We start from the raw sequence: 144,179 nt of genomic DNA on the forward strand, positions 1-144,179 counted from the left end.
CACTGTACTTGCAACACAAAAGGTACATTTTTAAAAACAAATACATAAATCATGAATAAAAAGTAATGTGGATCTTTGATTTATTCTTGTTTACACATAAAAATGTAGATATCACCACATGACAAAATCACAGAAAGATTTTCCTTTTCAGTGAGGATCTAAAAACTTTGTTTGCTGCTACAGGTTGTAGTAAATCCATAATTATTAATCAGATTATATAAACAGAAGATTTCATGAAGCAGAGGGTTTTAAATATTGCAGTATGAAGTATAGAGGGGATTTTTCTCTAAATGGATGCACGAATATTGTATTTGAGGGTTTGTATTTGTTCATGTGGCTTCAGTGAAGTTGGGAAAAGAATAAAACAAATGTGTTTATGTTTTGTAAACAAGATTTTTTTTTTTTACTTCTTAATAAAAAGTTATGGCTGAGGGAAATATGATTCAAAAGCAGTATGCACAGAGATACAGTCAGAGAAAATATGTGATATTGTCATCTTATTTATCCATTTACTTATTTATTGAACTATTTAGGCTGCACAGTGGAGCAGTGGTTAGTGCTGTCACCTCATGGCAAGAATGTTCCTGGTTCAAATCCCATTTGGAAAGCAGTGGAGTTTGCATGTTCTTCCTATGCATGCATGGATGCATCTCTAGGTTTGCCGGTGTCCTCTGACAGTTCAAAGACATACTTGCTTAAAAAAATTTAGGAATCTAAATTGCCCATTAGTGTGTGTTTGAGTGTGCCCAGATTTTGTCTCTAAATGTCAGCCCTAAAAATCTTTCTGTGAAGCTTTTCTTTTCAATCTACACCACTCTCAGGCCTTTGACTTTCCTTTAATTTCCATCTTTTCATTGTCTACACCGCTCATCAATTCAGGGTGGTGGGGGAGTTGGAGCCAATCCCAGCAGTCACTGGGCGAAAGGTGGGTTACACCCTGAGTCAATCACAGGGCTGACACATGGAGACAAACAGGCAGTCTTATTTTCACCTTCACTGAATTTAGAGTTCCCAGTGAGCATGTCTTTGGACTGTGGGAGGATGTCCGAGTATGTGGAGAGAACACACATTCAAGTGGGGAACATGCAAACTCCACGCATGTGATTCATTTCTACCATGCAGTCGGTCGAGCATACAATACGCTTTAATTTGCATCTCAGATTATCAAGTATAAAAGTTTGGAAGGGTCCCTTAGTAACCAGCCTACCATCCCACATTTTTGCACCCTTCTATAGGGGTTCCAAGCACACCTAACCAACCCTAAAGGATGGAGCTACACAAATCCAGTGTACCAACCCACTTACATACATATGTCTGTGGAAACACAAGAGTATTATACCCAACTGTACTAAACCAAACACGACTTCTTGGTGGAAATCAGTTTTAACCTCCCAAGACTCAAGCGTTTAATTTTATTTCTCCTAGTAATTTGGGCTCAGTAGAACCGAATAAATATAAAAACTAAACATTTTATTTTGACAAATAGTTTAAAACAAGAGGTCCTCATATGAGGATAGTGGGTTTATTTTTACGGGAAAACACAGGAAAGACACCATTGTGCAACAAAATATGTGGCATTCACCCAATTAGATGCAAAAACATGGGTTTGGTAGAATGGTGCAGAAACATTTACACTCAATTCTACTTGGTTTCATTCCAAAATATTCCTAAGCCATACTGATGGATAAAAAAATAACCAAGTCCCAATGTCCTCATATGAGCACTTACTATTTACTTAGTATAGCTTACTACTGAACTTTTGTACGTTTACCAGTTTTGTGTCAAAAGGGGCTGCAGAGCATTTTGGTGGGAGTGGAGGCCATCTTTGACTTACACTGATTACTGTAATGTACTTTTGGGACCACAAGATGTAAAAAGTGACAGAGAATGAGGCTAACAGGTTGAAGTTAAGCACAATAATTCAGGGATCCCAAAATGTGATGTCCTCGTACGAGGGTACAGGGTTGTAGGAAGTTAATGCCCTGTCCAAAGGAGATTTGAACCAGGAATCTTTTTGCTGCACCACTTTGCAGCCCCCTTCCCTTTACGTCTACAACATAATTCTATGCCTGGATGATTCAGGAGGATGTAGCCTATCAGCACATAACTGAGCAACATTATTTTATTCCTGCTGTCATTTATTTTATATGGGGTTTAAATGTGCTCACAGAGGAGATCTACATGGGCTTCAAAGTGCACTAAACATTTATGATGCTATTATTTTCTATGTCTTTGCAATGCTCCTTTTTTGCACAGAGAATATGCTGTATAATTTTAATTTTTATGCATGCATTTAAGTTACATGAAACAGCCAGTCAATAAATACTGTACTGCTTATGAAACTACTGTCCCTGTTGACTTGTATTACATCAACATGAGAAGTGCAAGGCAACACAGATCAGTTTATTTATGTGTCTGCATCTCTGCTGACCTCTTCTGGATAAGCTCTGCTACTGCAAACAAACTTTAGCAGTCTGTATTAACAGGCAGCATTGAAGTGACTAGTTACAGTGACTACTCTAAAAGAGCCAACAAAAATTCTGTTTTGACAGTGGGCAGTTTTAAAAAGAAAAATAGGCCAGATACAGTGTCTGCCATGTTAGTTCAGGAAAATTGATGCACATACTCATTGCTGTGAGTATGGACCACTGAATAGCAAAAGATTAAAATCAACACAGGAAGTGCTCACAAATTCACTGTGTTTACATTTTCCCTGCTCCATTTGTGTAAAAAACATGCAATGCATTGCATGCAAATGCATGTGATCAACCTCACTGTGCTCGTCCTTATTTTTATACCTAAATGCACAATACCAAAATGCAACGGTATCATTGTGAATATGTAACAGTACAGTGTTTGCAGTTTTCCATAATGGTATGGTGTTGCCTCAAGGCAACATGTATATTTTAACCATTTTCCACTATTTATTCATCAAAAAAGCAACATTTAACAGCTAGACATGAAACTTTACCCACCAATAATTATGTAATAATTTTTTTCCAGCCTCAGAAATATCTGGAAAATATATTTTCTTGCAGTTCTTTTGCGGCAAAATGGCCGAGCTGATTTGTGTGAGAATGTCGGCACAAAAAGGGTTCGAGATGGCCTCCAGAGAGTCATATGACAAGTCAGAACACTGTTATGGGTTACTTAAGGTCCTGCCATTTTTTAAAAGTATTTGATCATACTTGGGAATGTATTATGTGAGTGCAAAGGCCAAAAAGTGATATGTTGTCTACAGGCAACACAGTGTCATGGAGGGTTAAAGCAAATATATGGAAAAATGCTCACAATAGCCTTACTGGGTCATCAACTGCTCCCATCTCAATCATCCAAAGGATCTGTCCCAATCTACTAAATGTTCCCAGTAAAAGAGTTTTTGGACCATTCCCTCTAGCGATATAAAACCCTCTTAAATATTCTGAAACAGATGGCCAATAATATCTTCAAATTTATGGCAAGAACCAAAAGTCCCTTTTACATTGTCAGGTGTGCTAAAATTTAACTGCATTCTAAAATTAAGACATATCACAGTAGAGGGAGTGGTGCCTTACCGAGTATCAGCAGTCAAAATCAAAGCTGTGCCCATATCATCCATCCAAGAGGAGATGTATTGACTGGCACTACACAGGAAGCAGATGAAGTTATTTTGACCAATCAGTCTCACTTTTGTGCTTCTGATCATTCAGACTATGGCAATCCTGAAACACCAATCTGAATAATTTAAATCATGTATAGTGGGCTATTACAATGATTTGGCAAAATTGAAAATCATTTAAAAAGGAAAGGTTTGATATCAACTGTGTCCTGCTTAAGAACCAAAATTAATTTCCAGGCAATAAATGTACTTAGCTACAGTGCAACACAGAATAACTGCATTATTTTATATGCATTAAAAAAATAAAATAAAAATAAAAAATTCTGATGTCTCTTGAACTTACTGTTCAAACATTATGGACCATTTTTCGCTGAAAACTAACTGAATATGTTTACATTTGCGCATATTTATACTCCTGTCTTTTTACATTAATTTATTTCAATATTTCCGATAAGAATCCAAGTTCTTCAATTTTAAAATCGACAGGATTAGGTTGAATGAGAGTAATAAACTGTATGAAGAGCACTTTGATGAAGACTTGGACTCACTGAGACAGCAGACAGGAAAACCCATCAGCTACCTTGTCTACAGATCCCTTGATAGCTGTAGGAGGTACTTACTTGGAAGTGTTTTGAGCCATCAGGTAAATGCAAAGAATTTTAGCAATTCAAGATAATTTATTTTCATACAAAAGGATTCCACACATAAAATGTAAGAAAGCTATATTTTACAAAATCCCCTCTTTACAAAAATTCAAGTGCACATACACATTCCCAGGAGAGGAAAGTTAACTCACTAATTTAACCACAACACTGTAAATGAGCAGCTTTTTCTAGCTCTGGCTGGTAGTTTGGCTTTGACTGCATATGACTGTTATGACATAGCGAGAGCAGTTCCACATTACATCCAAAAACAGCTGTTGCATTTCACTTTATTATAAAGGTTTGTCTTTACCTGAACAGCCTGGTTATAGATCCAAATTCTCATATTATTACCAATAAAGAAAGATCCTATTTTGCTGTACAACTCCTCAATAGCTACTCAGTACTCAATACTTTAAGTCAACCTTAGATTAAATCCTTTTTTTTTTTTTTTTACTTTTAGTAGATTTTTAGGCCAGTAATTTTACCTATACTTAAACAAATGTGAACTACAGTAGCTGTACTTCTACTTGAGGACAACAGTCCTGTCCTCTTTCACCCCTGAACATTCTACACTAGTCTTCAATGATGTGTGGTTGGAAGTTGGACAACATGCTAACCACGTACCATATCTGATTTATGTTTCCAAGAAGGGACATTGGTATTCTTCCAGAAACAATCTTAAACTTTTTAATTTTAGCAATCGCTCTCTCGACACGAACTCTATGCTTGGCAATCTTTTTCATCTCAACATCTGCATGTGACATCTGATAATTGGGTCTAATTAAAGGTGGGATGTTGAGCTTAAGACCAATCTCCTCCAACTCTTTCTCAATCAGAAAGTCATTATCAGCCATTAATCCATCTCCAACTTTGAGGTTGCCACACTCGATGCAACCCTGCAGTAGCTCGATGATATTGCACTGATTAAAGATCTCTATGTCTGACATCGATCCAATGAAGAGGGAAGATACATACATAACTGCACCTCGTGGGTCACATGCAACAAGAGATTTGAGAGTGTTGGCAGACTTGTACATGGAGTTAGTCTGACTCTGCTGCAGTAATGAGCTGGGCCTCTCTATCTTTAGTTCTGTACAGTCTAGAATAGCCAATGTGTTTGGGAAGTCCTGTCTGAAGCCGGCTGGCATGTTCTGTAAAATCACATCTCTGTGTGGCCAAATGGACATTTGGCCAAGTCGGTCATCCATGTAGTCTATCCACGAGTTTATGACAGTGCTGACACTCTGTAGACTAATTTGAAATCTGTATGCTAAGTCTTTGTTATCCAAATTTACTCTCAGCTTCATTAGTGTGAGTAAAAACTGACAACGCAAGGGCAATTTTTGGACTTCAACGTCTTCCATTGTGTAGGTGAGTGGTACCTGTGTTTGTGGGGTGGCAGGATCATTTGGAACTTTAAAAAACTCACACAAGCTATTGAACTGTTCGTATGTGAATCCAGAGCAGTAGTAGAAGTATCCAGACACATGACTTAAATTTAGAGACTCTGGGGTTAATGTGTTTGTAGTGCATGCATTTTGGAGTTCCTTTTCAAGCAACTGGACTTGACCTTCTTTTGCATCAAGTTCCATCTTCAAGTTCGTCATCTCCTCCTTCTGTTTTTCAAGTGTATCCTTTAGGGTCTTCAGTTCCTCCTCTAGGCTGCCTGTTTGAAGATGTGCCGCTGTAAAAGAAAAACATGAAACACAGAAAGTTAACCATTCGTAGTTTTTTTCACTTTTACAGCTTCCTCTAATTGACACAGCTGGACCAACACCACCTGCAAACCGGCCTAGCAATTTCCCTCGTTGCAATCTAAACCATCACAATTCTGTACAGTGCTGAATAAAAAAGAAACAAATGACTACAGTTAAATGACCACTACTATCACTCTAGATAGACTCAGATATTGCACAAGTAACTTCTGGCATCTTGCAAGCTCTCCCCGACTAACATCTGGATACTTAAAACAAATGCTCCAGGAAAGCCAACAATGAAAGCCTTGCCAGTAGTATCAGGCCCACAGTCCCAGGAAAGACTGGAACTCCCAGGTCTGCCATGGTGTGACATAATATGCACTAAGGACTACCACCTACAGAGTACATATTGATGCAGCAAATTTGGGTGATATGAAGGAGAAATAGAGGTTGTTATTTAACTACTTCCTCAGCAGATGTGACTACTAAGAAAAGGAAACAAACCACTCAGACACACTAGCTAAAAACTTACCAGTGTCAGTGGCACTGTGGTGTTGTGATGTTGGTTTTGAGTTGGAGATTTCAGCTTCCTGTTCTTCACATTTGATTCTGTAAAAGTTCAGATTTGACAGCTTTGGTTAAATTCAACATGTGCACTGTAGTTCAACATAACTGTGTGACATATGTAAGTTACTGAATGTGAGACTAACCCTATGTGAGATTATATGAGATTTAATATAATAACAACTAAAAGGGATGGATGTAAGGGGGGCTAGGTGATTGTAGAAAAATGTTCCTCAATATAAAAATGTGAAGCCATTGAATGTCCCACTGACTACAGTGCAGTTTTCAACAAAAGATTCAGAGGATCTGGCGAAATCTCATAGGACAAGGCTGAAGGTCGGTACTGGGTGCTCATGATATTATGACCCTAATGGCGCTTTTCCACTACACAGTTCCAGCCCTACTCGACTCGACTCGGCTCTACTCTACTCGGCTCTACTTGGTTTGGGTACCTTTTCCACCAGCCCTAGTACCTGTTGTCGTTTTTTAAAAATGGCGGGTTTGTTTCTTGTGTCGGGCGTCGCGCTCATGACTCTTCGGTGACGACATTCTCTGACCAATCCATGGCCGGCAGTCGGTCGACGTCACCTTTTAGTATCGGCTCAGCTCGCTTGGAACATGAGCAGGTAATAAAAAACAGTATCTGGTACGAGGTACCGCGCCTGTGGAAACGCAACACAAACCGAGTAGAGTCGAGTAGAGTAGGGCTAAGACGGGCTGGTGGAAAAGGGCCATAAGGTGGCACTGCATTAAAAACAGGCATGATTGGGGAGCAGGTGGCCTTGTGGTTAAAGGCAATCCTGATGTGCGCGGGCGGCCCGGGTTTGAATACAGCCTGAGACCCTTTACCGCATGTCTCACCCCCACTCTTGACCCTGTTTCCAACTCTATCCACTGTCCTCCTCTATCTATTAAAGGCACAAAAAGCCCAAAAATAAACCTTAAAAAAAAAAAAAAAAAAAAAAAGGCATGATGGAAATCACCGCATGGGCTCAGAAACATTTCCAGAATCCACTGTCTGTCAACACAGTTCACCTTGCCATCCAGTAAATGCAAGTTAAAGCTATATCATACAAAGAAGAAGCCATGTGTGAACACGATCCAGTAACGCTGCTGTCTTCTCTGGGCCAAAGCTCATTTAAAATGGACTAAGAGAAAATGGAAAACTGTTCTGTGGTCAGAAGAATAAACACTTGGATTTTTTTTTTTTTTGGGAACCACAGTTGCCGTGCCCTGTGGACTAAAGAGAAGAGACACAATCCAGCTGTTATTACACACAGTTCAAAAGCCTGCATCTCTAATGGTATGGGGTTGCATTAGTGCTTCTGGCATGAGCAGCTTACACATCTGGAAAGGTACGATCAATGCTGAGAAGTATATAAAGGTTTTAGAGCAACTGCTCCCATCCAGACGTCTCTTTCAGGGAAGGCCTAGCATATTTTAGCAGGACAATGCTAAACCACATGCCACATCTATCACCACAACATGGCTTCACACTAGATGTCTGGGTGCTAAACGGCTTTTCTGCAGTCCAGACCTTTTGGAGCATCACAAACAGGACTGTTGAGCAGCTGAAACCCTACATCAGACAAGAGTGGGACGACATCCCTCTCCCAAAACTTCAGCAACTGGTCTCCTCACTTCCTGGACCTTTACAGACTGTTGTTAATAGAAGAGGGGATGCTACACTTTGGTAGACATGTCCCTCCTTTTTTGAGATGTGTTGCTGCCATCAAATTCATAATGAGCTTTTGGTGTCATGTACCTGAAGGCTTTGAGATGGGTTATGAGGCAAGAATAAAAAAAGAGTATGATTATTTAGAATTACATTCAAAATGTATTAGTCAATACTCTTGTTTAAATTTTCCAATAAACTTCTATGAATTCAAACAAAGGTACTTCTGGTTTAACAGTGACAATGAGACGCAGTATCCTCTGAAAAACTGATATCAGGGTGCTCTGAACAGTTTATTTTATGATTAAGAGATTATGATTTGTTTTGACCGCTAACCTTGCAGTACCCCGGACGTCCTCTTCTTGGAGCAGTTGAAGGCGGAGCAGCCACAGGGTTGGGAGAGTCCGGAGTAGGCCGTCCATTCACAAAATGCTAAAAGGTTTTTATAAAGTGAGACGTGTTTCTTTTTCTCAGACTGTTGATGTTGTTTGGTAGCGTTACAAACATACCATAAAGCTAGCTGACGCTAGCTAATTAGCATCTTACCTTTGAACAAACAGGTGTTCTTGTCAATCTTTGATGGATTCAACTCTTCATGTGGTCTTCCACACTGCTTTATCCATAGTAGACATTTGTCTTTTTGAGTTTTCGGCTTTGGGAAAGCAAAAAATTCAACACCCCCCTCTAAACTTTTTGGGTATCGGCTGTCCGATTTGCAGTTTCCGTGCGCACACCGCTTCGGCATATTGGCTTGACAGGCATCCCGTGCATGGTTACGGTTGCTATGGACTGGGCAGTCGAGAGGAAGGATTCTTCTTCTTTAGTTCTTTTACGGCAGCTGGCAACTAGCGGATTAGGTGCATTACCGCCACCTTCTGCTCCGGAGTGTGGATTAGCATTAGACAGTCATTCAGAGAGTATTCCCACCCCTTACACTTTTTTCATTGTTGTTATACTGCAACCTGATGCTACAGTCTTTTAAATTCATTTTTTTCTCATAGGCTGTGAGGCCTTCCATAGAGGTGTGCCTTTCCAAAACATGTCCAATCAATTTAATTGACCACAGTAGGACTCCAATCAAGGTATAAAAACAGCAAAGATCAAGAGAAATGGAAGGAATATCAGTTAACAAAAAAAAATTAAGTGTTTTTGAAAAGCATCTGAATACTTATGTGACATACCAGGGCGGGTTATTTTCCATAAATTTGCAAAAAAAATAAAAAGTTTTCACTTTGTCACAATGGGGTACCGAGTGGAGATTAATGAGAATAAAATTGAATTTAAAATATGCCAGCATCAGACAGCGACATAACGTAACTGAAAAAGGTGAGGGGGATCTGAATGAACTGTGGTAGTGTAACTATCAAATGTCTATATGGCAGACCTTCACCGCTAGATGGCAGTAGTTGAGGGTTGATAAAATGAGCAGCAGTGACACCACAGAGAACAAGTGCTCTCTCCCACAATCCTCTGCGGTGGTAAAGTGACCTCTGCTGCCAGCTCTAAGCTGAAAACAATGGCTCCTCCAGTTGCGGTTTCGCCTTTGATCAAGGTTTGTGTCTTAGAACATATCGTAGAAATGTATACTCTTGTATTTTTTTTCTGTAAAGTGACCCCCCACAACCGTGACAGTTTGACAGCTACGTAGAGCAACGTGCTAGCATGCTAACAGCTAAGGAGGAAGCGTGCTAGCTGACATACAGTCAGTAATGTGCAATGTTTTCAGGGTTAGCGGACCAAAACTAATGCATTTATCATTGTTGTGCAATAGGGAGGTTTAATAATGTAATTTAACGTGCATTTGCAAAACATCAACCTTCACCCGGTTAGCTGCAAAAACAGTGTTAGCTGTCTCCATTGAACCGCTGCTGCGTTTACTTTTTCTAAATAGAACTGTCCTTGGTTATGTAGAATTATTTTAAACATTTTCCTCATTAAAAGTCAGTATCAGGAATACTAAAGTAGTTTGTAACTCATGCTTTACACAAGATTTATACCTCGTTGTCGCCCTCGACTGTTCAATAATGATCAGACTACAAACAACTTCTGGACATGATGTTCAGCTGCAGATTTCACTGAAAATGAGGCAGCACTGTGACTTTTTTGTAGCCAAACAGTAGGCTTACGACTTTGAAAATGTCTTTAATTGAGATCTGACAGATTCATGTTTCCCCCCCATGTAACATCCAGATTACTCAGGGCTAAAGGTGGCTAAACACAACCATGAACATGTGCAGTGCAGACAGGGCCGCCCATAAGGGGGGGATAAAGGGGAGAGCTTTCTGGGGCCCCAACCAAACTGGGGGTCAGCAAAACCATGGTCCATAGTAAAGTTGAGCTGTGGTATCCATATTATATATTTAACCTGAATAGTACCCACTCTTATCAAAGAAGCAAATATCTTTTTCCCCATTCATGTAGTAAGAAGTCTTCTTAAAAATATAAATCCCTTTTCTTAAAAGCAGAATTAAAATGGGTTAATAATGGAAAAAATGGGGGGTAAGGTGGTGAAATTGGATTTTAAAGGAGCAAAAATTAATTAGAAGTGGAGTAAAATTAAATTGGGGAAAAAAACTAAAAAAAAATTGGCAAAAATGGGCGTATGAAGTAGTAAAAGATGATTAAAAAAGTGGCTGAAATGGCTTTAAAGTGGCAAAAAATTGGTGAAATTTGGTTAAATAGGATGAAAAATTGCTATAAACTGGCATGGAAGGGTTTACTGAGGCTGAAATGGGTTAAACTGGCAAAGACAGTCATATCAAATAGTGAAATGTGGTTAAAAATGGCATAAAAAGTGTTAAAGAGGGGTTAATAGTGGCAATAATGTGTCAACAGAGCCAACACTAGACAGTGGCAAGAATTGGTTTAGAAGGGGTAAAAACAGACAGAAAAAAAGTGGTAGAGGTTTAAAATGGACAAAAATGGGTTTTGAATGGCAAAAATGTGCCAAAATTGGTGGGGAAAAGTGATGAAAACGGGTTAAAATTTGGCAAAATTGGTGTAAAGTAGCAACAGTGTAATTAAAAAATTATTCTTAGTTTCTTTAAGGCATCTGGAGACCCCTCTCTCAGTGTCTCGTGACCCCAATGGGGTCCCGACCCCAAGGTTGAGAACCACTGCTCTAAGATGATCTGCTATTCTTTTTATGATCAATTTAATGGCACTATTTCCTTAGGCTGAGCATCACACATCCACTCACAGTTTGTAGGAAAAATATGACGTATTCCTGTATAAGCATGATTGAAACTCTGCAGGATCTTCATTAACTTGCATCTGTCTTTGATCTACAGACAGCAAGGTATTCAGCCTTGATTGCTGGCATCATCTACGGCAAAAAGAGATATGGTGAGTTCTGAAGTCATCGAGCTAGAGGTCCTTTGAAGGTAGCAGTGCTATTTGGGCTGCGAATGCCATAGTGTTGGCAAGGTAGAGAATATCTCCTTGTTTGTATGGTTGGCGGTGGAAGCCTGTGGAGGTGTCATGAGACTGAATGAAACACCTGCAAAAGGGGGTTCCCTGCTGGCAACCCTGGTGAAATGTTTTCTTTTTTTTGCTGCCCATGGGTTGGCACTTATTGAGGCAAATAGTAGGGGTTGAACTGGGGTTGGGGACTTCTTTGCTGAACTCTTATCCTTGCTGTTGGGCACAAGCATCTTGTGTTTACTGCAAATCTATAAAGATTTTATCTGCTGGGGATGCACGGTATTATTGGCAGATATTAGCTTAAGAAGGTAAATACTGGCAGGCAGAACATTTCCGCTGATGTTTACAGACAATGATTTGCTATGTCAGCAGTATAAATCATACATTGTTCTTTTGAATTAGATGGTAGATTTTCTTACTTATGACTTTCTGCTCTGTGACCCAAAGTTGGTTGAACAATCTGTAATTGTTTGTGTTGTATGTCTGTAACTTGTTGAATTGTGCTGCTGCCTGTCTTGGTCAGGACACTTCTGTAAATTAGACTTTCCTTGCTAAGTAAGTTGTGAGTAAACAAAGTTGGAGTCAGTAGTAAAGGATGGTTTTTGTCTTTTTCTTATGAAACCCTTTAATTGCTCAGATCACCTGAAGCCCATCGCTGCAGAGGAGAGGAGGATCGAGGAGGAGGAGAAAAAGGTTCGGGAGGAGCAGGAGCGCATTGCCAAGCAGCTAGCAGAAGGTATCTTTACCAGCCACATTCAGCTGGTCAAGGATTTTGTCTTTATTAACATAGAGACAAGCTTATCTGAATACTTCACAGCTAACTTGGGATAGACAATGTAATTGCAAAATAAGATTATAAAATTGCCTCAAAAAAGGGAACATATTCATGTAGTTTAAACAACTCTTTCTTTAACAAGTAACAACTATCTGTGCTTTCAATGAGACTTATTTCCCTACAAAAGGTGTCAATGGATTCTGTCTCACAGGCAAATCCAAAGAAGGAACAGGAGCACATGAGTCACTTTTTGCAGTTAAATCCGCATTTAGTAATTTGCCCCGATTTAACTGCAAAAAGTGACTCATGTGCTCCAGTTTCTTCTTTGGACTCACCTGTGAGATAGAATCCATTGAAACCCCTTTTGCACGTTACTGATCCTTTCTGTGAGCACCGACCCCCATCTGTGGAGGGGCTGACATGCACACACTCCTCCTTCACTCACATTTCCCTGTTTTCCTGTCTCCTTACAGCAAATGAAGACACCATTCTGAAGTAAAGCTGGCGTATTGTGTAAGGATTTCCATGTGCAATTCCCTACCTCTCCTTCCTTTTCCTGGAGCAACAAGGCAAAGTCGAATTGCAATGAGTCACACACTCCTGTGTTGTGGACCTGCTCACTGTTCCCTCGATCAGAACGACACTTCTCTGGACCACACAGTGACTTTAAGTTACCTACACGATATGAAATAAGGCTCTTGAACTCAGCATTGTAATTTTGCAAAAGCAGCTGCACTCATAAATTAAGTTCATGTTTGTAGTGAAACAATTTCTTCAATACAGAAGTACCTGATGTACATGAACCCTGTTGTCTTTGTCTTTATCGACATGTGACCTTCTCTTCTCTCTTCTCCTTCAGATGTTGCTACAACCAAGTACAGATATATTTAAACTTTAATCATTTTGCTATCAAGAACGCTGCTTTTTTGCCATCACATTAAATGTAGAGGTTTGGAAATGGATTCTGTAAGACTGTTTATCACCCTTTACAATTCCCCTATGTTATTTTGTCAATTGTGAAAACTTCAGAAAAATTAAATAAAATAAAAATGTTCTATATTTTCTGAAGAGATGCCAAACCAGGTTGTAAAATCAATTTTAATGTGAGACACTCAGATAAATGCAACAGTAAAAAAAACTTTGATTAATTCAAAATAAACGTGTGAACATACTGACTTGCCTTGAATGAGGGACTTTTATGTGTAGTTTACATATACGACACTCCTTAACAATCCAAGTCTTTATTGATAACATCAATATGCCCCAATTTGGTGGGAAGATAAGACTATCTGTTTTGCAGAGCATTCTTATGTTTTAGATTTCCAGGAAAATAAGCACATCTCAAAAAAGATTTTTCACCAAAACCTTTACTGCAGCTGCAGGACAGCCCTCTTTCCAAGAAGAAGACTCTCCTACAGGTGCAGCTAGTACTATAAATCTGAATGTAGGGTTGGCAAGCAACTTCTTACATTTACTCAAATTACTGTAATTCAGTAGCTTTTTGTGTACTCGTACTTTTTGTGTAGCTTTTCAAATCAATAATTCTACTTTTACTTAAGTGTGTTTTGGGGAAATATTGCATTTCACTGCTTTTTATAAAGTATGAAGTACTGAATGTTAAATGTTAACACTTCAAGCCAGAACAAGGAGGTCCAAGCTTTCTGCCAACAACATTAATCTGGCCAGCAGTTTTGCTTGGATAACACATGATGGAGAATGAGCAAGAGAATGATTCCATGTTTCATCCCAAAACAGCAGTTGGTTATAATATAAACGACCTGGTTGAAGGTTCATATTCTGTTGCTAAAAATAATATTTCACTGTGAAAGCCTCTTGAAAACTATCTACACAGTACTTTGAGTAAACTTTGAGCAATCTACTTTTTACTTCAGTAGATTAATGGACTAGAACTTTCAGTTCTACTTAAGTAAATTTAAATCAAAGTAATAAGATTTTACTGAAGTATGATAGTCTTGTACTTCTTCTGCCTCTGACTGAATGTTATCAGCAGCAGCAGCACCTGAGTTTTTTTCTAAGGCTGAAATGGATGCAGTTTTGTGATACTATTGCTGATTAACGTGTGCGTTTTCTTGTTTTTTAAAGCATGGAGGCCCTACATGTCACCAAATTCTGTTACATCATTTTCTTCACTTAACTTCAGCTCTTTCCAAAAAGTTTTACACTTTTTAAAAATGTATGGCCAGTATGGCTTATTTCCATGTAATTATTCCATGATTTTATGTAAAAATTATTTTTACTGTAGTTATGAGAAGACAAGCATTTGATAATGAATGATCATATCCAAACCATAGCATATCGATTTTTAATGAGAGCAAGTAACCACACTTGTCCTTGCTGGTCAAAATTGTCCCTGCCTGATTGTCTCTTAAAGCACAAATAAAATTTACAGAGGTGGAAAAAGTACATGACTACTGTACTCATGTAAAAGTACAGTGACTGGTTAAAATGTACTTTTTGTAAAATATGATCTTTCCTTAGTGGCAAAAATAACATTGAAATTTCTCTCCAACCAGGCTGTTCAGGTAAAGTCACATCTGTATAAAAAAGTCAAATACACAGCAGCATTGACACTCATAGTGTTCAATTTAACACGTAAGTGTCCGTATCAGTAACTCTGCAGAGCTGCAGTAACTCTTGATAATCTGTGGTAAGAACAAAGCAGGGAGTCAACCTCAGAGCAAGGCGATGCATATTGATGAAGAATATGCACTATGCATCCTAAAGTCACTGAGAGGAACTCTAACTTAGTTCATAATCTCAGTAGTGGCGTCACATGTTTTGTTGCTCTGATTGGCCCGTAAAGATGTGACGGACAGAATATTCATCCAATCACCCACCAAGTTTTTTCAAAGGCTCCACCCTTTCCCAAATGCTGTGTGTGAGAGGTTCACCAGATAGATGTTAACTGTGTAGTACTCAACAGAGGTGGAAAAAAGTACATGAGTATAGTACTCAGGTAAAAGTACAGTTACTCTGGTTAAAACTTGAAGTAGAGTACTGATTTAAAAAAGTGCATGTACTCCCAAAAAATTCTTAAGACAACTTTATTCCATCATTAACTCAATTGTTACCCTTCATCTTGTCAGTTTCAGTCTCTATGTCTCATTTACTTGAAACTACAACTTGTTTTGGAGTCAATTTTAGCAGAAATGGATTTTTATTTTAGCTATAGTTATGATCATAGCACAACTGGGTAATTTTTTAAGGGTCATGTGTTGCTCTCAATGACAGTGTTATTTCCCAGATTCTATCAAAAATGAATAAAATTTAAATATTTAATTCCCGTGGAGATGCTCCAAAGACAACAAGAAGTCAGGGATACATAAAACGCCTATTACATAAGCTCAGTATACTTACACCATCCTATCACCTGATAGTGTCTGTAGTTCATGACCTAATATGGCTGGAGTCCAGACATGTTCAACTTCAGCTCACCTCCGCTTAAGTAACTCTGTGCCTCCCTCATTTAAATAGAGCTTTTGTTTTGAGATTACAGATGCACAGGTAACACTGTTGTCGTGTCACGTTGATAACGTTGTGTTTCTGCACCCAGGAAGTCACAGCACAGATGTCTTACCTAATATCCTCAGGACAGATTAATATTAGAACGACAACAATGCCAGGGTTGACTAATAATACACCGGGCTTACGGGCACACTACTCATCTTTACTTAGCTCTCGCTGACTGCGGTAAACGAAAATATCTCCTCAGGAGAGAAGCAGCGGATGACTGGGATTACAGTGATCTGCTTACAACATTTACTCTTTTATAATTTCAAAGTTCAACACAGCACAGGATGACATCTTCTACTGCTTTACATAAAAAATTAAGGACAAGAGAGGGAATGGGGACAATTTTTACAAAAATAAATTAATATGTCATCAAATGATTGAACAAAAGTTGTTAAAATTAACAGCTTAGGCAGTGTGTTTTTGTTTGAAAAAAAAAAACATCTTTATATTTGCAGGTTTATATTATTTGGTGTCTCTGTTAAAGTCATTATGGTCTAGTTTTATGTAAGCTTAAAATGACTTTATGAACACCTGTAACCTTTGATAAAAATAAATAAAAAGCTGGCCATATGATAAAAAGCTGTTTTTATGTGTAAATGGAAGGTTTTTAACCCTTTAATGTCCTTGTACATTATGTTTTGTAATGAACTTGTGCTCATGTCCTTTAACCGTTTCCTAATATGACACGTTTTTCTGGGATTACGGGCTGAAGCTCTGGCTGCATGTAACACTAGATGACTTCTCATTACTTAACCATGCATGGGACAACAAACGTGAACATCTGAACCCTGTCTGACATCACCTGGCACAGCTTCAGTGCTCAGTAACTCTCTAAAGACTATTTTACAATGCTGGATTTGAGAATTTTTCACCTTGAATTTGAAAAGAGCACAAGCAATTCTTGATCGAGAACATTCTGAAGTAATAGTACTCTGGCTGAACAGACATGTAGACTATTTATGCAGATTTTTCTGTCTGTTTTGAGTTGTCTTCACTGCAAAGTAGGGATGCACAAATACAAATTATTTCACACCAAGATCAAGTACTTACATTTGGGTACTCTCTGATACAGACAATGTACTAGGGCTGAAAAATATTGGAAAAAGCACCATTGAAATATCCTGTTTCTGCCATATGTTCTGTAATGTGAAAAAAATTACAGCTATCAAATTATTAAAATACTTAACCAGAATTATTCTAAAATTGTCTATAAGTAATTGCAATTAATCTCTTTTTTTGTGGTATTATGAAATTGCACCATTTGTATTTAAACTATTTTTGTTTCATTTGTTATTTTGTACCGTCTTAAACTAAGGGTAACTGACTGCAGAAAAAGGAACTTGTTATGGACTGGAGAACAAAGTGTTCTTCAAACAAATACATTTCAAACTCAGGAAAAGGAAATAAAGGAACAGTTTAAAGATAAATGTTTGATACACAAGCTGAAGATGACTCTTAACTTTTTCACTGAGCTTTCAGGATTTTAGAGTGAATTGAGACTTTAAGAAACAGGAGTGGCCTCAAGCTGTGCACACACTACAACATCGGGGTCCAGGCACTCCGGGGGAGGGGCAAAGATCTTGGGGGGTGCTGAGTCCTGTCTAAAATTTGACATTTTTTTTAGAAACATAAGATTTGGAAAAATAAAGAGGGTCTGTTCATTTTTGAGAAAAACATACATTTTGGGGGACAAAGCTAAATTCATTTAAAGATTGTAAAGTTGTATATTAACAAGAAACCAAAGTTAAAAAATGTCAAGTTTTTAAAATAATACATATACAAAACTGTAACGTCAAAAAGTTTCAAGAAAAAAACATGAAAACAGTAGTGGGATACCTCCATTTTACAGAAAAGCCTCTTCTAAATCCAGATGGTAATGATAATGAGATGACACTGGGCTAAAACCACAGGCAATCGGCTATTTTTGACTATATATTCTCAAAAATTATACAGTTTGTTTTATGTAAAATTACGATTTTTGAAAGTGAGACAACATTTTATTTTCATATAAACTTTTAAAAAATATTTTTTTGAAAAATCAACAGGCCTCCTTATTATTTTTTTTAGAACGGCCTGAATACGCCACAATAATAATGGATGCTTTATACACAGATCTTTTGGCAAGAACCTAGTAAGTATATAGCTCTATTGTGTTTGGATTTTGTCCGAAAAACAATGAAAATTGATGCCTAATTTTTCCAAGTGGGTGCTGGTGGGCTTTAACCTTGCAAAACAGATGGATTCGTCTGTTTCCATGTTTCTTACTGGCAAATCCATTTTGCAAAGCTCCCATCTGAACCATCTGGGCCTGGTAAGAAAGTGACAGGACCAATCAACGCCAAGGGACAGTACTTTCAGGCGTGGTGGAGTCGTGACTTAAGCAGGCAGCAACAAGAGGCTGGTGCAATTATGGCGGAAGACAAACTTGACGACATTTCTTCATTAAGAGAAGAACAAAGAACAGCATTGAGCTGTTTTCTTTTCAAAAACGACAAAAGTCGTGTACTGACAGGAAAAAAGGTTACCAAAAAGGAACCACTTGCACTACAAGATCAAGATAATTGTGCCGATTTTTGGCCTAATCCCCTCGTTCAAACTAATCCAGAAAAGGCCAAATTATGGAAGTTTCTAAAGAATGTATTGCCAGATTGGTGTATGGTGTGTTTGGAATCTAAAATCTGCTCAAAAGATAGCAGAGCTGCTCCAACCCATAAATATAAGAAATTCTGTTTTGAGGTGAGAACCTCGAGGAAAGCTGAGCAGGCACAAGCAAGATTGTTACAAGGACAGGGCACAGTGGCTGATCAGGAAGCAAGCTGACCAAAGGACAACAAATGCAATCAACCTGACAAGGGAGAGAGCTGGACCAAAAGTGCTTCTACAGTGCATGTCACTCACAGTTAGCCACATTAGCTTGTTCACTCTAAAGCTGTGTTCGCCTGTGCAAAATTTGGAATTTTAAGAGAGGACATCCGGGTTGTTGGCGAATGAATCTGTGTGTGTTGTTCTGTGTTGGTCATCATTCGTACACCACACTCTATAAGAACTAAACGAGTGAATCTGTCATCAATCACCACCATGTGTGGGGTCTCTCAAATAAAAAAATAAGTTAAGATTTTAAATATATTTTAGGGTGTGGCAGACTTTATTTACACCACCACGGCTGCAGGGAGATGTTGTAGTGGCTTAACCAAAGTGTGCCGATGGATAAGAGTAGTGAAACGTCACTTCCTGCTTTCTAATGTGACTACGCCCCCACTTGGGAGAAAACGAGCCCTCAGATTGAATAGTGGGACAGGGTTAGAACAGGGGTTCTCAAACCCCCACATAACCCTCACACTCATTAAACATGTCGACTGCCATTTTTACTCCAAGATGCTGTGTTTTAAACTCTTCAAACTTAATTAAAGCTCTTGTCCAATTGAGTGTTGCTTCCTATGTTTTGGGTCTTTGAGGAGCCAAATAAGAATCCCTCTGTGCTTTTCTAAGGATGTGGTCAGGTTCACCATTCGTGTTTTCCGGTGGATTTATTCCTCACCCTTTTGTCAGGAAAAAAATCCTTTTGTTTTGTCCTTAAACTCTCCAGAACTTCTTTGTACATACGGACATTATTTACAGCCAATATATTGATTATAAATAATAGTTTCAATTTTCATTATACTGATATATAAGTTATAAGTCTAATATCCACTGATACCAAAATCATGCACATAATAACATCATGCATCCCAAGATTTTTATGATGAAAGATCAAAGTACAAAAAAATGAACTTGATGTGCATTTTTTACAAGTCAAAATATGAATACTAAAAATACTGTTATAGGTCCTTACCCTTTAAAGCCAACAGGAGCACCTGCGCTCCATTTGCATATCTATTTTTAACCGCAGGTAATTTGTAACCAAATGGGATAGAGCAATAATTCTTTTTGCATATAAAACCAGAGGAGTAACACAAATATATCACAAATTCAATGTGTTCACTGTGAGCACTGTTTCCTTCAAGAAATATTCTTCCTTCTTTTACAGAAATGTAGTATAAAGTGCGCACTTCAAAAACAAGATAATAAAATATAATCCAGGCTAAAATCGTGTTGTTTTCTTGCAGGTCACAAGTTGCACTTATTATCATTTTAACATGGTCTTCTGCAAACACACGTATGCTCAAAAGTATCTGGCTTACTTAGGGATCTGATTTCACCACTGTAAATAGTTAATTTTTTTTTTATAAAGATGCTGTCTTTTTGCAAATTGAGCACAATTTGATTTTATTTTCATTTTTGCCCCAGTGTATAACAATGAGTATATTTCAAAAATGAAGTTATGAATATACTCGAAATAATTTTGTTGTGGTTTGAAATGATCTTGTGCAACTTTGTTACAATCACAGTTTTAAGGGAAACAGCTATTACATCTCTGTATTTAGGAAATGTATAAATAAACACTTTTCATTTTTCTTCTGTTTTTTTTTTGGGGACTTTTGAGCAATTTAATCTGGTACTATGGACTTATCACATACATATCATTAAAATTTGTGTTCTAAGGGTTGTATTGAAGTAATTCAAAAGCACTTCTAGGGACGGGTGTTGCAAATTAACATTCGCTACAAACACTATGATACTTGCATGGGATGCCTGTTCTCAGTTGTCTGTGTTTATTGTGTCTGTCCCTATTATATAAACCTTAAATAAATATATATTCCAAAAATGGCACTACAGCATGTAAAAATGTAAAGATATGCTTTGGCAGACTTGTTCTATGGTAGGTTATAAAGGGTTAAAATCATTATTATGATTTGTTTTATGTTCCTCACGATCCTCTTGACAATTTAGCTTGGCAAAGTTTGAAGTCTGCTCCACTTTTTCTTCATTTATTTCAAATGTCAGCAAATTGCAGACGGCTTCAACTTCACCCTTCTGCTCAGATAATGAGAGGCAAACGCCACGCAGTAAAACGATAGAGAACGATACACATTAGTTGTTTTATTAGGACGAGTCCTTCAGCTTCAGAAACGATATAAGTGCATCCTTAGTGTCAAGTCAAAGATGAGCGGAAACTTGATCTTTTTGCCTATTTGAAAAATACAGTAAAAGAAAGATTCCCATTTGTTCTTCTTTGGTCTTTTTGTGTGATTGTGCTGTATCCTGACTTAGCACATAAGAGAAGACAGCTTAGGACAGTTTTACAGCCTGGCTTAAAATGAGCCATGAATTTCAGACTGCAATGCTTCTATGTATTTTTAAATCTTTTATACCCACATTTCTGGGAGTACTTTGATAGTTTACACCTAAAATTTGCAGTTTACCTAGATTGCACTGAAAGCATAGGGGGGGGCACTGAATATGCCTTTGATTCTGGTATCTTGTTATCCTCAATATGTGGAGTTTATTTATTTAAGAGAAAATTTCATCTGTCTTTTAATGGCCAAATGCATCACACATCGAGAGTATTTGCAGTAGTAAATTTCAGCTTTTTCAGCAGCATGCAGCTGAAATTTCATGTGACAGACCCTGCAGCAGCTGGTTTAGGAATTAAACTATATAGATATAGGCAGTCTTGTTGTTGATGGCTTTGTTTTTGCTTTTGTTCATGCAGAAGTATCAGTATTAATTAGGGTTGTTAAGATTAATCAAAGTTAATCACAAGTAGTGCCCTGAATTTTTTGTGCATACTTTATTGACCCTTTGAACACACATTGGTTATGGCATGTCAGTGTCTTCCTGCAGCCACAGTGATGTTGAAATAAGACCACCACTGCTCTTTAATGTCTCATTTCAGCTCAGTCAAAAGTCATCTGAACCTTTTTAATGTTTTTTATTTCCTTTTCAATCCATAACAAGTTCCTTTTCCTGTGGTTAAGATCATGTTCTAATCTTCAATCTACCTGTAAAAGCGGATCGGTATCCAAATAGGAAGTCAAATTCCCTTTAATTTAAGATGGATAAAATCAAAGTGACATAAAAAAGGTTTAAAAGGTAAAATAGTGGGATTTTTAAAATGTTTTAAAAAGGATTGAAAATTTAAATGTTTTGACAGCTCTATTATCAATTTCAGACTGTTCAAAATCAGATAAAAATGGTTAAAGTAGGAATTCAGAGTCTTTCTCTTTTACTGTCATTTTTGCACGTTTTCAGCAGTTAACGCTCTAAAAATTCCTTTGCTAATTTTAAATGTCTCCATGAGGCCTCAGAGACTAAAATACACCCACTTGCTCATGTAAACACCTACGCCGTGAGTGTGTGACTCAAGGCTCAGGCCACCTTTCCCCACCTGGACCGTCTGTTGTTATGCATCCCCCAGCCAACAATTACATAAAGCCTATACACTGCTGACTGCAAAGGCTCATCAGCTTACAGCAGAGGATTTTGCAAACTGGATTAGCAGTAGATTTAAACTCTGCATTTAGGTTCAAGAAGTGAAAATAATCAGTGAGCCTGTCTGTGCATTAGGTATAAAAAGGCACACCTGCTGTTGTCTCAACACTGCTCAGACTCTGCAGCAGCTCTGCGCTTAAGGATTCATTCATTCTCACTGCGGATCTACTCTACGCACAAGGTAAGAAGATGCAAAAGATCATGAAGGTGCAAACCTGACTTAAGAAAAAGAAACAAAGAAGCTGATGCATGCTTGAATTGGATTTTCCCTAGAATGGACTTCCAAATGTTTGCCCTGGTGATGTTGTTCCTGGCCTGTGTGGAGCAGAGCCTGGCCTCCTGCGTGGTCGACAGCTTCACAGTCAAAGAGGACTTCGACCCCAAAAGGGTAGGTGCAGAAATGTTAAGAACAGCTCCCTATAGATGCCTCATTTACAACGAGCGGGGCAAGAATGACTGACTTCTTCCATGTAAATCAGAGCATCGTCTGCATACGGTGGTATATTGTAGAGTACTGTGCACTGTAATCATGATGTATGGGGAATTGAGAGGCTCAAATCCTATTTTGTTTGAATGCATGTGCTTAAAATAGTATATTAAAGATCATTATAAAAATGGCTGTTTTCCCTCTACAGTATGCAGGAAAGTGGTACGCTCTGCAGAAGAAAGACCCTGAGGGTTTGTTCCTGCAGGACAACATCTGGGCTGAGTACACTGTTGGAGACGATGGAAACATGGTTGCCTCCTCCAGGGGCAGAGTCACTCTCTTCGGGTGGGCATTTTTATAAGTCTCTGCTCCAATGTTTCAAAAGATTTTCACTCTTTATAGTAAATGTGACCATATTTTCTCTATTTGAATTCCAGTTTCTGGGTTGTGTGCGCTGACATGGCTGCTCAGTACTCAGTCCCTGACCCCACAAGCCCCGGCAAGATGTTCATGAACTACCAGGGACTGGCCAGCTACCTGTCCAGCGGCGGTGAGCCTCATTAGTTTCCCCTCACTACATCTACTCCTTCTCTCTTAAAGCAATTCAGACTAAGTTTCTTGCTCTCTGCCCTTTCAGGCGACAACTACTGGGTGATCGACACAGACTATGACAACTACGCCATCACCTACGCCTGCCGCAAGCTGAAGGATGATGGAAGCTGCGAGGATGGATACGCCCTGGTCTTCGCCCGCACCTCCCGCGGCCTGCCCCCTACAATCCAGAGAATCGTGCGCCAGAAACAGGAGGAGATCTGCATGGCTGGAGAGTTCCAGCCTGTGCTGCAGTCTGGTATGTGCTCTGGCTTTTCACATTCAGTGTAAAGACTGACGACAGTAAATAAACAAGCAAGAAACGTGAATTACATTTGTAGATTTAGTACAAAAGGAAATCATCTCTTAGCAGACGTGGAATTGTTTGACCGTAGCATTTCAAAGTAATTAAACATAAAAGCACAAAAAGGCAAACTTCCCAAACTGAATAAAAAGCTGCATTTTTCCTTTTCTCTGTACCTGATTTTTCATTCTAGTGTTTTTATTTAGGATCTTACTGCAATCTAAAACCTCCTTCTTCTCTGTTATCCGAACAGGAGCCTGCATCTGAACTGTTCCTGAGCAGCTCTTCATCACACCGGATTCATCCTCCCACCCAAACTGAAGATAGAGCACTTTCCAAACATGCAAATGTAGAATAATCCTGTGAGGGTTTTTGTTGTTGTTGTTGTTTTTAAACACATAGGCGAGAATAATTGGATGAATCCAATCCAAAAAGATTAATTAACTGAACACTGCCAAAAGGAAGATATGCCCCGGAGCCAAATCAAATAAAAACCACAGTGGATTACATGAATGTGAAATCACTAACCGCACGGTACTTCTGTCACTCTGATGGTTTTCATCTGCACTGTAAATTCAGTTTTGATTGGTGACAATAAAATTTTATAAAGAAATGTGCTTTTGTGCTTGTCCTTTTTATAAAAACAAATGTGTGATTTACAGGTGCATCTAAAAAATAAATATATGGAATTTAATTTTTTTGCTGTAATTTAAGTCAAGAAGTGAAACTTCCATATATTCTAGAGCCAGGTCATACAAAGTGAAATACTTGAGGACTTCTTTTGTTTTAATTTAGATGATTACGGCTTACAGTTCAAGAAAATAAAAAAAATCAACTAGGTCAAAATATTAGACTACCACAAAACATCAGTTCAAAAAGAGATTATAATAAAGAAATATTGACCTTCTGGAAAGTTATGCTCATGTATGCACTCTGTAATTAGTTGGAGCTTATTTTGCACACAGTAATGCGTCTATGTGATGTGTCATGTAGGCGATCAGTCCGTGGCACTGCTCTGATAGGTTGCTCTGATAGAGTCTGGTGTCTCTCATCTTCCTCCCAGAGATTCTCTATGGGGTTCAGGTCAGACCAGTTGGCCGGCCAATCAAACACAGTAATACCAAGATCAGCAAACCTGTCTCTGGTTGTTTTAACTTCACAGTGGGCAGGTGCCAAGTCTTGCAGGAAGGAAAGGAACTCAGAATCACCATAAAGTTTCTCAGCAGATGAAAGCATGAAGATCTCTAAAATCTCCTGGTACAAGGCTGACAGCATTAACTCTGGACTTAATAAAGACTAGTGGACCAGCAGCAGCAGATGACATGGCACCTCAAACCTTCACTGAGTGTCAAGTACCTTGGATTCTGTGCCTCTCCTCTCTTCTCCCAGACTCTGGGACCTTGATTTCCAACTGAAATTCAAAATTTACTTTCATGTGAAAACAGGACTTTGGACTAGAGCTGAACAATTTGGGAAAATAATTGAATTACAATATTTTCCCCCAATATTGCCATTGCGATTTAAAGTATGATTACTTTTTAAGTTCCTCATTTTGTGTATTTCTAAACATACAAGAAATAAATAGTTGTATTTTATAATAGAAACAATATTTGGTAGATTAAACAAAGACTAAACAATTTAATTGTGATCATTTTAAGTCACCGTTGTTGACTGGAATTATTATTTTATGTCTTTCTCATTTTGAATCAGACAAATACATACAAAAGAGGGAAAGCAGGAATTTTTGCAAAGTGTTGCATAATGTGTAGTGTGGCATCTCTGCAGCAAAACATTTATAAAACTGGTATTTTGACGTACATTTCAGGTCAAAGAGGTATTGCAACTTCTGCGGTTTGAAAATTGCAGTGTGTAATACTGCGATTTAATCTAAAATTTGATTTATTGCCCAGGCCTACTTTGGATCACTGAGCAATGGTCCAGTTCTTCATCTGTGGTTAAGGATTGGCTTGACACTAAGAGCATGACACTTGTAGCCCATTTCCTTGACCCATCTGTGTGGTGGTTCTTGATCCCCTGACTCCAGCCTCAGTCCACTCCTTGTGAAGCTCTCCTAAGCTCTTGAATCTGCTTTGTTTGACAATCCTCTGAAGACTGAGCTCATCCCTGTTGCTTGTACTCCTTTTCTTATCACACTTTTCTTTTCCAGTCAACTTTCCATGAATATGCTTTGATACAGCCTCTGAGAACAGCCTGCCCTTTCAGCAGTGACCTTCTGTGGCTTACCCTTCATGTGTGAGGGTTTCAATGATCGTCCTTTGGACATTTGTCAAGTCATCAGTCTTCCTCATGATTGTGGTTGTGTGCACTGAACCAGAGGGAGCGAATGAAGGCTCAGGACACCTTTGCAAATTTGACTTTTCCACAATATTCTAATATTTTGAGATAGTGGACTTTTGTGATCTGTAAGCCGTAATCAAAAGATTAAAAAAAAAGTCTTGAAATGGTTCACTTTGTATGAGATTAATCAGATTAATTAAAAAGTAAAGTTCTAATTTTGAAGATTATAATTCCACTTGAAGCAGAAATGTGTGTTTAGTCTCTTAGTATGAACCAGTGCATAAATCTACAATCAGTTCATGGATGGAAGAGTTACTGGACTGATATTGTTAGCTGATAATAACTGTATTCAGTCATGTGTTTTGTAAATTTTCTCTGCAGAAGAGAAAAATGAAATGAAGACATCTTTGATATTAAAACTAATTTACACCTAAAATGTCCTGTCCAGATCAGTGTCAAATACAGCACCAACATATGAAAATAAAATGTGCAGACTGGGTAAAAGAAATAGACTTTAATTTTTCTCATTTTACTGCAAAATAAGTAAACCAAAAAACTCTGATCGCTGTATCAATACTGCATAAAACACACTTCAGAAACTTGATATGAAACAATATCCTGCCAGTTTAGACCGGTCTTGGTCTAGAGCTTCTCTGAATACCTCTCTGGCAGCGAGTACGGCCCTGGTTGTCCCCAGTAGTCCAGAGCCCGGACTCTGTACAGACCCTCAACCATCTGATCCACTGCAGACACACAACAAAAGAACATGATCTTATGATATTGTCTGAATATAACAGTGTCAGAACACGTTGTAAAGGATCAGTATGACGCCGTTGATCAATTCCATCACGAACTTCTTACCTGGTGAAAAAACATAAGAAGTAAAAATGGTGTTTTGGGCATTGACTCTGCTGAAATCTTTCTGCTCTGTGGAGAATTCGACTTCAAATGTCTTAATGCATCTGAAAAACAAAGAAAAACAAAGAATTTATGCAGGATTGTTTTCTTGGTCTTGGGCCATGCTTTTAGCGTACCTGTATTTAAACATCATCATACAGAGTTCAGATAAAGGGAAACATACACACGTGGACAAAATTGTTGGTACCCCTCTGTTAATGAAAGAAAAACCCACAATGGTCACAGAAATAACTTGAATCAGAAAAAGGTGATAATAAATAAACATTCAATGAAAATTAACCAATGAAAATCAGATATTGCTTTTGAACTGTGATTCAACAGAATTTAAAAAAAACAAACAAACTCATGAAACAGGCCTAGACAAAAATGATGGTACCCTTAACTTATAATCTTGTTGCACAGCCTTTTGAAGCAATCACTGCAATCAAATGATTTCTGTAACTTTCAGTGAGACTTCTGCACCTCTCAGCAGGTATTTTGGCCCACTCCTCATGAGCAAACTGCTCCAGTTGTCTCAGGTTTGAAGGGTGCCTTCTCCAGATGCCATGTTTCAGCTCCTTCCACAGATGTTCAATAGGATTTAGATCAGGGCTCATAGAAGGCCACTTCAGAATAGTCCAATGTTTTGCTCTTAGCCATTCTTGGGTGTTTTTAGCTGTGTGTTTTGGGTCATTATCCTGTTGCAAGACCCATGACCTGTGACTGAGACCAAACTTTCTGACACTGGGCAGCACATTTCTCTCTAGAATACCTTGACAGTCTTGAGATTTCATTGTACCCTGCACAGATTCAAGACACCCTGTGCCAGATGTGGCAAAGCAGCCCCAGAACATAACAGAGCCTCCTCCATGTTTCGCAGTAGGGACAGTGTTCTTTCCTTGGTATGCTTCATTTTTGCGTCTGTGAACATAGAGCTGATGTGCCTTGCCAAAAAGTTCCAGTTTTGTCTCGTCTGTCCATAGGACATTCTCCCAGAAGCTTTGTGGCTTGTCAACATGCAGTTTGGAAAATTCCAGTGTCGCTTTTTTATGATTTGTTTTCAACAGTGGTGTCCTCCTTGGTCGTCTCCCATGAAGTCCACTTTGGTTCAACAGTGACAGATGGTGCAATCTGACACTGATATACCTTGACCTTGGAGTTCACCTTTAATATCTTTGGAGGTTGTTCTGGGCTCTTTTGTTACCATTCCTATTATCCATCTCTTCGATTTGTCATCAATTTTCCTCCTGCGGCCACGTCCAGGGAGGTTGGCTACAGTCCCGTGGATCTTAAATTTCTGAATAATATGTGCAACTGTAGTCACAGGAACATCAAGCTGCTTGGAGATGGTCTTAAAGCCTTTACCTTTAAACTGCTTGTCTATAATTTTCTTTCTAATCTCCTGAGACAACTCTCTCCTTCACTTCCTCTGGTCCATGTTTAGTGTGGTACACACCATGTCACCAAACAGCACAGTGACTACTTGTCACCCTTTAAATAGGCCGACTGACTGATTACAAGTTTGTAGACACCTGTGATGCTAATTAGAGGACACACCTTGGTTGAACATGTCCCTATGGTCACATTATTTTCAATCTTTTCTAGGGGTACCATCATTTTTGTCCAGGCCTGTTTCATGAGTTTGTTTTTAAAAAAAATTCTGTTGAACCACAGTTCAAAAGCAATGTCTGATTTTCATTGGTTAATTTTCATTGAATTTTTATTTATTATCACTTTTGTCAGATTCAAGTTATTTCTGTGACCATTGTGGGTTTTTCTTTCATTAACAGAGGGGTACCAACAATTTTGTCCACGTGTGTATTGAACTTAGGGGGAGAAACATTACACTTCCACTCCTCTATATGACCTTACATCGGCTGAATAAATAAATCAAATAGAAACAATAATATCCACCTACTTTGAATCTACACAGTGGTCTGACCAGATGATCAGGACTTGGCCTTTGGTGATCCCGATGAAGCGTAATCCATTGACCTTATCAAAAGTTAAAAAAAGAAGAGACGTCAGGATAATCTGTATTAGAACATGTAGTCGTGGCTATTTCAGGACTTTATACATTGGTTGTGTTTTATTTACTTACTTTGATTAAGCTTTTTTTTTTTTCATCACAACTCCAGATTCGACTTATGTTAGGACATTCACTTTTCATTCTTCATTAATCTACGGTGGCCCTGAAGGTCAACTGCAGAAACATTTCATGGAATACCAAAAGCCTCTCTCTTTACTCAGTACTCAGAATGCTTAATCATGTGGAGAGCTGCCTGAACTCTCAGTCATATAACCATTTTATTAGTAAATCACTTTGTTTTTGTTGTTATTTTTTTGTCTTTCACCCTTATTTGATCATCTGTGCTTATTCAGTCCTTCACTGTGTGGGAGTTTTTGGTGTAGGCTTTGTCTTTATTTAGAATGGGATGGTGATTGATAAGATTTTGCTGATATCAATGCCATTACCAATTCTGCTTATTGAGTCAATTCTTTATCCATTCCCCTAATGATTCCTTTCTCTAAGTGTTCTTTTTGGAAAAAGTAGACTATATATGTTTTTACTGTAAGTAACTCAAATTGCCACCTTTAGTGAGAGTCAATGACAAACACACTTCAATTACTGGCTATAACAAACAGTTATGATCTCTAAACATCAAATGTTTGGGAGGAGAACGTGCTAAAAATACAAAAAAAGTTGGAAAAGACTCAGTTAAAAAAACCTGCTCTCTAGATGTTCAATCTCTGAACTTGAATTAGAATTATTAAAATAAATATAAAGGTTAACTAAATAGATAAAATTAATGGGAGGGAAGTTTGACTTTCTCTCTCTCTTCCTCTCTGCAGATATGCACAGGCGACTTATGCGACCTCAGTGTGTAATGGGAGAGTTAGAGGAGATATTTCACTAGTTTGTAAGCCAGGGACAGCTTGCTACAGATCCAAAATAAATATAAAGAGAGGGAAAAACAACTTAACCAATGTTGTCTACTGGACTCTAGTTAACAGTCCGTGTAGGACACATGAAGAAAGCATCACTTGTACGCAATGTGCACAACACTGCATTTTTTTGCATGAATTTGAGGAAAAAAAATTTCATGCATTTTCATCACTGCAGCCATGCAGCACCCTTAAGTATCAGTAAATGTGAGTACATCACTTATCACTTACTTTCACTTATCCTGTGTGAATGCACCGCACCAAACAGTGACATCAGGGGATAATTCACAAATTATCAGGGGTCCACAGGTAATACAAGCCCCATGCAAAAAGTACTTAATACTAAGTTATGTATGCCTGTATATGCATGTATGTATCAGTTTTGTGTTTTAGTCCTGACCTGGTCTGGCGGGATTTTGGGCTGGGCACAAACATGGACGAGGAGGACTGAAGGCACAGAAAGTCTGGCTTTCAGAGTCAGAGTGTCGCCTGATGGAACTTCCCAGGGTCCTTCAACATGAGGATCCTGAAACAAAAACAGATTATTAGTTAGAGATCGAAAGCAGGTCTGAAATATATCAAATCTGAAATGCTGTTCACAGCAGATTTAGTGTTCTCATTAACATGAAATGTAGAAAACTGCGAAAGGACCATATCTTTTTTGTCTAAATGATCTGTTACATAAACTGCTGCCCAAATAGAAAGATAAAGAATTGACAAAAAGATAGTGAATGGCATAGGTTTTAGCTACACTTAACAAATAAACCTCATGTCAAAACATAGTGCAAGCAGCTAATACAGTATTGAGCAATCCCAATAAGAATTGGTGACACATTAGTAAATTTCTATCAGCAGTTAGAAATGTGAAGGGTCAAGCAAATGTGGCTTATAAATCCACCAAACAGCTTTTAAACATGTCAGTATTATTTTACTATGATGTCTCAGTATTGAAAGGAAAAAGAAACCATTTGAGAGTGTTTTCAGGGTCTTATGCATGTAAGATAGTTACTGTACATAGGTTTTGATATTTGAAAGCACGTATGGCCCACCATAGATCATCTCTGTACATGGAAGAATATATATATATATATATATATATATATATATATCAGTTTTCTTTAGAAGAAACAATTTGATTTATCCAGCATTTAACAATTTCTGCAGATATTTTTGCAAGAGTTTTGAGGCCTTTTATGCCTTTATTTATAGAGTAGAAGGTGGAAAAAGTTGGAAACAAATGAGAAAGTGGGGACATGTGGGAAAGCCACAGGCCAAATATCAGCCAATTTAAAATACTTTTTTTAAAATATCAAATTACTATTCAAATTAAATATCAAATGACCAATCAATAATATTTTCATAGTTTCATAATATTAAAAATATTTCAAACCACTGAGTTAAGATAGATTATTGCACCTGAAATCAAAATAAGGGAAAACAGCACTTTGGTCTATTTTTCTGCAGAAACAAAGGCACAAACTTTTTCTTTTATGATGAGAAAACGAAATTTTAGAAGCAAAACCCTTCTGGATAACTAAGAGTGTGAACTTTGTTGAACTAAGCAACAACTGAACAACATCTGGAAGGAAAAATCACTCTGAATATTGGCAAAAAATAATTATATAATGTTTTACAACATCATTTTTGTCTGCCGTTTACCTGAAGACTCCTGAGGAGTCTGAACTGCTGTGCTGTGGGGAAGTCAGGGCTACCCATGCTCTTCCACAGCTGGTAAGGGTTTGTTACATTGTTGTCCATGTAGTATGTGACATACACAAGACCTGCACAGCACACAGACTGAAATAAGGCTGCTGATATTATCCTTTAAACTGAGTGATTTTTGCACCAAGGTCTGGACTGGTACCTTTTTGATCATCCAGTCCTCTGAGCGATATGGTGACATCATCAGTGATGGTGGAGGAGCTGTTGTCGTCACTGTTGTACACGAGCACGGCCGCCTGCCAGCTGTCTGAGCTGCCAGGTATTACAGGCTTGTGGCTGCTGGCCAGGACTCCCAACCTGCTGCTTTTGTTTCCCGACAAGCTTACAACCTGAGCCAGGACTTGAGTCTCTCCTTTAAGTAGAATCAAAAACAGGAGAATCAACGTAAAGAATACGGAGAGGATTTCTGCATACATATCAGTTAAAAGCATCCTTATAGATTAAAACGCTTGTTCTGACATAAAAACTGTTATCACCTAGTAAGGCCAGCAGGCCCATGACGGTGAGGACCGGCTTCCTGATCAGCTGAACATGGGGCGGCTGGGTGTTGTTGACCTGGAAGCGTGCGGTCAGGGTGCGCTGGGTGAATTGGTGCGGGTGGTAGCTGAGGAAGGCGTTGTCGTTGCTCAGCAGGGTGTAGTTGATGCTCCTTTTGGGGTCTGAAAGCAGCAGGTCCTGGTGCTGGTGTATTACCTTATGGAAAGATAAAGGTGCACTCTAACAGAATTAACCTTTCCTTGGTTTGGTGTGCATTTTCTACAGCTACATAATTTGTGTAATAACAAAATAGACCCTACATATAGCATCTGTATGCTCTGTATCCTCTTCAGTCTCGGTTTCAATCAGTAAAAATTGGTGAAAAATATGTCTGTAAATGATGCTTTTCCTCACCTTCACCACCATTGCAGCATATGTCACATCAGACCTCCACTCCTGTGGCCTGGACCAGCCCACCAGTGGATCTGCTTCATCGTTATAAATAGGGAGGCTGCTGAACCTAGGGAAATGCTCCTGGATCTCCTTCACTGTCTGCACCTCCTGCTCGAGGATAGGCAAGGAGTAGCCTCCACCCTGCAGGATAAAAATGGAGATTTAACTCCAGCAGACGGGATTCTTCTTATCTCATCAGCTTCAAATACTATTCAACTTAGGACTGTATTATCAATCTAAACCATTAATAACTAATAATAATAATAATAAAACTTTTGAAGAGTAAAACTTTTCGATGTAAAAAGCCTTTTTTAATGTGGGCAGGCAGCTGTGAGCTTAAGTTAAACTTTGGAAAATGACTGTGGTCAGGTTGCTTGTTGTGGACATATTAAAGAAAAGCCCACCTTCTTGTGCAGGGCGATGTAGTCAATCCTGACCCCTGTCTCTCCAGTGAAGTAATTGGTGCCATTGTAACAGTGCTGCAGCATAGCCCAGCAGTACGGCGAGTGTGGGGGAGAGTGGCACGAGTCTCCTGGACCCCCAAACTTCAGCAGAGGGCTGGCGGCATGCAGACCCTCTGAACAGGCATCATAGTAGTTTAAAAACCCTGAAAAAGCACCCACAGAGACCACAGTTCTTCTTTTTAGACAAAAAAACATATGCAAAATCCGTACAACAAATTGAAAGTAGACAAGAGCGATCAGTTTATCATTATTTTTTATGCCAGTTTTAGCCTTGCATGATAAATATGACTTATGATGAATATGTGGATTTTTACAAAAGCATATCAAATGATCCAATTGTGAAAATCATGATAATATAATCATAACTGATACTATAGGAGAGAAAACTGTTTAACACTGCATGCCACTGTAAAATAGACAAATCTAGCACAGATGTGATAAAATTTTCTTCATGATTACCTTGTATTGACACAGTCAAATTATCAAAGTCGTGGTTGTTCGGCTCGTTCCAGGTTTCAAAGTTCCACTGAGAAACACGACCCAGGCCGTACATGTCTGTAAGTAAAGACCAACCAGTTACAGAAATCGCATGCCATCACATTTCTTCAGTACAGATTTAACTTTATGCTTTTGTCTACAAATCAATTTATAATAAATGACACAAAAATAGTGCTTCTCAGTTGCAATTAGCCATGTCTAACTATTATTAACAGCATGGAGACTAATTCACTCACCAATATACCTTTTGGCAATAAGATAAATCAGATTTCTCCACTTGACCACTTGTGATTTGTCCTCAAAGTCTGTGAAGTAGTTGGATATGCTGCCCATCAATTCAAATCCTGAAAACAAGATGCAGAAAAAGTTAGATATTTTCAGCAAAGAAGGACAAATAAAATCATATTTGATCATCTGTGTTTTTTTTACAGTAACTTTTACTACAGTTTAAGGCTACTGAAAGAACTCTGCTATGCATTTTGATAGAAATACTTGAGATGACAGCATCTCGATTATATTCACATACACAAATAATAGTGTAATAAATGGTCACACCTGGTTGGAGTCCATTGATCCATAATAGGTCTATCAGCCGGTCCAGTTTAGTGAAGTTGTAATGAGGTTGTCCGCCAATATCTCTAAAACAAAACAATAAAAGAGTTTAGTTTATAGTGAAGGAGAAATATCTGTTCATTTACACTGGCTGTGGAGATCTGTTGTTCACTCACTGTGCAGTGACCAGCTCCAACATCCAGTGTATCCTGACCTGCTGGATCCCTCCATGGGGGACTGAGCCCACATAAGCCAGGTTCAGCTGCTGGTCGATGCTCAGGTCAAACTGGTGGGCCTGAGTGTGGGGGAGAGGAGGGCTAAAACAGAGAGGAGCCTGTAATTTATCTTTGCAAGGCACAAAAGAAACAAAAATGCATGTAGGAGTTCACAAAATCCCCAATTCTGCGCAAGTATAACGAAACAACACTTAATATTCAACCTACCAGAAACCCGTGCTTCTCCAGAAGTGTTTAAGGTCTCCCACCGGTTTTCCCACATCGACCGTGATCACATGTGAAGTTGCTGAAGTCTGTGTAATGTTTAGGAGTAAGGCAAAGACAGAAAAAGTTTTCCACTTCATGCCTTCTCGCTAGCTCGAAATTGAATAGAAAAAGTGATGTAAAATTCGTTAAATCCTGTCAACTTAAACCCGACATGCCTTACATGTGGCATGTGAATATATATACAGCAGATATTTAACATTCATCACGTAAACACGCCTAAAAAAACAAAAAGAGACACATTTTCACGCTAACATCAGCAACAGTTCTAGTCAGCTGAGCATTGTTACGTCATCCATGTGCGACACTGTAGTGTAGTCTTTTGGGGAAACCTGCTTCATTTTGAGGAAACAGAAGAACTCCTCAGTTATCTGTTCTACGTATATACGACATGTTTTGGATAAATTATCATATTAAATGATTGAATCTTGTGTTTTATCGTTGTTTTAGCACACAAACGATTTTTAAAAAATAATAAGGGAATCAAACAGAAGACTAAAATTGAACAAAAGCAAAACAGGGTTGTTAAAGTACGGTGGCATATAAAGGGCACTTATGTAAAATACAAAATAATTGAGCATTTATTTAATACATGCATTAATAATAAATAAAGAGGATCTGTTCATTTTAAAGAAAACTTGTTTTTTTTATTTTTTTTTAAAAGAGGAAACAAGTTTTGAGATTATAAATTCGTAAATTTATCAGAAACCAAACTCGTAATTTTTGAGTTTAAAAAGTCATGAATATATTAGCTTAAACTCAACACTGTGAGTTTGAAAGATGTAGTTTTGACTTGATAATGTAAAAAATTTCAAGATTATAAAGCTAGAAATTTTGTCAAGTGTGGGAACATATGCTGGTTTAGCACTGCTCTGTCTGGCCTCCTGATAGCCATCGTCCAGGCCTGTCAGGTCCATGACCTATCACTCCAGGTATCCTCCCAGATGACCCCTAAACAATGCATGTGGTTGCCCCCTGTCTGGACATAATAAAGTCGTAAAATTACAAGAAACAAAACAAACAAACAAACAAACAAACAAACAACAACAACAACAACAACAAAAGTGGTTGGATACTGGCAGTTTACTGAAATGTCTCTTCTAAGTCTTGATATAAAATATTATGGGATGATTCTGGGCTCAATCACAATGGTTTTCTTCCTGCTCAGTCCCTGTAAAAATAATTACTAGATTAGGCTCTTATCTAAAATATTTGTACAAGGAAAATGGTTTTGTCTGGTATGAATTTCTTCCACCCAATTTCCTATTTTATAATCTCAAAAATTCAAAGTTTCTGCTCTCATTAATTTGTGATTTTAAACATACACTTTGGTTTTGTTTCCTCAATTAACTTGCAACTTCCTAAACTTAAAAATTTTAGGCAGTTTTAGAGTGGCACTAGCACACTGTTACATGACTACTGTTTAGTAGTTTAACAAAAATGCCACATGGATAGAACAGTTTTATCATTATCATAGTTATTGTTGATGTTGTTTTATTACATGGCTGGTTAATAACTTCAGAAGAAATCACCTCCCATGCCATATGTGAATGTAAAAAGTGGGGTTATATAGCCCCTCTTGATTACACATAGGACTGTCAGCAATTAATTATGGAAGAAAGTAAAAAAGGAGCACACCCCTAACAATGAACTTCTTAAGGTGCAAGACAAATAAAGACTTACAAAAACTGGTAAGTCAAATTGAGTGGTGACTTCTCATTTTAAGTAAGAAATTTACTACAGCCCATAATAGAGCAAATTATTTTTTTTTCAACAATCACGATGAACTACATTTTTAATTTTTTCTCCCCCATCAAACTCTCAATGTCTCATTTCACTCTAAAAACTCACAGACAGCTCAGTGGACATGTCAGACAGCATATGCACCATTTTATCAAACATTTTCCCCCTTAACCATTCCCTCATTTTTCTTATCGATCCATGGCAAGTTCCTTTTTCCATGGTTAAGTTCATGTCATATTTGGCAACCAAAATCCCTTACTTTCTTTCACAATAAAAGCAGGTCTTCATCCAAACAGGAAGTCTGTTACCCTTAGTGTAAGAAAGTATAAAAATCCAAAATGAGTTTTAAATGCCAAAAAGTGGAATTAAAAAATGAGACAAAAGAGGAGATTAATCATGATTTAAGATTATCATCTGACAGCCCAAGTTACATTATATTAAAAGTGAGCAAAATGAGCAACATCAACTTTTGATATGAGAAAAACAAAATGAATATCTATTATCTCTGGAGAAACAGACATGCTGACAAAGTTGACGCCATTTTGATAAAAACAAACAAGGAGCTGTTAATGGGACATTTATTAGAAAAAAAGTTGGGAGAATCAAGAAGGCATGAAAGGAAAAAGATCATGTCATTTACAGTTGAACTTAAAGATACTGTTAAACAGCAACAGTTATACACAACCATTTACACAACCTGTACAAATATTTTTTCCCGCAAACTTGCAATTTAAATTCAAAATAACTTAAATAGTTTTCTATGTAAAAGTGCAAATCCATAAGCGTGGGATGTCTGTGAGTAAGACCATGGCGACAGATAGGGTGCTTTGATGAGTTCACTGGCTATCAGGAGTTACCTTGTAAGGCATCACAAGCACATTTCAACATTATGAACATTTACTGACTCTACTGTCTCAAAGCACAGTCATATATACTGTATATAACGCTTTAATGTACAACCTTTAGTGTGTTTTGTAATTCTGATGCCTTACACTGCATTCAGCTTTGTAACTAAGCACACATCTTCTTTCTTACAAGTCCAGACCTTGATAATGATAAAATAGTGATGTAACAGAGACCTTTCTAAATGGAGCATGCCCAGTTCTGAATAAAACCACAAAAAAAAAATCAGTTCATTGTTTGTAGTGTCCTTGGTAAGACAGTTAGCATTACAGCATAGCAATGGTGAACTGTTACCTGTAGTGTCATAAGTTTAGCATTAAAATCACAGTAACCAAAGGCCATTCTGTACAGGATGAACCCAGAAATGGTGGGGCAGTAGTCGTCCACAGGTTTCAGGCTCTGACAGTGTGACAGTTTGTGGAGAGGTGAGGGGTCGGTGATTCCGCACAGTCACAAGGCAATGAAGAGATACAAACTGTTGATGCCGATACTTCAAAGTCTCAACGAGCATCCTCCTGATCGACTAGGAGGGGGAAGGAACTAACCCACGCACGCTATTGGGCCTCACATGCTTCTGTATTAACATGCAGCCAATGCAAAACAAAGTGTGTCATCACCATAATGGAGAGTATTATACAGCACTGGTCACCATGGGCTCTACTGGAAATGTGTTCGGTAAATAAAAGGTGTTCAGGCATTTGCATTACAAAGGAGAAAAAAACGAGCATTGAGTCCTTGTGAGCGCGTTTCTTTAGGGTAACTATGACTTCTGCTCGGCTCCTGCTGCAGACTGGGCTGCACTCTCCGGTTTAAGGATCTGGTAGGTGATGAGGTACTCTGGGTAAGCCTTCAGGAAAAAAACAGACATTAGTTAACACTTCAAACATGATGTTAAATGTGTTTTTCTATGCAAATGTTAAAGAAGAGGATCTAGAATGATAAACTCTTAACATGATAAAATGTGTTTAATTACCTGTTCTCCTCTGTAAATGACGTATTCAGCGTAGGCCAGGCCGTTAACGCTGGGCCGCCCGATCACTGAATGGTGTCCTGGGGGCGCGTGGGCCATCTTCATGGCACTGAACTGTAAGAAGGACTTCCCCAGAGTGACTCTGCAGAACAGCATCTGCCTGTGATCGCAGACAAAAAACAAGAGTTACCCACAAGTTGCTCTTTTGACAACTGCCATGTCAGCCTGGAATGAATTGACAGACAAGACACACAAACACAGGAGCAGAGATCTGACTGCAGCTCTGAGCAGAAAAGTTTTTTGGTCTCTTGAGTTCTGAGTGGACATTCAGTGGCTCCAGATTGATCTACACTCACGTTCATATTTTGAAGCATGAAGTGAATTAATTTGCTTACGACAATATCAAACACATTTGATATTATCAAAACGCTAAGACTGAAGACAGACTGCCTTAAAATGGCTAAAACCGAGTCTTAGAACACCTTACACCCAACGACTGAGACTACAGGAGCGAGCTGTGACTCTAGCAAGATTCCCATGATTTTACTCCGACTTTGGAATCTTTTCTATGACTTTGAATTTTGGAGGAAAAATCGTTAGGTGTAAGGCCGCCTTAAGTTGTTAACATGTATTGTATGTTTTCATAATAAAACACTCAAAAAAACTTTAAAAGAAACCATCTAGCTTTATAAAATACTCAGAAAATCTCTTTCATTTCCACAAGTGCAGCCACCACCATCACACACCGTAGCAGGCTGATGCGATTTATAATTTTTACCTCATTCATTGTAAATTGTGAGTAGAGTTGGTGATATGGCCTTAAATGCATATTGTTTTGTTTTCCTTTGAAGTGACAGTAGGGCATTGGCTTGGTATTACAAAGCCAAAAGGGTTAATCCCCCTCCTACCCTTTAAACAAGCCTGTGATGGCATACTGAGCTCAAGTCTAAGCTTAAAATGCCAGAAATATATTTGAATTCCTTTCTGTGTTATAGTTCTTAGTAAACACACCTGTAGTTACAAGTTTCATTTGGAGGTGTGTTAGCTGCTAATGACATTATATTTCCTGATGTTGATGACTGTGACTCTGTTATGCTTGGTGTGTAGAGAAAAGCTATCCAACAGTGCCACATTAGAAACACCTGCCACTTCAAAACAAGATCATAGACTATTTTCTTCGCCTGCAGGAGCAAACTGAGGAACAGGCAACTTTAAACTGAAAACCCACAAAGGTGTCTAAGAGAGCTCTCAAAGATTGCTACTAAGTAACTGAACTCGTAATGTGTCATTGTTGGCTTGTGGTGTGCCTTGGGATTTTTCGTAATGTAAAAATGTGCTGTGCCTCAAAAAAATGTTGGAAAACACTGGTGTAGAGCATAGCTAACATGTAGAAGAGTTATACAACTGCACAGAAACTGCATGCTATCAACTTTGCTGAATGCAATGGAATTGTTATACAAAACAGTCAAGGAGCAACTCATTCCTGGATGCTGTCTTTCATTTTGGATGGAAACACTTATCTTAATTTATGATTCAGTTGAGTCAGAGATAACCAAGGAATGACAGAGTTAAAGCTTTATTTATAATTCTTAAAGCTTGAGGCTTTGACGAAACAAGTCATGCATCGTCCCTGCCTATACTGAGGGTCATGATGCCATGATTATAAAATCAAAAAAAGAATTAGCCCTTTTTTAAAGTGGTCCAATAAACAAAAAATCACAATACTTTAGGTGAATCAATCATTTTCCAATCTAACTGTATGTTTGTGGATACTGTAACAGGTATATTAATCTGTCACGTCAAACATTGGCATCAATAGATCCAGCAGCAAGTATTCAAAAAGGGTTAAAGTTACCTGTGGCACAGGTAGCAGGATCTGTCTTTGTGCGTCGGGCAGCCTGTGCCTCCACCGATACCGTAGACGTACTGATTGCTCTTTGAAGAGTTCTCTGCAAAGTAGATCCCCGCTCCAAACATCCCTCCTATGTAGGCGTGGCGCTCATCGAAGCCTTTGTGGATGATGGCGTTGATAAACGGGGAGCCTGCAAGAAGAAGCGACCACAGTGTCAGAATGATGTTATTAATGATCATAAAAATTACATAATTGCAAAAGCTCAAATGAGTGGCACTAATCTTCAGTTGTCTCATGGAAACCTGATGCTGGTGTACAAAACTATTAAGATTGTGTAAAGGTGAGTAAAGTTACCATGAAACAACATCCGCTCGTTGTGGTGGTTGTGGTTCTCATCTGCGATTTCCTTCTGTCGATGAGTATAACGTTCCCTCAGCTTCTTATTTACGACCTTCTGAATCTGCAGAACACAGTGACAAAATGCTGGGCTTCAATAACGACCAACACCAAGAATCCAAAGTGCTCACTTCAATCATGCTACACCATGAAGATACCATGGACCAAAGATGAACTTAATGTAAGAGCTGGTCTAGTCTGTGTAGATCAGCCCAGAGAACAAGTACAGAGGAATTCCTGGTACAAACCTTGATGATGTTGTATCTGCTGAACACACCACCCGCATTGCCTCCGTCTCTGTGCTCTCTGATGGTGCTCTGCATCTGCAGGACACAACACAAAAACATCATCAACGATCAGCCTGTTTGTCCTACATATCAGAAGGATATATCTGTGTCCAGACAGGAGCAGCCTAATTCCTTGAAAAGTGGATGGTTTGGTTAATCCAGGACTAAATGGGCCTTTTTTACGAGTTATGAATTTGAAAAGAATCGGTCACGTCATTCAAAGTGCATGTGAATTGAGCAGCTGATTCCTGTTACGTGAACCATAAAGCAAATAAAAGCGGATGGAGGCACATTTTCAATAAAACAAGAATAAAACATTTTCATAGAAACCATGTCCAGATTCTTGCAGACAGCTTCCACCCAAGGCTCAAGGCACAGCTTGCCATCAACAACAGCTCCCAGGTATTTGTACTGCCTCACTTTCTCCACATACTGTCCACTGTTCAACAACAGAGAGACGGCAGTGGGATTCTTCTTGAAATAAAAACAAGTGTCTTGAACCACTTGAAAAACACCACTTAAACTGGGTCATGATCAGGGTCATCACTGGAAAGAAGTGACACGTTTACTGAGTCATCAGTAAATTTGATGATGTGATGTCTCTTGTGCAGACTCTGGTATTTGCTGGTATAAAATCAACAAGAAAAGCATTGAGAGGTCTAACCCCTGTGGTGAGCCAGTAGAGGAAAGCCTAAAATCAGATAAAACACCATTAACCCTCACGTGCTGTGTTCTTCCAGTTAAAAAGCCCATCAGCCAGCATATCAGACATAGATTAGTGTTGTGGATGCTTTGTGGTTTTTCTACTAAAATGTGAGGCTGGATACAGTAAAAAGCAGAAGAAAAATCAATAAAAAGTAAACACATTCAAGTTTTTGCTCCCTCAAGGTGTGTTTAAATCATATTAACAAGTGTGGCATGGTTTATTATTCATCACAGATCATTGCTAAATTATCGAGATTTGTTTATACTTGTTCCAAGTTTCAAATAAGGCTTTGTCTCCAGGCATGTGCAGTAGCTATAAAGCATCCTGCAGGAATCTACTCGATTAGCTGTTACGTAACAACTTCAAATTCCTCTTGTAGCATGAAACCAAGTAGTGCAAACAACTAATCCCAATCAAAAATACTTCCTTGGATTATGCTGAGTCTGTAAACACGTTTAGTTTTCCTTTAAAGATTATCTTTTGGGCTACTGAGCTACACCAGCACCCCATGCAAATAGTTTTGACATCAAATTCTAGCTACAGCAGCTTCTGATGAAAAAAAAATAAAAAAACAATGCAAAATAAAATGGCAACTACCAAGCCATTTTATGCTGTTAAATGTACATTTTATGAACTCTACATTCAAAGGCCCAAATAGGGACAAGAGTCCCTACAAACTGTCTGTGCAGCATATCAGCTTCATGCTCTGTAATGAATCCATGTTAAACTGCATTATCCCTATCAAATAAAATAAATTAAATTAAAAACTATACTGGTTAAAACGAAGCATAAAGACAGAACTAGGCTCACCTCCTCCTCTACAGACTGATACTCTTTGTCATCTGGGGCAAGGTCGATCAGGATGGTGCCCTGGTTGGCACAGTGGAATGTCAGGTAGGGGTTGGCACCTGAAAAACATAATAAACCTTGTTTTTATGGATGGTATTCTTGGAAGGAAATATATTCAAGTCCATTTATAAAGTCTGCTTTATTGACTCCTCTATAATAAAATAGAGAGAATAGCAGACAGATACACCGTTGTCTCAAGGCAATTCCTAACAGATCTTCCAAAGCTGCATCCTACCTTGCTGGCCGCCCAGCAGCCTCTCCACGCCCTTGATCAGTTTGTGTCGGTGGCCATAAGCATTAATTCCAATCTCCTTCAGCTCCTCGTGACCCATGTCAGCCAGCACATCCAGAGTGATCTAAAGAAAATGAATATAGCAAGTTTTTATATTAATTTCAACTGATTTTGTCTGATTTTACCAAGATCAGGCCCCACAGAAAAAAAAAACAACTAACAGAACTTATTTAATGTAAAATGAACAGTGAATTTCATAAGAGTCTCCAATGGCTCACTTCTCTGAGTTCTGACTAAGAAACATTTTTAATATTCTGTACTGTTTGTGCTGCTTGCTATGTTAACATCTTAGAAATTTGCGTTGCTGTTGAACTTAATCACTTCTTTCTAAAGCATACAGATGGGCAGACATTTCAAAATTTTTCTTTCTTCATCGTAAGTCTACATGATCTGATTGCTGGGGTAGTAAACTGTACTGCTTCAGTGATGCTCCATGTGACACACCTAACTACCTAGCAGGCACCTTCCTATAATGTAATTCTTGTGGAAAGGTAAAAGATCAATGAAAAGCCCCGTGAGATGGACGATGCTGACCAAAGCATGGCAGGAACAAGCAGCAGAGCCTCAGACCTTGTTTACATGGCAACGTTTTCAGGTAAAAATGCAAAACTTTTGTAGTGTTTTGGCTGTCCCTTTACACGAGAACAGCGTTTTGGTGCCTGAAAACAGAACAATTTGGAAATGGGCGTCAGAGTGAAAGTTTTTTTTAGTGATGAATATTCTCATGCACCCGTGTGTAATTAAAGTGTTGCACGTTATCAAAAACACATGACAAACAGTAAATGTGCAGCACTGTCCTTGTTGTAGAGACAGTTTTATTGTGCCTTAAATCACCTTACTGCATCGTTTTTGTGTTTTTTGCGATCTCATGTAGATGGAGATTGTTTTCAAAACGTTGCCGTGTAAACGTGGAACTTTTTGGAAACGATAAAGGAAAACGAAGCAAAACACTGTCGTGTAAAGAAGGCCTCAAGTGAACTGATTTCTAACGTTAAAGTTAGTGCACTAGCAGATTTATGTTAAATTTTTCTGATCCAGGGTCCCATGGACTGATGCACTTGAACTTTTGATGTCAAGATTGTTTATCAGTTTGGTTCAGTTTATCTTTACAACACCAAAAACATATCTATATATTCAAAGCAACCATGTTACTGCATGAAAGCTCTGATCTACCTTATCAACTATAATCTAATGATACGTGACTGACCTGCTCCCTCTCAAAGATGTCCCTCAGGTGCTCCAGGCCCAGGCTCTTCAGGAACTGACTTATATTCATGTCCAGCATCGTCACTATGAAAATAAGAACATGTCGATATATTAATAAAAATGTAATATCTAAAACAAAGTTGCAGCATATTTTCCTTAAGAAGAACTCAGAAATGCTTGCTATTAATGCTTTGCTTTGTAATCTCATCAATAATAAATGTTGTTAAGACAAGACACTCACTTTCTCCTTCCTTGCGCTCAGTGCCTGTGGCTCCATCTGCCACTCCGGAGGTCCCACTAGCAGTTGCGGCGGCCAATTCTGTAAGTGGTCCTGCCAGGTTGTCTATGCTGCTGGCGGCTGACAGACAGGATGGCGTGGAGGCAGGGGAAATAACGGAGGCACTGACCACTGTGGCCTGTGGCTTAAAGCAGCTTGGGAGGGCGTCTGGTGGCATGGCGTCCATAAGCAGGGCACGGATATCGTCAGCCTGCAGGGAGGACAGATAAAAACAAGATGAGACTGCTATGATTCAAGTTCCAGCAGATCTAGCGCACACTGTTCAAAACCTCCATGTGGACCTAAACTATTAATGCTCGAGAGAGGGTGTTACCGTGGCGAGGTCTAGAGCAGTCTGTCCCTCTTGGTTCTTCATGGTGGGGTCGGCTCCGTGAGCCAGCAGCAGTGCACATAGCTGAGTGCGACCTTTCTGTGCCGCCTCGTGGAGGGGGGTGAATGCCCATTTGTCTGTAGCGTTCACGCATGTGTTGTACTTGATCAGCAGGGCGGCGATGTCCACATGCTGTAGGAGGAGAGGCCACAGTGTCATCAGTTTAGGTTCACTTAAGTCACACAGGACTAATCAAATGACACTTATGTTGTTTGTAAGAGCTCAAGGCAGAGGCAGCAACTCTTCATCCCTGAGTGGGAGTCGTTTGTTTATGTTGTGTGGACTGACCCCATAAGAAGCAGCATTATGAAGAGGGATAAGGCCGCCTTTGTCCTGCGCGTTGACATCAGCCCCGTGCTCCAGCAGATACTCTGCCACCTCCAGGTTGTTGTAACCAGCTGAGGAGAAAGAGCATAAAAACTCCGATTATTCAGCATCTTTTTATTATTTTATTATTTAATCTAATCAATTAGATCAAGAGCTTTTTTGATCAGGATCCAGCAGAAAAAAGATAAATATATAAAATAAATAAAACTGACGGACGTTAAACAACCAGACAAAAGAAAGCAGACAGACGATCATAAAATCTTCTTCTAGCGGTAGGCAGTAAATTGGTATCAGTATCATCTGTGGATAGATTTCTGCCTCGAAATTGAGTTTTGCAACAACTTCATCACCAGTTTAAACACATGTATTGTGCTGTAGCGCAGTGCAAGTCATAAACCTATGCCAGGGTTAGCTTAGCATAGTGATATGTGACAGACACCCCTCAGTCTGAGTCCTATCATTTTGTTTTACTCCAATACTAGAGACTGCCAGGTAACAAGCCAAACGTCACCTGTCTGCATCAGTGTATCTCACGTAAAGCACAGCAATGAGGTAAAACATCTGTTCTTCCCACTTATGGTTTAATGTGTTTAGTAACAGCATTTAAAAGTGTTCATGCTTTGCAGACCGTTTCTGTCAGGCTTGGGCTTTAACACATGCTATGAGCAACACTGGATTGACTTAGTTTGACTTAAGCTCAGTGCCGCAGTGATTTGTATAATGATGGCTTAAACAACGGTTTAAGGGTGTGTTTTAACTCATGACTCACTTGTTTTACGTCAGTGAGGATTCAGAGAAGCAGGCTGTGACGAGAAACAAGGTTGGAGAAGCACATGTAACAGCTGCAATGTGTGCTGACGGGCATCTCTGCTAAAGCTAATGGGTTTTTTTCCATTACATTGAGTGGCTTAGCTCTACTTGGTTTGACTCAGCACGGCAGCCGAGCACAGCAGGGGCTTTTGTTTTCTCACCACAACCGTGCTACCTGTTCAAAGGTGCATATAGAGCTGATGACGTGGTGGTTTGAGCCCACATTGATCTCACCCACAGACACTAATACTGCACCTGCTGAGAGTCAAGTATGATTTCACTACCAGATCAATATTTCTTTATGACATGACAAAAACTGACTAAACAAAGAAGGAAAGACAGGAATTAGAGCTGAGTGTTCCTGTCTTTAGATCATCTTAGAGCAAAAATAAAACTGTCTTAGCTCAGGCGAGCACATAAATCTTGAGTTTTGGTCATGTTCATGCACGTTTCAGTCGCAGATTGAATCCTCAGATTAGACCACCGGTGTTAAAGAGTTGGATGAAGTCAGTCCGAGCAGAGGTAGAGATCAAACGAATCCCCGGGATGAACATTTATCATCAGAAGGGGGGATATCAGAAGCAGAGGCCTGGTTCCCCTCCACAACGCACCCTGCAAACTGCTTTGACGTCACTGTGACGTACTTGGAGACAAGGGGTTGTGCGCTTGGGCCCGGTAAATCGCACCCTGCCAATTGCTTTGACGTCACTGTAATGCACTTGGAGGCGGGGGGTGTATGCTTGGGCCCTGCTCCAGAGCAGAGCTATTCCTGGGGCGACTCGGCTTAACCTGGCGCAGTTTAACTCATGATGGAAAAGTAAATCAACACGGCTTGGTTTGGATCGGCACGGCAAAAGTCATAATGGAAAAAAACCCATAAGTTAAATTAATGATAGATCTGCTTTCAAACAACGTCTTCACAGTGAAAGCCCATTGTTGCTATTTTGCTGTAGTGCTTTTATTTTGAAAGCCCAAATCAGGAAATGTGGTGTAATCAGTAAAAGCTTCATAGACCTGAAGGAGTGAAATTAAACTTAAATCCACCAGTACCATTACAAAGTCGTGAACACGCAGAGACTTGTGAAAAGATATTTCTGTGACCTTTGGCTCAAACAGAAACAACCAAAACAAAGATATGAATATTAGGCCATATCATGCAGTTCTATCTTCCATTAAGGAATGCATCATCATCAGTTACCTGCGAGATGTAGTGGTGTTGAGTTGCGTCCCTGTGTGTCTCTGCAGTTGATGTTCTCTGGGGAGCAGAGTTTCTGCACTCGGGCCAAGCAGCCCTTTTTGGCAGCGTCCAGCAGGGCGGCGTCGCCCCTCAGCAGGTCCTGGATGTCTGTGTCTCCATCCTTTACCATGTCCAGAGGCATGTTTCCATCTCTGTTCTTCTTGGAGGGGTCAGCTCCATGCTAAACAAAAAGAAAAAAATATTTGCTCTTTATTGCATTTTTTACATGCCTGGACCAAATGAGACTCTGTGGCCTCAGGGGTCTATTTTTGCCTCAAAACCTACAAGACTGCAAAACCCACACTACAAAAGAAACAATGACTTATCCTCACCTTTAGCAGCAGTTTGCAGATCTCATATTTGCCTTTAGCTGCTGCTTCATGAAGTGGGGTGAATTTCCACAGATCTGCCACGTTGACTGAAGCTCCGTGTCGGACCAGCAGCTCTGCCACCTCATAATGACCGTAGGAGCATGCGTTGTGGAGGGGGACCAGGCCTCTGCAGGAGGAGAAACACAACATGAAGCTTGGCATATTGACACTAAGGATCTGCAGAGCATTTTACACTTCCGCAGAAGGGTGAGGAGTTAGAAAAAAAAAAAAAAAAAACACCTCACCCTTTGTCCTTTGCATGGACATCAGCTCCGTGGTGTAGCAGGTATTCGACCACAGCCACTCGATTGTAACCAGCTGCAAAGTGGAGAGGAGTGGAGTGACGGCCCTCCAAATCCCGACAGTTCACATTCTGGGGGGTGCAGAGTTGCTGCCACAAAGAGAGACAAAATTTTTAATGGGAACTGAACTGAGAAGTTTTAAAGCAGCTTTACTAGAAAACTTCTTCATCAACATTTTAGTTTGCCAATAAAAAATGTAACTATAAAACAGTGGGATTTACAAAGACATATAAGGGAGACTCAAATAAATACAAATGTACTGTGTGAGATACCGCTAATAGCTTGTAAAAAATTAAAAGATTATGAGAAGAATAAACTTGAGTCCCCAAACCACAAGGAACGGAGGGGAATTGTTACCAAAATATACAAAATACAAAAAGAATATTTTTTTCTCGCTAAGGCTGTTTCACTTTTTATATACATCTAGCTGCACCATGAGCATTGCTGTAAATGTATTTACCCGCATGTTATGTGTGACTACAGGACATGAGAAAGTTCCGAGCATGTACAACTACATGATGTGTGGGATGAAGACTAAAAATAAGGAGACAGTGAATATGGTGATAATTCAGATCTCAAACTGACATAATAATAAACATCAATACTCAATAGTAACAACAGATCAGCAAAGATTGATGACTGGTGGTCAGATCAGCACCATCTGCTCAATGTTTTCCTCATAATAATCCCAGTGGGTCAATTCAATTATTGTGCTTGTAAACTGGTGGCTTTCAGCTGAATGTATTTGTAGATGTCATTGTCACAGTAACTTATTAAAACAGAAATTATCAGACATGTTTTTAATCAAAACTAAACTAATATATAAGCAGCCAAGGACTCACTCAGCTGGAAGTTATCAGTTTACAAAAACAAAGTGTAGTCTCTGCTAGTACAAATACTTAAACAATGAGCTTACTTGCACTGTGTCCAAATCCCCCGCTTTGGCCGCCTCCAGAAATCTGTAATCCACATCAGAATTACGTGTGGGAACATTTTCTGTGGGAGAAAAGGAGAAGAAATGAATTACAGGCAAATTGAACACTGTCTGAAAGGACTACTATGTATCATATGAATTCCCATCATCATGATTTTCTTGGGAAAAGATAGATTCGTAAAACAGCAGCCCATTCAGCATTGATAATATATTCATAAATATTTATGCTTCAGCATATTAAATCTATCATGTATTTGGTAGAGGATTCACATAGTTTGACACTTGACCTCTAGAAGTCAGACATAAACACTCCAGAAGGCTGCAGTGTGAGATTACCATTAAGAATCTGTTGCACAGCCTCGTTGCCCATCTGAGCAGCGGTGAATCCCTGCAGAGACACGATGGAGGGGTCGGCCCCGTAGCTCAGCAGGAGTTTGCAAGTCTGGATGTGACCTGCCAGCGCTGCTCTGTGGAGAGCCGTCTGACCGAGTGTGTCCACCGCGTTTACCTGGAGCCAGTGTGAGATGTCACAGTTCAGCACCATGAACTTGAAGCTACAAACTAAAAGGCCTTTAAAAGCATTTCAACATGTACTGTACCATGTCTAACAGTCTGTGACAAATAAAAATTTGGATTCAAATTTAACCTCATCAAGATATGGATGGAAATATAGAAACACGCTGACCTTTGCTCCATGTTTCTGCAGTACCTCCAGGATGTCATTGTGGGCTCTCTCAGCAGCGACATGCAAGGGTGTCATAAAGCTTAAAGACAAAAAGGCAGAAGTTATGATCAGGCTAATGTTGTACCAGTAGACATAACTTTTTTTAAATCTTTGCGCTCTTTAATGTGTATCTTTCCATGTTTAAAAAATCATCTTGCATCTTTTTCAATTCAATGTTAAAAGTAAAATCGGATTGACTTACTCCTTGTTCTTCTCATTGATGTTGGCACCTTTGCGCAGCAACAACTCAGTCACCTGTTTCCTCTTTGGGTGAGGGGAAGCCACAGCACAGTGCTGCAATACATGAAAAAAATATCTAATCAGTGTGCTGGATTCTCAAGAAAAGTTCACAGTCACTCCCATACAATAGAGGGACTGTATGACATCTTTACTGTGAGCTGTGATTATTTCCACAGTGCATCGAAATAGAAGCAGTAACGTTAATAATAATGGTAGTAATAGCTGCAGCCAAGTAGCAGCAGCAGTAAAGCTGTTGTTCTGACCAGAGCCGTTTCATTGGTCTGAGGATGTTTGAAGCTGATGATCTCCAGAGCTAACGTCTTCTTTACTTTGGCCATGTCTGCCTCTCGGGCCGCCTGCAGTAGTGAGTGACCTTTAAACTCATCTACATGGAAGGGAAACAAAAAGCAAATATAAAAATCTGTCTTCTGCAAAGCATGTGTGAGCACGATTCCACTAATAACTTTATATTTTAGAGTTTGTACTTCAGTTTTGAGAGAACTTACAGGTGAGTCTCTCTTTAAGCTCAGGAGTCGGGGCCATGTCCACTGCGCTCTTGCTGTGACAGTTCAGAAGGGTGGGGTCGGCCCCGTGGCTCAGAAGCAGGGAACAAACTTCAACTCTGTTCTTGGACGCCGCCTCGTGAAGGGGAGTGAACTGCCACAAGTCCATGGCATTGACACAGGCGCCATGCTGCAGAAAGAATTGCACGTCAGAGCAGAGAACATGCAGGAAAAAAGAAAGTCAACTTTAAAAACTCAGTAAAGGATATATCAAAACTTGATCCTAGCTCACAATTTGATGTGTGTTATCAAAAAAGAAAAAAACTCAGTTGTTGGGCCTGACAGCGTAGTTGTGAAGAGGTTTGCCTGCTGTTTATTGATCATGAAATAAGAAACTGGACAAAATTTGGTGTCTTGGAGTTGTATTTCTATTGCTGTCGTATGAAATGTGTATCACTGGCGTCAGATTTTTTGGGGAATCTTTAAAAAGTTAAAAAATCTGGTATACTAAAAACCCTATTCCATTTTATAGAGTGTAACATGGAACTTGCTGAAAAGACAAGAGAAGTTAATAAAGGAAGAGAAGAAAAGAAAAAGTTCTTGACTTTAGTTTCTTTCAGTGAAGTGCGCACGTTATGCTACCTTTACCCCTTTCTGATTTACAAGTGCCCCTCAGATGCATTCATCATCTCTGAAAGTGCAAGCATAAAAAAAAAGAAGTGAAATTTTTGTTTGCTTACTTTGAGCAGGAGCTCTGTGACCTCAAAGTGACCGTATGAGCAGGCATTGTGAAGAGGAACCAGACCACTGCATGGACAGGACCCTCAGGTTAGTGTCACAAACTATAACTGAATGATCAGTGATTCTTCTCTTAATCAGTCTCACCCTTTGTCCTTGGCGTGAACATCAGCTCCGTGCTGCAGGAGGAGCTGAACGATGCGGACGCGGTTGTAGCCGGCAGCCAGGTGGAGCGGCGTGGACTGTAAGAGAGGACAGCTTGTTTACAGACACAGACCGCAGCATGGTTTTAGTGTGCACTGCCTTCGATGGCCACAGGAGCAAGCAGCTGATTAGGGCCAGAAGCATTGTGCAGGCTAGGCTCTGTGAGTTGCAGACAAATGGCAGATATTATGATGATGATGCAAGGGTCAATAAGTTTGTGGGCAAACCCAGCGATAAAAGTCATTGGCTGCTGATTTTCTGTCTGACCCAAAGAAGAAAGGCTAAGAAACTTCAAACTCTCCTAAAAAACCTCCACTTTCATCTGACAATACAATTTTTTCTTGGGTCTTGTGAGTTAAAATTAAGTTTTTGTGTGGTTAGATGTCAAAAAAAAAAGATGGCTAGTGAGACTGTTAAGACTATTAATTTAAAATGGAGCAATTAGAGTTACGGTTGGGTGATGATAGCAGGTTACAAACTTCAATTTATTAAGAGCGAGGATCATTCAGATACTCATCAAGCCAAAGGGGGGAAAATAAAATTGTGCAGGATTTTAAACCTGTAAGTTTTTGATTTGGAGTTTATATTTATAAATACAAAATTGTCAATTAACTTAAAACAGCTGAACCTGCAATTAAAAGGCCATATTTGACATAATGCTAACAAACCCAACCGTAAAAAGATGCAAAGAAAAAGCAGGCTGAGTGTTTGAGAAAGCAGCTCTGCAAAGCTAAAGTGGGATTAAATCAAATGGCTTTATTAGAAATGAAAAAGAAGCGTTAGTCTTAGCAAAGCTGCAAAATCCAATTTCAGTTGCATTTGTTCTGTAGTCACAAGTATAGCTCAGGTCAAGCTTGCAATCATAAAAGAGGGGCGTCATTCATTTCATTTCATTTCCCATGCAGTGATGTTAATCCAAAACCAACAAGGCCAACTGTTAGATCTCAAACTACAGTGTTAAAATCAGATGAACGGTGAGTCCAATCACAGAGAAATCATTCAGTTTGGGATGACACGAGCAATCAGAAGTCATAACACGGAGGGTTGCATAGCACGACTACAATGACGGGTGAAAAATGTTGTTCATTCATGACTGCATACCATGTGATCCAACGTGACTTAGACACAAATTTCACAGACACATATTCAGGATTCGCTTGACAAAATGCAGAGGGGCAGGCCTTCAGGCATGCATGAGTGATCATCAAAAACAGAAATCGATGATTAATCAAAACAAAAGCCAAATCAGAACTGACTGAAGTGATTGCGAGTGATTGAAAGTTGGAGAAGTGTGTGGGTGAGTGTGCAAAGGAGAGGACAGACGCCGAAGAGAGCAGGCAGTGGATATTATGAGCTCCTCTCCAAATCCATAAAGATGACTCGTCACCATGACACCATCCCAACTCACTCACTCACTGACTCGACCACGTCAGGCTCACACGCATACACACAGAGGAGCATCAGGGTAGGATACATGAGTGACCCGTACACCCAGGTCCATGATGTGCAATTAACAAGTGACAGCCAGCTTATTGGTCAAATAAAATAATGGATTAAAAAGGAATGAAACAAACAAACAAAAAAAAGAAAAAAAAGAAAAGAAAATCACAACAGTGCATCAATCAAGTGGCCGTTATCAAGGTCGACTTACCAGCATTTTTTGGGATGTTGACTGATCGACAAATGTTGCCAGAGTCACACGGAAAACAAAACGAAACAAAAATTACAAAATGACAGTATCTTTTTAAAACAAGTCTTTTCTCCATCCTTACGCCAAAGAAACACAAGACCTAGCTTATAATCACTGTTTGATCCGTCAAACATGGTTTGAGATTAAATGTGACAGAGCCAGAGGAGGGGAGTGGAGCTGGAGGGTTAAAAGAGACTTCTCAGTTTTCTTTGTGGCCTCGTGGAAAGGAAAGGACTTAAAATGGTGCTTGCTGGTTTAAACCCATAGCAAAGCTACACAGACATACTGGCTTAGATCATGCAAAGTCTGAATATACTGGGAAGGTGGCCGGTTGACCTGCTATGGAAGAAAATGTGGTTAGGAATGAGTTTAATAAACTTATGTTTAAATGTTGTTAGCAACAATGGAAATGCATGGTGCAGTGAAGTGGGTTATTTTGCAAAAAAAACAAAAAAAACAACAACACAATTTTCCAAAATAGAAAACAAAACACTTAATGATTTCTAAGAAAACAGCACCTGCACACAAAACAAGTAGGAGTACATAAACCAGTGACTGATAATGATCAAGGAAATCTGTGTCAAAATGTTACCTAATCCTTTCTGACTAAAGCCTCCAATCTTCTAACTTTCTGGCACGCTACACCGTGCGACATGAATCTCATATGACATCACGTTTCATGCGTGCAGACTGTACGAGGATAACTCCCCCTAAACGCTGCTGAATCGCAGTCTACAACATACGCCGGTATGCAAGAAAGAAACGTCATCAGAGTATGCCACAAAGGCATGCATCCTCCATCTACACTGCCAGTGCTGTTAAATAACGAAGCAAAACAACAAATCCATTGTAACTGTAGCATTCATATGCTTAGAAAAACCTTTGAGACCTATGTTGGAAACCAACAAACTTATGCGTTTCAACATCTCCATCCTAATGCCATCTTGTTTGTTTGCTTGCACCACTGTGGCTTTTATCATTATGTCATTTCTTCCTGTATTCCCATTTATTTGGTCGACTAAGATTGTAGCAGCAGACACAGTGAGATGGTCATCCTAAATTTCTGACACTGTCAGAATTTTATCCTAGGCTATCTCTGGTTGCAAGACAGCTGTCTGTTAACCTGTCTCACAGTGCAGCATAGGACCGCCATTCCAGCGCCATGACCAAAGATACTGCCATGATTGGTCATCTTTCGTCTGTGACACTCCAAGATTGCACAGTGTACACCAGGCTTAACCCTCAAATTCCACTTACTGTGCTTGCATTGTGTCTTCAGGTGCACAGCAGTTTGTTCTGATGGTGTGTGCCCTCGCCCGCTTGATGAGTTTCCTGAGAGAGCAACTGCAACTAGAAACACTAATCCAAAGCTTAACCATTTGTGCCTAACCCATTTACACCTATAGCCACCTAAAATGAAAGCCTTATAAATGCAAGTATTGACTGAAAATATGTTTAAAAACCTGCAGATTTTCTGAAGAATTGCACAGAATTTCAGCATGTATTATAATCTGTTAAGTCTGAATGAGACTTAAAAACTACACTTGGCGTTAACTGGAAATCATTGCCTTTGTGCTCAAGTTCAAAAATCATTTTAAAATGATAAATATCATCAATATCCTCATCCTTCTCCTATACAAACATGTCCCTTATCCATGGAGCCTGACTTGCAGGTCCGCAGTCTCATCACAAATCTGGCTGCTGTATAAATTTTGTTGTTCTTGCCTAATTAATTATTTTTGTCATCATGTGAAAGACTGCTTCTGTCGGCGTCTATGCCACCCTACTTGCTCAGGTTGTCAGCCATCATTAGTATCACTACTCATCTTTAGAAAATTAAAGCTGATAAAACACAAAGATGTTGCATCTGGACTAAATGGGTTAGAGCACAAAGGGATACCAGCTGAGACAAGCAAACGCATCACACTGTTGAAATCAGATTTGTCTTGTATTATAATAGTTGCATTTGTATTGTATAACTGCTGCTTTTCTTTAAGTCTAATGCTTCTGTTTAATACTAAAAGCCTAGCCAGGGACAGAGACAGCAACATATGAAGCAATGTTCATTGCATGCGTCTCTGAAAAATAAACAAATAAACAGATACACGAGTGGAGACGATAAGCCTGCTAATTACTAAAATGGGGATTAATCAACTGTTAAACAAAACCACAGTATAATCCACCATCTAAGCCAGACAAAACAAAACTACTGCACCATGATGCAGACAGTGTGCACACTGTGAGTCCTTCTTCAGCATCAGTGAAACACTTTGAACCAGATTAAGACAAGAAAACGTGATCATGGGATTATGGATTATATTTTCCTCATTTAGCAGCACAAATTCAACGTGGAATTTACAAACCAAAATGTTTGTCTCCCTTCTATGAACGTGACAACATGAAAACAAAACCTAGACATTAATCGATAGCGAGAAGGTGAGATGTTATGACAGAAGCATATGGTTTTAAAGAATGGCATAATGAGACTCATGCATTACAGAGAAAAAGGTGAACATGTTTCACAGTGGTGGGTCTAAAGTAAGGTGGTTCATATGAATGTCCTCTGACAAATCCAATAACATAAATCCTCTCTACATCACAGAAACACAAACTAATCCAGTCACAATAACACTGTTGGGTGTATTCTTCTCTTCTCACAACATTTGACACAAAAACCTTTGGGCTATTAATTGTTGAGAACATTTATCATATGTAGTAATATGCTACTATGCAGACATGTTTAAAAATGGTGCTATGAGATATTTGTTTAGAGTGGTATGGTGTGATACAGGTGGCTCATTTACCTTGCGTCCATCACTGGCATGGCAGTTAACATTTAATGGAGTCAGCAGAGCCATCAGCTTCTCTTCGTTCCCACTCCTGCAATTACACGGTTGAAAAGTCTGGTGTCATTATGTATTCCTCGCATGAAAATCACTGCTCCATAATCTGAATGTCATTTCACAGGCTGTCACGGATGATGGAATGCAACACTGAATAAAACTCTACATTTGGGACTTTAAAGATGGCTGTATTGGTCTAATTTAAGAAGTCTACACCATGTGCACAATACACATGATGTGTGAGACACTGATTCCTCCTGAATTTCATGTGTTTTAACGGTTCCAGTTGTATTGAAAGTAAACCAGCCATCAGTATGAATTTTGACTGCGAGTGCATCTCGTCAGGCTCCCAATCAACTACTTTGATACAGCTACCAACTATCTCACCAAGAGTGGGGCTAAATTTAAAGAAGGGCACATTACTGTGGAGCTGTTTGACTCTGTGCACTGACCAATCATATGGCACTTACCTTGCTGCTTCCAGGAGTTCATCCTTCTTGTATTCACCTGCAGGAAGACGACAAAAAATTCTGATCAAGCCTTGGCATGTCCAAGTATTTCTAAACAATTCCACATTTGATTTAAGTCTATGGTGGATGAGCTTTAAGTGAAAATGCCTGTTTTATAAAATAATATTAAGGGACTAGAATGAAGTTTGCCAGTTTTAACTAGAGATGGATATGAGTATTCAAGGGTTCAATGTGGCCATCATTAGTAATCTCACGTTTTAAGCTGCAATGTTTTGACTGATTTAGTGTTATGTGTCCTCTACTTTTCAGGTTCTTCAAACTGAATATACTTGGTTTGAAATACTAGAAAGCATGAAAATAATGAGTAGTAGACATAAATGTTATCTCTCACAAGCCATGGTTCTGTCTTTATTAGCACAGTGAGCTGGATTACAGCAACAACTGCTTCATGACAGCTATGGCAACTCTCAAGGGACTCAAAGAGCAATCAAAACATAAGCCTGTTGCTAGCACACATCATTTGTATTGGCCCCAGAGTGAAGAAAATTAACCTGCTAATAAGAGGACTGGTGAAAGGAGAAATGCTCACATTAGAAGGCTTCAGTGAGCCGATGGAGTTAGTCAAAACTGAGTTAAAGCCACCATCATGGCTAACAACAGCCACAAAAGTGGAACAGATGTTTGTGTAAAGAGCAGCACGTTGATAAAATGACTATTACCACAGACTCTTAGACAGCCCTCTCCATGGACTTGCATGGTAAAGAGTGGTATTTTCTCTCAAAGTAGTCTTTTGAATTGATGGTGATGTTTTCTTTACTCTTATAGGGTTAATAACTTTGAGTTACATTATTATCTCTTGTTGTTGTTTTTTTTTTTAAGATTTATTTTTGGGCCTTTTCACACCTTTATTTGATAGAGGAAGGACAGTGGATAGACTCGGAAACAGGGAAGAGAGTGGGGAGAGACATGCGGTAAGGGGCCTCAGGCCAGATTCGAACCCTGGCTGCCCGCGTACATGGGTAGCGCTTTAAAGCGCTCGACCATCAGCGCTCCCATCTCTTGTTGTTTTATTCAGAGATTTAAAGTGCTGTAGACAAGTACTAAAGCTAGTGTTAAATCCCATCTGTAATTTTAAATAGGCCTGGGCAATATGGCTTAAGACCATATCATGGAATTTTTCTTGCCCTTGCTAACAGTATTACAAACTTTTAGACATAATGCATTTAAATGCAAATGTAGGTTTACAATCCTCCCCCTCCCCCTGAAACTACCTGTGATGGCACATTGAACTCGTGTCTGAGCACAAAATCACAGAAAAAATACTTTTTTTAAAGTCTGTCTGTGTTTACTTCTTTCTCACTACACTCAGTTTTAAAGTGTTGTCTCTGCCCTGCTAAGGTGTGTCAAGCTGCTACTGACTTGAGCACATTTGATATGGGCGTTCACAATAAAAGCATTTAGAAATAACAACAACCACAGAGTTTAATTTTAAAGAACTTGACAGAAGTAGGAGAGCTTACAGCTACAACCTTGGATCTTTGACTCATTATGGAGTTTAAAACAAGATGTGTGTGTTAAAGCTCCCAAACAGACGGACAAAGACGCTCCAAAGTGAGCATACTTGCTGTATGTTTCTGTTATTACAGCCATCAAACTTTGAGAGCAAAAGCACACTTTACTATGTCAGCAGTGCTTGTGGTTTTACCTGATGTGTGCACTAAAACACAACACATGCATTTAAACCATTGATGATGGTGTTGCAAAAATCCATTCTGTGGAAATTTTACCGGCGATAGTATTGATTAAATTCTTAAGTTAAACAGAGGTGGTTTACCGGCTGCTAGAGGAGAACCCTGCTGCAGTTACACACCTCCTAGATTGACAATGACACTAACAAAATGCAATACAACTGGGGAGGGTCACCTTCACTTTAAATCATACTTAACCTGCAATGCAAAATGTCTGGTCTCATGTCATTTTATTGTATTATTTTAGTGCACGTGTATCAATGAATCAGGGGCCAAATGTCTGTAATGTTAAAGTAAGAGACAGGCAGGTGAGAAGGACTGACCGGTGAGAACAGCCTTAGCTGAAGGGTCAGCGAGATCCAGAGCAGATTTGCCGTCAGTGTTGCGGATGTTTGGATCAGCTCCATGTTGAAGTAAAACTGAGTAAGAAAGAGAGGTGCAGAAAAAAAGATACATTTTCATTTTATACAAATCAACACATATTAAACCTACAGAAGAGGATTAGTGCCAGAGATGACGGGAAAAAAATTATATGGACTTTGAGAATAAAGTCGAATTGTCAGGAATAGAGTAAAAATTTGAAGCATAAAGTTGAAATATAATGTTGAGAAAAAGTCAAAATTTTGAGAGGAGTCTAGGCGTATGGACGAACACAACAGCGTTAATCTTTCTTTTCCTCTTCTTTGCCATCTGATCGGCTGCAGATATACACAGATGACAGACTTGACCTTGATGCTTAATGGGAGAGCAAAGGAGATTGTTCACTCATTTATTGATCATGGACAGCTTGCCACAGACTATAAAATGTAAAAAGCAAACAACACTTTGGCACATGTCTAATGGAAACTAACAATATTATGTAGGATACCTGAAGACAATGTGACCTGCAAAACAAGATGGGCACTATATTGCATTTTTGTCTGGAATTTAGAGATAAAAACCCAAAATGTATTTTCATTGCTGCTGCACTGCAGCACCTTAATCTCTCCCTCTAAAAGTAAGTAAATTTGTTTACACTGACTTTGTTTATCCCGTGCAAATGCACAACACCAAACACTGAGGTCACGGGATAATTCACGAATTATCAGAGGTCAACAGGTACACTCAACTCGTGCAAATGGTACCTAAGTTGACAACAAACAGCAAATCTTAACTGTCTCTACAAAACACCCTGTACCGATGAACATTTGAAATTATACTTCAAATTGAAACAGAGTCAAAAATCTTCTGTTTGACTTTATTCGCAATATTTCAACCTTTTTCTAATAGTTCACGGCATTATTTTTTTTCTCCACATCTGGCCCTAATCCTCTTCAAGACAGGTAGAGACATAACATTTCAAACTTTTATATGCATTTGGCCATCAGAGATTTGCGCAAAGTCAACAGGGATCCTCACCAATGCAGACATCTATCTTCCCCTTGATGGCTGCCTCATGTAAGGGGGTGTAGTTCCAGTTATCTCTGGCGTTGGGGTCAGCGCCCTGACACAGGAGAAGGCTGACGACCTCTGCATGGCCAAAGGAGCAGGCATTGTGCAGGGGGATAAGTCCTCCATCATCTCTGGCGTGAACATTGGCACCTGTCTGCAAAAGGTGCTCCACCACATCTTTTCTGCCAAAACCTGCAAGAGCAATTAAATACAACAATGTTGATTTCGTCGACTACAACAGTGACTAAAACTATTCGTCAACAGCCCTTTTTTCCCCATGAAAAAAACTAGACTAAGACTAACAAAAATAGATCTGTGATGACAAAAACTAAGTTTAGTTTTTGACAAAATGACTAAAACTAGACTAAAATGTATGTTGTTTTTCAACAGACATTCAAAATATGTGATATTTCTCCACTGTGGGTAAATCTGTCAAAATGCAATGCATCTGTAGTTATTCTGCCTCTCAGTTGTAGAAAAAAGGGACCCCAGGTTTGGCAGGGTGTGTAGAACACAGTGCCATGATTTGGTACCAGATTTCAGCAAGAAAATAAATTCTTGAGCTAAAAGTAAAGACTTAAATGTGAGGACTTTTTATGGACTTAAACTAGACTAAAACTAAAAAGAATAGAAAAGACTAAAATGTGACTAAAACTAAAATGCATTTCATTTAAAGACCAAAGCTACGACTAAAATTAAAAACAGCGGCCAAAATTAACCCTGAAATGCACGTTTTCCTTCATAACAGCTTATGGATATTGTATTTAACCAACAATTGGCCTCGCTTTTGCATCTGAAATTCTTTAAAATACCGAGACTAAGATGCATAATCTTACAAATGTATATTTTTTTAACCAAATGAAAGTATTACACTCTGAAAAACAATGAATAAGTGGTGAGCACAGACGAGGAAGCAACGTTTGAAGCTAAAGTTAAGCTAATGTTAGCTAAACAAACAAAATATCAACCTGCGTTACACTGCAGTTGTGACTTTTTAAACAATTCAATCCCATTCCTCCAGACTAATATGTCTACTATAGAGGAATAAAATGTATATTCTTGATTTCTCTTTTGTTGACTTGGAGTTAATGACAAGAAATGTTGACGTTTTCTGTTTGATATTCAAATGAGAATGGTGGACGTCAGATTAGCTTGTTAGCAACGTAATGCTAAGTTACTAATCCAGGCTTGATGTGGTGTTGTAATGTACGTAAATCGAAAACACAAATAACAGAAGACAAGTTTAGCTGTGAAAACGTCGACAAAAATAACAGTAGCTGGCTGGCCGTCACAGTAGACGAGCCAGTGTCGAAAAATAAACATTGTGCTGGTGTATTATTAGCTTAGCTCAACGGTACCCGCAGCGAAATGAAGGGGAGTTGATTTTCGACCAGCCATGTCCTTCGCGTTTACATTCACCGAGTCGACAAGTCTCTTCACTCGGGATACATCCCCGTTACGACAGGCCTCGAACAACTCCCTAAAGGCCCCGCCGATGCTGCTGCTCCCATCAGTCGGGCTGGTGGCTCCTGATCCGGGGCTGGAGACGCTGCTGCCGCCGCCAGAGGTTGTCGTGCTGAAGCTCGCGCTGCTCGCTAGGACCGGGGCTGGGAGGTCCGGGGAGGCCAGGGCCATATCGACCCCTCCGCTGCATTCTCTCTCATTCTCCGGGGCTCCGACAGCCGAGGTCAGCAGAGCCATCGGCGGAGAGGCCGGAGGAGCGCCCGAAATAGAGCTGTTTCTCGGCGGAGACTGTAAAGTGTTTTGCTGTTGTTGCTGCTGCGAAGAGCGACGAGGCACCGCCATTACAGCAGCTCTCCATCGACAATAAAAGCTGCTCCTCCTTTCCGGGGAAAGTGCTCCCGTTTCCTGTCAGCTGTTTACTCTCAGTGGACAAGCTGGCTGCACCAGTGAGGCTGAACTTTGGACTTGGAATGTTTATGAATATATATTTTTAAAATATACGTCTAATTGTACGTATAATTCTGACAAGTCAGAGCAGACAGCCCCCCCGCCCTTTTGGGGTTTCTGGATCCAGCTTGAGAACCAATGATGCATTAGGGTACGAATAAAGTGGCTTTAATATGGGAAATTAACATTTAAATGTTACAACCATAATTTAATTATTTTTGGAAATTAGAGCCCCCACATGCAGTCCTGAACATTTCAGGTAACATACCAAGTAAATGTCCCTGTGAGATAATATAAACCAGTGATACTCAACGTGTTGCTCTTTTATGTCTTAAATTGAAATATTATTCCTCTAAGAAACCTTAAATAAAGTGAAACTTTAACCTCAGAAATGATCCATTTTGAGTCACATTAATCAGTTTGTTTCCCACGCTTACATAGTTGGCTTTAACGTTCAACGTTTAAACGTGTCTGTATATTTCCATTGCCCTTATTTGCAATTTTTAGCTACTTTAAATCCATTTTTACTGCTTAAAGACCACTTTTGTCACTTCTTTTTGCCACCCTTTGCCCAGTTTTTACCCATTTGAGCTGCCTGTTGCCATTAAGTGCCGCTTTTTTCCCCAAATTTTTGCCAATCTACTCATTTTACACTCTTTTTGTCACGTTTTTACCATTTTTTGACCATTTTTGCCACCTTTTGCCCAGTTTTTACCCATTTGAGCTGCCTTTTGCCTTTAAGTGCCATTTTTTTCTTCCCAAATTTTTGCCACTCTACTCATTTTACACTCTTTTTTTGTCAAGTTTTAACCACTTTTTGACCATTTTTGCCACCTGTAACTCATTTTTTTTGTCACTTCTCAAACAAATTTTGCCACTTTCTGTCCTTTTTTTCGCTACTTTTTCTTCCCCATTTTGTCACTTTTAACCCAGTATTTGGCATTTTATGCCAATATTGCCCCCTTTTTGCTGCCTTTTGACCATTTTGCCCTCTTTAACTTATTTTGTTTGCAACTTAAACCCATTTTTTTTTTTTACCATATAGATTATGGCAAAAGTATTTTTCAACAATTTGGCTCTTTGGTTGAGCAGGGTTGAGTAATGCTGATATAAACCTTTTGGAGATCCTTGCATTACTACCTAACCTGTAAGTCCATTAACAAGGATTTCTTTGAATACAAATATATCCAATTTGGAGTAATATTAAACAACATAAACATGAATTTCTGATTAACAATATTATTTATTTATAGGAAAACCTGTTTATATAGATACATGCACATCCCCTAGACTAATACTTCATCACAGTGCATATTCATTTTATTACAGTATTCTGGCTTTTAAGGTAGAAGTCTACCTGCATAATTTATCTCAACTTGGAAAAAAATAGTCTATTCCTCCTTGGAAAAGTGCTCAGAATCTGTCAGATTATGAGGGAATTTCCTGTGCACAACCTTCGCTAGATCACCCCACAGATTTCAGCAGGATTCAGGTCCGGGTTCAGGCCAGGTCCTAAACTTCTATCCTCTTCTGGTGAAGCATTCTTCTGTAGATGCTTGGGCTGTGGTTACACTGACCCACAACCAAAGCATCTTTGTCACCTTTCCAGCAGATACCTGAAGGCTTTTTGTGAGAACATTTACTATGGCCAGTTTTCCTCTTTTATTACTTTCCCCAAAAGATTTTAGTTGATTTAAATATATTTGTATGTTACAGGTTGCATTAAAAGTTAAAATGTTCTATCTTGGTCTCATATTTGGTCTTATATGGAGCTTTACAGTTGACTTATTTTGCTGATTTGATTTTCTAGACAGTAAGATAAGTATTTAATGCTTTCTTAATTGCTCATAACTAATGATTATGTGCCAACAGCCTCTGGATCAGTGGCTGCACTACCCAATGGATGAACAACATTCAAATACAGGCGAAGCCTGATGTCTGTTCCCTCAGCAATGTGTTCCAGCTCCTTCACTGGGAACTCGAGGCGTTCCCATGGTCATGGGATATATTTAACCTTTATTTAAGCAGGAAATCCCTTAGGGTCAAAACTGACCAAGACAGCAAACCATTTATAGTAAAAAATAAATACACAAGGAAGAGAACACAGACACCAAGCGCACATGGAAATTGCTTTCTCCGGTTGAAATAGAGCAGTTAATACTGAGTTAAATGTTTTCCAGGCAACCTTATGATTTAAATGCAATTTATTCTGCGGATCTCTCCAAGTCCATGGTGGACAGTATAAAGACTGTAAACAGACTGTGTTCCTGCTTTACTGTCTGCAGGTTTATTTTTTTTCTGCCATGTTTAGTTCCCCAATGTATTCTTTCTTTCCAACAAGATCGCATTTATCTTCTCAGGGCATTTTTAACACACCTCTGCCTGTTACTTACAATCATGGACAAAAATATTGGTACCCCTGGAATTTTTGCAGAAAAGACACCATTTCTCCCAGAAACTGTTGCAATTACAAATGTTTTTGGGATACATTTGTTCATTGCCTTCATGTGCATTGGAACAACACAAAAAATCCGAAGAAAAAAGACAAAATCGACATAATTTTACACAAAATTAAAAAAAATGGGCCAGACAAAATTATTGGCACCCTTTTAAAACTGGGGGGAAATCATTTTATTTCAAGCATGTGATGCTCATTTAAACTCACCTGTGGCAGTATAAGGTGCTGGCAATCTAGAAATCCCACCTGAAACCAGTTAGAATGTCTAAAAGTTGACTCAGCCTTTGTGTTGTGTACCTGTGTGTGTCACACCAAGCATGGAGAAGAGAAAGAAGAGCCCAGAATTGTCTGAGGACTTAGGAAACAAAATGTGGGAAAAATATGAACTATCTCAAGGTTTCAAGACCATCTCCAGAGATCTTGAGATTCCTTTGTCCACTGTGCGTAATATAATCAAGAAGTTTACAACCCGTGGAACTGTGGCTAATCTCCCTGGATGTGGACAGAAGAGAAAAAGTGACAAAAGAATGCAACGCAGGATAGTTGGAATGGTGGATAAACATCCTCAGTCAACCTCCACATAAATTCAGGCTGTCCTGCAGACTCAGGGTGCAAAAGTGTCAGCTGGGACCATATGTCGTCATCTGAATGAGATGAAGCGCTATGGCAGGGGGCCGAGGAGAACCCCAGTGCTGACAAAGAGACATAAAAAGCCAGACTGGAGTTTGCAAACATGTACCTGAGAAAGCCTAAATCCTCCTGGGAGAACATTTTGTGGACAGATGAGATTAAGGTAGAGCTTTTTGGAAAAGCAGGTCATTCTACTGTTTAAAGAAAACAGAATAAGGCCTACAAAGAGAAGAACACAGTACCTACAGTCAAACATGGTGGAAGTTCAAGGATGTTTTGGGGTTATTTTGTTGCCTCTGGCACTGGGTGCCTTGACTGTGTGCAAGGAATCAGGAAATCTAAGATTATCAAAAAATTTTGGACCACAATGTAGGGTCTAGTGTCAGAAAGCTGGGTCTGTGTCAGAGGTCATGGGTGTTCCAGCAGGACAATGACCTGAAACAAACCTCAAAAAGCACCAAGAAATGACTGGAGACAAAGTACTGGAGAGTTCTGAAGTGGCCAGCAATGAGTCTGGATCTAAATCCCATTGAACACCTATGAAGAGATCCCAAAACTGCTGTTGCAAGAAGCACCCTTCAAATCTGAGAGACCTGGAGCAGTTTGCAAAAGAAGAGTGGTCCAAAATTCCACTTGAGAGGTGTAAGAAGCTTGTTGATGGTTATAGGAAGTGATTGGTTCCAGTTATTTTTTCCAAGGGTGTGCAACCAAATATTAATTTGAGGTTGCCAATAATTTTGTCTGGCCCATTTTTTGAGTTTTGTGTAAAATTATGTCAATTTTGTCTTTGTTCTTCTGATTTTTTGTCTTGTTCCAATGCACATAAATGCAATGAACACATGTATACCAAAACATTTGTAATTGCAACAGTTTCCGGGAGAAATGGTTTAATTTTTTGGAAAAATTCCAGGGGTGCCAATACTTCCGTCCACGACTGTATGAGCTTCATTACCTCTGATCTCTGCCAATGATAAAATTTATATATATATATAGTGCTTAACAAATTCATTAGACCACCCTAACCCTAACCAAAGTAAGGTTTATGCCTCAGCTGCCCTAAATGAACAGCATTGGTAATTACCAAAATCATTTCTTTTTGTTTCTGTAATGGTTAATACACTAATATGTAGAAGCTCTTTGACCGAAATGATAATTTTAATGCTAAAATATAATGATTATTATCCATGAATTTTCAAATTACTGATTTAAAAAAAGCACATTATTATTATTTCTTGATTAATATGTCAAATTATAGTTATTTACTAGCATTCCTGAACAGAAAATGAGTTTTAGTGGTTGAATGTTATACTTGATTCATTTCTGACTTCTCAGAGAAGCCCAGTGAGCCAGCTCAAATTTGGGTATGAAAAGGTGAATTCAGTTTGAAATTCCTCATTCCTCTTCAAAATGGTAAAACGTGGAGAGCTGACTGAAAATGAAAGCGTTTGCATTAAAGCACTTCATGATGCTGGATGGTCTTTGAGACAAATATGACAGGTGGTCAGATAAATTTGTTAAGCACTGTATATATATATATATATACACACATATATATATAAATAAACAGATAATAAATCATTCTGAGCTGAAAAAGTCAAAATGATTAAGTTTAAAGGCTCAAAGTCTGAGATAAAAAGTCAAACTTATTAGTTCAAAGGGTCAAAACACAAAATTTAAAGGCAAAACACTGTTTTTTAAGACAAATATTTGAGATAGAAAGTCAAAATCACAAGTTTCAAATGTAAAAATATGATTGGAATTTTAAATTGTAAATCTTGAGGGTTAAAATTTGAAAAAGTCAAAACATGAAAAAAGTCAAACTCATAATTAAGTCAGAAATGTTACATGCAAAATTGAAAATATGAAATAACATTAATTTCTTTTCCCATCTGCCTGACTTTTAATCTAATTTAATTATTTTTACTCTTACTTTTTCAGATTACTATAACTTAACAAGTATATTTTAAATCATCAAGGTAAAGTTTACATAGTTTTACAAAGTTTATACAGTCATGGACAAAAATATTGGCACCCCCTGGAATTTTTCCAGAAAATACACAATTTCTACCAGAAATGGGCTCTATGCATGAACTGCTTCCGCATTTGGCATTAGACAGCTTCAACACTTCCAGTTGGGAGAAGAAAATGGTGTTTGGTGGTAAATTCATTGCAGTTTACTCGCTGTTTGCATGAGTTGCCTGTCAAAGACGAGTTAAATTTAGCTGAAGATGTACATTGCAGCACACAGCAATGATGTCCAGAAGTGCTTTTATCCTGTTTTTGAAACATCATTTTAGCATGTTTGGATGCCAAGTGATGATGGTAGAGTAAACACAAACAACAATTGAAATAACAAAAAAACAAAACAAAACAAAAAAACAAAACAAAACAAAAAACCCCCACCACAAATCGGACAAATTAAGGCAGCATGGGAGGGTTTGGATTCCATTTTGGCTTAGAAGTTAACGTTGGGCAGAAGTTGTGACGCGGCCTTATTTTCCACCGGAAATACGCCACCCCCTGGCATGCATAGAGCCCATTGTTGCAATTACAAATGTTTTTGGTATACATGTGTTCATTGCCTTCATGTGCATTGGAACAAGACAAAAAATCCAAAGAAAAAAGACAAAATTGACATAATTTTACACAAAACTTAAAAAATGGGCCGGACAAAATTATTGGCACCCCCAACTTAATATTTGGTTGCACACCCTTGGAAAAAAATAACTGAAACCAATCACTTCCTATAACCATCAACAAGCTTCTTACACCTCTCAAGTGGAATTTTGGACCACTCTTCTTTTGCAAACTGCTCCAGGTCTCTCAGATTTGAAGGGTGCTTCTTGCAACAGCAGTTTTGAGGTCTCTCCATAGGTGTTCAATGGGATTTAGATCCAGACTCATTGCTGGCCACTTCAGAACTCTCCAGTACTTTGTCTCCAGTCATTTCTTGGTGCTTTTTGAGGTTTGTTTCAGGTCATTGTCCTGCTGGAACACCCATGACCTCTGACACAGACCCAGCTTTCTGACACTAGACCCTACATTGTGGTCCAAAATTTTTTGATAATCTTAGATTTCCTGATTCCTTGCACACAGTCAAGGCACCCAGTGCCAGAGGCAACAAAATAACCCCAAAACATCCTTGAACTTCCACCATGTTTGACTGTAGGTACTGTGTTCTTCTCTTTGTAGGCCTTATTCTGTTTTCTTTAAACAGTAGAATGACCTGCTTTTCCAAAAAGCTCTACCTTAATCTCATCTGTCCACAAAATGTTCTCCCAGGAGGATTTAGGCTTTCTCAGGTACATGTTTGCAAACTCCAGTCTGGCTTTTTATGTCTCTTTGTCAGCACTGGGGTTCTCCTCGGCCCCCTGCCATAGCGCTTCATCTCATTCAGATGACGACATATGGTCCCAGCTGACACTTTTGCACCCTGAGTCTGCAGGACAGCCTGAATTTATGTGGAGGTTGACTGAGGATGTTTATCCACCATTCCAACTATCCTGCGTTGCATTCTTTTGTCACTTTTTCTCTTCTGTCCACATCCAGGGAGATTAGCCACAGTTCCACGGGTTGTAAACTTCTTGATTATATTACGCACAGTGGACAAAGGAATTTCAAGATCTCTGGAGATGGTCTTGAAACCTTGAGATTGTTCATATTTTTCCCAAATTTTGTTTCCTAAGTCCTCAGACAATTCTGGGCTCTTCTTTCTCTTCTCCATGCTTGGTGTGACACACACAGGTACACAACACAAAGGCTGAGTCAACTTTTAGACATTCTAACTGGTTTCAGGTGTGATTTCTAGATTGCCAGCACCTGTTACTGCCACAGGTGAGTTTAAATGAGCATCACATGCTTGAAATAACATGATTTCCCCCCAGTTTTAAAAGGGTGCCAATAATTTTGTCTGGCCCATTTTTTTGAGTTTTGTGTAAAATTATGTCAATTTTGTCTTTTTTCTTCGGATTTTTTGTGTTGTTCCAATGCACATAAAGGAAATAAACGTGTATACCAAAAACATTTGTAATTGCAACAATTTCTGGGAGAAATGGTGTCTTTTCTGCAAAAATTCCAGGGGTGCCAATACTTTCGTCCATAACTGTATATTTGAGGCAATCTGCAGACCTCGTAGTGGTGGGCCAGTTATCATAGAAAGCTCTTATGATCTTGAGGGCCAGATACAACTGTACCACGGGCCGGATTTGGATCTCGGGCCTTGAGATTTGACACCCCTGAAACAGAGGATATATTAGTTTGGTTTTGTAGTTCCCCGAAATGATTGTCCTCACTTCCAGTTTATTTTTACTTCCGTTACCACAGCCATGGTGACGGAAGTTTTCTGTTTCCAGAGACAGGCATACAGCAGCACCTGCCTTATTAAAACTCTTGAATTAAACTGCTGTTATTAAAGGCCAGTGGACATAATATTCAACCTGATGACATAACCAGAATCAGGAAACACCATAACTCTCTACTGCACCTTATGATGGATCATGGAGAAGGAAGAAAAAGTTCAGCCACAGCCCTGTGACCTAAAAAAGTCAGGCTGATTAAAGTTAATATTCTCTGCCTGAGAGTGGTCGTTTTCATGAACACTAAGCTTTAAATCACAAAATTAAATCACTTAACTTTCATTTAAAAATGGCTCTTTGGACTTATGAATCAGAGAACAGAGGCTCATCATTTGTTTATTGAAAAAGAGTTTTTTTATGTCCAGCATTATTAATAGCAGACATGTTTGCAGTTACATAGAAGCTGAAGAAAGACAATCTGGGTTCAACTAAATAAGTGCAATTGTATGTTCAGATTTTTCCTCTCAAACAGAACATTCAAACAGAGCCTTTTAAAACATAACCATTTCCATTTCTTTACAACTCAAAATTAAAATGTAAACATTTCTACATGTTTACTTCAACAGGTAAAACATAACATTTGTAATAAAGGCTTGATCACAACAACAATCCGTTTTTAAATCTCTTTACATTCACACACATATATAAAACTGGAGTGCCTCGTGGAAGGACAGACTCTGATTTCAATGATTTTCATCACAGCTCGGTTTGCTGTTTCAGTATGTGCTGCAGCTCAGAGGAAGAAGAGCTTGTCTGAAAGTTGGATGGCTGGCTCTGAATGAAGATACTGGCCTGACAGGAAAGCCAGTTTGTGGGCGTACTTGCAAGGCGCTGGAACTCGAATAGTGCCGGGCCAGTTCCAGTACAAATGGCACATCTTATAGGTCAGCCTGGTGTGGAGTCAAAGCAACGATGTTGTTAGAAACTGATAAGAGTTTTATTATTAAAAGACAAACAATTAAGTAGGACTGTTGGGTTTTGGTAGCACAGTACACAAGTTTACTTAATCAAGGTTTGTTTGCCAAGTGTAAACTAAGTTTTCAGGTTTTCATACACAAGTTGGTTGTGCTGTGCCTGTCAAATAATAAAATCTGCGCTTATTTTATTTCTTTTTAAAAGAAAGGTGTATTTTTACACTAATTTGTAGGGATGTGTGCCGTTAGTCAGTAGAGTAATTATGGATCGTTTTTTTAAATAAACACAGGCTTGAAATCGCAGCCAAATACTATTTTGAAACTGTTATGAAGCTTACCACCACTACTAGCCATTGTAGCTTCAGTTAATGGCTGCTGGCTTCCCGCGAGCTTTGCTGGACATAAACATGAGATGCTTAGCATTTAGTATTTGGAATAGCATGGTGTGGCAGTGTTTTGAACTAGAAAATAAATGTGTATGTTGGCGTTAGAGGGTTAGACTCATGTATAACTACTCAACCAAAAATGATTAGTAACCACATAAAGAACAATATTAATCTGTAGCGGAGAACAGAGTTTGGCAGAGTTAGCTGCTAACTTCAGCTGTGCTCTACTCAGCACACCAGATTCACATCATACACCCACTGACACAATGTTCCTGTGATGCATTTGACTGTTTTCTAACCTCCAATTTCCACATACAGTGAACACGCCGTGAACTGCCAGCAAATCGTACTGTGGAGCAAATCGCTCCCTCACTTATCCATCAGAGCATTTACACAACCGGCGATCCAGACCAGCAGCAGCGTGTGCCTGGACGACACTTAGCTCCGCTTTCCTCGAGATACGCTGCAGGTCCATTTTCAGTGCCAGCTGCTGCCAAACCGCATCAATACCCGTCGATCAGGAAGCTCCAGAAGAGGAAGTCACATCGTACAATATCCAGTTCTTTAAAAATACAACACAATGCACGGACTCCCGTTCGCAATTCATCAATATATCAACATTATGTCCCATCCTGCAGCGAGAGCAAAGGGTCACTGAGAGGTCAGTGGTCACAGAGCAACAACGGTGCCACTGATGAGGAAAAGTTAACTTTTGAGGGATTTAGCCAAAGATTTTTGTATAAAACCACAGATCCTTCTAGCAAACATTAACCTTTTATCTTCCTAATCTACTCACCCAAGGGTGGAAGCAATAATATCATGGACTTATACTGGAAAGGATGATAAATTAACCCCAAAAAGGTAAAGTAGTCCGCTGTTGACATACTATTCCTGTGTCAACTCCCAGTTCTCCCGTGATTTCTGCCTGCTGATCATGGTTGCACACCATGGCGCAGCGCTCTAGACTTGCTTCCAGTGGGTGAGGGTACTCGTTGTTGGTTAGACCAAACCAGCGGTGCTTTGGTGAAAGAAAACGGGCACCTGGAAACCTCAATCTAAATGTCTTGTTCTGCAAATTTAAGTTACACTTATCTCGTTGTTTGCAGTTTGTCGTCATGACGCATGAGGATTTTTCTGCTTTACAGTACACTGCCCTCTAAACTTGTACTGAAAAGTGGACACAATAAGGGTCCTTTCTTTTCATCATTGGGAGTTTAGTGCCTTTTGTGGGAAATGGTTATAGTAGCTTATATAAAAAATATTACAAATGAAGAAAAACTTAATTGAGCTTGTCTGTTTGATTGCCACACATGTCAATTTCTTGTATTATGGATATTAACAACTGCTTTAAAATATCAGATAGGAACATCAGGGTAATTTGCTTAGTATTGAGAGTGAAGCAGTCATTACCTCTGCAAATGGTCTGGCGTGAGGTTTGCCGTGTTGTACAAGGAGATGTAGTGTGTGGGAAGTCCACAGCCTTGGCGAATGTGATGTGCCATGAGGTAAAAGTCCACCCTTAAAGAGAAAAGCACAAACAAACAAAAAAAACTGCTGCTTTAACATTAAACTGCTAACTCATCAAGTGTGCATTTACTGCTAGATGATGGTGATGCTGCATATTTTTAATGCATACTGGGAAAAAAAGGAAAAAGGAAACCTTTTCCATTACCCATTTCTGCTGCTGTTACAGCACTGAGACACCTCATCACCATCAGCTATGAAGAGCAATACTCTAAAGGAACAGTTATGAGTTCTTGTGACTGGTTAAGACTAGGGATGCACCGATCCACCTTTTATGGTCCCGGTACCGATTCCAATACCTGGGCTTTGGGTATGGACCGATACAGATACTGATCCGATACCAGTGTTAAAAGAATAACCTGCATGCCCTACTGTAAGATTAGACTGGTGATTTTTGGGGGGTAAAAGGCAAAAAATGAGTACATATAGATTACTGAAGTTGATAGTTATTTAAACTATTAAGTGTTTTATTGTTTACCAGCAGTTTGGTAAAAACAATGCTTCAGGACTTACAGAAATTACTATTCAATTGTAGACTTTTATACCCTGTAGACTGGTAATGCAGCAAAAAACAAAAAGTGCATCAGAGGTAACATTCCAGTACAAGACTGCATTACACAAGTGTTTTTAACCACATACTGTAAAAAAAAGTAAAAATTCTGTGAGAAAATAGTGCAAACAACCTTGTAAAAAAGGCTTAGAGCTGGTTGCCTGGATCACACCACAGATCGGCCCTTTCCCACCGATACCCGACCCAGCTTTGAGGGGCCGGATCGGGCCGATACCCGATACCAGGATCGGTATCGGTGCATCCCTAGTTAAGACAGAGGTCAAAACAAGTTTGCCAACAAAAATGTTGATGTCAAACTGATAATGTAATGGTTAGATATTAGACATGCAGCCATTTGTAAATGGCTTATTAAACTTGGACCGTTCAGGACTGACCAGGCTCTGTTGGTGAGGGTGTGATCCAGCACAGTTCCGGGTGGAGGTGAGCCAAAGCTGTTTGAAACCCAGGAGTAAAGGGTGGTGCTGATACGCTTTTGGACTACAATGAAGACCAGCTTGGGCTCGTAGTTGGGGAAGGTCTCAAAGCATTTGATCAACTGTGGAATCTCATACTGCTCTACCATCTTCAGTTGACCGTCTGAAACACCGTCACGATACACCACGATCTTCTCCGGCAGGTTGTGGTTCACCTGCATAAAAGAGAAAACAAAAGTCCAATATACGCAATCCTGGAACCTATCAGACAACATCTAATGCCAACTTCAGTCATCTACATACAAGTGGGACTAATCATCTCCCTCCCAGAATAACAATTGCAATTTTACTTTCCAGAGTGGTTGTTAGTTTGTGAACAATACAAATACAAAAAAGTCCTTTATCACCAACAACTAGCTACACCAAATGCCCTGGATAGTTTGCCTCTGAGGCCATAGCACCATCAGATGACTGCTGATGACGGAGCACAGCATGCCTCTCCTGCACTCCTCCCAATAGATATTCTAAGTTAGCACTGAACCAAGTGAGAGAAACAAGAAAGAGAAAGGAGTGCCTGAGAATTTCCACTTGCAAGGTGTGGATTAAAGACTCAAGGACTTATATACAAATATACACAAGTCATATTAACCTCGTAGTACTTCTGCAGTGCAGCCAGTAAGCAAACTCTGAAGCCATTGATCAGTTCCTCGGTGGGTGTCTGGAAAGTTACTCTGGAGTACCAGCGGGTCAATGAGCTGGAGAGACAAAAATACAAATGCATTTCTTCTAACTTACTGCTGCCAAAAACAGTGTCAATCTTTAAATAAATAAGTAAAATGCATGATTGTGATCTTGAACACATATTTTCAGTTCTGCTCAACAGGCTGAACGTGTTTCTGCGATCATATTCCCTAAAACAATTTGTGCAGATGCACTTGCGCATATCAGTGACGAAGGCTTCAACATTGTGCTTTTAGTAAATGTGCATATAAAACTGTTAAGAATATCAAATGAGAAGCTACTACATTTAAACAGGTTCATGAACAAAGGAAAAAAAATACCTGTTAACACTTGCCACAAAGCCCATGACTGACTGATGCGCCTTGCTGGTGTCATGGTGGACATCAACTCCAACCACCATTAGTTGTTTCTAAACAAGTGAGATAAAAGGTTGTGAATTTCCCCTTACTGACTGTAAAGGTGATTTAATAATAAAAGGCTACTGATGATAACACTAAACCAGAAACACAGTTGAGAGAAAGAAAGCAGAACAGGTGAGAAACAGGTGAGCTGCTGTGTGTAGCCTTTGGAGATTGGGGGGATTTTATGTTAGTTTAATTTTGTGGAAAACACCAAAAAAACAAAAAACAAAAAACAAAAAACAGATAACATTAATGAATCTGTGATTAAACTAATGAATCCTCAGTGCTGATTATTTTTTTTAAATAATAAACACAGATAAAAAAATTCAAAAGTTATCTTTATTATTCCAACAGGGAATACGATCATTTTCGTGTCTTCTTTCAGAAAAAGGTTATTCTTTTAAGAAACAACAGTCTGTGGTAGTTTTTGGTATATTATCCTTGTTGATGCTTGATTGTAACTCATGTCAATGTCAGTAACTAATGTCAATTACAGTTTTAAGGAATGAAAATCTGTTTAATCTTAAAATTTTATCAGGAGTTCAGACAAGGAATATTTTAGTTATTTGTTCTAAAATTATACAAATATTCACAGCACAAACAGAGTTGGAGGTGGAATAACCATTCATTAACAATAATTAAGAAAAAAGTTCAATTAATCGTGATTATGATTTTTGCCATAATCTTCCAGCCCTACACATTACTGTTACATAAAATACCAGATCTGATATTTTCCAACCTCAGCAGATTAAGTGTTGTGTATCTTCTACTGCAAAACATAGCACTAACCAGAGGGACATTGACCGTCCACAGCTCTCCTCCTAATTTGCTGTTCATCTGGAGGAGTATCTTTTGGGCAACACTCTTTAACTTCTGTTGCTGGGAAATTGTCCGTACATTGATGGCCTGATAACATGGGAAAAATATTTACTACATCCTTATCAACTTAAAGCTGTACTCTGTGTATATTACAGAAAAATAGTTATATCATAGTACTGTCAAACCTGGGATGGGATAGGACTTTTCACACAGCAGAGCTTCTTGATGGCGCTGTAGAGATCGTCTCTGTTGCCAACCATGATGCACACTACCAGCTGCATGTTTGGCTGTATATTAATAAAAAAAAAATAAATAAAATGAACGGTACAGGGTTTCTAAATTTTTATGGGTTCAAAATCACAACAATATTGTGATGACAGTGACAGCGGGATCATAGATCAGAAGATGATACATTTAGGCTGAATTAGTAGCCAACAGCTGCTTTGGATGCAGTCTTTGGGTCAAACCTGGAAAATCATAAATGACTTGGCAAACAGTTGCTCATGTTGTCAAAGGCATCCAGACTGGAACCACTGTCAGTCATTTTGTGGTTGTATTAGTGCAGCAAACAGTCTATTTGGACTATTACTGTACAAACTAGAAAGATGAGAAGTTAGAGGAATAGCACACAAATGCCTCAGGGGCTTCCTCAAAAAAGGCATCAATATGTACAGATCAATAAGTTTGAAATGTTACAGGTCACATGTGGGGTCCCACAAGGATCAGTGCTGGGCCCAAAACTGTTTATAAAATGTTTTTTAATGATATTTGTAATGTGTCGGTAATGGTTTTAAATGAAGTTTTATCTCTTCTTCCTTCATAATTTCTCATCACTAATTCACCCCCAGAATGTTATCTTAAAGATGCAGTGTGCAGAATTTGGAATTTTAGCGACATCTAGTGTTCAGATTTTAGAATGAGCCAATCTGTTACCAAAACGTCACATCACTAAGCGACGAGAGCCTGTGAAGACCAAAAAGGCTCGTGAGCCGGACATCATTTACAGCAGTGACGAGGTGAGGGTTTATTCATTCATTTTTGTAACCATTATTTTTATAGATTATAGGTCAGTCTTCTTTTCCACCTGCCTTCCAGGTAGCTTTCAGGACCAGCGGGCAGGTTCGTATTTAAAAAAAAAAAAATCACGCTTCGCTCTTTCTGTCCCCAAAATGTTGCCGTAGACAACATGGCGGTTCGTTATGTCAGCCCTCGTGAGGGCGACCCGCGATAATGTAAATTTAAAAAGCTTTTTTCTAATTTTGTAAAAAGAAAACGAAAGTTTAAAGGGGATGATTGTGCACTTATTTTAACATACTTCACATAAATATATAAACATTACATCCCATTTACACTGTTTCTGTTCGCCGAAATGCAGCCAAATTCTACACACTGTACCTTTAAGTGAGTTAAACTCACATTGTCATGAATCACGTTGCTGCCAGTGGAGCACGTTTAACAGTTTGAGTTTTTTTCTTCTATCTCTAGTCTTGAACAGTTTGACTCTCAGTGGACCATGGCACGGTGCTATACCATATATAGAGTGATGCCATCTCGTGATGGGCAAGTAGCACGTCCTTTTTTAAATGGGTTTGTTGGAGTTTTCTTTTCTTTTTTTTTTTTTTACAAATAGCTCAACATCACTAACAAGAGTTCTTTGGTCATTTTTAAAATAACCAGTATACTTGGAAGTCTTTGACATCGTACCTCACTGGTCAGCTGTGAGTGGATGCTCTTGACATATGTCTCAGTGCGATCATCCCTCAATTCAACACGAATGGGTCTCTCCAGTCGAAACCCAATAGGTCCGGCCACCTTGTTGAAGCAGGTAACCAGCTCCTCGGCCTGCTCTGCACAGCGGCGAGGGTAGAAGATTGCCCAGATGTTCAGTGGGATCTAAGAGTGCGAGATGGGCAAGTTGGTGAATAGACTGTTGTCTAAGTGCTTCTAAAAAGCCTCCTCAGAACATTAAATATTTGTCTGTGGCTTTAAATAGCCTGTGGGATTAAAACAATGCTCAGACCAAACAAACTGCTGGAGGCAAACAAGTAAATGAGTAGATCTTTAAGATGGTAAAGACACAAATCAATACAGCAGCTACTTCTAAAGACATGAAGGTAAAGAAAAACTTTGGTCAGTCACTGATGTTTGATGAAGGCACACAGCAAAAATGAGTTTGGGAATTAGTATTACAAACTTTATTTGTACTATATTTTTGGAATAAATATCACTGGCTTGTAGGGCTGCCAGTTAAAAAAATGTAATAAAATTTTTAACACGACAACATAATGTTCGAAGAGATTTGAACCCCCACCCTACCCAGTGCGCCGCCTGCCCCCAGACACAGACACATCCTCTTTTATTTTTTTGTCTCAACTTAACAAAAGTAACAGAATAACAGAATTAAAGTGAAAAACATTCCCTGCCAACACCTCGGTTACTTTAAAGGAGATTATTTGCTATAAAGACAAGCCTGTCAAGTTCATCAGGATCGAGAGCTTCTCTCTTTTTAACTCTATGTCTCTCAGGCAAACCCGCTGTTTGCTGCTGTCAGAGAGGAGGGACTCCTTCATGTACATTTGCATCTCCAAAATTGCACCCCCATGTTTTTTGTTTCCACAGTGTAGAATACAACATATTTCCACACAGCATGTCTACAATGTTTAGGTGTCATCACTGTCCGCTTGTGTCTCTGCTATTAATGCTCTCCATCATTGTTAAACTTACTGCATCACTGTCTTTATTTACTCAAGTCAAGATGACACATGACGGTCAAGTTAGGCCGAGAGCACCCTCTGCTGGATCAAAATACAAACTACTTCACCCAATATGAACTGTCACCCACGTTTGAATATGTTTTAATTTCAAATAAAAAGTGACAATCCCACTGGCTTGCCACAGCTGCGTCCTTGCTTCTTCAACATTTGAACTATAAAATTATACATGCCCTGCTCTATCGTACTGCATCTAAAAATAAATAAACAAGGAGGAACCCGAGAGATCTTTAACACTCACTGAGCTGATTGAAGGATCCCTGACAACCTCTCTGGACCAGGACACGTCTGCACTCGTGGTAAAGGACGACGACTGCAGACAGATGGTTTCAATGGGCAGCGTTCTGCCTTTAATCTGTAAGACAGGAATCAAACGCATGCATATGTTATCTTTGCATAGGAAAGCATGGGCAGAAGGGCAAAATGACTAAGGATATGGAGGATAACAAAAAAAAAACCAGACTAAATTCTGCTAACTTTGTAAACTAAAATTTCAAATGTGGTTGAATACTCTATGAATAATGTCACGAGCTCTATCAGAATTTGTCAAAAGTGTCTTTTTGTCAAAACATGATCTGCAGTGATATCAAAAGTAATGACTTTTCTCCTTTTAGGGTTTGAGATGCAAGTAAGACTGGGAGAAATATATAAGTTTGTTCAGAGAGAAGCCTATCTGACAATACAGAAGTGGGTCAATATTTTTGAAATAGAATTACAATAAACATTCGGAATAAAGAAGCCCCAGGACTTCTTGCTACACTGTCTCATCACACTGCTGCCAACATACTGACGCTTAAGTGATTTTTTAAAAATTTACCAAGTACATTTGTTGTGCATTGTTACAAATTAAATCATAGAATAAAGTCAAAGACAACAGTGGAGCCTTACCATCAGGATCTCTGAGCCAATCTCAAGTCCCCATCGGTTGAGCTCCTTCAGACTCTCCGGGTTCGTGCTCATGTTCTTGAGCAGCTGTTTAATTGACTGGGTGTGCTGCTCACTGCTCACATTGATGTGCATGGTCAGGTCCTAGAATATTTCACAGTCATTCACTGGATTGGTTTCAATCTTTTCTTAATTTCCAATTTCAATACAAAAGTTCTCAGGCCCAAATCTAATGTGATAACACACATTGTTATTCATAATGATCTAATCTCTGGCACCAGACACGGCATGTATTTTTATGTGTCTTCAGGTATGTGGCTAGTAGGGTCTATATAACGACTTAAACTCACATGTCAGGCAGTCTACAGTAGTATGCCTGAAACAATGATATGCCATGTTTAACAGTTTAATCCTGGTTAATAATCATTAGTGGCCTGTTGCACCAACTTTGTATAAGTTCTATCTTGCATAAACCAAACACTAAAACTAGTCAGCCCCAACCATACCGCTGCACTAGAGAGTTATTATTACAAACATTACATAGAGGCTTGGAATTTAATCTTTAGTTAAGGACTGCCTAATCATTTTCAAGTGTTACATTTCAGGTAAAAAAAAAAAAGCCTCTGGTTGAAGAAACTAGAGATGACATGTATTAATGTACCTTCATGGCTCTGAAGTCCTTCCTCATTTTCTCAGGGATTCCCGTCATGAAGGAAAGCTCTGGCACCAAAAGGATCTCTCCAGTAATGATTTGCTGCAACAAATCATTATAATACAAATTATCCACTCAATTAAAGCTTGATTCTCGTTTTCCTTCCATTTATGTCCTTCATGGACAAACAACATTTGTTTGTAATGAAACAAACACCACTGGCATCTGAGAAGGTTTCTAAGCAATGTGTTGTGTTTCTTAAACATAATATGGAAGCTTGATGCAAACAAATACTTTGCTTTTTTGTTATTTGTCTTACTTTGTGAGTCCTAAGGACTCTGGTATTTCTTTCAAAAATATCAACAGGTTGCAAGACTTACTGTTGCCACAAGATGGCAATGTAGCGCAATGTTTAGATCACATCAGCTGCACAGTAAAGCTTGTGTCTTTTATCATGTTAACTAATAATGCTGAGGTGAGGTTTTACCTTGCCTCCTGGTTTGGACCTCTCCTTGGGCCGATGCATGAGAAGAGGCTGGTCCAGCTCGCTGATTGTAATGCCGTAGTTTTTGCTGTTCAAATATAGCATTATAATGACAACAGGCGTAAAAAGTAACATACAAAGGTCCTACAATGATGGATAAATTAAACTTTAATGGCTTCTTTTAACCAAACTCCCAGCCACTGAAGGCCCATTTCTATCTGTTATACATTCCTGCATGTTTTGATGACTTTGTGTATTGACCAGTCTCACCTGTAGTATTCCACAAATGTGGTTTTTGTGCCATCCATCAGCGTGAAGGTGTCTTTGGGTGACTTGCTCCACTCGATGGCATCAATGCGATAGGTGCGGTTGTTGTAGCGGGTGATGATGATGCTGCCAATGAGTTCTTTGGTGCATTCATCTTGGAAGTGCTCTTTGCTTTGTTGGTACAGCGAGTTCCTGGACGACGGCAAAGAAAAAAAGGTTTCCTTTTTTCTAGACAGACCCTGCTTCTTATTAGGCCTTTCCATTGTACATAAAAAAGACAAGAGCTAGGAAAGGTCTATTTGTTTTTAAATAATATATACATGCAACAAGCCTGTGCAGTGAAAAACCACTGCCCTCCAACTCACCCTTTAATCCAACCACATTCCCAGAGGAAATGGCTTGAGGGTACTCGTAAGACACACGAACCAAGACAATCACATCTTGCACACTGCTATTTAAAGATGTATGATATATCAGAGTATGACATTTATATAGCCCTGTTTGGTTTGACATTCTCAGTGTTTAAACTTGTATGGTCATGACAGAGTACACATCCAGAAGAGAGAGAATATAGGATGCGCTCATGATGTTTTCTTAATGCTTCAAACAGCATGCCCCCTAAACCAGCTTACTGTTGATGCTTGGGTGAAAAGAAATATATCAGTTGGTACAGAAATGGGAAAAAAAGAAAAAAAAAAGACAAATTATTTCCTCAAAGAGTAACAAAAATGTAAATGGTGAATGGACTTGAGCTTGTAAAGTGCCTTTTAAGTTGTGTGACTACTCAAAGAGCTTTTACGCCACAGGTCTCACCTGTGCATTCATACCTTTTCACACCATTCACCCCACATTCACACACAGATGGCAGGGATTGCTATGGACAGTTGGCCATCAGTATGAGCTAATCCATACTCATCTACACCCATTTACACATCACCGACAAAGCAACGGGAGCAAATTGGGGTTAAGTGTCTTGCCCAAGGACACATCCACGTATGACTATAGGATCTGGAGATTGAACCCACAACTTCTAATTGTGGGACATCTGACTAATCCTACTGGGCCACAGTGTAAAAATTAGCTTCCTGTGGGCGCTGAGCTGCTCAACTTGCATTGCTTTAATATAGGGTCTGTATCGGCGAGTAAAAAAGTTTGTGCACCAATCCGATTCCGTATGGTTTAGCTTTATATTTTGCTTCGTTTAGACATGCTAAATGTTAGTGCTATATATCAATACTTCTTCGCTGCCGGAAAGCACATCATGCAAGGGCAACCGTTTACGATTATTTATTAGTGCTAACTCCAATGCTAACCGTCATATTGTTCACCCTTTGTGAGGGTTAGTCAGCCAAATGGCAGGCTGTTCCATATCACGTGATGCTGCCTGAATAGGCAGAGAGAGAGAGAGAGCCTGTGATGCAGCCCCATGTATTATTGTTATTTTAATATTTAGCAGTAAAACTTAATAACCAGCAGAAAAACAACTTTAGGGTCACAGAGATGCTGTACATTATGATTCTATTTGTTGAGCCATGTTCTGAGTCAAACATAGGTCTAAAATAATTTGCTACTCTGCACAGTCAGTCCAGAAAGTTCACACTGGTATTGGATCAGTACTCGGCATTTGCCGATACCCAAAACCTTGGTATTGGAATCATATCGGGAAGGAAAAAAATGGTATCAAAACATTCTTACTTTAATCACCTTTATACATTTCATACTTTTTAAATGAGAATTGTATTTGCTAATGCTTGTACTAAAATGATCAATTTACATGTCTGTTCTGGGAAATTCCAATCACACTGTTCCTGTTACCATAGACATCGAAGGCTTGCTGCTGTGGATCCACCCGTCTGCAACTGCTTCATCTACCAATATCATCCTTATTCTACTCTCATTACTACAAGAGTTGAATTGAATCTAAGAGCAATTTTACTTTAACTACTTTAATGATTAATAATAGTTATATTTTATTTTCATCCTAGCTGCTAATGCTAATACTGCATTGTTCTGTTTTCTATCAGTCATGATTGTTATTGCTAATTCTTCACACACTGCTTGTTATTAAGGATGTTATAGCCATATCCTACAAATGGGAGATACGTTTATGGCCATGACAGCCATTAATTTTTCTTTCATTTGTTTTTTGTTGTTGTTTCCTCTGTCCCTCTCCTCCTCCTGCTTTTCTCCCACCCTACACCTCTCCTACCCCTGTGCAACCCCAGTGCAGCTTCAGCAGATCGCTGTCAACATGAGTCTAGTTCTGCTTGAGATTCCTCCCTGTTAAAGGGAAGGTTTTCTTACCACTGTAACAAAGCTAAAAACTGCTATTGCTGAGTGTGATTAGTGCTGGTTTTTATTATAACAGACCAGGGAGTTAACATCTAGACAAGTCCTCTTTTGTAAAAGTGTCTTGAGATAACCTGGGTTTCAAATGAGCGCTACTCAAAGACTGACTGATTGACTCTGTGTTCAATTCTGAGCTGTGGCTCTTTAATGAACATCTCTTACTCTCGTCCCCTTGTCTCCTGTATTTCTTCAGCTGTCGAACAAAACAGGCAAAACAAGGCCAAAAATATATTCCTTATTTGTACCACAGTTTATAAAAATGTAATCAAAATGAATATTTTTGTCAGCTTGCTAACAGGGTTGAAGCCATGTTGAGGTGACCTTGTACAAACAATGCACCACCATGAGCACCTGCATGCATAAATGTTGGCGTCTAAGGGATTTCAATGCAATTTAAGCAGATCCTGACAAAAAAAAAATCTTGCAAATAACAAGATGACAACCACATACTGAAACAATGTTATGCAGTCTTTGTTGATTTTGTGGTGAACTTACATGACATCCAGCACTGAATCATTCCTTAAGACTTTGTGGGTGATGTCCACATTCAGGTAGAGGCCTCCATCTGTGTGTTTGATACAGGTGGCGTAACCAGGCCACACCTGCAGGCTACAAAAATGGAAACTCGATAAGAACAGACTGCAGAATCTTTTATGTTAGCTGGCATTTTCCCTGTTATTTAACCACAACCCTACACCTACCGATGTTTTCCAAGAACGACTGCACTTTCTGGGTCATAATGATTCCGACCTACCAGCTTTAGACCAATGATTTTCATTACCCTAAAGAAACAGGAAAAATCCTCGGTTATTTTCTGTCTTGGGATCATTGCAGCAGTCAAGTAGTAGTAATAATAATAATAATAATAATAATAATAATAATAATAACTTTATTTATATAGCACTTTTAAAAACATGGGTTTACAAAGTGCTTTGACAAATGCAGAGGCAAACAGGAGAACAAAGCAACAAACCCAAACAAAGACAAGAAGACAGAACGTGACATGCAAACAACATCAGCAGAATTCAAACACTTGAAGAAACTAACCAAAAATATGGACGAGATAATAACTCATTAACATCAAAATACATCGAAACATGGACGTCATGTGATGCCATGCAAACTAAGACATCACAGATATCAATTGGAGTGTAGGCATGAAACCATTCTACACAGCTAAGACATCATGAATATCATCAGTGTGCAAGCAAGACACAGACATCAAGTACCATAAAACAATAGGAATAGGAACCCAGGCAATGCAGGAACCCAGCTACACAGGCTGAGACCAAGAGGACCAAAATAAAGGTCGTGAGAAATTCAAAGAGAAACACAGAGGAGGAAATACAAAACAGGATATAAACAAGAAAAGGCAGTAAAATGGGAATGAAGAGGGCAAGACAGATAGTAAAGCAAGATAAAACAAGCACTAAAACTGTAAAAGCAGTAAAATTTATCATTATTATAACAAAGGTAAACTAAAGGGAAGCAATAAGGACATAATAGCAATACAATGAGGAAGACAGTAACAATTAAAAACAGCTAAGGGGCAAGGAAGTAAAATAAGGTAGTCAGGGAGTAAGGGTGCGATTAAGAGGAAATGAATAAGATGGGAAACTAAAATAGATAAGAATCTATGAAAAGATAAAAACTAAATAATAATAATATAATATAATAATAATAATAAGAAGTGTTGGGATGTTTAATTAATGTCATTAAGGGCTTTATGAATTCAAAGAAAGAAAGTACTTCTAAATCAGACAATCTTTGTGTCAGACAGGTTTGAAAAGAAAATAACAGAAAACAACTAAGGACTGTTGGTTAAATATTACAGACTGCAGATGCACTGATTAAATTCTTAATTTGTGTCTTTACAAATACCTCCTGAGCACCAGGTTATAGAAAGGAAGGCACAGGTCCGAGTGGGGTGGCAAAATCTTGGTCATCTGGATTTTGATTTGTATTTCTTCGTTGTCAGTTCGTCTGAAACTCTTTAGAAACACCTCCTGATGTAATTGTACATAAAGGAAGAAACAAGCAATGTAAGGCTCAGAGAACAGTAATGGACTTGTGTACCGTTAATTCATGAAAATTTACACCTCCAAACACAACACTTAATAAACCACAAAATTTATTCTGGTCAGATATCCCCTTTCAACCAAAGTCAGCAAAAGCCTCATTACGTGATGGTTTATCTTGCTGGATTTTTTTTGTAGTGCAAGGTCTGTTAAGAGTGATTTTACCCTCCCTGAGACAGACTATTAGAGCTGCCCATATTTAAAATAGTAAATATCAAACACGTTCAATCTTTATGATCAGAAATCCTTCGTGTTTGGGGAATGCCAAGGATAGCTGAGCATGCACTCTGTGCATTTGTCTTATGGAATAACATGAGACTATCTATCACTGGCAAGGCACACATGAAAAACAGACCACAAAACGTTTTCAGACAAAAAATATCCTGCAGTTTAAAGCAAATTTGTTATTGACAAGCAGACTTCAAGTTTTTGTAATGGTGATTATCCCTGCTAGAGGATGAGAAACAGTTTAACTGAGTTGATGCAGCTTTCTTAAATCTCAGTCAGTTTTACTTACATCTTTAAAATGTTTTCAAAATATAAAGAGAGTTCAGGCTTATCAAACTGCTTCCTCTACCCTTATGTTCATTGGAATTGTAGCAATAGGAAGTGAAGTAAGGAGGATGTGACACTATTAACATGCATGAATATTTGATATTAAGAGCTGTTTAATGCATGCTTGAGTCATGGCTAGACAGGACATAAACTACAGCAGCTTACATGATTGCAGTAATAATCAGTGCAAGAGGATTTATAGTTAAACTTTGCAAAAGGGACCTACAAACTAGACGACAACGCAAGCAAAATTCTGACATGCTAGTCTTGCCAAATCGTGGGCGTGGGGCATCTTGTGCTGGCGTTGATTATGTTACACTACAAGATGCTCATATGCAGGCTCAATGTTTGACCACGTGCAGTGGGCCAAAATCCAGCTGTAGTGTAGTCTGAGCAACAAACAACCGTGGTACCTACATTCTCCAGCTTGACAGGCAGGTAGAGAATCGAGCCATCAAAGGCTACAACTTCTCCTGTGGTGGAGCGGTGGTCTTTCATCATGCCAAAACGCATTGCCATCGATTCAACATTTGGCCTTAAAGAAAATGGAAAAAGAAACATGACCTCTACGAAAACAGACAGCAATGTCAACACTCAGTACACTGACAATACAAATCCATGACGGTTGCTCCTGCATTGAATGATTCTGGCACTGAGCATGTGTTCTGTTGGGACGTATTAACAGTGTTTCTTGTCTATACCCATGAGTACATTTCTACTCACTTTTGTTCTCATACATCCAGGTCATGGTTATCTAGATCTTGGTCAAAGGGGCAACTGGATCAATCAAGTCCAGTTGCCCCCTTGACCAAAAATGTAAAAAATACTTTTGACATTAGAAAACTTGTTTCTTTTTTTCCCATTTACAATAAAGGAAATCAAATTCAATAGTTTTAAATTCAATTTTTACAGCCTGAAAAATGGTTGCTAAATGAATGCAAAACAAATCAAGGGTACATGACACTTACGTGAATGTAACATGGTACTGATAAACAGCCTCATTCTTGCAAGCAATCTGGATGTGGTTTGATCCAACAGTTATAGGAGCTCCTTTTGTTCCAGCCTTATTAAGAGGCGCACTGTCCAGAGGAGAATGTATGCATTAAAAGGACAGGCAGAAACTGTCAGCTATTATGCAAAAATGGGCTTTAAATTTCTGTAAAACTTCAGGAGGTACTGGCTCTAACATTGCAAAGTGAACTTCTTCGGACTGGGACTGTTCATAGGCGACTGATCAAATGTACTGTGTCCCCTTGCTTCCATTAAAAGTTCCGCTTAGCCTGTTCAAAGGCCTGAAGTCAACTTTCATCTACGCACCGTTTGCTTCCTGTATTTCCATCAATAAATCAATAACAGAATACATTTAAATGCTCACAACAAGATGGAATTTAACATGTTTTGCTCTGGCATGATCAGTCTATAAGATGAAAGAAAAAAAGGTGGGAGAGAAATCTAATTACATTACATATTCTGCAGATACCTCTGAGCTGACTGCAAAACGGTGTCTGAGTTAGCTAGAGATACATAATTGATACTTGAGGCCAGCTGTGTACGGCATATAGAAAATTACACCTACTGAATAGGCTCCATTTTCAGCTCTGTCTTTTCTGCTGTGGCAGCAGGGGGCTCCAACACATCTTGAGGGGTGGGCAGCAGGGGTGCAGTTTCTTTATATTGTTAGCATTAAGAAAAGAAAATGCTTCTTATGAGTCTTTTAATAAAATTTGTGGTATCAAATCATGCTTATTGTCAACTTTACCCAAACAAGAAAGATTTTATCATTATTTTTTTCTGAGATTCATGAATTGCTAAGACTAGTTTCTCTATAGTTTCCCTACCTGCCTGTGAAGTCTCAGATTTCAGGACTTTTTGCTGCTCAGGGGCTGGGAAAAAGGACTCAACTGGACCTGGAGAGAGGGCAGGAAGAAGGGGGTGTCCTCTTCCCTGTCCCAAATGTGGCATCGCCGCTCTTCCAAGCCCAAGCATCATCTGAGGGGACAAACCATGGCCAGGGGACCTGAAACAAGCCAGAGCTGCTCATCAAAGTTGCCACGTTAAAGTTTTTTTCTGAAACAGTTCGCTCTAAACTCTGAAATAAATAAAAAAATGATTTTCAACATTCAATAAATATTAAGCCTACAAGTCTTTGAAACGTTAATTGATTGCATCACAGGTCTATTAGTAAATGACAAGCATATCATACATGTGTATCATAAGCATATCTGTTGGAGACTGAAAGCCAATCATCATGACAGACACTGTGCCTCTCTCTCTGCTTGAGTCAAAATCTGTTTCTACAACTACAAATTGAAATTTTTCAAAGACTACTGCACAACTTCAGGTACACCAACACCTTGCTTGGGAGAGCTACAAAGAAAAAAGCTAAACTTCTAAGTCAAATTAATCGATGAACTCATGCACTTTTATACCAAAATCCCAGCCATCACAACAGCTTCTACAATCTTTTTTCTTTAAATTTGTTTTAGAAAGGAATTCCTTCAAAATAAAACTTTTTGTCAGTCCTCTGTCACCTACCCCATGCCTCTGACCATCACCTCCTCAGGTGGGCCAGTGCTCTCTGGGCTGCTGCTGAAACCTAATGGGTGACCCTGGAGCTTCACGTCTCCCATATCTCCAGCTGCTCCTCGTCCTGGAAAAAAGAAGCAAATCAGCTGTTGTGGCTTTGGCTATATGCAGTCAACACATCCAGGGTTCCTACACACTTTAAAAATGTAATTTTGTTACATTTTGTTGAAAGCTGACTACTTTCAACAAACCTTTAATCCTAGTCCTATTAAATTATGTTCCCTTAAATAAACAGAATTAATTATCATTAATTATAATACAGACCCACTGGTAGAATTCCTCTTCCGTGTGAGGTCATTGAGGGATCAATGCCCATTCCTCTAAACATTGAGACCAGTGCTGAACCTTGACCTTGAGTAGATGCTTCAACCTGTAGGCAAAAAGAAAACCATTAGCAGAACTAAATAGGAGAAATAATATGAAGAAATAAAAAGAAAATTTGTGATCAAGGCCAGATCTTTGTGACCAACCTCTTTCCTTGTAAAGGCTTCAGTTTGGTCCCTCGTCATAGTTTCATGTGGGGGTGGCTGCAAATGTTGTGACTCCAGGATGGCACCTCTTGCCACACCAACCTTTGGCTCAACTGCTGGAAGGAGCAGCCCTCGGGCTCGGCCAAAGCCTCCATTGTCTAGCTGCAGAAACAGCCCTCTGGCTCGTCCAACCATTGGTCCAGCGACTGGTGCACCACGTCCTTGTGGGGTATCGCCAGGACTGAGAAAACCTCTGGCTCGTCCAGCTACAGGCCCTTCTGTAGAGAGCAGAAGCCCTCTACCAAGTCCTACAGCCAGCTCCTCCGGCTGCAGTCCTCTTCCGCGTCCCATAAATGGAACGCCCGTCATACTGTGGGGGTCAGGAGGGGCTTTTGGATCCATTCCTTCAGCCTTCAGTGTAAGCCCTTGGGACTGCAGTAAAAAGAAAAAAATGAAATCAGTAAGCTAAATTGATCAGAGGCAAATCTAAGTCATATTACAAGGATTGTTTTTACCGATGGGGTGACACTAAAACGGAATCCCGTTTTGCTGAGCACACTGTTGCGTCAACAAACATCATGTCGTATACAAACCCTGAAGTGTTTTTTTTACATTACTGCTTTCAAAATAACTTAAGATTTTCCGACATGTTAAAGTTTTTCCCTTTTTGAAAATAAAGGTACTTCTACAAAGTGCCATAGTGCAGTGTTAATTTTGGCAGCTATTTTTAATTTTAGTTTTAGTCTTTAAATGAAATACATTTTAGTTTTAGTCACATTTTAGCCATTTCTACCCTTTTTTAGTTTTAGTCGATGAAATATCCTCACATTTCAGTCTTTACTTATAGTCCAAGCATTTATTTTCTTGCCTAAATCTGGTACCAAATCATGGAAGTGTGTTCTACACACCCTGCCAAACCTGGGGTCCCTGCTTTCTACAGCTGAGAGGCAGAATAGCTACAGATGCATTGCATTTTGACAGATATACCCACAGTGGACAAATATCACAGATTTTGAATGTTCGATGAAAACTAAATTACATTTTAGTCTAGTTTCAGTCATTTTGACAAAACTAAACTTAGTTTAAGTCTAGTTTTAGTCATCACAGATCTATTTATGTTAGGTTTAGTCTAGTTTTTGTCATGGCAAAAAAGGCTGTTGGCGAATAGTTCTAGTCATAGCTTTAGTCGATGAAATTAACACTGCCTTAGTGGCACTAACGTAAACTTAAAGACTTTTTGCAGGCATTTTTCCAAACCTTGTAACTACTCAACACAAAAATAACTGCAGCCTTACGTGTTCAGGTAATTGCAAAACTAACATTGTGATTAGGTTAAAAGGGTCACACTTCTTCTAAATGTTAAAATTAAACAGTAAATTAATAAACCTTGATTTTAAGTTTTTCATAGTTTAAATCTAAAAGAATGGCCCAAACAGGTAGTTTTTAGGGCCACCACCATTCACCACACTACAGCCTGCTTCAGAGGACTCTGGAGGGGTCCAGTCACCAGTCACTCCCGCCTCATCGTGAAACCCCAAACTGGTTTTTTGTGCATTTTTCAAAAGTCTGAAGTGGGCGGAGTTTGCTCTGAGCTGGGGGTTCACTTTAAGTTTATTTATAGACAAGTACTTTAATTTCTACTTACATACATTTTAACTAAAAGTTACTAACTTTTACTTGGACAGTCTTGTACTTTTTCCCACCTCTGCCTCCACTACCCACTTCAATAACAAATACCCAGAAGAATTCCCACCTTTCTGACCATGTCGAATAAAGAGAATATGTAAAAGCTTGAAGGACATAAAAAATGCTGCAGGTATTGCACAGGGGGCAGAATGTTATAGCAAAAATATTTTGAAGTGTACTACTGTATTAAAGACCAGTTTCTTAAAAATAGACTGCTTTTCAGTGTGATTTACTAGAAACTGGGTTAAGAAAACGTTTAGTGGAGGGACAAATTAGACCATTGCTCTGTCTGCACGGCTAACAAGCTAGCTGATTTACACTGAAAGAAGTAGCCGATCCATAACTTAATTTGACTTCAATGCTGAGAATAAAAAAGCAAAACTTAAACATAATGGCGCCCTGCGTAACCACACAGTCATATGAGATAGTTTCTGTCATTTTAATTAATGTTTCGTAGAGTAGTTACCTTCCTATTCAGACATAAAGCAGCATAGCGCCACAGTTTGCTAAATCTAACGGTCACAGTTGTTAGCTTACTGACACACGTGCTGAGGAATGACACAGCACGCGGTGACAACGATTGAAAAAAAAAAATCTATGTTAACTCATTTTGGCAAACAATGAATATACTATTAACCACCCAACAGTGGAAAGACTCACATTAACTCGAAGGCAGGTCCGGGGATGCGTCGAAATCCAACTAAATTAGCCCAGCAGACTGGAACGGACGGTTTTTGGATGGTATCTTCCCTCAGATTACCTTATTGGATAGTCAGCGGATTTAGCATCAAGTCATTGGTTTATGAACCTGTCAATCTTTTATTCTTAATTGACATAATACAGAAGGAGCGCTGTTGTATCGCCCTCTGGTGGTCAACACCTGTGCACCTCAGGTATGCACATTTTTACCAATCAAGATGCCAATTTATCAAAGTGTAAATTATATTAAAGGATCTCCCTTTAAAAGCTCATATCATTGTCTGTATGCCAACTTTGTGTTTCTCTATCTGTGATATTATGACTTTATTTGGGTTGACGTTTCAATACACGATCTTAGCTTTCTGCTCCTGTGTGCACAGTATATCAAACCAACTACTTTTATTGTTTACTTTTTTTTAATTTATTGTGAAAAAAAATAAATAAACGGAATTATTTGCTATGGCTTCAATGAAGTGCACACCACATTGTCATTTTGTAATAATAAACGTATTACATGTGCAATTTTTTTCAATTAAAAATAGCATTTGTAATAATAAAAAATAAAATTGACATAAATTAATATTTTTATTGTCTGCTTTGAAAGACTCAGATCTTTTCAGCAGCTCCAGTGCTGTGTATAAAACTCAATAGGGAATTGATTTAAACCTTTAACTGCCAGTTTTTACACTAAATGAGAAATATTTTATTTTGTAAAAACACATAAAGATGGCTTAATTTCTGCAAACTTTATTCTAGATGTGATTTTCTTATTTTAGATAAATGCACACAGCCTTGTCTCCGATGAATAGCAAAACTGAGGATTTTGATGCATGTGTATTTTTTTAGAGTCTGATTTTCAAAAAAATTCCAATGTGCTATGTGAAGTGACAAAAATATCTTAATCCAAAAAACGGTCATAAAATGAATATCCTTCTGAGACCCTGCGTGCACAATAAAGGACGTTGTTGCATTTCGACTTTCCTACAACCATGAGTAATAAGTTCTGCCATTCAAACTTCAGAGGTAATCGGCCAGAATGTCCATAAAAGTTTTAAGTGGTGTGCTTAGATTGTCTGGAGCATTTATGTTGATTTTTTTTCTTGAAAATGTTTGGGGATATGTTTTTATATTTTGGAGAGTTTGATTCAAAGTCTTTTTAGGTAATTTTATGTGAATTTAAAGAATTTATTTGTAAAATTTGAATGGAAATGTGTATAGGGGATCTTTGAAATTTTCCTGAATTTTATGGAACTTTGGATTATGAAGGGACCATATATCAACATTGTCCCTGGAAATTTGGTGGAAATTCTTTATAATTTGAATTTGATTACAAATTTGCTAGAATTTTTTCAGGAAATTTCATGGAATTTTAGGGGAAAACTTTATGTTAATCTTTAGGCATTTTCAGAAAAGCTATCTGAAACATTTGGGGAATATTAGAGGAGATTTAGGGGAATTTTGAAAGGATTTTTGAATTTTTCACAGAATTTTTTGGTAATTCAGGAGGATATATTTTTTAAATGTTTTGAGAACCTGTCATTATTTTATTTTTGGAGTTTCTCCAGAACTTTTAGTCAAAGTTAAGGTCATACCTGGCCTTAACAAGCTCTTGTTTTCCATTATCAGAAAAAGGACTGGACCATATGTCTCTGAATGTCTGACACTATTTCTTACAGACTTAACGACCTCCTACCAACTGGCCAAAACACTCTCAAAATGTATACAAAATTTAAAAAAATCTATATTCTTTGAGTGTTGCACTGGAAGGTAAGCCTGTTGTCCTCGTTTGCAGACACAGTTTGTTGGCAAAAACCTTCCTGTTCAAAGACAAGACGTCATACAGTTGCAAGAAAAAGTATGTGAACCCTTTGGGATTTCTTGGATTTCTGCATAAATTGGTCATCAGATGTGTTCTGGTCTTCATCTAAGTCACAACAACAGACAAACACAGTCTGCTTAAACTAATACCACATGAAAAATGATCTGTTTTCAAGTTTTTATTGAACAAAACATGTGAACATTCACAGTGCAGGGTGGAAAAAGTATGTGAACCCCTGGTCTAATGACTTCTCCAAGAGCTAATTGGAGCCAGGAGTCAGCCAACCTGGAGTCCAATCAATGTGATGAGACTGGATGTGTTGGTTAAAGCTGCCCTGCCCTATAAAAAACACACACCAGTTTTGAGTTTGCTCTTCTCAAGAAGCATTGCCTGATGTGAACCATGCCTGGCACAAAAGAGCTCTCAGAAGACCTACGATCAAACATTGTTGACTTGCATGAAGCTGGAAATGGTTACAAAAGTATCTCTAGAAGTCTTGATGTTCATGTGTCCACGGTAAGACAGACTGTCTACAAATGGAGAAGGTTCAGCACTGTTGCTACTCTCCCTAGGCGTGGTCGTCCTGTAAAGATGACTGCAAGAGCACAGCGCAGAATGCTCAATGAGGTGAAGAAGAATCCTAGAGTGTGAGCTAAAGACTTACAGAAATCTCTGGCACATGCTAACATTTGTGTTGACAAATCTACAATAAGTAAAACATTAAACAAGAATGGAGTTCATGGGAGGACACCATGGAGGAAGCCACTGCTGTCCAAAAAACACATTGCTGCACATTTGAAGTTTGCAAAAGAGCACCTGGATGTTCCACAGCACTACTGGCAAAATATTCTGTCCATAGATGAAACCAAAATTGAGTTGTTTGGAAGGAACACACAACGCTATGTGTGGAGAAAAAAAAGGCACAGCACACCAACATCAAAACCTCATCCCAACTGTGAAATATGGTGGAGGGGCCATCATGGTTTGGGGCTGCTTTGCTGCCTCAGGGCCTGGACAGATTGCTGTCATTGACGGAAAAATGAATTCCCAATTTTATCAAGACATTTTGCAGGAAAACTTAAGACCATCTGTCCGCCAACTGAAGCTCAACAGAGGATGGGTGATGCAACAGGACAACGACCCAAAGCACAGAAGTAAATCAACAACAGAATGGCTTCAACAGAAGAAAATACGCCTTCTGGAGTGGCCCAGTCAGAGTCCTGACCTCAACTCGACTGAGATGCTGTGGCATGACCTCAAGAGAGCAAGTCACACCAGACATCTGAATAATATTGCTGAACTGAAACAGTTTTGTAAAGAGGAATGGTCCAAAATTCCTCCTGACTGTTGTGCAGGTCTGATCTGCAACTACAGGAAACGTTTGGTTGAGGTTATTGCTGCTAATGGAAGGTCAACCAGTTATAAAATCCAAAGGTTCACATACTTTTTCCACCCTGCACTGTGAATGTTTACATGTTTTGTTCAATAAAAACATTAAAAAAGATCATTTTTTGTGTGGTATTAGTCTAAGCAGACTGTGTTTGTCTATTGTTGTGACTTAGATGAAGATCAGAACACATTTTATCACCAATTCATGCAGAAATCCAAGAAATCTCAAAGGGTTCACATACTTTTTCTTGCAACTGTACATATCAGATCCAACTGATTAAATCAGAAATGGGGGAAACTAAAAATTCATTCCAAATAAAAGCTCAGGTCTCAGGAGGATATATCAATATTTTTTCAGTTTTAAAAGACTGAGATCTTTTCATCCGCCTCCGTCCTGTTGATCAAAATCAATTGTTTAAACATTCACCAAAATAAATAGCACCTTACTGCTTGTTTAGTATTTTGAAAACCTTTAGAGTTAAACTGAAAACCATGAATGCGTCTTGAGCTTTCATTTTGACTAAGCTGCAGAGCTAAGAAGTAGGAAAAGTTAAAATGTCCCATCTGAGCAAACAGGCTGTCTCTGTTATACTTCAACAAAATGAACTGGTGGGTTAGAATTGAACTAGCTGTGAGGCTGACTCTGACATTCAAGAGAAAGAAGATGATGATACTTGGCTTGATTATCTAATTACCAAAATATAAACATGTGTTTGTAGTCAGAGAGGTTTAGCTGAAAAGATTTAATCCCCTCCTCAAAGTTAGTGTCTCAAACTTAAAATACTCATATTCTTCAAAGTCCCAGAGCCCACATAGCTTTGGTTTTCAGGTCACTGGTCAGGCGTGTTGGCAATTAGTCTTAGACTCTTTCAAAAATAATGACAAAACTCCCCCCAGAGGTGTTCAGGTGAGGACTTAGCGCCCACCTCTGCTCTCTGCAGGAATAAATGAATCACTGTTCCAGACAGTAACCTTTCATTTCATCTTTTAATATTAACAACAAGTTTTCAGGATAGTGCCAGTTACTTCTACCAGGGCTCAACTTTGAAGACCTTAAAGAGAAACAGCTCTGTTGATTTCTTATTTTTAGATGATTGAACTTGTTTTTTTCTATTTTTATAACGTCCGTCCTAAAGGGAAAACATTTTATCCTCAGAGCTTGAATTGCATCATCACAAAACAGCAATGAAATAAAAGGAAACCAACTCAGGCTGGTAAACTGTGGTTTTTGAGCAGCTGGTTTAGCCTCGGGATTCACCTCCACTCGACTCAAATTTTGAAAAATAAATATATAAATAACCAAACATATGTTCTTTTGGCTTTTATTTTTGTCATCTATGTACACACAAAGGTAACTGCCACCAGGAGTGAAAAAAAGTCCAACAAAACCTTCTTACAATGCCCCCCACCCCCTCAAAATATGGTCACAGAAAATGGTGATACAATGCCACATTATGTGGCAATATATTCAGTGTTGTGCAGAAGTGGGTGGTGGAGGCTGAGCTGGTCTGCAGCCTGTGTTTTTATGGTCCTAAATAGACAAACTGACTGTTATATGAGGGCAAAGAAAGATGAGGATTGACAGAAAATCCATTGACAAATTCGCCCTCCTGATTGAGTTAAAGCCACCAATAAATGCAAGCAAATACCAAATTCAGTTGAAGCAACGAAAAAGGGAGAAAAAGCTCTACTTTTACAGTTAAATGATACAGGAAGGCTTTTATGGAATGCCTATGAGCCTGTTCACAAGTGTATTTCCACATCTGTGACAGGAACAATTGTCCCCTGTGTTCAGGACAGAGGTTGTCAGTAATGTCCCAGGCCTCCTGGGTATCTGTGTTGTGTCCTGCTGAATGACACTTTCTTTTAAGAACAGGGAATTAAATTTAAGCTTTAGGGAAATCCATAGCATTGATGTTACCTTATCTGCAGGCATAGGCCTCTTACAGTGGTCTGTCTTAGACTCAATATTCAGGAGCTTAGAATGAAGATCAGGGCCTGACCCCTGCTGCAAATCTCCTTCAAATGTTGTTAAAAAATCAATGCCCACAGGCTGCTAATAGAAGAATGAAGGTAAACCTGTGTTAAAGAGAGAAAAGGGAGCCAAGAAGCATTTAATGATACAAAAACTAAAGGTCTCTGTGATGACAGACAAGAGGTTTTCTTTGCAGGTGAGACTTTTTTTGTAGAAAAAGCTGTGTGCCCTTTATTGAGGCAGTAGATGGTTTGTGGAGGGTGGAGACAGGAATCTGAAGCTGGGGGGTGACAGCTGATGGCGAGGGTGTCCAACCTTTTTCAGATGAGAGCCACATACAGAAATATATAGAGATGTTGGTCCACTTCAATATCCACAAGGGGAGGTGTATGAAAGTTTGTAAAACCAATATATTTTATAATTTATTAAGTAGCACATATCACTGTTATTTATCATTATTTATTTCTAGATCTCCCTGCCCTTCCATGAGCATGCATGGAAAGTATCAAGTAGGAACAGCACACATTCCTGCTCTTCTAATAGGAAAAGCCTCAGGCAGGGAGAGAGGCAGTAAAAACCCCACACTGATTGAGAAGCAGAATTAAGGAGGAGCTGGGGTGGAGGAGTGTTGCAAGAGCAGCTTGTGGAGAGGGTGGAAGAGTGTGGCCAGGAAAGAGCAGTTTGAATACAGCAGCATGAGAACTATCAGCCAATAGCGTCCTTAGAGCAAATCAGCTGGCCGTCAGCTGATCTCAATTTTGGCAGCACCTCAGCAAACGCTACACGCTTGATTTAATGGCTGACAAGGCAACTAGATAATAATTTCCAGGTTTTTGGGGATGCCAATCAGATATCAGGGGGCCATGTTTGGCTCTAGTTACCACTGGCTCCGCCCCTGGGAAGTTATTTGCTGCTGTAATCATCAGGGAGTTCGAAAACAAGATATTTTTTATTTTGGTTGCCAATATGTTTACCTTGTACAGTGTTGTCTCATGTCAGTCACAAAAAAACCATCAGTAAATTATTCTTGTCAGGATTTGTATAATTGGCATGGTAGCACCACCTGTAACAAAACTATACTGTCCAATGCAGTCAGGCACAAGCTTCATGTTCAAATGTGGGCCATATTTCATTTTATTTCTGGAGTTTGATTGTGGGCCAATCAAAGTCGGACCGCAGGCCGCATTTGGCCCACAGGCCATAGTATGGACACCCCAGGTCGATGGAGTGCTGCATCAGAGATATCTGTTATGGCAGGAAGGAGCAGGAGGTGGTGGCTCAGCCAGAGATGGTCTTCAAGACAGTGCAGGTGAGGGCAGAGCTACATAAAGAAGCACCAAGAGAAAAAAGGTGGTTTTATGCTTGTAAAAGCCAGAGCCACTTGGAGAGATCGTCTTTAAACTTTGCACAGATAAATGCCCACTGTTACTCAAAGATAAACTGAAGACATCAAGGAGGTTCAAGGTCACTGTGACCTCAAATCCTGTGAGCCAAATATTTCAAGAATGCGCTGAGGGATTTTCACATTCTCCATAAAAATGTGGGGCACAGCACATCAAAAGTGGCATTTGGGCATGATGCCTGCCCCCTGGTGGATTATTTCCGCACTACATGTATCTGGATTTATTTCAACATATTTCATCAGGTTTTTTTAAGGATAAAAAATGATCTCGCTGACATCCTCCTTGAGGACAATAAAGTTGAAAATGTTAAAGATGACACTGTGATTAAACTTAATCCTTTTTTAAATGTGAAAATTAACTGTGTAACCTTGTTGTCCCTGCAGCCTGAACACTCTCTGTGGGCACCAATAGGCTTTGTTGCACTTACTGCTCCACAGTCTTATTTGTTCTACTCTGAAGGAGATACAGTCTTCAGTAGGTGAGATGGGAGAGATTCTACATACAACTGTTGCCCAGGTTCTTCACCAGTCAAAGCTTTATGGGAGAGTGGGGAAGAGAAAAACACCGCTGAAGAAAACTCAGACATGTGGGAGACTCCATATGAGACCTTTATGTTTGTCAGACACTAAACCTGTACATCACCACAAACACACCATCCCCACTGTGAAGCACAGTGTTGGCAGCATCATGCTGTGGGGATGCTTCTCGGCAGCTGGCCCTGGAAGGCTTGTAAAGGTAGAGGATAGAATGACTTTGTTTGGGTCAGCCGGGATGTTCCTATCAATGGATAGAGCCTCATTTCCACACAATAGATCAAAATTGAATTCAGATGAAATTGTGTGGGGATGCTAAGAGCTGAACTGTGGAAGAACTGCTGAAATAGCCAAAAGCACAAAACTAGCATAAAATAGCATAAAATGGCATAAAAGTAGCTGAAAATGGCATTCAATAGTAAAAAAAAAAAAAGATAAAAATAGCTGAAGATAGCCAAAAAAACAAAACAAAAAACAAACTGAAAATAGCATAAAAATAGCTGAAAGTAGCCTTAAAATAGCTGATTTTGGCATAAAAGTAGCTGAAAATTGCATCAGAAATAGCTGAAAATACCATGAAAATAGCTATATATCTAAAAATTATAAAAATTAAAAATGAGAAAAGCTATAGCAATCCAATGACGAAGAAACTGAATTTTTTAAAGTTTAAATAGTGTCGATACAACCAAGTATGAAGGAGGAGATAGCCGGCATGGAAGAAGAATAATAAACAAAATGGCTGAATATCAACAGTGTGGATGCTCAGCATCCCTACTAATTAGTTCTCTAGCTGGGTCCCAGTCAGCTTCAGTTTGGAGAGTAAAGCAGTTGACACTGGTGGTGTGGCATACAGCACTGTGAAGAGCATGCAGGACAGAGAGGGAAACATTATCACATCTTGTCCACTGAATGGCGCCCTTTTGACAGATCGTGACCCAAGTTTCCAAACATTTTCAACAACATGTTTAGTTAATTGGCTGTCGCAGTTTGGCGCATGATTGGACACGTGGTATAAAAAAGATAAGGAATAAAACTGAATAATTTCATACCCTCTTTCCCCATCATTATGTGTCAATTTTTGGCAATTTTTCAGAGAACTTGTGAAATTTCTTCATTATCATGGGAAAAGTAGCAGTTTATTGCAAGACAAGGACATAAATTAGTTGAAATATTTATCAAAAAAATAGATTTACCCAATTTCACAGTAAAACAGGATAAAATAATAGGTGTCGATGCATATCCAACAAGGATTCAGGACTTGTGCAACCATCTTTTTTCCAGACACCTCATTGCAACAACTGAAAATTGCTCCATGACCCACTTTTGGGTCCTGACCCACCAGTTGAGAACCACTGCCCTAGAGGGCATTCAACAAAGATGTCCAATGGAAGGTAACCTGTGGGGAACTTTATCATGTTTTTCCCTTTGAAGGGGTATCCTAGAGGGAAATTTACAGGGTTTCATCCACTGGAGGAACAACATAAAGGACACTTTTCAAGTTTTTATATGTTCAGTAGTCAGAGCTTACCACTTAAAACAACCCCTCAGACCTAATGCAAACATGCTGCATTACACATGACATGCTGCTGACTACAGTGGCCTGGAGATTCATCTTCCCTTTGATTTGAACTGACATAATGACATCAGTCAGTCAGTTGATGTGTCTTATTTATAGAGGTAGCTCACAGCTGAAGAAACACAAGCAACAACTGTCCCACAACATAAACTTATTGTTTACTCTTTTTTGTGGCAGCAAATCGAGGATTTGCCAACATGACCCTGAAAAGTGGCACAATCAAACATCAATTTATATTAGAATACAAGGCGTAACAATGCAAACATGCACAGTATTTCTGACTGAAATGACTGATAAATAACATTTTTGCTTTGGCTAATCAAAAATATGATAACCTCCAAACAATAAACTCAGTGTTATACAAGGGAAGCGTTTTCCTGCAAGTAATAATCAAGTCTCTATTTATATGACTCATGTTACCCAAGGTTGTCTTGAAAATATAGCTTTTTTTCTTTTAAGTCAGGGCACACTTGAGAAAAAGATATTATAGTTTGAGTTATTTCAATGAATTGAATCCTTTGATTCAAATCCTGTGAAAAAAGCGTAAAGATCTTCGGGAAAGTACGGCGAAAGGATGTAGGTATGTCATGAGTGTTTAAGTGTTTCTATTGGCAGACAAATGTTATTCAAACACCTCAATAAAGAAGACGAGCTCTGATGACATTTGTGCCTTTAGGATGTTACTTACACTGCAGCATTGAAACTGAACGTACTTACTGATTAAAAACTTTCATATCTAAATAGTGGTATCAATTGTGATATCTATGATGATATCAAAGATGTTGTTGATGTTGAGGATGTTAACAATGCACCGTGAAAACAGTTATGTTCACTGACAGCTTGGTGACATTTCAAGTTAAGGACATGTCTTTGTTGTTACAGCTAATGTGAAGTTATTCTAACTTGCAAACATAATCAAATTACTACAGAATTAACCTTGCAAAGCAGATGGACTAGCTAGATTCCAGGTCCATCTTGCAAAGTTTCAATCTAAAATGATTGTGCCAGGTCTAAAAATAGACCAAACCAACCAGTGTCACTTGAGTAGAATGCAGGCGGGGTTTAGTTTTACTGTATGGCAGTATATACAATGTCTGCCACCAGTGATTAGCTTGGCTGTACCTTTAGTATAGTGGCGGCTTTATCAGAAATGGGCAACAATTATTTATTAAAATAAGAGAAAAGAGCCAACTTGAAAGCTTCTCTTGGCAGAGAAGATGTTTTTGCTCCTCTCCTGATTGGCCTCGGCATGAGTTCTATCCACCAACAAGCTTCACTGTTAAACTATGGCAGCACCTGTCTGTCGAGTTAAGGTTACTACTTGAGCTGCGCGGGCCTAAAAGTCTTTGCACAATGAGTCTGTTATATTTGGATGAATTATTTTGGATCCCTAATGCAACAAAAACATCACACACTCAAATCTTGCACACTGAGTCTGTTGCGTTTTATTTGTATTCACTGAGAAAATTTGTAGAATTGTTTTGTATTGTGATGTAAATCAGACATCCTGACAGAGAGCTTCATATGACACCAGCTTGTATGTCACAACTGTGCCAAGTTGAAGACATGGAGAACTCAAGTCTATTAGTTGGTGTGAGAACAAATTGATGCCTTTATTTGTGAAATATCCATGGCTGATATCCTCATACTACATGGAAAAATCAAAGTGTATTACCTGTCCAGTATTACCAGATGGCTGGGTCCAACTCGTCTTTTTGGAGATCTCCAAAGGTGTACCCCAAGGTTCAGTCTTAGGACCTATTTTCCATTGATATTAACAATATGTGTGATAACTTGTCAAATTCATATCATCTTTATGCAGATGACACCATTATTTATTGGTGGTCATCATTGATTATGCAGGCTTTTGAATTTTTACAGCCTGCTATTAAAGTTGTTCAGTTATGTTTGCAGCAACTTAAACTGGTTCTAAATGCAGACAAAACCAAACTTATGGTATTCTCCAATTCAACTGAATAATCAGTCACCATCTAAATAACATAGACTGATGCAAAAGTGTGCATAAAAATCCAAAATGTCCTAAAAAGTTAATGACGGATAAAAGGTTTGCATCAGAGTGCAACACCATTACAACATGAGATCGATTTTCTTTTTCAAGGTGCAAAAAATTCTGTCAAAAAAACCCTGACTCAGTGGGGAAAGGCCTTACCTCATTTTGTCTTGTCACTCTGATTGGTCCATAAATTCGTCTAATAACGCTCTGATAATTATATGGAAAAGGCCTGTCCTTTCCAAGTGCTTTGTACAGGAGGTTTCCAGATGAAATGGAATACTGTATATCCTGTACAATGGATATCTGAAACATTCTATCTAGTATTAGGTTAATAAAATATTTATTTGGCTAAGACACACCTACGATCACACCAAGATCCCAAGGCCAACCATAGTTACATCCAAAACAGCCTCTCAAACATGTTTCACAGTAGTTTTGGTCTAGTGGAGGTTGTGAAGTATGGTTGGACAAATTTCTCTGCATGGTATGCAATCAAGATATTTTATCTACCTCCTTCATGATGTCCAGCATTGGGTTTGATGCTGACATAGTGTGCCATGAAGATGAACACCTCTTGTTGTCTAATTGCACCAGTTTCTTGCAGTTGATTGGAAATCCTTCATTCATTCCCTCTTCAAATCATCTCTTTATTGCATCTAAACCAGGTGTAATCCATACCTATTTAACTCCTCTTATTAAAAGACCCCTGAGGCTTTTCTAATAAGACACTGACATGCTGACAGGTTGTTTTGCATAAGCCCCAAGGATTCTCCACAGAGGCTTTCACTCCTGGAACGTGACACCCCTGACATCTACCAATCTGCAATATCCTCAGCATAAATGTCCACGCTCCCCTGACAGCAGACACTGAGTGATGTGGCAATCATTGCTGACCTGTCCCTCATACTGAATGCTGGGTAATAGTGAGCGAAGGGCCAGCTGTGGTGGAGGCATCTAGGGTAGGGATGACAAGCTGTGAGGAAATTGTGGGAAACAGAACCGCCCCATCCAGAGCCGGGGGTACAAACACACCACAGCTGTTCCTATCTGGATGATGATGCAAGCGGTCCTGGGAAGCTCTCCCATATGCCCGGACTGTCCCCCGACAGCAGCGCTGCTGGACTTTCTCCTTTTAAGTGTTCCCAGTGCTCAGAGCAAGGCAACAAAGACATGCATTACTATGGGTTATGTTTTGAGTGTTTGAGATGCTCTTTTCAGTGGACTTAGGATGTTTGAGGGGCAGGGGCAAAAATGATAAAGAGGGCATCTTCTGTCTGCACCAGCACACTAAAATGCTATTAAGCATTTATTGTAAAATAGTTAGAAATCCTGGTTCAATTTAACATTTTTATTATGTTTTGCACCAGAAATGTAGTGTAGTGTAGTGTAGTGTAGTAGTGCTTGAATCAGAGCAGACGCCTTCTTTTGGAAATGTGTTTGGAGCTATATGGACAAAAGTATTCAGCCACCTGACCATTACACTAACAGAGACTGTAAATACATTATGTTCATATACATGGACTTTAATATGGAGTTGATCCCACTCTTCTTAGGTTTTCCATGAGATGTTTTTTGTGGGAATTTGTGCCCATTTATTTAATAGAGCATTTAGAGGTCAGGCATCGATGTTAGATGTGTTCCAGGTCTCACCAAAGGTGCTGGGTGGGATTGAGGTCAGTCAAGTTCTTCCACACCAAACTCATCAAACCATGCTTTTGTGTACTGGAGCATGGTAATGTTGGGATAGCAAAGGGCCTTCCCCAAACTGTTGCCACAAAGTTAGAAGCATAGCATTATCCAGAACGTCTTTGTATGCTTAAGGATTAAGATTGGCCTTCACTGGAGATAATGGCCTAAACCAAACCCTGAAAAACAGCCCCGTTCTACTGTCCCTCCTCCACCAAACTTCATAGTTGGCACAGTGCAGCCAGAAGGTAATGTTCTCCTGGCATCTGCCAAACCCACCCTTGCCTATCTGAGAAGCGTGGTTGGTCAGAACTCTCCAGCTCTGGAATCAATGGTCTTCTGCCCCATTGCAGTTGTTTCTAAATGCTTCCACTTTCTAATAATATCACTTACAGTCGACTGAACTTCTAGCAGAGATGTAATTTTACAAACTGTCTTATAGCGAAGGTGGCATCCGTCACAGCATAGACAGGTGCTTGAATTTATACACCTGTTGCAATGGGACTGCACCTGAATTCAATAATTAAGAGGTTGGCTGAATACTTTTGTCCATATAATGTTCCTGAGAGCTTATTTGGGTCAGCTGAGATTTCCCTCTTAATGGGTTGGCAGCATAAATTCAGAGAGCCTGTTTTCCAGCATACACTGAGTAGCTTGGTCAGGGTAGGGAGGCTCATTTCATTTATGGGGAAGGACACCTTATCATGTTTTGCCTACTTGGATGGTGGCCTGGAAGGCAGTTTATTATGTATTACCCACTGGAGGGATATCTGAGAGTGCCTCAGGAACCACCATCAACTCCATATTGAGAAATAGCAAACCAAAACGACTGATATTCCTTGATTAATCAGATTTACTTCATAAAATATAGCACGGTTTGAAGCTCATTTAGCACAAAACCTACCAAATTAAAGAGACAGGACAAATCAAGTGTATTTTTAAAAGAGTTCTGTGGACTTTTTTGTGCAATTTTTGTTTCCAGGAACAACACTAACCTTGCTCCCATCTGAACTGTTTGGGCCCGGTTAGAAAGTGTCAGGACCAATGGCGGATGACATTAGCGTGGATGCTGCTAAAGCGCCAGTTTTACCAGAACTTGACATTTTTTCGATAAAAGAACAAAGAACAGCATTGTTTTCTTTTCAAAAATGACAAAAGTCGTGTACTGACATGTCTACTGTCGCCATGTTTCGCGTTATTCCTCGGTAGCTGCGCACGCACACCTTGGTAGCGGCCACGTCACATGTTTTGTAGCTCTGATTGGTCCGTGAAGATGTGACAGACAGAATATTTATCCAATCACACTCTGAGTTTTTTACAAATCCCCTGCCCTTTCCCAAATGCTTAGTATTGAATGTTTTCCAGATGGCATGTCAGGTTAGAACAACACCGCAACCCATTAAAAATGGCTCTATGCATGGGCGTAGAACAGCGGGAATAAAGGATACTGATTACCTGGGCCCACAGTAGGGAGGGGCCCTTGAAAAGCCTTTATTTTTTTCTTATCAATTAGTGTCATTATTGAATCAAAAGTGACTAAATGAATCAGTCAATGGACTACAATTTATATCACATAGAATAAAATAGAATACATGAAAAAACATAGATATTTGTAAAAAATGATGCACCAATTATTGCTAGGCTAGCCAGTAAGGGGGCCCTGTGTGATATTCTATTCTTTTTGGGGGCCCATAATCCCTGGCCATGCTCCTGGCTCTATGACCCACTTTTGGGTCATGACCCATGAGTTGAGAACCACTGCCAAAGAAGGCACTTTATCACATTTTCCCAACTGTGAGGGCACCCTTGTGGGCATGTTTCATGCTCCATAGGGGCATCCAAGAGATCACTGTATTTTGGAACATTAGGGCCTAACAGGGGCGATCACCCCCCTGCACCCCCCTCTGAGTCCAACAGTGGCTAGAAAGATTCTTGCTTGTCTTCAAATGACAGGGACAAGTTGACTAGTTCGGGATTTCTTTGAAAAGATGAAACAGCACATGCTTTTTGTCCTAAGGAGGAACGACTTCTTATTTAAATGATGCATTAAATCAAAGATGTGTCAGCTGCCAGCCAGCTCATTCAGATCTTTATCATAAAATACAGACTGACAGTCACTGAAAGGAGCTTATGTGTGAGAGTGTGTGGGAGTCCTGTGATTCTGGAGGTAAATTCACAGCCAGATAAAACGTCAAGCTCTATTGAATCCTTTAGGGTGATATGTACAAACGTGTTAATGCCATTTTTAAGAGGGAACCCTGTATACAAATATCTGATTAACTATTCATAATTTTGCACGTTGGAGCTCCTTGAATCCACAATAAAACCGCTGTTGTATCCCGTTGATGCTCCGTTGGCTGGCTGTGTGTGCGTCTTAACTGGTGCGTCACATGAGTAGGTGCGGTTTACGCAGCGCAACTCCCCAAATAGTCCATATTTGTCCGTTTCATGCACAGAGGAACAAGCACAGAGAGCGCTGCTTTGTTTGTGGATTGTTTGGAGCGTTTTCATTCAAAGTTTTGGAGTAGAAGTTACTGTTTTATCCTCGGGATGACGCGCACTTCTGCAGCTCTTCCTGTGAGGGATCGTTTTTAAACCTGTCAAGAGTGAGTTGCTGTCAGCTGTGATGTGCAGCAGCTGCAACAGCATCGATCTCAAACCGCCGGGCAGGAGCCGAGAGCAGGTTCCACACATCCAAATATGCGCGTAATTGGAGTGCTGTGGCGAGGCATCCCTTGCTCCCCCACGGAGTCAGCGTTGTCGTGATGTTCAATACTTCGGGAATTGAGCTCACTTTTAACAAGAAAGAGGAAATTTCCGAAGTTACCAATGGCACTCCGCAGCTGCTTTACAACGTCCTCGTCACCATCAGCCCCACCACCATGTGGAACGAGTCGTGCGGGGTGCAGCTGCAGGAATTCGGGCGCCCCGAGAAGATCATCATCGGGGTGATGCTGGCGATGATCACGGCAGTCACGGTGATGGGAAACACGCTGGTGGTGATCGCGGTGTGCGTGGTGAAAAAGCTCAGACAGCCTTCAAACTACCTGCTGGTTTCCCTCGCGGTGGCGGACCTGTCAGTGGCCATAGTGGTGATGCCGTTTGTGATAGTGACGGACCTGACGGGGGGAAAGTGGCTGTTTGGAGAGGTCTTCTGCAACATCTTCATCGGCATGGATGTAATGTGCTGCACCGCCTCCATCATGACTCTGTGTGTGATCAGCGTGGACAGGTGAGTTTACAAAGTTGAAAAATACCCACCAGTATTACGCATGACGCGCGCCTTCTGCTCAAATGTTAGTCAAATACATCGCCTTGTATGAAATAATCTCAAACAGTGAAGGATTTTGCGCACAGGAGATGCTCCAGAGCCAAACTGAATAACAAGCTGTAATCTTAACGCACGAAATTAATGGGCGATTTGCGCAAAAATGCTATGTAACTGCTTCATCCAGATCAGCTGTTCAGCTGATCATCTATGGGAATGAATCTACTGAGGCAGAAAATTAATACGCAGACTGTGATTAATTTATAACGGCTTCAATTAATCTGCTTGAGTGGACAATGGGGTAATGGTTTCCACGTTTATGCATTCAGTCTCAGCACCCACTGATCTGCATGACTCTGATACATGATTTTGCATCATCCTTGATTGGCTGCTAGGGCACAAAGGTCACGCCTGCTCTCCAGTATTAACCCCACTGTCCTTCCCCTTCACAATAAAATCAAACATAGAGCTGCAGCTGATTTTAACCCCTATAGAATCTGCGTTTCTGTCTCACTGCACAAAATAATAATGATAAAGGTAAACTGCTCTGGTGATTTGCAAAAGCTCATTTAATTTTACACTACCTGCACAAAATTTTGCGCAGTTACCATGGAAGCAACTGAGGAACACATAGCTCCAAGGAATTAACTGCTTGTAAACCATCAATCATTTGGTAGGTTGTGAAACTCCTCATCAAATTTAATAGAGTAGCTAATGATTATTTAATAGAGAATGATTGTTGGATACAGGGGCATTGCCAAGATTTCTGGGCCCCATGAAGTCATCTCACATCGGGCCCCTTCTCACTGTCACCTCTGCCAAACTTGTGATAATACTAACACCTCTGTTAGATTTAAAGAGTAACTAAACCAGAGTTTCAGCTGAGGTACATCTACTCTTGAATTTCCAAAAAATGTCTGAAGGAACACCACAGACATGGGTGGAAAGGCCCTGCAATAAAACATGCCCCCCCCCCCCCCCTCCCTAAACATCCACACAACATTCAGTGTGATTCCTTTAAAGATTCCAGATTTGATTATTTGTGATGATTTAATAACCATTCAAAATAGCGCACATATGTTTAAGTACAAGTTTGTATATTTTCAATTAATTTTAAGAAAAAAAAAAACGATTTCCTCTCAGTCTCGGGTGACAGAACTACATTACCCACAACCCTAGGGTGTCACAGCAACATCTCTGAATGGTCTACCTGCAAAAGTTGAGTGTTCTGCTGCTAGTAAAAAAAAAGGTATAAATGGGGAAACAATGATAGATGGTCATGTAAAAGACAGGAGATACACTAACTGGACAAAAGTATTCAGCCACCTAACCTTTGCACTTACAGGGACTGTGATAACACTGTATTTAAATACATATTCTTTAAAAATAGAGTTGGTGCCCCTTTGCAGCTATAAGAGCCTCCACTCTTGGAAGGCACAAGATTTTGGAGTGTTTCTGTGGGAATTTGTGCCCATTCATTCTGTAGAGCATTTATGAGATCAGGCACTGATGTTGAGCGAAAAAGCCTGGCTCACAACCTCCGTTCCAGTTCATCCCAAAGGTGCTCAGTTGGGTTGAGGTCAGGGCTCTGTATGGGCCAGTCAAGTTCCTCCAAACTGACCTCATCAAGCCATGTCTTTATAATCCTTGCTTTTTGCACAGGGGTAATGTAGTCAGGCAGGTAACGTTCTCCCAGCATCTGCCAAACCCAGGCTCGCCCATCTGATCGCCAAACAGAGAAGCGTGATTCGTCACTCCACAGAACACGTTTCCACTGCTCCACAGTCCAGTGTTGTTGTGCTTTAAACCACTCCAGCCAATGCTTGCCATTGGACATTGATCTGAGGCTCGCATGCAGCTGCTCAGCCAGGGAAACCCATTCATGTAGCTCCCACTGCACTAGTGCTTTCACTGATGCCAGTGGAAGTTCAGAACTCTTCATCTATGGAGTCAGCAACGTGTTGGTGACTTTTATGCACCATGCGCCTCAGCAGTCGTTGATCCTGCACTGTGATTTTACGTGGTCTTCTGCTTTGTAGCTGACTCCCTCTGACTCTTCCACTGTCTAATAATTTCCCCTAACGTTGTGGAATATCCAGCAGGTATGGAATTTCACCAGCAGTCTTATTGCAAAGTTTGCATCCATCATAGTAGCGTGTTTGAAGTTGTTGAGCTCTTCAGAACGACTCATTTAGTATCACAAATGTTTGCAAATGGAGACTGCATGGCTAGGTGCTTGATTTTGTACACATGTGGCAACAGGTCTGATTAAAACACCTGAATTTAATAATTAACAAGTGTGGCCAAATACTTTTGTCATTATAGTGTAGCATGTTACTGGCCTCAATTTAAGAAAACATGGCTTACTCACAATTTGCAGGACTACATTATCCATTACTCTGGAGTAACAGTGACATCTCTGATTGGTTGAATCTGCTTTTCCTGTGAATGTTGGTACTCCAATCTGGACCAATTGTTCATAGGCATTAATGAGCTTTAGGCTGGACCAAGAGACCTATGCTAGTTGAAGTCTTTTTCTTTGTTTATCCTCATTGTACTAAAGTTAAAAGTGTGCTTCAAGGACTGAGTTTTGAGGTCTAAAATACATATTTAAAATGTTGATATCAGTATCGATATCAGCTTAAATTAATCTGTAAGTGTTGGCATATCAGACATTGGAAAAAAATCCAATATTGTGCATTCCTTAAACTGTCCATAGGTGTGAGAATGATTGTTTTCTCTGTTTATCAGCTCTGTAATGGACTGGGCCACCAGTCCAGGTCCTGAAACAGGGAAGCAGCCCCAGACATCACACTGCCGTCACCATGTCTGAGTGTTAGTGTGATATTTTGATGAAATGCTGTTAGTTTTAATCCAGATGTAACCAGAGGCACTTTTTCCAGAAAATTCAACTTTTGTTTCTTCAGTCTACAGGGTATTTCCCAAAAAGTCTTTGGCATCATCAGGATGTTTTTTGGTTTGTTTTGTTTTTTTTTGTCAAATTTGAGACGAGCCTTTGTGTTCTTTTTTGGTCAGCAATGGTTTTGGCCTTTGAACTCTCCCATGAATGCCATTTTTGCCCAGTCTCTTTATTTATTTATTTTTAAAGAATTATTTTTGGGGTTTTCATGCTTTTATTTGATAGAGGAAGGACAGTGGATAGACTTGGAAACAGGGAAGAGAGTGGGGAGAGACGTGTGGTAAAGGGCCACAGGCCGGATTCAAACTCGGGCTGCCCACATACATGGGTAGCACCTTAAACCACTCCACCATCTGCACACGTGCCCAGTCTCTTTCTTATTGTTGAATCCTGAACACTGACCTTAAAGGGGACATATTTTACCCCTTTAAGACAAGTATATATTGTTCTCAGAGGTCCCCAAAACATGCCTGTGAAGTTTGTTTCTGAGGAAACACTTCAGTATTGGATTTTTGCATGTCTGAAAACCCCTCTGTTACAGCCCTGCTCTGAATGCGCTTTTTTTTGTGTCTGTAGCTTTAAATGTTAATGGACTGTCTGACTCCGCCCCCCTCAGGAAGTGGATGTGGCTCTCCTGATCCTCCTCTCAGAAGAAGAGGGGAACTTTCCTCCAAGCGGAGAGGGCTAACCAAACCTGGGGGGCGGTGCTAACTCCCCACATGACATCATGAGGGGAAAATCTGAGAACGGCTCTGAGAAAATCTGAGAGTGAGGGGGTGGATTTTTCTGATTCTTGGGGGGATTGTGGACAGGCCAGGGGGACATATTTCTGTTATGAAAGCCTGCAAAAGTGTATTTTGCATAATTTGTGACCTTTAACTGAGTCAAGTGAGGCCTGCAGGTCTTTAGATGTTTTTGGTTCTTTTGGGATGAGTCGTCTATGCTCCCTTGGAGCCATTTTGATAGGCTGACCACCCCTGGGAAGGTTCACCACTGTTTCAAGTTTTCTCCACTTGTGGATAATGGCTCACTGCGGTTGGCTGAAGTCCCAAAGCCTTACACCGTGTTTCACATTATTATGCAAATGATATTTTTCTCTGATTTTCTAAATATTAATGCAAATGACAGTCAGAATATTTTTCAAGTCATCAGCCATTAGAGCATAATTCAAATGTTTTTGAACAAACTTCATAATGACAAAAAAATATTTAAAAAAAAATAAAAACCTCAAAATGCACTGTTCCACATTATTAAGCACAACAGCTTTTTAAAATATTTTATAGGTTGTAAAGAACTGAAAATGGTCATTTGTAGAAATTGCAGCATCAGGAGGTCATATTTACTGAAATCAAAGCTATTTCAATCAAAAACATCTTAACAGGACAAGTTCCATGTTAACATAGGAGCCCTTCTTTGATATCACCTTCACTATTCTTGCATCCATTGAACTTGTGAGTTTTTGGAGAGTTTCTGCTAGAATTTTTTTTGCAGGATGTCAGAATATCCTCCCAGAGCTGCTGTTTTGATGTGAACTGCCTCCCACCCTCATAGATCTTTAGCTTGAGGATGCTCCAAAGGTTCTCAGAAGGGTTGAGGTCAGGGGAGGATGGGGGCCACACCATGAGTTTCTCTCCTTTTATACCCATAGCAGCCAATGACACAGAGGGGTTCTTTGCAGCATGAGATGGAGCATATTCATGCTTGAAGAAAATTTTACTACAGAAGGCACAATTCTCTTTTTGTACCATGGAAGAAAGTGGTCAGTCAGAAACTCTATATACTTTGCTGAGGTCATATTCACACCTTCAGGGACCCTAAAGGGCCCTATCAGCTCTCTCCTCATGATTCCGGCCCAAACATGACTCCGCCCCCTCCTTGTTGACGTCTTGGCCTCATTGAGACATGGTGGCCATCCACCAACCATCCACTACTCCTCCATCTGGACCATCCAGGGTTGCACGGCACTCATCAGTCAACAAGACTGTTTGAAAATGAGTCTTCATGTATTTCTGGGCCCACTGCAACCATTTCTGCTTGTGAGCATTGGTTAGGGGTGGCTCAATAGTAGGTTTATATACAACTGCAAGCCTCTGGAGGATCCTACACCTTGAGGTTGGTGGGACTCCAGAGGCATCAGCAGCTTCAAATACCTGTTTGCTGCTGTGTAATGGTATTTTAGCATCTGCTCTCTTAATCTGATGTATTTGTCTATCAGAAACCTTCCTCATTATGCCTTTATCTGCAGGGACCCGTCTGTGCTCTGAATCAGCCACAAATTTCTTCACAGTACGGTGATCATGCTTAATTTTTCCTAAAATATGGAATGTTTTCATTCCTTATCCAAGGCATTACACTATTTGACACTTTTCAGCAGCAGAGAGATCCTTTTTCTTTCCCATATTGCTGAAAAGTGTCAAATAGTGTAATGCCTTGGCCTGCTTAACAATGTGGAACATGTGGAAAAGTGCATTTTTAGGTTTTTATTAAAACAAATATAATAGTTATCATTATGAAGTTTGTTCAGAAACATTTGAATTATACTCTAACTGTTGATGACTTGAAAAATATTATGACTGTCATTTGCATTGATATTTAGAAAATCAGAGAAAAATGTCGTTTGCATAATAATGTGGAAGGCGGTGTAGAAATGCCTTAGAACCCTCTGTTAGATGTCAATGACTTTGTTGCTCATCTGTGCTTAAATTTCTCTAGATGGCGCCATGATGTGTTGCTCTTTGAGATCTTGGAGCCTACTTCACTTTGTCAGACAGGTTGTTAAAGTCTGCTAAATTTACTCTTTATGACAGGAAAATGTAGGGATATATGTCCATTTAAGGACTAATTATGCCCCATTACTATCTTCTCTGCATGAGCAGGTGAACTCGAACTCTTGAAGTCACTGCTCAGACTGTCAGAGCTGATCCTGATGGATTGTGACAAATGGGCCATGTCCACTGCTCCTATTTTAATCCTCAGTGACATAATATTGGAGTGATGGGTGCCACTGTTCCACCTCAATAGTCTTAATGAAGACAGAAGCTCATTGTGGTATTGATGATCTGATTATTTCCTCCTGCTCAACCTATCAGGTGTTATTAACTCGCTGCATTACTCACAGAATTATGCAGGTTTCCTACTTGAAGATGCTCTGTGCTATCACCGACATTAAACTCTGATACAGTGTGATTGCTCCTGTCTGCTGGCAGATGCGTTGATGTGTTTTGGGCTGTGAGATAATGAGTAACAGGATTCATGTGGCAGAGGAAGAAGTCCTTCACGGGGTTAAGGTAGGGGTCACAATGGTTATCGAAGATGGATGGATGGAGAGTGATTTAAAAGCCATCCGTGGCCACTTAGCTCCCCTCTGAGGTCATGACCTGTGATAATAGAAACTGTTAAACATTGTGCTGTCCCATTGTCACATTTCTTAAATGATGATATCAGCAAATTTCCAAGGAGGACATTGTTTTCATGTAATAGAGCTAGCCTGAATAGAAAACAACAATGCCAACCCATGACAGCAGGCTTATCTTTGTATTCCATGGGAAGATAAGTGGGAGTGTGGCAATCCTCCACCGTCGGGTCTCATGGCCATAGTCTGTGATTAGAGATGGGAATTGCTCACAGGATATTCTCAGAGAGGACAAAATGGAGCCACATGTGAGAGAGCATGTCTGGAAAGATAGAGGAGGTGATTGAATCTGGGGCCATGAAATCAAAGCGTGCACACCGATTGGACTAAACCTTTCTGGAGGATCATTTCCACTGAGGATCATAAGAAACCGCTGCATCATTTTGGGGTTATTTTCATCCTCGCACATGCTGCACAGACAGTCTGTAAACGGCTTGTGTTGATCTCCGTGAAAACAGTCATTTTAATTAAACAGTGCAGTGTGTTTGGCATATGATTCATAACAGGAATCATAGGGATAATTCTCCGGGTTGGGAATTGCCAATTAGACACATGATTAGTTGTAATTAGGGCTCTCTCTCCATCGTTTAGGATTTCCAAAGATGTGCATTGTTTACTGATTCAGGGGAGCGGAGAGAGCTACAAATAAGGAAAGAAGAAGTGAGCAGGGTTGTTTATGAGAGCTTTATGGTCCCTAAATGTGAGAGACGAGGTTTGTCTACAGCAGTGATTTTCTGCTGGTGGGTCAGGACCTGAAAGTGGGCTGCAGAGCTGTTTTCAGTGGGCTGTGAAAGTGTGTCTGGAAAAAAAAGTGGCAAAAGTCACAATTTACAGCAGCCTGAAGCAGACAGTCATCTATATATTTTGTTTGTCATCAATAACGACTACATTTTGGTAACCTGACATGCCAGAAAGACTGTTTCATATCCATTGCATAGATAGATTTCATATTCATCTGGGAAACCTCCCATACAAAGTGTTTGGGAAGGGCAGGACTGTTCAAAAAAATTCTTGGAGGGTAATTGGACCTCAATCCTGTCTGTCACATTCATCACAGGCCAATCAGAGTGACAGGACAATACGAGGTAGCAGGCATGCACAGCTTCAGTAACCTGACCTCAACAGCACCAGGAGAATGCTGCTGTGGTTTATGAACAGTGGAGCTTATTGATGGATAAAACTCAAACTGAGGGCGTTTGGTGGAAGTGCAAAACATCCTCTGCCAAGAAAAGCTTTCAGTGTGGCTCTTTGCTCTAATTTTAATAAAGCAATGTGTCTTAGTTCTGATAAAACCGCTGCCATGCTATGGCTACTCTGAGCTAATCATACACCAGCAGCCATCGCTATCAACACAACTAAACCCCACCTGTAACCATTGCAAACTCATGCTGTGGTGGTCAGGAGAAGAGTGAAAACATCTTTCTGTCATGAAAAGCTTTCTTGGCTTTTCTTTAATCTGTATTTACTAAATGAATGTTGTCCAGCGTTGATAAACTACAGCTACATCACAGCTAATCACTACACTGGTGGCAGCCATTGTTATCAACTTCCTGTACAACCAAACCCCACCTGTAGCTACCACCTGGTCTTCCTCAAATGACGCTGACTGGTCAGGTCGATTTTCAGATCTGGATTGGAGCTTTGCAAGATGGATCTGCCTGATGGCCTCGGCTTGAGTTTAATCCACCAACAAGCTCCACTGTTTACAGCAGCCTCTGTCTGTCGAATTCAGGTAACTACCCGAGCTGTGCATGCCTACGACCTCATTTTCTCGTGTCTTCTAGGCCTGCAATGAATGTGACTTTGTCCAATCACCTCCTGAGAGTTTTTTGAAAAGTCCTGCCCCTCCTATGCTTTGCATGGGAGCTTTTCCAGATGGATGTGAAATATATTCATGCAGTGGATATGTGAAACAGTCTATCTAGTGTGTCAGGTTGAGGATATTCAAGTACTTACACAGTAAAGTAAGTAACTACTGTAAAACATAAATACATTTAATCAGCTCTTCAAGTCCCAGGTCATTTTCACACCTGATAGTCTGGGGGATTCGGTCCGTTTTGGAACGTAAATGGCAACATTGTTGCACTTTCCTTTGGTTTGGTTTGCGTTCACACTGCTCATGGTCCAGCCATCTGAACACCTACAACCTCTGCCCGTTAGGGGCTGTCGAACAAACAGTGACCAAGAAGAAAAAAAGGCATAGAAGAAGATGAAACCAGAGCTCCATCTCCTTTCGCTTGTCTTTTTTTCCACAGACACAATGAAATAACACCCATTTTACGCTCTCTTGGGGTTTCTGCTTTTGCATTGGGGCATTACAAGCAGCCAGCGAGGTGGTGAGCTGTCCAGCCTGTCGTTCTTTACATGATACGAATAAATCACCACCAACTACAATGTGTTGCTATGGCTTCACAGGCGCCAAGCGAGGTACCGACATGTATTTGAATGCATTAAATCACATATGAATTCGTATATCATTGCGCTTTTTGCCACTTCCTGCCTTTGGTTCACAAGTTGGTCCGCTTTGCTTTCACACCTCGAACGAACCGCACAAGGGTTCGTTTGGAAGTGGACTGAGACCCCCTGTTTCCAAGTGGTCCAGAATCCGTTTGTTTGGTCAGCACCAGAGTTTGTGTGAAAGCTCACACCACTTCAAACAAACCGGACTATCCAGGAAAGTGGACCAGAGTTCGTTTAAAGCGGACCAAACAGCTCTGGTGTAAATGCGCCCCTAGTTCTTAACGAAATATTAAGAGATAATAATGCAACCAACAGAAACCATCAACTTGGAGTATGAATGAGACAGTCCAGACTTTATTCAGTTACCGCAGTCGATTCCTCTACAGACCAGAAAGCATGACTCTGAGACCAAATAGCCTTCCATGTCATCTGACACCATGAGGAGATCCTTTTACTAGTCCGTAGTTACAGTCACTTAATCTACATGTTATATATATGCAATCAATTCTGCAGCTTTGTCCTTATTCATCCATTTATTTATTTAATGTTTATTTGTATAGGGACAAGTATGAAGCAAGTAAACTGTTGCCACACACTATAGCTTTTGTGGCTTGAGCTAATTTGCAATGCCCGTCCCTTGGCTTACACAGCTGTTCCACTGTTGTTAGCAGTGATGGTGGTCTTTACTCTGGTTTGGCAAATGCTATACTTCTTCCAAAGAACTCAGTCAACTTGTCCCCATCATCAATTTTGTTGAATTAGAAGGCTAATTTTTCTACTCTTGTCACAAACAAGCTTACTGGTGCTAACAGAGTCAACTGTTTGCCTTTTTTAGGAAATCGTCCCTTGAGAAATCCTGTAGCTGTCATAAAGCAGTTGTTGTGGCTGTAATCTAGCTAGCTGTGCTTCTGAAACCAGAGCCATAGCTTGAAAAGCCTTACCTCTGTGGATTGTTAATTATTTTCTTCATTCTTACCATTTCTCACCAAATTAATTCAGTCTGAAAAACTCAAAGTTTGAGTATGCATGTAAGACAAAGGATTGCTTTGCTTTAATATCAACGGCCATATTGAGTACTCATAACCTTCCCTATTTTAAACATGTAGGTTTTGCCATGTCTCTTTGTTCAGTCATGTTTTGCCCCATCTAAGGTCATCTGAATGATTTTTCATTGTAGTTCCTGGGTCCTGAGGCTGGACCAGTTGATAACCACTGGTCTATAAAACACTGTACTTAAAATGCCAGCATGGACAATGGGCTGGTGGTCCTAAGTGTAAGGGGACAATGCTTTTATGATCCTGTGAGGATTTGACAGACATCGACAGACGCTCTCAGAATGAAAATCCTTATGCTGGTTGAATTCAGTATCCTTCACCATTAAAATCTTCAGGGTCCTATAGCGGGGCCCCTGGACAAAGAGAGCTGTAAGCTGCCAAAACAAAACGTTAAATTATGAGGATTTATGAGCTACATTTTTACAACAATGACCTTAAGGGGGACTAAACAGTTATTAAAGGAAAATCAATAGAGGAGGGGTTGAGCACAGGTCAAGCCCTGAAAACTAATAGTTTGTTTGTCTCATAAATACCAACGTCTTTCAAACACAGACTGTGACAAAACATGGAGGATAAAATCCTCTTGAATTTTGCAGGACCTGCTTAAAAGCCTTTTTGATTTTGACTCCAGTTGAGATTACAACTTAATGGTGCATTCACAATTACTGGTGCATTCAAATCCCCACTTGGCTCAGTTACTCCAGCCTTTAATTCAGCAGTCGTGTTGTGCTGTGGCATGTGTCTAAACACGAAGACATGTTGTGGCTAAATGTTTTCCCTTTGGCGGCATTTTTAATGTTTAACTAGATGTTTTATGACTTTTTAAAAGACTTTTGCAGCCAACTCAGGGAAGCAGGGTGTTTTCTACGGTAAGAGAGATAACGGCAGTCACATTATCATAAGATAAAATCAATTTGGGATGCGGACTGTAATTTTCATGGACAGGATCTTGAGGCGCAGCCAGAGCGAGGAGGGTTTCCTGTTGGAGGACCTCAGAATTTCATCTCCACCTTTTTTTTTTGCAGATGATGTGATTCTGTTGGCTTTATCATTTGATGATTTCCAGCAGGTGTTTGGGAGGTTTGCAGCTGAAGTGAAGCATCAGGACCTCCAAATCCAAGGTCATGGTTCTCTGCTGGAAAATGCTTGTTTGCCCTCCCCAGATGGGAGTGAATCTTTGCCTCCACTGAAGGACTTCAAGTATCTTGGAGTCATGTTCATAAGTGAGGGTAGAATAGACCGCAAGAATCACAGGTGGTTGATGTAGCATCTGCAGTGTTGCATGTTGTATTGGACAGTCAAGGTGAAGAGGTAGCTGAGCCAGTAGGCAAGCCTTTTAATTTACCTGCCATTCTTCATCGTTTGGACATCCAGAGGGATCTTATATCATTTCCACCTAGTGGTCCGGTTAAGTTTGGCATGGAACAGTTCATGCTTATTTGAGTTTTCATTATCAAAAGATGAAGAGGATCCCAAATAATACCATATACCAATAGTACCATCTTGCTTTTTTGGCACCCTTCTGCTGGGGTGCCAAGCTTACCTGTCCATCCCTAAAAGGAGCTACACACACAATAGAGAGGGCAGTTAGCTGATTGGTCAAAAGAATCAACACTTCCCATGTGACACTGGTAATAAACACAAACACAGAACTTACTGTGTTTAAATTTCCTGTGGATTTTGAAAGAAGAATATTATCAGGACATTGTTTTTAATCACAATGTCAGCACGTAAAAGGGTTAGGAGTACCCTAACCCTTAACCTGAGTAGACATTCCTGGCAATTGCCACTGACAAGGAAAAGTGTAAAAATGGGATAAAAGCGGCAAAAGATGTTCAAAAATTTGGAATTTTTTTTTTGAAAAGTGGCAAAAAGTGGCAAAAATATTGCCAAAATGGACAGAAAAATTACCAAAGGTGGCTAAAAATGCAAAATAAATTGCATATATGGGCAAAAAGTAGTTAAAGAAGCAGAAATGGGTGAAAATTGACAACAAAAAAAGGTGATCAACGTGGAAAAAAGTGTCAATAAACAAAAAGTGGCAAAATGGGCAAAGAATGGCAAAAGATGGCTAAAGTAAGCAAAAACTTGAAAGAATATGTTATAGAAATGGGCAAAAAAGGGCAGAATTGGGTGAAAGAGGGCAAAAATGGGATAAAGGGGCAAGAAATGGGCAGAAAAAGTGGGAAACATTGGCTAAAATCAGCAGAATTGAGTTAAAAATGACAAAAGATGTGGCAATATGGATAGAAAAAAAGTGGTGAAAATGGTTCAAAAGTACCACAAATAAATCATCCTAATGTCCGAACCCAATAGTAGCTTGACACACTTTTCAGCTCAAAAATGAGGTAACTGTTAGCAGAATGCAAGCACCAATGCTACTGATCCAACACACTCACATTGATACCATTAATCTATTGAAACTGTGGAGGGCCCATTCTCTGGAGTTAACCAGGGCCCAGCCAGTTCTTTAGATTGGCCAGTTTGCAGGTTTAAATCTGGTAGACACTTTATAACAAAGATTGTTGCACCAGTCATGGTTTCAGTGTGGGTCATGATACAAAATTAAGCAGCAACTCCAGGTTTTACATGATGAAGCTCATTAGGATGTGCAGAACCTTGTAATGTCCTTGAGGGTCCACTTGAGGCTGGCTGCAAAAACCAAAGAATCCCCATTAGAGCAAATCTGAAAATGCACTTTTTATACAACAAAAGTAAACATTTTCACAGCCTGGCATACAGGGATCTGGTCTCTTTACTGATTTATTTCTCAACAAGAAACACAAAGGGGGATATTTTTATTGAACACATTCATTTTATAAACATATTTATGTGAAGATATGCAAACGGGCATAGGTTAGGGCCTGTAGCCATTGGTCAGGAAGCTAAGGGCTACTTTAGCCTCACCTCTTTGTCTAGACTTATAGACAGTTTTTAGAGATTAGCATTCACAATATGGTGACCAGCTCTGATCAGAACACCTCTTTAGGCAGACGATGTACTTGCGGTTCACTTTGCTATGCTTGAAACATGCACAGTGGTAAACTTTTTGTATGTCATGAACAAACTTTTCAGCTGATTGATTAAAAACACTTGAGGTGATATCAGGGCAGATCCCTCTGTTAGTTTATAAATTTTAAATCATATTTCCACTCAAACCTTGCATAAACGACCACACACAAAGATTGAAGGCTCAATTTCAATCTAACATGTACATAATCAAGAAAAATAATCCTAGAAAACTGTATAAAGCCCAACCTTAAGGTGTGTTTAGCCTCCTGGATTATGCTTTAGAAAACAGGCTACTCCCAATAGCCTGTTATGAAAGTAGTTTGGTCGTGGTTCTCACGCACTAAAAGCAAGCCGTCACCAGACTTACAGAAAAGGTTGCATGCCTGCAGCCTGGGTCATGCCAAAATAGCTGCAGAAAACTCCTCAGTGCTGTTGATTTTGTTTTGAATGTGCAAATGTTGATTCATTTCTGTGAAAGTCATGCTTATGTATCAGCCCGTTGCTCACCTCCAGTCTCTTTAAGTGGAGACTCAACGTTGCAAATTGAGCCTAACACAGCACAGCATTGACCCAGTCACAGTGCAGGAATCCAGTTTGAGTGCTGTGAAGTGAATAAATGAGTTCTAAACCCAGGGTCTGCTTTTTAAAATGAAGGTCTGCCCTTTCAAAAGATATCCCAGCATGCACTCTCAGCAGAGGCTCAGTGGCTTTTTGTGCCCACCTCCCTAAAAATTCAGTATCTCTTTTTGCTACAGATGGTTTTTACCTTCTCTGAGAGTAATATGTTGTATGCTAAATTATTTAAAAGTCAAATATGAATGATTTATTCACAACCGTGGGAAGAGAGTGGAGTTCCTCCGATATGAAAAGTTAGGCAGAGCTAAAGGGAAGGAAAGGTAGAAAGAGGAAGATGCTAGTTCAATAAGAAGCTAATGAGATGGAGCCTGCTGTGGGAGAAGTGTAAGGAGGATGGATTGGACGGAGGCAGTGACAGCTGGTGCATTATTTTCCAATGGAGGCACAAATTCTCACAGATGGTAGGGATGTACTGTTCTGACAAGCCAGATAGACTTTCATATATCTATTCCATGGATAGATTTCACATTCATTTCTCATTTGAAGTGTTTGGGAAGGGCAGGACTGTTTCAAAAGATTCTTGGATGGTGATTGGATGCCTGTCACAGACATTATGGGCCAATCAGAGTGACAAGACTTAATGAGGTCGTAGGCATGAGCAGCTCCAGTAGTAACCTGAGCTCAACAGACAGGTGCTGCTGTAGTTTATGAACAGTGGAGCATGTTGGTGGACAAAACTCATGCCAAAGCAGGTTGGCAGAAGAGCGAAAACATCTCCATCCTGAAGACGCTTCAGTGCTGTTCTTTGCTCTTTATTTATTAAAGAATTGTAGTCTAATTCTCATAACACAGCTATGCTGCAGTCACATCCAAGCTAGGGCTGAACCATTTGGGAAAAAAATCGAACGCAATTTTTTTTACCCAATAATGCGATCTAGTATGCAATTATTTCTTAAGTTCCTCATCTCATGCAAAACAAGCAATAATTCGTTCTATACTATAACCAACAAAATATTAAAGTAGGGCAGAACAATTTTCAAAAAATATCAGTTGGGATGATTTTATTTTACTCATTTTGCAAATTTGATATGAATTTTTCTATTTAAGAGGATGGTATTTCTTTATATAATTATCATATTTGATAAGACAAACACACAAAAATGAAGAATGTCTGATTGTTTTTGTACACTATTCTAAAAATATGGCATGAGAATGATTGCATGATATGTAATGCATAACATCTATGATGCAGGAAAAGTTCTAAACTGGTAATTTTACATAAATTTCAGGTTAAAGAAATATTGCACCTTCTGCGATTCAGACTCTATTGCGATTTAATCTAATTTGCGATTAATTGCTTAGCCCTAATCCAAGCTAATTGCTACACAAATTGTTTAAATTCCATATATTATATTAAAGATTCTGCCTGTCACATGCACTATGGGCCAATCAGAGTGACAAGACAAAATAAGGTCATAGGCATGAGCAGCTCCAGTTGTAACCTGAGCTCGACAGACAGGCGCTGCTGTAGTTTATGGAGAGTGAGGCATGTTGTTGGATAAAACTCATGCCAAGATTGGTCAGGAGATGTGCAAAAACATCTTCTCTACCAAGAGAAGCTTTCAGTACGGCTCTTGATATAAAATGTGGTCCATTTCTGATGAAACCACCTTTATATCATGTCTACATCTGAGCTGATTGCTACACTGGTGGCAGCCATTGCTACTCTCCCCAAGTACAACTAACCCCCACTTGTAGCTACTGCCTCATTCTCCTCAAATGATGCTGATTGTCTAAATTCCATATATTCTAGATTTATCACACACAAAGTGAAACATTTAAGAACTTTTTTTTGTTTTAAGCTCAATGACACAGCTTACTGTCATAAAAACCAAGAAAACAGTATCTTAAATTATTAGAATGTCACCAAACACTAGGGGTGTGACGAGACTCTTATCTCACGAGATGAGATGAGATGAGCCAAGATTTGGGCCCACGAGACACAAGACAAGATGAGACTTTACACTTTTGTTTTTTTTTTCAATTTTGGAAAAAAAAATAGATGGGTGGATAATATGTCCTTTATACAACTGAAAGTCATAATTGCAAAGCCTTCAGGTCTATTCAGAAATGTTTGAACTAACTTCTCTTGTACTGAATAGGCTATCAATGCTTACACACAGTTTATCTTGTCTAACTCTGACTCAAACTGTACATTTTAATGCTCTTCAAATCAAACCTTTCATTTTAATAGTCTACCAAATTTTTATTTTACTACACTATGCACTCATTGCCACAATTACAATAATTATAATAAAAGCATTTAGATTATTTTGAAAGTACTTTAAACACTGTTTACAACAGACTGAGATATAAAGAGCTGCATCAGTAAAATCAAACTATTTCTCATCCTCTTTAAGGACATCCATATTTAAAACACACAAAAGAAATATTCCTGGCAATAACACGTTTGCTGTAATGTAGAGAAATAGATTATTTGATCGTTTTTGTGCGCTTTTTGTTCATATGAGCTTTGACAGTGTTGGACATGACGCACAGATGAGCGTGTGTGTTAATGTGTGTGCGTTGGTGAGCGAGTGTGTGTCTCTGCTCTGCCTGTCAGACAACAAGCAGGGCACGTTTAAATGGGGCTAAAACTGCGTTTTTTGGAGCTAACAATGGACTCTATGGCACTGAAAGAGAGTTCGTTTCGCTAAGTTTACCGCTGAAGTATACAACCGCCTGTTGCGCTGCTTATGTTAGTCTTCTGATTGATGATACGCGCAGCCAACAGCTGATGGATGTGTGGCTGACAGGCCGTGAGATGAGAAGGAGACATGACGAAGAGTGACGATCGAGTCTGCGCGCATACACAAACTAATGTAACACTATATTGTCCTTACAGAGACTGCACAGCAGCAACATTTCATCATTTTGGACTGTTATGATGAACTTATGACGCACTGACGGATCATGTGCGGCCCCAAGAAACCCAAGCGGAGGAGGGGTTGGGGGATGGAGCGTGTTCTGAATAGGTCACAGATCAGCTCCGTTTCTTCTTTAGCTCTCCCACCAACAGTTTTAAAGTGGCCAGGGCATCTTTGTGATCTTTTATGACTTCCAGTTGGGTATTGTTTTCTGTAAGGAGAGCTGCTTCTCCAAGTGTCTGCGCAATATTGATCTCGCAAGACAGTTTTTTCCTCAACGAGAAATCTCGTGACGTTTTGATCTCATCACATCCCTACAAAACACCAATTAAAAAAGAGGCTTGTAATACGAAAATGTTTACCTTCTGGAAAATTATGCTCATTTATGCATCCAGTAATTGGTCGGGGCTCCTATTGAATGAAATACTGCATCAATGTGACGTGGCATGGAGGCAATCAGTCTGTGGCACTGCTGGGGTGTTATGAAGCCCATGTTTCTCTGATAGCAGCCTTCAGCTTGTCTGTATTCTTGAGTCTGGTGTCTCTCTATGGGGTTCAGGTCAGACCAGTTGGCTGGCCAATCAAACACAGTCATACAATGGTCAGGAAACCAGTTTCTGGTAGTTTTGGCTTCACTGTGGGCAGGCGCCAAGTCCTGCTGGAAAAGGAAATCAGTATCTCCATAAAGCTTCTCAGCAGATGGAAGCATGAAGGTCTCTGGACTCTGGGCTTGATAAAGCAAAGTGGGCCAACAGCAGCAGATGACATGGCACCTCAAATCATCACTGACTGTGGAAAATGAAAACACTGAACTCAGGCACCTTGCATTCTGGGCGTCTCAGAGCCTCCTGCAGACTCTGGGACCTTGACTTCCAAATGAAATGCCAAATTTAGTTTAATCTGAAAACAGGACTTTGGACCACTGATTAACAGTCCAGATCTTTTTCTCCTTTGTCCAGGTGAGACACTCATAAAGTCTGTGGTTCAGGGGTGGTTGGACTTGGGAACACAAAACACTTGTGAGCCCATCTCCTGGACCTGTCTGCGTGGTGGCTCCTGATCCACAGACTCCAGCCTTGGTCCACTCCTTGTGAAGCTCCCCTAAGTTCTTGAATCTGCTGTTTGACAATCCTCTGAAGGCTGAGCTCATTCCATTTGCTTGTGCTCCTTTTCTTACCTCACTTTTCTCTTCCAGTCAACTTTCCATGAGTATTCCTTGATACAGCCTCTGACAACAGCCCGTCCTTTCAGCAGTGACCTTCTGTGGCTTACCCTCCTTTTGAGGGTGTCAGTGATTGTCCTCTGGACATTTTTTTTTAAGTCACCAGTCTTCCCCATGATTGTGGTTGTGTGCACTGAACCAGAGTGAGAGAATGAAGATGCAGGAGACCTTTGCAAGTTGAACTTTTCCACAATATTCTAATATTTTGAGACACTTTCTCTTTTCTAGCCAGTCTTTAAGGTTTTTGCTGTTTTTTTTTTACATTAACAGTTGGATTGATGTTTTGAAAAATAGGCCCAGTTTGTTGCAGATGGCCTTTTTTTAATCCCAGTCTATTACTAGGTTCTACAATATTTAAAACAATCTGTTGTAATTTCTTTAAAGAATTGTTTTCTGTAGAAGAAAAGGAAGGGCTTAGCGTGCTAGCCCATTTCTACTCGCTGTCTCTGGATGTAGGTCATGAAAATATGATATAACTGCAGCAAACTTCTCCAAGGTTCAGCCTAAAGAAAACACAGCGTAGGTGAGATCACACCTGTAAGTTTCACAGGGGATTTGAGGGAGGAAGGGCCCTTGGATGGCAGCCGGATTAGCCGCAGCCTTCGAATCCTCTTTACCAACCGGAGTGTCAGTGATGAGCCGAGTTCACACACAGCTCCCACATCGACCCACCTTCCACATCTGATAATATTTCTGAGAGGTCGTCTTGTAACTCCGTCCCGGGAGAGCCAGTTCTCGCTCGGTGCGGCTCGGGAACATCGAGCAGACACAGATGACTTGACCCGGCTGACGCATCCTCAGGTAATGTGATGTGACGCCTAAGCTCCCCTCGCTCAGGCTCCGCTCTCTTCCCACATGTCGGCCACCTGGAGAAAATGTGGGGGATTGGACATCTCCTGCTGGTTCAGTGTGATCGAATGAAAGGCGGTTCACGCTTCTGAAAGAGTGCTAAATCAGGAGAGAAGGAGTGTTGAAGTATTAAATAGGATGTTACACTGAATTCTTAAATCCTCTGATCACAAGCAGTTTAGAGACGGAGCCACAGTCAGGAGGTTTTATCCTTGATATGAGACAAATTCAAAGTAAAAAGCCACTACAACAGTTTTTACAGAGGAAACTGTGTCATCTTTAGAGAGGAAGAAGGGGGTGAAATAAAAATGAGTTTTAGTTAATCATTGATGTGGGCTTTTTTAAACATCAGTTTCTCCCTCTGTTTGACTTTTATGAGAGGAGAACATAAAGTGAGATGGTCACATGTTCAGAGAGGATGTTGTGTGGGAATGACCCCGAAGCTTCTCAGATGTATGAGAACTTTTTATGTGCTGGAGTCAGCAGCAGGTGCTCTTAATTATTTTGCTCCTGCCTCTTAAACATCCAGAGTCTACCACTGCTACCCAAACACTGACCTCAACTAAATATTCTCAATCTTCATGCAGAACATATTTTTCTAAGCCATCCACATCTGTGGTTCTGTTTGCTTCAAGATGATTTTAGACTGATTTCATCATGTTCTGTACAATAGATCACTTTAACTAAGCGAGAGCATGCACTTTCCATTGTGTGGTAGTCATCAATCTTATTTTTTCCTAATCTTCAGCATCATCCGTTCCCATCTAATCACAATCTCACTCCATTCTCTGAGAAACGAGCACCCTAATTTTCAATTAGCTCCTTAAAAAGGGCAATCAGAGAAGTGCAGAAATGCAGGATTAAATTGAATGGGAAATGATAAACAAAGAAGGATGAAACTGGGTGAAGATTTAAGAGTTTACAGCAGCTGGCGGGCCTGTAGGACTGAATAATAGACTGTTTGAAAGCATGGATGAAGTCCAAAAATCTGGCCATCTGTGCAGGCAGAGCCAATTTTCCATACAAAACCAATGCAGCTCAGTGTTTCTGTGCTCAGGGTCAAAATGACCCGTCTTTTATTATTCAGGTGCTCCCAGGGATAATACTTCAATTTTGGGAACATAAATGAGCTTATCCATGCAACTTCTCCCCCATCGGTCAATCAAAATGAAGAAGGGGCAAGGCAAGTATGTGTAGCACATTTTAGCAAAAAAACAACTCATTTTCACATGAGACATCAAAACACAGTGACAAAGGGGAAAGAGACACACCAGAAATGTAAAAAATGTATAAAACTGCCAATAAAACCCACAATAGAAAAAGATCCAGTGAGAGAAAAGGAGAAATTTCTACTGGACTGAATCTTCCTTTCACTGGAAATCCCCTATCTTCTATCCAAACAGAAAACCCTCTGACCCAGTCGGCACCATGTTTTGATTTCATTGTACCACACCATGATGTGTGTGATCGAGCTCTCATCTCCTTACAGCTACCTGACCATCTCAGTTCAGTAGTTCAGGATTTACGAGATTAGATTATTCTCTTGAAACATCTTTCACAGAGATTTGTTTTTCTTCCCAGACAACAAAAGCCTAATCGCGTACTCATGTGAACACTCGGCCCCCCCAAATGACAACTGATAACTGTCCAAAACTTTCTTAGTAGTAGAATTTCAGCATTGACACTTGGCCTTGTCTCTGTGGATAACTGCCTTAATATTGATGTGCAGGAATGAACCACGATTTCCACATACAAGAGCTGTGCTTCGCTCTGCAGCACCACTGTGTTGCTCTGACCAAAGGTGAGCGACCTCTCACACAGGAAGCGTGCCTAGAGCACTGTGCAACACAGCGCAGCCCTGATCAGAGATGAAGGGGACTGTAAGTTCATGCAGGAATAAAATGTCAACAGGAGATTAGTTTACCTATATGGGGTTGATTTGCCATTCATTTTGACATGATTCTATGACTTTATTGCTTCCACCATGGGCGAGTACTTTATGGAGTAAAAAATTCGGTGGCTTTAACTTTTCCTTATCAGTGGTGCTGTGCAGCTCTGTGACATGCTGACCCTCTGATGACCTCTTGTATGTGTTGCAGGATGAGATGTAATGTTGATATACTGATGATTTACTATCAGGAGTCCATGCATTGTGTTGTGTTTTGAATTTGACTGGATTTTTTTGCATGTTTTTCCGGCTGTTTGTATCTGCTGCTCTATGTGGATGGATGTGGTTTGTCAGCGGCCAGTGTTGAAAAAAGACCTGCAGTGTATTTCCAATGAATAAAAGCTTTGTCTGGCCAGTGCTGGACATGAGCATGGGCAGTGGAACTATTTTGATTGACTAGAGATGGAGCGGTTTGCTCTGCATGATGATTCACTGGTGGATCGTGCTGCTGTTCTATGTGGAAATTGGAGATGAGAGAAACACAGGGAAATCAAGTTTTTATAATTGAAATCATGTAGTTTTAGATTCAAAAAAGAAAAAATTCAGAATTAAGAAATTCAACATCTTCCAGTATCAGTAATGCCAGCAAAAAGGTGGAGCAAGAAATTTAGGGTGCTTTCACATTAGGCCCAGTTGATTCGAACCGTGCTGTGCCACGATTCCTCCCCCTTCCCCCGCAGGCTTGCTTTCACTCTAGCAATATCGAACTGTGCCCGGGCGCACTTGCGTATTTTCTCAGTCAGGTGGCGGTATGCACGTAGCTGGTTTTTACAAAGGAGGAGAAAGAAGAAGAAGATTGTTTTTGTTTTGACCCAGCAAAAAGTCCATCCTGCATCCATGGATGATTAAAATCACTTTTAAGATGCCAACAACTTCACTCTTTGTATCTGCACATCTACGTGTAGCTCAGAGGATTAAATGTGCTTGTGCTGCAAAGATACAGCAGTTTTTGAGGTGACAGGAGACTTTTTACTGCCTTTGCATCTCCTCTTACTGATACCACCTGTGTTCATCTGTAAGGTAAGTCACAACAGACCATTAATTGACTGGAAAAGTTTCGCCTCCTCAAGTGGGCCCAGGCCTGGTGCCTGGGCGCGATTTGTTTGCATTCACACTACCCAAACGAACCGGACTTTGGCCTCAAGTGCACTCGGATCCAGGACCGGGCCCCTAGTGTGAAAGCCACCTAATTCTCCCTGCATGTTTTTTTCCCCACATTAGTTTAGAGCTACTGCCAAAAAATGACTCCTTTATGCATTTTTTTTTGTGTGTTTTAGGGCATTGTTTACCCTTTTTGAGAGAGGAGGATTGTTGCTAGAGTTAGAAACAGGGATGAGAGAGTTGTGGAGAGACCGGGGCCACCCGCGTACATGACCCTTAAACAAAAAAAAACATCTGTTATGCCGCAGTGTTAATTTGTCGACTAAAACTATGACTAAAAATGTGCATGAGACTCACTAAAAAAATATCTTATATGACAAAAACTCAAAAATGGAGTTCAGTTTTTGTCAAAGAGACTAAATGAGACTACAGAGTTAGTGCTGGACTGTTGAATGTTTAACATCCATGATATTTCTTCACTGTGCATGTAAGGTATGTCAGTGCATCATTGTATTTTAAATCAGTTAAAGTATTGGTAGTGCCTTACTATTAGAGTTTTGGATTCAAATTAACAATAACCCATAAATGTAGGAAATATTTAAGGGCAATTATCCACTTTGTTTATCCTGACTCTCAGCAGAGGTCTGCTTGTTGGAAAATTCAGGAAGATAAACAGCAGGGCTGAAACTGTCAGGCAGGCATGCAGGAGGAATTTTGAAATAAAGGCATACCGTTATCTGTGATTTCCACATACACTGGTTGTGCCATGCTGCGCAGGGGCGAAGCCAAACGACCTCACACACTGGAGGTGTGCCAGGAGTACTGTGCAACACGGTGCAGCCCTGAGCAGCTTAAAGGGCAAAAGAATACAGAACTATGAGTTCATGTGTGAATAGATGTCTACAGCAGATTGTTTTGCCTTCCTGGAGTTAATTTGCTGTTCATTTTGACATAATTCCAACAGGATTCAATTCCAGTTCCTCCCACATTATGAAGTTAAAAGGTTAATGTGCAAAGTATCCGGTCAACATCAAAATACAACACAATGAACAGACTCTCGTTCGTAAATCATCACTGTATCAACAATACATCTCATCCCAAAGCACAAGTGAGAGGTCATCAGGAGGTCAAAGAGTCACAGAATTAATGCAGTGCCATTGACAAGGAAAAGTTAACTTCTGAGGTAAAAGTTGCAGAATTCTTAACGTCATGATGCACTTACCCATGATGGAGGCAATAAAATCATTGAATCATGTCCAAATGAATGGTAAATCAACCCCAAAATAATCCACTGTTGATATGCTACTCCTGCGTAAACTTGTAGTCCTCCTGATCTTTGCCCCTTTGTCCCAAGCTGTTAAGGGCTGCACGGTGTTAGGCAGAGCTCTAGTCACACTTCCATTGTGTGAGGTCGCTCGCCTTGGGCTGGAGCAAAGCTGCGGCGCCTTGGAGCGCCATGCAGCCAGTCTATCTGGAAATTACAGGCAAGTCACTGGGTTCATATAGAAGTTTGTTCAAATTGTCGCTTGTGAAGTGTAACCTGAACAGTTTGATCCACTGTTCAACAAAAATACAAACATGTTCTTTTTTAGGCACAATGCTGCAAGCAAGAGAAGGTGCATTCGCTTCATTTACCGCACATTATAAATAGAGTGCATCACATTGTGTGGCACAACTGGTTATCAAGTTAATATGCTAAAAAATGTGATTGTATTTTTACATTTAATTTTGACTGTCCATCTCTGCCTCTTTGCTGAAAGAAAGGCCTTTTTATAAAGTTTTCTACTTTTCAGCGTTTTTGTATGTTAGTATGGAAGCAGTATTTTTATAGCTACACTTGATGGAATATTTCAGTTTTAACTCACCAGAGTTTGGCTGCAAGTCATGTTAAATTTCACATGATAAAAGTTTTTCACCCTGACTTCTGCCCTCCTAGCTCTGTGGAGTGTCACTGCTTATACTGGAGTGACACTCCAGTATAAGGGCACTCCAGAGTGATGGGAAGGGTCAAGGGTGAGGACTCAGACAGAGGCTTGTGCAGAGAGGGTGACCTTTGACCTTACAAGGACTGGAGCTCATGTAAGAGAAAAAGAGAAAGAGATAAACCTTTGAAATAAAATGGCACAAGCTCTGGTTTATTATCTCGATCCCATTTGATTTGAATTTATTATTAGAGTTTTACATGGAATAGTAAACAAATTGACCCTTATCGCTCTTTTTACTTCTGTACACTTACATTTGACCCAGTTTTTGATGTTTTGAAGAGCTTTCTGAGCCTGGGTAAACAAAAACTGTTAGATCCTCTCACTTCCTGTAGATCAGGTCAGACTCAGCCTTCGTACGTCAGCAGCACGCTTGTTATGTTGCACTTTCCTGTCTGTTTTGGCATGCAGGATGATGAATTAGCAACCAGTCCAAAGATAGAGATCTCACTTTTATTTTGCTGTTCCCAGCTTGTCACCTTATTTACCCAGCAATCTCCAGAGACAGAAAGAAGAAAAGGGCCAAAGTGCTGAGAGCCTTTGTTGCGGCGTAAATCACGTTTTGTGTTTGGCACAACAAAGGTGGAGTCCATTATTCATCAAGATTGAACAAAGGGCCAACAAGCGTTTACAAAGCAGTGAGATAATGAGCTTCCTGCTGATGGAGTCGAGAGCTACACACAAACACAGGCGCTCCATCTCACATACTCACTCTTCATGCTGTGGAGTGCAGATAATATGTTTTGAACATTTAGCATATCGCTGCCTTGCAGACTAACGATGCCACTCAAGGTTTGGCCTCGGCTCATCTGTGCACATGAGCGGAATATTTACATGGTCCATTAAACCGGCAGAAAGATTGATCCTGCACACTTAGAGGTTTACTTTTCCCAATGAGTGACCAATCATGGTTATCAGCTTGATTTTTTTTTATATGCAGGGGAAAATAAGTCGCCATACATCTTCCAATAAAGGCCTAACACCCTGGTCTTTTTTTCTGCATGGTGTTTCAACAAAAAAAGCAGCTACCAACAAGCTCCACCATTCAGAAACTACAGAAGCATCAGGTTATTGGAGTTGTGCATGTGTGCTACCTCATTTTGTCTTGTCGCTCTGATTGGACCATAACAAATGTGACAGACAGAACATTCATCCAACCACCTTTGGCGAATTTCTGGAAAGATCCTGCCCTTTCCGAATGCTTTGAAATGGAAGTTTCCCGGATGGATGTGAAATATTTTATATTCAGTGGATATATGAAACAGTCTCTCTGGCATATCAGCAGATCTGCCCCTGCCTATATGCAGACTATGCATAGCGGGTAGGGCCTCATTCCCGGGGGGGGGGGTGTTACTTTGAGGATTGTTTTTTTTTTCTTCTTTCACTCTCTGTACATCCGACTGCTGAGTGTATGATAAATATGATCAAGGTACGTATATACAATGCTGACCAAACATAAACTTTACCTGGGCATCACACGTTAGTAAATTAACCCTCAAGATATCTTTTTTGGGAGATCGGTACCATCCATGATCAATTAAGTGCGTGCAGCATCCGCTCGCTCTGCCCCTCTCTCTCTCTGCAACACACAATCTCTCATTACATCTGTCCTGCACTTTCACCTGCTGTTCTGCAACCTCCCTAGCCAAAGGTCAACTTCTACCATTGTTTAGTTTGTGAAATTATGATAAAACTCTGTAAAGTTCCCCAAGATCAAGTAGATAGCTAATAAATAAGGATTAATGTTATGATGAAAAAAAGGAACCTGCAGTGATGATCATTATTTGAAAATAGACAACAGATGGAAAAAAAAAAAAAACACATCTTTGTTTATTGCAACCAGAAATATGATCACTAAAATCAATGACCCTTTTGTGACTTTCTATCAGATAAAGTTAGTTTTGGTCAAAAAAAAAATGATTTGATTTTGTTACGAGATCCAGGATTAAATACTGAGTATTGAAAAGTTACAAGGACTGTTTTAATCCTTTCTGACTTCAGTCTGCAGCTTCTTACTCCCTCGTATCCGCTGAAGTGTCAGGGCTTGTGGTTTCCTGCACCTAGCATGTGGCAAGAACTCTGAGCTTCTACATAACTCTACATCTCTAAGCCCCTCCCTTGTTTGTATGTAAGAATGAGCCTGCTGTGTTTTAGAAAGAACAGCGAGAGAAGCCATGTCAACCTTTGAGGCTCATCTACGGGGGCCTTGTGTGGTCGGAAGAAAAAACCCTCTTGTGATGAATTTACATCCACAATAATTCCACGAAAAACAACAATAATTTAAATCCTCAAAAGCTTGTAAAGTTAATCCAGAAGTTTTGTTTACAAAATACAACCGAGAACTAAAATTGGGGTTTAAAAAAACTTTATTTTGACAAAGCTTTAGCATAAATATGTCCCAACATAAGAATATAGGTACCAAAATTTCAAAATGGTTAAAAACTCACGAGTTGAAACCACAAAAGATAGCTTTTGGTTAAATTTAGTTCTCCATCCTGTACCATAGAAACTGTTTACTCTAATCAGCTGACGCTACCTTCAATGAGGAAAATACCAGCATGGGTCTCCCTGACTTTTAAAGCCATTGGGTAGTACTGGTTAGCTTCTATTCATACCCTCTTTTGTAGAGTAGCTTCCTTTCCACTTACAAGTAGTAACGACCCTAAACTGGTTTGTTCACTAATAGTTATCACCAATCACCCACAGAAGGTCTCAGGACCAAAGAACAGGTACATGCCAGTCGGAACCTATGGTTGGACAGGAAATTTGAGGCCATTTTATGAGGTATACTAGGTTTTCAACCGCACTGTGACTGCCAAGAAAGGTAATCTTAGAAACCTGACTTTAGGGTAACACAATTAATCTAAGTCTAGAATTAAAAGGTCACTGTAGTCTACCAGATCTCAAAGTTCATCCAAAAGGTCACCTGCCGAGGTAAAAGAAGTTCACCCAAAGCAAAATCCCCCTTGCTGTTCTTAGAAGTGCACAAAAAGGTCTCTTGTGGTTTCGCCACTACTTGTCTCATTATGTAATATGTTTACAAAAGGTGCTTGCATCGTCACCTCTGCAAGTTGCAATTTTTTTTTCTTTTTTAGGCGGATAACCTTTGCATACCGTTGTATTTCCATGGAACAACAGAGAGAGAGAGAAAAAAAACTTAAAACCACATATGAAAATAAACCCGCCTGTTGATAGGAAAGATTGATGACATGTCATACTCTGTTTTATCACCTTAGGATAAATGTCATGACCCAAGTTTCCAAAAATGTCAACCTCTCAGACTTATTTAAAAAATAAAAAGGATCAATTGGACCTTTGAAGGTGCAAAACATGAAGAAATAAAGAAATTGAACAAAACATCCTAGCATGTATAGAAAGCACTTAATGGACCTTTAGACACATTCTTTTTTTTTTTTTTTTTACTGGGCACACGTTTGAAAACATCCCTGTGACCCAGTTGTGGGCCCTGACCCACCAGTTGAGAGCCAATGGTTTAGATGACTTCAGATTATTGATTTAAACTAAAAGTCTACTCATAGATTCATGTGCTAATATAATCAGTCATGTTTATGAGCTCCACAATGAGAGTGTTCAGTGAGACACTTAAGGTCGTGGAGGAGTTACAGATTGAACCGGCTGCAGTGCTGAAGTTTGTATTCCAGCTGTGAAGCTGAAAATGGAGTTGTGGCGACTCATCACTGCCAGACAGCCCTTGAGCAAGACGTCCACAAACTGGGTCAGCGCAGCGTAGGCCGCCTGCATGCCATGAAATCCCTTTAAGAGTGTGTGAAATACAAGAGGCAGGAAGAAAATAGGGAGACTTATTTTTACAGCGCTTTATTATGTAACATTAAGATTTCTGTAAGGATTGTCAGTGCCGGATGTTTCCTGCCAATCATTTACAAACACTAACAGACACTGTTTACTTTGGCTGCATCAGTTATCTCATTTTATGTTTTTTTTTTTTTTTTACTAGGAGATGGGAGTTTTAAGTATTTTAAATATTTAATACTCTTTTCTACCCTATAAATTAGTAATCACTTTTGTTGCCAATTATTTTTCTTCCCTGCTGGACCTGTTGTGCACAAACTCATACTTTTGTCATCATACACCAATCCTTGTGACAAGCAATGGTGATAGATGCCAGCAGTGAGAGCTGTCTACAGGAACAGCCTCTGTATTGTTGTAAATCAGCCCTCAGGTCTGCTGTCGTCTCCTCATACATCTTTTTTTTCACATCGTTTTTCACTGAGATGGTGACTCGTACTCTGGCCATCAGCTCAAGGCAGCCTTCTCTTCCCATGTGAGCTTATCTCCAGACACCTTTTTCCAAGACGGTCTGGCTGCAAAGGTCACATGGAGGCCGTTGAATCATTCTCTCTGTTTACATGGGCCAGCCAGTCTTCCTCCACTGACGTACGCGAGTCATTTTACACCAGTAACCTCTGCACTGGCTTTGCAATGCTGTCACAGCACATGTCATAAATCATACATGTAATATACTGCTATAAAATGTTTTTATTATAATTTGGATTTTATTTTGTATTTATCTTCATGTATTCAAATCAGGAGATGTTAGACTGTTTTCTGTGTTTCTTTTCATTTTACATATATTTTTTTTCTTCTATTTTTTTGCATAGTTTTCCTTTTTTTTGTCTCATATTTAATACCAGCTATCACTAAAAGTTCTAAATAATGATACTCTGTGTGCTTCTCTCTATCTGTGCTGCCCAGCGATGTATTGCTGCTCTCTGACTTCTGATGTGTGTCTCACACTCAGTTTGCTGTGTGCTCATCGTTTTGGTCTCATGCTTCATCAACAAACCAACCAACCAAGTGGATAGAAGATGATAAACGCAAGATTTAACAACAGAACTGCTGTCGGTCCAATTTGAAGTCATTGTTGATCTTTAACCCTGAGGTCTGCGCACTCGCTGGCGTGTTTCTACTATGTTTTCATGAACATCTTTGTCAGTTTATGCCATAGAAATGAAGTTCAAACGCTTCTGTGAACGGGTGAATCTCAGCTTTCACTTCTTCTGAATCTCAACTTTTTATGTTGCTAACAGGGGCACATGTCGTCACCTCTCACTCTGAACCATTGGATGAACCATTTGTCTGTCAACCATTCCCAACTAATTGACAATCTGGAATCCCTAAGTCCCTCCCTATCACAGTTTTTGCAGGAGAAGTCAGGAGAGAGACAGGAGCGAGAGGAGAAAATTAGACCTGGTGATGTCTGATGATGGTGAAGCGTTTGACTGTGACTGAGATGAGATGAGAACTGTATAGAATCAACTCCCAACTCCCCCCCCCTTTCTGTTCTTCTGCCTGTTTGAGCTCCGTAGCTCCGCCCCTCTCTTTACGTGCCTCCTCGCGGATGAGAACGTCCGCTGAATTGAATACTGGCGGTGGCAAAGCACTCGTGGAGTGATTTTGCTCTGATTTCCACTGAAATCAATGGCCGAATCACAGGCAAGAAAACACTTCATCTCATCATGAACAAATTCTACACAGGAACGAACACTGCTGTAAATTCTGCCATTGAATCAACTTCTCACTGAGCTGAGATACGGAAGCTACAGTGGCCAATAGGAACGCTCCCTCTGACCTGAGCCTGATTGGCTGCGAGTACTAGCCTCCTCATTGGCTGGGGCACCCCCGTCCCTTGCTGGTTTTCTCAAGTGAGATAGCAGCGCCATGCCCCGGTGCAGCCAAAAAATAAAAAGTATGACGTTAACTTTAAACTGTCTGTCGTCAGCTTTGTGTTTGTTTACTTCCTTACCAGTATTAAAGTGTTTAGAGAGTGTTGAGTTGACAGAAGAAGACAAAAGTATAACTATGGTACTGTAATCTTGTCTTAAAAATGTAAAGGTGATATTCATACTGGTGTAAATAAATAGTTTGATTAAATTTGCCATATTTTTCCAATTTTTGCTAAGCAAGATTATTGTGAGAAAGGAATTAAACGCCTGTTCCAAATAAACGTCTGGTCTGCTCAGTGATTGAGACAAATGCCCGGGCTATTACTTGGTGTTTTATGGTAGACACTGTGGACCTAACAGGTAACACCGGGTCTATGTCCATGAGAGAGGCATTACAGACCCTGCTGAGGCTAAACGCTATACTTTCAGTTTGTCTGTCATTAAAATGTAAAAAGCTCAAGGCCATTCAGGCTTTAACATCTTTAAGACAGTCTAGTAGATGTTTTAAAGAGCTGCCATTGCTTCTTCTTAAAGGCAGGTGGATTTGCATATAATCCACATAAAGGTGGTATTTACCTGTGGTTCTCAGCTGGTGGGTCAGGATCCAAAAGTGGGTTGCGAACCCTTTTTTAGTGGGCTACAGATGTGCGCCTGGGGAAAAAATTTGTGCCAAATTCCAAAGTCTTTGAGACTCTATAAAACATGCATGTTTTGTCATGTTTCATTGTTTTGTTTCACCTTTTGTACAGCGTTTGGCCCATCTCTATGATTTTTTTATTAAATGCATCTGATTGACAAAAATTTTTTAAAATTTGGGTTGTAATTTTCCTTCAGCATTTGATGGTGGGTTCCATGACCCAACCAGTTGAGAACCACTGCTATATACCATGTGTTTTAAAAACCAAACCTAGATGGAGGAGGAAGATTGAGAATAGATGGGGTCCTAGTAAAAAACCTTGGGGGACTCATAGCCGTGTTTCCATCAGGGGGTCTGGGTTAATTCAGTATGGTTTGGTATGGTTTGGTACGCTAAACCCCAAAATATTATTTCAGCTGAAAGTGCTTTTAAAAAAAACAACAACTACATATTAATTATGTTAACCGTTGTCAGTACAGCTCCTTAGCTGATGGAATACGTCTACAGAAACGTTAATGTGTCGTAACAGTACGCTAATATGTGAATATATCTAGTCTATAACAGTTAAATGACAAAATATGAAAGTTTAGAGCTGTACTGAGAGAATTTGCCACATTAAAAATAAGGTAAAAGTTCAGCTGGTGTTAAAATCAAACTAGATTAAGTCAGAAATCCTGGGTGCACTGATCTCGCAGCCCTAAGTTTTACAAACATGTTCAACAACCACAGAGCGACGTTTTCACAGGTTACCTAAAGTAAGAAATAGATTAATAATTCGTTACAGAAGAGAATCAACAGTTCTAAGGCTTCGTATTCACAAAACCTAAGCATTAATTTAGTTTCACATCCATCACGGATAGATCAAGCTGATGTGAGCCTTCGGGCTCTGCTTTGTGTACTTAAAATCAGGTCCAGATAAATGTCAGGAAATTTGATTTGTGGCCAAATACCAATATCTACAGACTAGGAAACAGTTTGAATCTCTGTTTAGTTCAAATATCTCCAATTTAAGCAGATATCAGGTATCAGAGCAAGCAGTTTTTCTCCTGTTTTTGCCTGCTTCTTACAGCGCAGACTTTCGTGTTTTGCAGCCCGGAGCCAAGCAGCTGAGTCGCGTGATGACGTGACGTCAGTACAACCCCCTATTTTTGTGTGTGTAGCTCCACCTTTTTGGTACAGATAGGTAAGACTGGTACCCCTATGGAAGGGTGCTGAAAAGTGGGGGGCCTTTTCCAACTTTTGCTCTATGGAAACGTAAAAAAATGGGTGCCGTTCTGCACCAAACTGAGCCGGACCGCTTGGTGGAAACGAGAAAGCAGAGTCATCAAGTCTGACTGAAAACATGTGACAAACAGGACCAGAACCAGTTTAGGGCTTGTTCTATCTACACAGTTTTTTGAGGCAAACAAGGAGAGGCAGCTGTTTGCTCTAGAAACACTGAAAAAGCTGAGTCACCAGAATCAGTAGGGAGTGAAAGATCATTAAAAAGTCTTTAAATTGCAGACTTGAGCAGTGGTATCCATCCCTAGTGTGGAATCCAGTACACTTAAATTGAGCCTGTTAAATTCAGTCTCGATATAAGAGAAGCTGCTTATTTCTAAAATTGTGTGGGCATGTTGGTGAGGATGTGAACAGAACAGTGAGACAGTGTAAGCACCTGTGCTAAACTTACTTCATATGCATTAATCTAAAAAATGTACTTTTCCTTTGCTTCAAGCTCTACGCTGTACTGCACAGCTGAGTACGGAGCCAATAATCTGCAGGCACAGATGGATGAAATAGTGTCACTTAATCTCCCCAAAATCTGCCGTTCAGACTCTTAGATGAACGGTTTTGTCATTTTAATCCACAGTGGATTTAATATGCTCTGTTCACAATGGTACACCTTTGTTTCCTCTGTTCAAGGTAAGCTCATTATTACCATGCAGACTGACTGTGTCTATCCCATCATTATGTGTGCACTGCTCTGGAAACAAAGCAGTGACCTTTGTTTCACCATGAGTGTTATCGGTATTATTACACCATTGTCAGAGCTGTGTGTGCTCACCTGTAATGGCATTTTGTTTGTCTATCTCTAAGGTGAACCTGCCTTACGATGAATCCTGGAAACGTACAGTTATGATGGCTTACAGCTAAATGTGCTGTTCCAGTAAAGAGGCTGAAGAAGTGTGAATTATTTGCCCTGCCACTGCTCGATAACAGCAGTGAAATTACTCATGTAAGAATATTTCTGTCATCAGTCATCATTTGTGCTTCATTCACATTGTACTCTGACAGGAAGTGAGATTATTTTTTACAAATCTTAAACGCTGATGTAATCACAGTGTGAAAAAACAAATTATGTTCAGTTTGCTTCCTTCTAAGCATTTATATCATTCATGCTGATGTCAGCAGAAAGTTGAAATGTACAGTATCTAGCTGTGCACGTTTTTCCTCATTATCTTAACTTCCTTAGCACCCTTTTTCTTGTAAGACTGTATGGAAGATTAATGCATTAGTTTATATGAAGTTAATGTCTATTATAATTCAAAATAACCCAAATTCCAAATCTCATGTCTCTGACTGATTTATTAAAGCTTCTGAAATTTTTTAGCTTGTCATTGCTTTTATTTCATTCTGGTCTTTTTTATCACATAATGTTGGAATATACTGGCAGAATGACAAATAAACACCAAGTTAATGTTGTTTAAGCATTAAAAGGAGACTGATATGAACAGTAATGCATCTATATGCTCTACTAGGGCAAGGACAGCATCAACACACTGCAGAAAGAGCTTTTCTTTACAGTCTCAGAGAAATTATTCACAGTGATTGAAGCATTTGACTGTGGCAGAGCCCGCAGGCAGGGGTGGGAAACTCTGATGTTTTGCTTGTTTCTTAATCTTGCAAAACAGATGGATTGGCCAGATTTCATGTCTGTAACCATGAAGAGTTTTAAGTTTTACAGAAACAAAAACTACATTTGTAATTCCTTGCCCAGAAATGAGAGATGTAAAAATTAATCGAGTTAATTGCAATAAATCAAGATCAACAATTAGTGCACTTTTTTCTTTAATCGCCATTAATAACAAGCTTTAATGTTCCTTTCAGTACACTTTGGTTAAGGCATATCTGCCTCTCCCTGCAGCCACAGTGTAAAATAAGTCCACCACTGCTCCTCAATGTCTCATTTTACTGAGACAGCTGAGTGGACGAACCAAAGTCATCTGCACCTTTTAATGTCCTCTCATTTCATTTTTAATCCATTACAAGTTCCTTTCTCCGCTCATAAGTCATGCTGAAATCTTTGCTCTACCTGACAAATAAACAGAGTTAATCAGAGTTAATAGTCAGAGTTAATACTCACACTTTTACAGTGTATTTATGGGTCCACACCACAGAGTGTTCATTTATCTCTTTTTGGAGAGTTGGTACCTTAACTCTAGTTACGTGCCATTAATGACTCTTTCTGGAGTAAAAATGGACTCTTCTTAACACTAACCAGTGGTACTTCAGCTCAACATTTATTATTATTGTTAGAAATTTACTCTATCAGAAGATGAACGATTCCCTTTAATTTTCAGTGTAAATGTCAAATTGTTTCAATTTTTACTCTTTAACATTGGATATCAATTATCATAGGTTCTAAAACTTGCCATTTAATATTGGATATCCCTGGCAAAGTCAAGTGTTCTCTGGTAAGGATGGTCTTATGCAAAATTTGTATGCGTTCATTTACAAGAATCAGTTCAACATTCTCCATTTTGAATCAATCCTGGTCACATGTGAGAAGTCTTTAAGTCAGTGGACAATGTCACTCATGGTGCAGATGTGTATAATCCACCTCATTAGCAAATGGATCCCAACAGAAATAAATGTACAACAAGCAATATCTAAACACATATAAATACATCCAAAAACGCAAACGCATCAAACACAAAATGCAGGATGGGTGAACTCCGCTCTCAGATATAAAGTAGCAGTGTACAGTGCTTGGATCAACTGACTCTCTACAGAGTTGAATAAACACTCAGAATGGAGTTAAAATGACACTTAGGGGGTTTAAAATGATTCTGAAATATTTATCACTGACATTTCAATACTCCAGGTTTTTTTTTTTTTCTGTAAACCTATAAAAGTAGGTCTGTATCTAAACAGGAAGTACATTACCCCTTTTAACCTGTTAATCCCGAGCCTCTTTTATTAGGCTACTGCTCAAAATTTACAGTCCATCTTTAAATGAGTGTAACTCTGTAACTACAAGGCCTATTTTAATAATCAAGGTACAGTAATGAAGAGAGCACTTGTGAAATGTGTTCAGAAGTATAAATATGTGTATATATGTTACTAGATCAGAGAGAATCAAGTTGGCAAATGAAAAATTTTATTTTTGCCTATTTTTCTATTTTATTTATTTATTTAGTTATTTTAAATTTTAGCATACATATCTCATACAAATAATGCAGTTGAAGCATAAAAATCTCCAGTAGGCTTGAACACCACCTTTTGACATTACCTCTGTCATGCCACTAGAGGGCTATCAGGACAAAATAAGAGAGATTTTAGTAAAAAACCAAAATATCCAGGCGAAATCCCAAATCCCCTCTTGTGCCATTTGGGCACAGTTTGGCCCAATTGGGCACTATCTCTGCAATTTTAAAAATCTAAGGTATCAAACTTTTTTTATTTTTTTTACTCATATGCCATTATAGGTAGTCACTGCATCATGGAATTCTTTTATCCCCCTCAAATCACCCACACCTACATCTGATAATTTGGTAATTTGATGTGTAACATGACTATTTTTGTGCAAAAATAGAGAGCCCAGACCAAGTTTGTTTGGATCAAGGCGAGCAGGACCAAATTTGGTCCCTCTAGAGCTTAAGGAAACAGTAGAAAAGAGGTAAAAACAGTTTAAAATGCAAATAGTTGAATTTCAAAATGCAATAAAAAGTGTGCAATTATTCCTGATTAACTACGGGAATTCTGAGATTAATCATGATTAAAATGTTTTTATCTTTTTACAGCCCTAATAGAAATGAACTCAAACTCAACGGTTAGAAGAAAATACCTCTATTTGTATGTTTTCATGGCAGGTTATTTTCAAAAGATTTCGTTGGGGGCTTTCTGCCACTACCAACTTTAATTGGACAGCTGACGAGCAACAGGAAATATGGGTATAGAGAGTAGGGGATGTCATGTAACAGTGTTGGAATCAGGATGCAATCCTGCAACCAGTGCATCAAGTCGGCATATAGTCGGTATGGGCTCTTGTTATGTTGTAACAGGGCCTGAGCAGAGCACTTAAATACAGTACTTACCTGTAGCTGATGTTCACTACTTCTGCTTATCTGCATATAGCCTTTTAAATGTATGAAGGGTATGAACTGATGTCTCTTTTAGTGTGCAATATGACTGCTCAGCAAAGTCTGCTTTTTAGGGAATGGAGAAAAACTGGAGGAAAACAGACTAATATCCACTTAAATTAGGGATATATAGACTCAAGAGAGATTCAAGTTTCCTAAAGACACAGTGGGCTGTGATGCCTTCTATCACTATAATTTACCACAGGTGGACTCCAATCAAATCAAAATGATTTTCTTTTCAAAAAATGGGAAAGTTATGGGAGACATGATATCAACAACAAGAATAACAAAAAAATCTCTCTGAAAAAAATATCTTACAAAAACATGTTTCAGCCTTAAATTGTGATGATTCAGAGCATCACAGTGACTCATTTCTCTGCTTTGCATTCTGTAAAAGACAAATGCTGGGAATAAAACACCAGAATTCAAAGAAACACTGGTGTTACTGGCATCCTCTTTGTCTGGGAGGTTGTCTCTGATATTTCCATGTCCCTGAAATAAAAGGTCAGTGCCAGAATAGGAGGTTATAAAAAAACGAACAGTCCTCAACATTTGCTTTTGGATGGCAGTGTGTAGTGACTCAGGAACAAGTTGGACTGTCCTCTTCCATTTACTGTGCCACGAACTGACGACAGATAATGGGCTGCACAGATACTTCAGCCCAACGAACCGCTGGCTGGATGCTAAATTGGAAGAAAGTGAGTCTGCTGAAGAGAGGAGCTGCCTGTCGTCTCCTTGGTAACTAAAAGTGTTCAACTGTTTTTCCTAAAAGGTCAGAAGAATAACAAGAGGAGTTGGAGACACAGATCCCTCCTCCACATCTGAGACTTCCTCTGAGCTTATTTAGCGCTGGCGGTTTCCTCAGAGGGAGTTTGTGACTGGAGAAAAGAGGAGGTGACAAAGATGGACGGCCCTTCACGCTCACTCCTTCACATCATCGCAACAGGAGAAAGAGAGGAAGATGGATTCGCTGGCACATGCTCAATGCACCTTCTACCAACAGACTGTCAATAATGAAGACACTGGTTTACACATACTGATATCTGAGGGATTAGAACGGGTTTAAAGGCTTTTATTGTAATGCTGACAACAGAAAATTTGCAAATTTGTTGGAAAAATAGCCTTTCACATGCTGAATCACATTCACAAAATTGAACATTTCTTTTAAAAATTGTAATTATTTTGAAATATTATTAATGTAGATGAATCAATTAGTAATTAAATTAAATTATTGATCAAGATTAATAAATATGGGGCACCAACCATGGAAATGGGGAACAACAACCAAACAGGAGCAAAAATCAGTCTCAAAATTATAATTTAAATAATAATGATATTATTTTTCACTAAATATTGGTATTTAAATAAGTAGAAGAAGTGATATTGTACCCTGACCCTCTAACCAGCCAAATATTGCAGCTTATATGCACAATAACCACAGTCATGTTCTCTTAAGTAGCATGAATGGTCATCAAAGACACTTAATTCAACAAATAACTATTATAACTACTAAACTACGACAAAATAAATTACAATGGCTGGGCCACATGTGGTTTCACTCATGTGACTTTAAAGATGGTGGACTTTGAACAGGGAAATGAATGACTTCCCCACACAGAAACTCAGTGGCCGGACTTTGATTAAACAGCTGTAACATTAATGTTTGTGTAGGTGAAGTCACTACTGGATAAATGTGGACACAGCAAATCAGCAACAGATAAGCAGAGACAGCAAATGCAGCTTTTAATGAGTTCAAATGGAACCTACATCTAGGTCCCATGTTAAAGCCTCTTACTGCTGATCACAGTGAGTCTTATGTCCAACAGATCCAGAATTCCTTCCACGGTTCCAGCAAGTGAAAAGTCTTGAGGCATCAAATTTAGTTTTAGGACTGTAGCAGGGCTCGTATTATCCTCCTGAGGTGAAGGAGAGTTGTGTGTCCTTCTTGGGATACTGGTTGGCTTTCTGCAACACTCTTGTCTGGATTGTGCCAAAGGAGAGAAAACCTTGTGCTGGACCAGCTGATTGTTGCCTGTGCTAAAACTTAAGCTAAAGCTGGGAACAGAAAGCAACGGTGGAGGATGACTGGTCTACTACTGAAATAGTGGTGGAATAGCACTAGGAGGGTGGTGTTGAGGTCAGGGCTCTGTGCAGGCCAGTCAAGTTCTTCCACACTGAATTCATCAAACCATGTCTTTATAGTCCTTGCTTTGTGCACTGGGGCACAGTCATGTTGGAATAGAAAAGGGCCTTCCCTAAACTGTTGCCACAAAGTTGGAAATATAGTATAGTCTCAAATGTGTTTAAGATTGGCCTTCACTGGAGATAAGGGGCCTGGACCAAACCCTGAAAAACAGCCCCATCCACCAAACCCAGACCCTTCCATCTGAAAAACAGAGCAGCGTGATTCGTCACTCAAAAGACCACATTTCCGCTGCGCCACAGTCCAGTGTCCATGTGCTTTACACCACTCCATCGGATGCTTGGCTTTGGATTTGTTGATGCTAGGTTTGTATGCAGCTGCTCAATCATGGAAACCCATTCATGAAGCTCCAGCTGTATCATTTTTAGTGCTAACATTTAATAGCAGTGGAAATTCAGAAATCTTCAGCTATGGAATCAGGAGAGCATTTGTGACTTTTATGCACCATGCACCTTGCAATCGTTGACCCCTCTCTGTGATTCTACATGGTCTTCTGCATCATGGCTGAGTTGCTGTTGTTCCTAAACTCTTCCACTTTCTAATAATATGGAACGTCCACAGTCATGAACCAACTTATTGCAAAGGTTGAATCAATCACAGTTCCACACTTGACGTCACTGAGCTCTTCAGAATAAACCATTTTGTATCACATTTGCAAATGGAGACTGCATGTAAGTGCCTGAGTTTATACACCTTTGGAAACAGGTCTGATTGAAACACCTGAATTCAGTAATTAACAGGTGTGGCTGAATACTTTTGTCCATATAGTGTATATTTATTGTGTAGAATATAGACATTTTAAATGCACAGAATGCTGACGATGTCAGTAATATCACCATCCTCTCAGCCTTTCACAGGGAAATGAACCCACTGACGTACATGATGAATAAGGAGATCAGCCACTTTTGCAGAAACGTCGCAGAGACTGGTCAAATTGGTTAAGCAGAAGTTGTTGGGATTAGTCTTGCTTTCATGGATTTAATAATGAAACTCCAATTTTCTGGAGGGGTTGTTTGATGTTCATTGAAGGTTTTAAATGAATCAACTCAGATTGTGTGGTTGTTGTGCAGCTATTTAGTTGTCCTCGCTTCTCTATTACCCCACTCTCTGCCTCCTCTATTGTGTTATCCCTGTAGTGTACTTGTTTTGTTGTCCAAGGACAAAAAGCTCTGGCTGAAATGGACACTCTGAGGGTTGGAAGTGGAGTCCATTCATCACTGTGGCATTAATAGTTGCCCATCATCTCTATTGCTGTAAGAGTCAGTAGAGCACCAATAGGGACAGGTGGTATGCTGTGGTGAAGGCCATAAAATATCCACACAACTGCTCTACAGCAATTACCCAGACATAAAACATCATAAAGGTGTCGGGATTCAGGAGCGGAAGCGTTGTTTCTAGGTGTGTCGAGTCAAGTACACACAATGATTCTGTAAATAGATCACCATTTAGAAGAGCTTATGGCTATAACAGAAGCAGCGGTGCAATGCAGAGCAGGAGACTTAGAGGGCAGCCTGGGGAGTTGACTTTATGTGAATGAAAATGAGAATTATTCAAAGAGATCATAGCTGGTTTAGGTTGAGCTGGTCTGATTTTTTATTGTTGCATACTAACTGTATGTTCTGGGCATTCAGATACCAATTAAGGGCTCTATTACATGTGTCCATATGCATTAACAATATGATACAATATGATACTTGTCTGC

The 144,179-nt window shown here is 39.6% G+C and overlaps 5 protein-coding genes and 1 long non-coding RNA gene across 8 annotated transcripts in view; 3 read left to right on the plus strand and 3 right to left on the minus strand.

Annotated features, from left to right (window-relative positions):
* Positions 1-9,609: 9,609 nt before the first annotated feature.
* On the plus strand, positions 9,610-13,179 carry LOC121509477. The gene is made up of 4 exons (XR_005991878.1): positions 9,610-9,730; positions 11,469-11,523; positions 12,239-12,337; positions 12,850-13,179. It is a non-coding gene; the product is annotated as an uncharacterized LOC121509477 (long non-coding RNA).
* A 9,225-nt stretch (positions 13,180-22,404) lies between these two features.
* Positions 22,405-24,043, plus strand: LOC121509476 (purpurin-like). Its single transcript, XM_041786895.1, has 6 exons — positions 22,405-22,463; positions 22,556-22,670; positions 22,918-23,054; positions 23,147-23,259; positions 23,347-23,559; positions 23,858-24,043. The coding sequence occupies exons 2-6, from the start codon at positions 22,557-22,559 to the stop codon at positions 23,869-23,871; spliced, it is 591 nt and encodes a 196-aa protein (XP_041642829.1). The 5' UTR covers positions 22,405-22,463; position 22,556; the 3' UTR covers positions 23,872-24,043.
* A 2,358-nt stretch (positions 24,044-26,401) lies between these two features.
* Positions 26,402-34,696, minus strand: idua (alpha-L-iduronidase). Its single transcript, XM_041786892.1, has 14 exons — positions 34,355-34,696; positions 34,088-34,228; positions 33,915-33,997; positions 33,596-33,703; positions 33,321-33,416; positions 32,802-33,004; positions 32,359-32,538; positions 31,944-32,160; positions 31,610-31,819; positions 31,405-31,526; positions 30,146-30,271; positions 28,718-28,794; positions 26,764-26,864; positions 26,402-26,645 (listed from the first exon to the last, which is right to left on the minus strand). The coding sequence occupies exons 1-14, from the start codon at positions 34,489-34,491 to the stop codon at positions 26,545-26,547; spliced, it is 1,902 nt and encodes a 633-aa protein (XP_041642826.1). The 5' UTR covers positions 34,492-34,696; the 3' UTR covers positions 26,402-26,544.
* Positions 34,697-36,718: 2,022 nt separating this feature from the next.
* On the minus strand, positions 36,719-60,714 carry LOC121509471 (poly [ADP-ribose] polymerase tankyrase-1). Of its 2 annotated transcripts, XM_041786888.1 has the most exons (28): positions 60,214-60,714; positions 58,823-59,047; positions 57,748-57,843; positions 55,677-55,713; positions 55,168-55,243; positions 52,325-52,345; positions 50,617-50,711; positions 50,472-50,538; positions 49,735-49,921; positions 49,492-49,613; positions 49,191-49,282; positions 48,950-49,028; positions 48,601-48,772; positions 48,247-48,326; positions 47,274-47,419; positions 46,990-47,155; positions 46,619-46,838; positions 44,572-44,681; positions 44,227-44,415; positions 43,857-44,103; positions 43,617-43,699; positions 42,353-42,473; positions 42,079-42,176; positions 40,524-40,598; positions 40,234-40,339; positions 39,883-40,069; positions 38,031-38,187; positions 36,719-37,904 (listed from the first exon to the last, which is right to left on the minus strand). In XM_041786888.1, the coding sequence occupies exons 1-28, from the start codon at positions 60,659-60,661 to the stop codon at positions 37,818-37,820; spliced, it is 3,789 nt and encodes a 1,262-aa protein (XP_041642822.1). In that variant the 5' UTR covers positions 60,662-60,714; the 3' UTR covers positions 36,719-37,817. The 2 variants fall into 2 exon arrangements, with proteins under 2 accessions (XP_041642822.1, XP_041642823.1); XM_041786889.1 differs by lacking the exon at positions 52,325-52,345.
* A 7,805-nt stretch (positions 60,715-68,519) lies between these two features.
* Positions 68,520-89,559, minus strand: piwil2 (piwi-like RNA-mediated gene silencing 2). 2 transcript variants are annotated; one of them, XM_041786891.1, is made up of 25 exons: positions 89,422-89,559; positions 87,076-87,507; positions 86,870-86,975; positions 86,555-86,669; positions 85,858-86,036; positions 85,596-85,686; positions 84,988-85,098; positions 84,437-84,554; positions 83,268-83,392; positions 82,088-82,168; positions 81,882-81,995; positions 79,041-79,229; positions 78,774-78,858; positions 78,296-78,388; positions 77,638-77,778; positions 76,991-77,104; positions 75,683-75,871; positions 74,164-74,265; positions 73,949-74,065; positions 73,079-73,167; positions 72,667-72,772; positions 71,979-72,232; positions 71,717-71,847; positions 70,920-71,027; positions 68,963-69,099 (listed from the first exon to the last, which is right to left on the minus strand). In XM_041786891.1, the coding sequence occupies exons 2-25, from the start codon at positions 87,475-87,477 to the stop codon at positions 69,095-69,097; spliced, it is 3,165 nt and encodes a 1,054-aa protein (XP_041642825.1). In that variant the 5' UTR covers positions 87,478-87,507; positions 89,422-89,559; the 3' UTR covers positions 68,963-69,094. The 2 variants fall into 2 exon arrangements, with proteins under 2 accessions (XP_041642824.1, XP_041642825.1); XM_041786890.1 differs by lacking the exon at positions 71,717-71,847 and having other exon boundaries at positions 68,520-69,099.
* Positions 89,560-104,314: 14,755 nt separating this feature from the next.
* Positions 104,315-144,179, plus strand: part of htr7c (5-hydroxytryptamine (serotonin) receptor 7c) — a 56,640-nt gene continuing 16,775 nt past the window's right edge. The window contains exon 1 of the mRNA XM_041786894.1: positions 104,315-105,087. Coding sequence (XP_041642828.1) covers positions 104,621-105,087 — 467 coding nt within the window. The 5' untranslated portion in view covers positions 104,315-104,620. The remainder of the gene's footprint in view (positions 105,088-144,179) is intronic.

Source organism: Cheilinus undulatus, linkage group 5 (genome assembly GCF_018320785.1).
Source record: "Cheilinus undulatus linkage group 5, ASM1832078v1, whole genome shotgun sequence".
In the NCBI taxonomy this organism is placed as follows: Eukaryota; Metazoa; Chordata; class Actinopteri; order Labriformes; family Labridae; genus Cheilinus; species Cheilinus undulatus.

Excerpts from the sequence above, each read along its gene's own strand:
- piwil2 (XM_041786890.1), bottom strand. The coding sequence starts at position 87,477 with ATGGATCCAAAAGCCCCTCCTGACCCCCACAGTATGACGGGCGTTCCA. Across the intron at positions 81,996-82,087 it reads GTCGTTCTTGGAAAACATCG|CCTGCAGGTGTGGCCTGGTT; the intron begins GTAGGTGTAGGG and ends CCATTTTTGTAG. Across the intron at positions 79,230-81,881 it reads GATTCAGTGCTGGATGTCAT|GAACTCGCTGTACCAACAAA; the intron begins GTAAGTTCACCA and ends GCCGTCGTCCAG.
- LOC121509476 (XM_041786895.1), top strand. The coding sequence starts at position 22,557 with ATGGACTTCCAAATGTTTGCCCTGGTGATGTTGTTCCTGGCCTGTGTG. Across the intron at positions 22,671-22,917 it reads AGGACTTCGACCCCAAAAGG|TATGCAGGAAAGTGGTACGC; the intron begins GTAGGTGCAGAA and ends TTCCCTCTACAG. Across the intron at positions 23,260-23,346 it reads CAGCTACCTGTCCAGCGGCG|GCGACAACTACTGGGTGATC; the intron begins GTGAGCCTCATT and ends CTGCCCTTTCAG.
- LOC121509471 (XM_041786888.1), bottom strand. The coding sequence starts at position 60,661 with ATGGCGGTGCCTCGTCGCTCTTCGCAGCAGCAACAACAGCAAAACACT. Across the intron at positions 57,844-58,822 it reads GAAGATAGATGTCTGCATTG|TTTTACTTCAACATGGAGCT; the intron begins GTGAGGATCCCT and ends TTTCTTACTCAG. Across the intron at positions 40,340-40,523 it reads GCAGATACAACATCATCAAG|ATTCAGAAGGTCGTAAATAA; the intron begins GTTTGTACCAGG and ends TGTGTTCTGCAG.
- idua (XM_041786892.1), bottom strand. The coding sequence starts at position 34,491 with ATGAAGTGGAAAACTTTTTCTGTCTTTGCCTTACTCCTAAACATTACA. Across the intron at positions 33,005-33,320 it reads TTTGACTGTGTCAATACAAG|GGTTTTTAAACTACTATGAT; the intron begins GTAATCATGAAG and ends GTGCTTTTTCAG. Across the intron at positions 31,820-31,943 it reads GGGCCTGCTGGCCTTACTAG|GAGAGACTCAAGTCCTGGCT; the intron begins GTGATAACAGTT and ends TTCTACTTAAAG.